Consider the following 136,000-nt stretch of genomic DNA (forward strand, 5'->3'; position numbering starts at 1 on the left):
TTTTTTTGTCTTCTTTAAAACTTTCTTTAACTTGTATGTAGTGGAACCACGAGATGTTCATTTCAGTTTTGCCTATCATGACCAACTTTAACAAACTGTTTCTGTTTGGGGGGCAATGATTTTTTTAAGTATCAGGAGCAAATTGGGAAGCTGCAAGTCGCTTTTGGTGTGAGAGAATTGGCTGTCCGCAAGGATGTTGCCCAGGGGACGTCTGGATGTTTTGATATTTTACCATCCTTGTGGGAGGCTTCTCCCATGTCCCCGCACGGGTTGCTGGAGCTGACAGAGGGAGCTCATCCACACTCTCCCCGGATTCAAACCTCTGTCCTGCTGGCACAAGGGTTAAATCCACTGTGTCATTGCAGGATAATGGGGGTATATAGTTAACCCCTAATTAAAGAGCAATATAAACCACACCAATAATAGATCTGTACCAAACTTAGTACACATACTCATCGTGACTAACTTAAAATACTTATGGGGTTTGTGGTAAAAAATGGAGGATGATAGGAATTTTAGTTTACCCACATCCCCATGCATTATATAATAGGACCGTTCATAAAATCCAAAACCAAACAAAGAATATTTTAAATATTTACCATTACAGAATCCCCTTCGCTGGGTACCTAAGCTGTAATAAAGACCTCTGAAGAAATATTTCAGGCTGATTGAAGTAGTAAGAGTAGTAAGTAGTAAGCTTTGGAGCAAAATCAGTTAATAAGTCAACATAAAACCCTTTGAAGCCAGACATTAGAAAACCTATAAGTTATATAGGTTGGGAAGTCTGACTTGGCCATGGTAGTCCACGCTCTGGTTACATCCCGTTTAGACTACTGCAACGCTCTCTACGTGGGGTTGCCTTTGAAGAAAGCTCGGAAGCTCCAACTAGTCCAACGCTCGGCAGCCATGATTTTAACAGGAGTGGAGCGCAGGGAGCATACAACCCCCCTGTTACGCCAACTCCACTGGCTACCGATCTGCTACCAGGCTGAATTCAAAGTGCTGGCGTTGGCCTTTAAAGCCCTAAACGGTTCCGGCCCAAGCTACCTATCCGACCGCATCTCTGCCTATGAACCCACCAGGACTTTGAGATCTTCCGGGGAGACCCTGCTCTCAATCCCGCCTGCTTCTCAAGCTCGGCTGGCGGGGACGAGAGATAGGGCCTTCTCGGTGGTGGCTCCTCAGCTGTGGAACGCCCTTCCTACGGACATTAGACTAGCACCATCTCTAATGGTATTCCGCAAAAAGGTGAAGACCTGGATGTTTGTGCAGGCGTTTGAGTAATTTAGTGCAATCTGGTAATGGAACATAGGAATGGAACAATGCACGACGAATCTGGACAACGCTTGGATGATGAGAAGATTGGGTACGGTTGCTTTTTGTAATAATTGTGCATTGTAATTGCTTATTGGTAATTTATGGATAATGTGTTAAGTCAATTGTTATATGTTGTATGGAACCACTGCTGTTTCTACTGTTTTTACTGTTTGTGAACCGCTGTGAGTCGCCTTCGGGCTTGAGATACAGCGGTATATAAGCAAAGTAAATAAATAAATATAGATAGATATGCTACTCCTGCTAATGTGGTGAGTTTAACCATTGTATGACATTTGTGGAGTGCGTTGCAGGGTATAACCTCGTTCAGAATTAAGGGTTAAGGATAATTTTGTACAACTAGGATATTTTCTTAAATTTGCACACACACACATACACATATATGAAAGACCTGGAATTAAACCTATTCTAAAAGAGAGAGTACTGTGAGAGCCATATCAATTGCGTAGATTAGATGGCAGAATTATCATCCGAGACCAGGTTTATAAATATATACCTTTATTTTATTTTGAGTATTAAATAAGGTTCTTTAAATTACAAGCAGTCTTGAATCACACTAGGTGAAATTTTACAGTAGAAATTTTACAGTTTTTAAATGTACATCATTTAAAGACAAATTCAACCTGAAATTTCATGAACTAACATATTGCCATAAACTTCATACCTGCATTAAATTCCAATAGGAAAACCGCTCCCCTATGATTCTGTCACATACATTTCCTCATTTACAAATAGAGCAAACCTTTTATATACACATAAATCAGTACCACTTACCATTAGGTTATGCCTACCGCTGTGCAAGATCAGACAATTCATTAAACAGAACCAAACATTTCAAATTCATTCAAGTTTCATTTAAAAATAAAATACATTAAAAACAAAAACCAGGCCTGTGGCAAAGAACACTCTGACTGTGTTGTTGAAGGCTTTCATGGCCAGAATCATTGGGTTGCTGTGCGTTTTCCGGACTGTCTAGCCATGTTCCAGAAGCATTCTCTCCTGACACTTTGCCCACATCTATGGCAGGCATCCTCAGAGGTTGTGAGATCTGTTGGAAACTAGGCAAGTGAGGTTTATATAACTGTGGAATAATGTCCAGGATGGGAGAAACGACTCTTGTCTGCTTGAGGCAAATGTGAATGTTGCAACTGGCCACCTTGATTAGCATTCCAGACAACAATCAATCAGGGCCAGCTGACACCTCCCAACCAAGGATTTCCCCAGGCAGCAACCAGCCAGGCTTTGAAGCTGCAAGGCCATTAAATGTTAACCAAGGTGGCAAATTTCAACACTCACACTTGCCTGAAACAGACAAGAGTTCTTTCTTCCACCCTGGACATTCCACAGATACGTATATAAACCCCACTTGCCTAGATTCCAACAGACCTCGCAACCTCTGGGGACGCCTGCCATAGATGTGGGAAAAACATCAGAAGAGAATGCTTCTGGAACATGGCCAGAAAGCCCGGAAAACTCACAGCAACCCAGCACTCTCATCATATCTCCTTTCTCTCTTGTATCCGTGTCCTCTACAACTTTTCCAGAAAGATTTGACTATTTTAAGGAATTTTTAATGCAACTTAAAGCTAACGTTAATTTTAACACCCTCTTTTAAGGCTATTTCATATAAGGCTGTTTCCAATTTTACTTTCCAATCCAAACAGCCATTTTTGCCACCCATTAAATTTAAACAGAGTACCTATCTGTCTTCTATCATTTTCTGAATTCATTCCCTCTCTTTATCACTTTCACGCACACAATTGCACACTAACCAATCTAAAACACTGATTTAAAAGCAGCCATGAATGGTTCTCATTAATGCTTCACCAATGATTTCTTTAAAAAAAAAACATTCAACCTATTTCCAAGGAATAGGACATTCCTATCCCCTCATTTACATATGAAACTTACTTGGGAAATAATTGAGCAATTAAATATCCTCCTTGTTCTGTTTGGTTTCCCACTAGAAAGATGGTACCGCCTTTCCCAACATCAAGCCCTACATATGTGCAGGACTATAACACCCATCACTGGCCATGAGATAATGGAGGGCACAGTCTAAATGGACCTAGAGAGGGCCAAATTAACTGCAGTTGAATTGCATTGCATTGCCAGACACTTGGATTCTTTCCCCTCTAGTACTTGTATATTTAAGCCAGACGTCATGGATCTCTTTCAGTTGCTTTACTGCAATAGGACGGTTTAAGCAGCATCTGTATGTGAGTAGCAGCAGCAATCACTGACTGGTTCCAGGACTCAGAAATGGACCAGAAGGACTTAATGTTGAGTGGCCACTGTTAGATCCATCTCCCTTTCCCAAGCAACCCTTTATCCTCTGCAGTCAAGACAACGAACACAGACAGGTGGATGAGCCTCACAATGAACCAGAGGCTTCCAATGCAAGCTTTCCCTAATAATTCATCCCTTTTCAGGGGAGAAAAACTACCTGCCAAATGCCTACTTAGCAAACATATACATGTGGGCCGGAGCACTGATGAGGCGGCAGCAGCAATGGCTAGGGAAAACTCCCTCCTGTACATCGGGCCAAAGGAAACGCTGCCCTTCGTTGAAAACACAGCTTCCCAGTCTTGGAAAAACACAGAACTGCTCCTCACAACATAGCCAAGTATAGTGCAAAAAGGAAAAAAAATCTAAGTAAGAGAAGTCGGCTATTGGCCTGCATTTGTGAATATGGAAAGGTATCTTCCTCAGAGAGAGTAAGCTTAACTTTAGAGAGTTAAAGTGCTTGTATTTTCAAAAGCTCCAGCAGTTGTATGTGGATGCCACAACCATTTTGGTTTACACTGGCAGCAAGATAGATTCTGGCATTCCTTCCTATCAATAGAGCAGGGACAGATTTGTGTTTCAAATGATAGTCTCATATATGTTTGATTTCTAACATTATCTCAGAAAACTACAAAAGCCATGGCACAGCTGGCAGGAGCCCACTGCAAAGGAGTGTTTTCAAAGGGTCCAGAAATTCCACAGATATGAAAACCATGAGGTTTTTTTTTTTTTTTTTTTGTAATTTAAACAACCCAAATGCCATTTTCAGACTAACTGGAGAATTCTAGCCACTCAAGTCCAAAAAAACTAACTTCTCCAAGTGCTGTACTTTCCAAAGGAAGGCCTGGAGAACAGAACTTTGGCTCATTATGGCTCAGTATGTGGAATTATTGAGATTCTGGACCCTTCCATACAGCCCTATATCCCTGAATATCAAGGCAGAAAATCCTACATTATCTGAGTATGGACTCTGATAAACCAGTTCAAACAGATATTGTGGGATTTTCTGCCTTGATATTCTGGGATATAGGGCTGTGTGGAAGGGCCCAAAGTGATACAAATGTTTTCTAAGGATGAATCGAAGCAAAGTGGGAGTATCGACACACTTTCACCAGCTATCCTTTCACCAGTCTGGTGTACTCCAGATGTGCTGGATAGCAATATCCATCACCTCCAGACAGGAAGGTCAACACCCCCATTAGTATTTGTACTCCAAAGCTCTTGGAAAACACCAGATTGGGAGAGGCTGCCATAAGTGATATCCAAAACCACTAACTATCAAGTTAGCAGCCATGCAATTTCACCTGTTATTGCAACCATTGTATACTGAGATCTCATTTTGCTTTTGTAGCTCTCCTTGCATTTTAGATTTGCGATGTTATGATAGAGATGAGAACAGTAGAAAAAAATATTTTGAATAGGAAAAACCCGCACTTTAGATACACAACTGTCAAGAATCTATTGGGAATTTGAAACAGACCCAGTACTGCCTTTTCAAAATAACCTTAAATTGCTCTGTTACGAACTCTGATTTACATGATTCACAAAGGCTTACAAAGATTCCAGTTTTCCAAAACAAATTGGTGTAAAGAGGCATGTTGCAGCTGAGAAGATCAGGCAACATGCCTTCTGAGCTGTTCTATTATTATTATTACCACTTGAGCGCCTTCTGAAGTGGAGATCCTATCACTGAAGTGGTGATCCTATCAATCCTATTTCTGGCAATGCTCACACTTGTTCAATTCAGATCTCCATGCAAACCTAAGGGAAGTTGAAGGATAAGAGAATAAGGGCAAAGAAAACTACCCCAATATCTCCATTTGAGATTTTAAAACTACTCATATCCACAGTGTTCATAAATGTTCTTTATCAGATCCAAAGGGGGGGGGGGGCTTATTTTGATGTAGTGCAACTAGTACAAAGATGTGCAGCCATTTTGTTGACTGGAGCTAATTATAGGGAACGTACCACTCCCCTACTAAAGCAGCTCCACTGGCTGCCTATATGTTCCAGGCCCAATACTACCTACAAAGCTCTTTATGGTTTGGGTCCAGCCTATTTACGCAAATGCATCTCTCCCTATGTACCTTTTTAAGCATTAAGATCCGCCGGAGAGGCCCTCCTCGCGGTCTCACCTCCGTCACAAGCACGGTTGGTGGGGACGGGGGAGGGGGCCTTCTCAATTGTGGCCCCCAGGCTCTGGAATGCCCTCCCCAGGAAGATTAGGCAATTTTCCATGCTTTTGACTTTTCAGAAGCAATTGAAATATCCAACGGTTGGAGGATTTAAATGGGACTAAGTTAAATGGGACTAAGTTTAACTGGATTTTCATTTTTTTTTACCAGAGCAGTGGCTGGGATGTTTTAATTGGTTTATATAATATAAACTCTGTTTATTTTTACTTATGAATGATGGTTGTCTGTGTCAATTTAACAAGTTGTTTTATTTTTAAATTATTTTGTCTCACTATTTTTGTTGATTTAAGTTAATTTCATTGTATATCTAATTATTGTTTATGGTTTGCACTGTTATTTTGCTGTAAACCGCTTTGAGTCTCCTCGGAGAAATGGGGGAGGATACAAATAAAGTTTTTGTTGTTCTTGTTGTTGTTATTGAACACCTCTCCCCCTAACCAAGCTTAGCTGCAAAATCAATGATTAGAGATGAAATTCTCATTTTTAAAATCAGGTAAACTATATAAACAGACACAAACACGCGTTTCACTGAGATGAAATATGGGAATCAAAGCCAGCTCTGCCATGGCTGTCCCTTCCCATTTCTAAGTCAGTCAGGGATCCTCTTCATCAGAAGAGTGGGGCTTTGGCTAGGCCTTGTAAACACCATGGAAGCTCTAGCTTTCAGAAAGCTACTGCCTATGGGGAGACAGTATTGTTTGAAGGCATGGTCGTGTGTTGTCCATGGTGTAACTTTGTGAGTTCTGAAAAAAGAATTAAATTGAATCTTTTTTCTAAAGCATTGTTCACCGGCCCTTAAGCTTCTGGCAGCAATCTTTAACTAACTGAACTAGTTGCTTTGACACAGCCTTAAATGGGATAATCTGCAATTACAAGAAATACTAAAGATCCAAATCTATTTTGAAGAGTGTTTTGTTGTATGTGGATTTCTGAGAACCACAAACCCAGCTAGACCCATGGCCTGTTTCATCAAGGTGCTTCTTTTCAGACACACAAAAGAAGATTCAGGGTGACTGCATGGGTCAAACCCTCATGAAAAAGGGTGGCAAATCCCTAAAGATGAGACGAGTGAGATCAGAAGTTACTTAGTAACTAAGGGTCCTTCCACACAGCCATATAACCCAGAATATGAAGGCAGAATAACCCTGAATATCTGTTTTGAACAGGGTTATTTGAGTCCACACTGCCATATATCCCAGTTCAAAGCAGATGTGGAATTTTATTCAGCTGTGTGGAAGGGGTCAAAGATCATTTTTTGAACACACATACGTACAGAAACATATAGAATTCCAGTGTCTTTCAAGACTTCTTCTGAAAGCGAGTCCTACAACACCTACAGACTACCACCATTTGATAAGTCAGCTCTAACTCCCCGACCATTTCACTTGGGAATCTATCTCCAAGTGAACTGCCCCCTTTAGAAACAAGATTAGCACATTAACATCTCACAAGTATATTTTTAAAAGGAAGACTCGGGTTCTGTACATTCCGACAAGTGCACCGCACAGAAATGGGAAACTGGAGTAACGAAACAAAATGGTTAAATGGGTCCAAAACAACAATGTCCATCGATCAAAAAGCAAAGAATGACTTTATACAACAAGAGGGACCTGGGGGAAATAGCCAATAGTGCATCAGCAGCTAAGCAACATGTGAAGTCTTTGAAATATGGCTTGCAACACCACAGCCCTCAGCAGACCACTTCAAGGAACACAGCCACCTGCTGCTTAGGTATATACAATTGTACACGTTCATACAGTTAATACACAAAATATAAAAGGGTACAGTATGATACAATCCTATATAGAAACCAGAACATAGTCATTTTACATAGTTACAAATTGTCTGGAGGATGCTTCAAGTACTTAGGGGCAGATGGGGTGGGGGGAGCAAGCACAGAAATAGGTGTTTAAAAGGAATTGGAAAATGCACGTTTCCCCAAAAAAGGAAAGGAAAACAAAACATTTACATCTCAAAGTAGCAACATCCACCTTCAAGTTAAGGTCCTGATTGAACCCTGCCTTCGGAGCTGTCAACTGTGTCATTCCTGGGTATCAGCAGATCTGCTTTCTTTTCAAAGGAAAACGTTTTTAAAAAGCATTGGCTCTTAGGCAGAAAACAGAAGTGTCCTCCAAAAGGATGGCTATACACTGAAGGAAGTTTCAGCCATTTAATCCTTTTCTCCGTCTTCGCTGCTTCCTGTTGAGAAGTATAGATTTGTGAGTTAGGAGAGAAAAGGACTTGGGATATTTGACCTTCAGATGCATTCCACTGAAACTATTTTCCATCAAGTTTACTTCCCAGGGAAGGGTTCCATACAAACTACTGTATATACTTGAGTATAAGCCTTGTTTTCTGCCCTTTTGGGGGCTGAAAAAGCCCTCCTCAGCTTATACCTGGGTGAGGGTCCTGGCAGGAAGGCGTGAGGCTGAAAGAAGGGCTTCTTTCAGCCCCACGCCTCGCCACACAGTAACCCAGTTCTCATTCCTCTCCTCCTCTCTTGGTGCCAGTCTTTCTCAATTTTCCTTATTCATATATACACAGCATTTCCCCCAAAATGTATAGTTAAAATAAACTGTAGTGACTGAAAGGATACGTAAGCACATTTACACTGAAGAAAGTTTGAGTCATTTAATCAGAGTTGGACAGCCTTATCTTAAATTACAGTTTTATGTAAATATTCAAAAACATTTAACTTATGGATGTCTCAATTAATGTAAATTTTTGGTATCTATTTTTATTTAGAAGTTTACCAGTATTAGCTGCATTTCCCTCCCTCGGTTTATACTCAAATCAATATGTTTTTCAATTTGTTTTTTTGTGGTAAAATTAGATGCCTCGGCTTGTGTTAAGGTTGGCTTATACTCTAGTATATATGGTATGTTGATATGAAAGAGGTGGAGTGACAGGGAGACGAAGATTTTGGAATAATAAAAACGTAAAGACTTCTCCTTGACATTAAGTCCAGTCGAGTCCGACTCTAAGGGTGGTGCTCATCTCCATATCTAAGCAGAAGAACCGGCGTTGTCCGTAGACACCTCCAAGGTAATGTGGCCAGCATGATTACATGGATCTACTCATATTTGCATGTTGGCAGAAGCTGGGCCTAATGGCAGGAGCTCACCCCATTCTCCAGATTCGAACTGCTGACCTTTCAGTCAGCAAGTTCAGCAGCTCAGCAGTTTAACCCACTGTGCCACCAGGAGCTCCTTTGGAAAATATTATTTTAGTGCAGGTTGGGCCATTTATTTAATTACTAACTTACTTCATTTATACCCCTCCTTTCTCACTCCACAGGGGGCTCAAGGCGGCTAACAAACTCTGGCAAAAATTCAATGCCACATCATGGACATAACATTTTGACCCAGTCCCTCAAAAATGAGATCCTGAAATTTAAACCCATTGCTATCAATGTTCGATTATGAAACCCATCCTTAAGGCACACCTGGAAGGCTCTCAGGCACAATGATCTAAATCGCTCCCTTCAATGTCACTGGTAACGACATAAAAGAAAGCTACAGTATCTTAAATGCTGGCCCTGTTGATTAAAGAGGCCAAGAATCTTATCTAATCAGCACTTTTCACACAAACAGCGTGTTTCTACAGAACCCAATGTGAGCAAGTATGCCAAACAGCAAGGGCTCGTACGTACCAGGGAATAGTGTCAAAAATATCCAAACAATATGAAAAGAGTCAAGGATGAATTTGCTATTTTGGCAAGCAGTACATTCAAGCAGGGAATGTGAGCCTTCCAGGTGCTGCTGAATTACAATGAGAATATCCCAGGCATGGGCCAACTAGGGTCCTCCTTCTGGGTGTTTTGGACTCCAACTCCCACAATTCCTCACAGCCTCAGGCCCCTTCCTTTTCCCCCTCAGCCGCTTAAGCGGCTGAGGGGGAAAAGGAAGGGGCCTGAGGCTGTGAGGAATTGTGGGAGTTGGAGTCCAAAACACCCAGAGGGCACAAGTTTACCCATGCCTGGCTGGGATATAAGATTTAGCTTTCCAAAATCAGCTCCCTCATTAATACAGTCTTTACTATTATGGGTTACACTAAATTCATTTTATTTCCTTGGGCAAAACTTTTTAAACATCTTTCAGTAAGCCCTTTAACAAAGCAACGCCTGAAAGCTTTGCTTTGGACTGCTGCTCAAAGGAAAATACTTGCCTCCCTGTTCGATATCAGAATCCGTCAGGTGAGTGAGCGAAAAGCTTGCAATGTTTGCTGGTGAGATAGAGAACCTGGAGTAAGGTAAGGGGTGCGACCAGTTTTGTTCGGAGCTTCGAGGCGGTGGCGGAGGAGAGAAGTACTTTGAGGTCTGAAGAGATGATTTGGAGCTAATGAGGCTGTTTGCAGCTTTCGATATAAAAGAGGGCTCTGCAGAAGAGAAGTCGTCGTCCCACTCAAAACCCCCTCCTGCAATAGAGCACACACAGATTGGGTGAGCAGAATGAAGAGGAAAAGATCTCTGCCCAAAGTAGGAATGGCATGTACACTCTTATCCATCTCAAGTGTTTTTTATTCCAGGATTGAGCATGTCCTGAGCATGCAGCTCCACAAGCTTCCTGCTGGAGAGGATAAAATCCTGAAATGAAGAACAGCACTCCTGGAAGTTTACAGAAAGTGCAATTAAACAGAAAGCATTTGCCCTGCAAGTCTAATCTGGGAATAAAATGAGTGCTTTTAAACCCTGAAGTGGACTTGGCTGTTTTGTCCAGAGAAGTTGGTGTAATCTGCAACGGGTCACTAGGAGGATGGTTGGTGGATTCAATCTATACCAGGCAAGGGCAAACCCAGGCCTGTGGACCAGATGCAGCTCGTTGGGCTCTTCGCCCCTACGCCCGTCTTCTTTGGCCTTCCTTTCAGTATGCAGACAAAGTGGCCTGCCGCAGCCCCAGGCCAAGAGTAGGGCCAAGATGGAGACATGCCCTATCAAGCGCTCTCTGGAGAGAACTCAGCAGCAGCGTGCTTGTCTCCCTCCTCTGTGCCCAGACAAGAACCAGGGAGAGAAACATGCTGTTGCCAAGCCTGCTTGACAAAGCATGCTTCTCTCCCTTCTCTGGGCCCAAGGGAGGTGGGCCACTGCCTTCCCGGGGCCTAGGCAAGAGCCAGGGAAAGAAACACGCCATTCCCAAGAATGCTTGACAGCAGTGTGTTTCTCTCTCTTCTCTGGGCCCAAGGAAGGTGGGCCATTGCCTTCCTGGGGCCCAGAGAAGAGCCAGGGAGAGAAATATGCTGTTACCAAGTGTGCTTGACAGTGGCGTGTTTCTTTCCCTTCTCTGGGTCCAAAGAAGATGGGCTGCTGCTTTCCCAGGGCCCAGAGAAAACCCGAGGAGAGAAACATGCAATTCCCAAGCATGCTTGACAGCGACATGTTTCTCTCTCTTCTCTGGGCCCAAGGAAGGTGGGCCACTGCCTTCCCGGGGCCCAGAGAAGAACCATGGAGAGAAACATGCCACTGCCAAGCATGCTTGACAGCAGCGTGTTTCTCTCCCTCCTCTTGGCCCAAGGAAAACGGAGCCCAGAAGAGCTAGGGAGAGAAACATGCCACTGTCAACAGGCAGTTGCGTGTTTGTCTCCATGGAGCCAGGTTCGCCCCTTCCCTCTCCTGGCCCCAGCTCCTCCGAAATTATAGCCCCACCCTTCCGCCCCAGCCCTTTCCAGCCCCATGGCCCTGCCCCTTCTGGCCCCACCCACATTCTCAACAGGCCCAGCCCTTGCAGACAGGGCCACAAGGCAGCCACTTGGCAATAAAGTTTCTCCATGTCTGATCTATACTGACCACCCATGGTTTTAGATTTTTCCCAGGGTCGCCTGGAGGTATCATAGATTAAACCTGACTCTTTGAATGTAAAGTATTTGCTTAGGCACTGAACTACAATCATTTCTTTTATCATCTCTGTAACATCAGAAAGGAAAATACTGCCATCATGTTAGATGGATGTATACCTGGGTTGAAACTGTTCCACAATCTGTTCTAGTGTGTGTGTGTATGTGTGTGTATGTATATGTATGTGTGTGTGTGTGTATGTATGTGTGTATATGTGTGTGTGTGTGTGTGTATGAGTGTGTGTGTGTATACATATATATATATATATTCTACCATAAACAACACATCACCTCAGTACCACCACACACTCAAATGTATTTTGAAACTATGCATCTGGAGTTTGCAAGGCTTCATTCTCAAAGTACACGACCCAAAGACTAAGTACCTTCTTCATCAGTAGAGCTTTCAGAATTTGTAAATTTATTCAAGTAGCCAAGGCCTGAAGCTGGAGCAGGAGCATTACTAGAGTCTGAGTGGTTTGATTCTGTGGTATGGTTTCCAAGCTCTTTGGTTGGCGTTTCCTAAGAAATAAAGAAATAGGATTAGCTTCTGGGTTTTTTCACCAGGTGAAGTTATCCAAATTATGCAGCATTAAAATGGGCTGACAAATTAACATTAGAGGCCTTTGCAACAGCCTAGGTTTCTCCTAATGGGAAATATAGATGACTGTCCCTCCACACTAAAACAATGATTGCACCAGTATGCCCTGTGTCCTACACATTGCTGCCCTTTCTGTATAGCACCTAACAATGCCGTTCTGTTTGATACTTGTTGTGCAGCTCACCGTAATTCCTGCTTCAAAAGAGGAATTAGTAACAAAGCACTGCTGAATCCAGACATCGTGTCTTCAAACCCCAGAAAGAAAAGCTGTAGTCACTGCATACTCCTCAGTTCTCTGAACACAATGGGTCTCAAGCTGGCTGTTCTGCTAAATCGTGATCTTGTTCAGTTCATGTTTGTACTTTGTGTACCATTTAGGGCGCTCTCACATCCTTCAATGGCATGTTATTTGTACTAAGTGCATTAAAAACACATTAACTACAGTCCTCTGAGCCAAATCCAATCTGCCAAGTAGCATGGCGTGTGTGTATGTTAATATTTACAAAGAAGCGTGAATAAGACGTTATTACATCTCTTTAAAAGAAATTAACTGATAATAATTATTATGAAACACAAAGCATTATAATCTTTTTAATCCTGCTGCTAAGATTTGCAAATCTATTCTTTATACAGATAAGTTATGCCTGGTTTACTATTTTTTAAGATTGCGTGTGATTGGTGAATTGTTACTTATTTTGTTTTATACGCTCTAATTTTTGTAGTATGTTTTAAGTGATGATTATTTTGTTGAGTGGTCTGTGGCTACACAACACAGCTACCAGCTAACCATCACAACCTTCTTAAATCTGGATCTTTAAAAATCCATACTCCATCATTTAGATGGGAATCAGAAATTATGTTCTATCCCAGATGTTGTTGGACAGCAGCTCCTAACAGACTTCACCATGGACTCTATTGGCAAGGAGATCTGGGAGATGCACCTCAGCAATATCTGCATGTCTGCCTATTTTCATCCTTGAGTTAGAAAAATTATTTGCAGGGTGACAATCAAGGGCAATACAATGTAGTTAAAAAGTTTAAAATGAGTCCAGCAATGAATATGATTATAAAAGGCTTTCCGAAAGGAGGGTCTTCAAAGTGCATATAAACGCGTATGGCCTGCTAGATTTCCCATCTTTATGGGAGCCCCTGCAAAAGAACTCCGTCTTCTACCGTAAACCACTTTGTCCAACAAACTCTTAATATTCTATAATCCAACCATGGTTTATTTTGAGAACTTTCACAAAAATGAACTGTTGTGCTAGTTTGCTCTCCCACTAGGAATAAAAACTACTTTGTGGCTATCTCATTATAAAACTGAAAACTACTGTACATACACAACCCATTACAGATCCACTAAGAAAATCCAACAAATACTATGTTCAGCAAAGGACAAGAGGGATCCTCTCACCTCTGCAGGAGTTTACCATATCCCATGCAGCTGTGGACAAGTCTTCATAGGGACCACCGAATGCAGCAATGCCCAGACATGAATCAAAGGAACACGAAAGGCACTGCAGGCTAGAACATGAAAGGCACTGCAGGCTAGAAAAGTGAGCCATAGCAGAGCACTTGATGAACCAACCTGGTTCATCAAGTGCTGGATGATAACTCTAACAACTACCATGTCAGTTGTTAGAGTTGCTGGATAACTCTAATGCTGGATAACTTTAACAACTACTATGCTGGAAATGCTGGATAACTCTAACAACTACCATGTCAGACTACAAAGAGAAGCCACTGAAATCCACAAGAATGTGGACAATTTCAACAGAAAGGAAGAAACAATGAAAATTAACGAAATCTGGCTACCAGTACTAAAATAAAAAACAACACTCAAAAACAGGGGAATTCCAGAAAAGAAACAATCAGGGCCAGCTAAACACTTTTCAACAAAGGATTCCCCCAGGCAGTAACAAGCCACCCAAAAAAACTGTCAGGCCATCAAATGCTAATCAAGGTGGCCAATTGAAACATTCACACCTACCTCCAACAGACAAAAGTTCTTTCTCCTACCCTGGACTTTCCACAGATATATAAACTTATTTTTCCTAGTTTCCAACAGACCTCACAACCTCTGAGGATGCCTACAATAGGCACAGGCGAGACGTCAGGAGAGAATGCTTCTGGAACATGGCCATACAGTCTGAAATACTCACAACAACCCTACATACACAACCTTGGAGCTTTATAAAGTAGATCAGCTATTTTCAGAAAGAGAAACAGTCAAATGTGCACATATTTTCTAAGTTTAAAATATTATATGGAAATCCAGGGTACTTTATAATTATAACTCTATGTTACTGAGACAATTGTGTTTTATCTATGCCTGATTATGTTGCCTCTGCTTTGATGCAATTTGGGCAGATGGTTATCTATTCAATAACCAGCTCAATCCGCAAGAAAGAAGGGCAGACCGACCGACCATGTCTCTACTTGTTATGAATGTGGCATGGTCTCTAAAGCACAGAATAAAGAAAGCACCACTGAGCATCATCTTATTTTAGAATTATTCATGATTTTCAAATGTGATATGACCTTAGTTGGGGTTCCTAAGCGTTATGAAGGAAAACACTGACTCACTTTTTCACTTGATGTAATGTTTAACACACTTGTTTCCTTCCACAACAATATTTTTGTATTGGCAAACTCTGAATGCTCAAACATTCCTCAAAGGACCTGCTGTTATTCTATCTTCTTTCCCATCCCAAGCCAACACTGAGAGAAAAACATAAACACAGATATGAAACATACCTGATCAAAAAGATAAACAGTGACATCATCAAAGAATGTGACTGCTTTCCTGTCGTTCTTCTGAACACTTTCAGCAGGCCTGTTTTCTTCCATTTGCTTTGGATGTTTCAACAAGCCCCTTAAAGTTCTGCCATCGTCGCGGTCCATGAGAATCACTGGAACCTGGTGCATAATTTCCTCATCACTGTCAGAGCTGAGCCCATGAAAATGAAACGTTCTCATGTCATCCTCAGAATCATCACTATTTTCATCTTCCTCGTCAGCATCGTCACCATCCATTGACAGACTGAGCATTTCAGAAACATCAAGTTTACCCAGATATTTCCCTTCAACATCTGGTTCTTTCAACTTATGACCTTCAAGGTGACCCAGTAAGGACTTTTCAAAGATTTCTGTTGGTGTAAGCTTTAGGTCTCTCTCAGGGAGGAAGTCTGCTGTATTGGTGCCTGTGCAAGACACACTTATGGGGGACTCCTCATAGATTTCCACTTCATCATCTGCAGCAGTCTCTACCTCCACCACAGGTAGCAGCCCAGTTGTATTACTACCTTTATGGCAATATTTCTGCTTTCTTTCATCAATTCCAGGGCCCTCTAGCCTCTCATCCAATTCTACCTGTAAGCATGAGTTATTAGAACACCGGCCATCAACTATTCTATCCTCATTTGGTCTATTTCCAGTATTTACATTCTCTTCCAATTCAAAAGAGTTCCTGGTAGCACTGGTCTCTAGAAGTACTTTTGGTTCTGTGGATGTCTTAATCACCTCAGATTTCTTATCTAGTTCCGAATCATTGTCAGAAAAATAAGCTGAATCTCTATACGAATTCTGAATGCCACTAAAAACAGACTTGGAAACCTCTTCACGCCTATCCATGATATGTGCTGCATCCAAGTCAGGATTTACATCAGATGAAACAATTATCATGGGGTTATCACACAAAAGATGATCGCCATCTGCACTGGACAAAGCAGTTACTTCACTAGAGTTGCTGCCAATCAGATGTGAGGTCCATTCAGGAGACTCCAAATTTTCAGTTTCATAGCCACTATCCGCAGGTTTGTCCGGTGGCAAAAGTTTCTGACCTGCTAAAGATACCAAGACCTCATTCACATCTAAAGAATCTAATGAGTCTGGTGTGTCTACAGATTGCCCCGAGCTCTGAGGAGGAGTTGATAAACTGTCTTCCAGCAGACTGTCATGACTTGTCCGATCTGAAGGAAGGACAGACAAGAGAGTGACGTCTTTGAGGAGACCCTCTGAGTTTAATTTTTGGATCTGAGCAAAAGTTTCCTCAGTTTGATCCAGAGGGTATGTATCATCTTGTTCTAATTCAAACTGCTTATTCTCCAAATCATGGATCAATTCTCCCCAACAATTATTTTCAAGTTCCTGGTTTTTCCTTTGCCTTTCTGCCTCTTGTGCATGGACCAAAGGGCTGTCAGAGGAACTGACCTCATCAATTTGGCTTCTGGCATTTATGGATCGTGTTTCAGTACAGTCTGCTTCAGAGAGGCAATCCTTTCCCAAGTAAGAATAATCCATAGTGCAGGGGGCATTATTATCAATTCCTATGTTAGAAAGAGGCTTTTCAACTTTTGATAAAGGGGATGTGTGCTGAATATCTATGACAAATGTGCTAGAATCCATCTGATTTGATACAAGGGAGTCAGCAGAAAAACGTGTGTGTTTATCTGTACCTATCTGAACAAAATGCTCCTCTTCATGGACAGGGGTATTTCCAGTAACACTGCATTCAACTCCCAAAGGATCTGTATTTGGTGATTCTAGTGTATTTGTGATATCTAATACCCTTCTGAGATTATCACCATCAACATCACCAGCAGCTTTGTTACTCAGTTCCCCCTTTAATAAATGCTTTTCTTGAAGAAAAAGATAATTATCAGCCAGCTCTTCTGAAGTCAACACATGAAGATCAGTCTGCTGTATGGTATCCCCAAACAAGGAAAGATTTGAAGTCACTCTAGGACTGATGTTCTTGGAGTGATCACGTTTAGATTTCTCCAAAACAGAGTCAGAAACTGTTTCAAGTGCCACATGAATGTCATTTATATCAGTTAATTCAAATCTATTTCTGGTATTGGAGAATTGTTCAGTTGTGCTGAGATCACTAAATGTATTTTGGAAAGGGCTTTCAGGGCCATTAAGACGGTATCTTGCCTTTGGATCTGTGTTATACAAGAAATCCCCTTCTGTAGTTGATTCAGTAGCAAAATCTCTAAGAACCATGACATGACGGTTTTTGTCTTTCAGATTTTCAGGGCTGTCCACTTCTGTTGTCAATACAGCAGCCTGGTTATCAAAATGTATAGCATTACCCCCACTCTTCTCTTCCAATTGGATATAATAATCATTTCCAACAGAAGGTTTATGAGCATTGAACACAGGAAGTTCACCAGGCACACAAAGTGCAATTTCCTGCCCACTTTCGTCTTGCGCTCCAGGCCCCTGCTCCATAAGTGTGTTCTCAAAAACTTCCACGGGGAAGAAGATATTTGTATAACTCATCCTTTCATCAGGATCCACCTGGCTTTCAAAGTGATCGTGCTTGGCAGCCTCCCAGATGTATTCAAAGTTGAGCCCTCGACTTGTTTCAGTTACTGTGAGGACTTCCTCCATCTCATGGCCAAACCTGCTCCCTGGGAAAGGATCCAGGATTGGGAAGGCAGAATTACTTGAGGAGTCTCTGTTTGAAGTATTTGGCTTGAGATCATTCCAGTGTTCAGGATCAAGCACTGTATCCCTTTGACTTTGCATACGGAGATACGTTAGAAGCTTATGCACCTCTTCTGCTGTTGCTCTCTTGTCTGGTGACAACCAGCAGAACTGCAGGACTTCGTACCTATGAGAAGAACAACACAGTTAAATACTAAAACAAAACAGTGCTAGTTCCTTTCTGTTGTTTCTAATTTCTCACCCTCAACTTGCTTTCAAAGTGCCTTACGTTCACTGATTATTTTATTCCCAGCTTGTCATTCTTCAGGGGCAAACCAAGAAAGACCAACTTGGAAGTCCCTGAACAGACTCAGAAGTGGAGTGGACAGATCAAAAGATAAAATGGAACTACCTAGAAGAATCCTCCACCTTGTGTGACTGTGGAGCAGAACAAACAATTCCGCAAATGTATGCTTGTCCACGATACCCTGCCTCATGCACAGAGGAAGAATTGTTTAAAGCTATAGACAAAGTGGTCATTGTTGCCCGTTTTTGGTCAAAAATTATTTAATCACTTGTGTTCCCTCTATTTTCATCATTTTTATACTTATCTATGCAATACTTTTGACACTAAATAAATAAATTCTCCTGAGTAATTTTTGGCATTACAGAAGAGAGTGCTACAATGCAGTATATGAGTGACATCACTCCCACCCTAACTCAACCTCCACATAACAATAAATCCAACAACTGCTGTTGTCACACTGACCCAACTCACACTGGGAAGGTGTACACCACAACCATGCCATAAATGATTTAAGACCACCAACACCTTTTGTTAGACTTCGAAGTCCACAAACTGATTATGAGGTTCACCTCCTGCAACTGATCTCGTATTCAACAGTCTAGGTGTAGCTAATCTGGTTTCAAAAAAATAAAGCCAAGTTCCTCTTACAGGTTTGCACCCAACTCTAATAAGAATGTGAGAGATTCAGAATTACCATCTATCAGAATACGGCTGTTGAAGGCATGGTTCCAAGAGCTTTGTCTGCTTTTCTTTTATGACCTGCATCAAGACCTCATCATCAGATAAATCAGAGTAAGGCTTTGCAGCATTGCTGAAAAGTTCCCATAGCGTCACTCCCAGTGACCTGCAAAAGGAAAACATTCTGTCAGATTTCAAACCATACCTTGGCTTATAGTACCTAGGGCATATGCCATGATCACAGAAAAAAATTGCAAACTCTTCATTCTTTAATGTTTCGATTATCAAACTAATTATTACCAGGAGCTTGACTGGAAGCTCCCACATAAAATACCAAAAAATCAGCCTTCTATAAACAAGAGAAGTAGAAGAGATGCAAACTCCCGCTTTAAGTTTAGATAAGAACCACAAAATTTAAGAAATGAATGTTTATTCTAAATGGCACAAGTTAAATATAAAAAAGTTTTTATGCAGAAGAGCACCCTGTGATTTGTTCTAAGGCAAAATTGGAAGTTTTCCCTTCTTGCTCACATTGAGGAAGAAAGGGTGCTCAACTCACACGGGCTCATTCACAATCTAAAGTGTGATTTAGATGTCCATCAGACCAGTTCAGACAACTTCAAAAATTCTCAATAAAACACTTTTCATACCAGATGTTACTGTATTTTGTTTGTTCAGCTGTTAAAAGCCTGTCCTGAAAGCTAGTCACCAGCTCTGGTGCAGTCCATCGAAGAGGCACAAGTTTCTTTTCATCTGTTTCAATGTAATCTTCCTGTCATATGAAGTAGAAAACACACAATGAAAGACAAATCAAACTATATGATGTAAACCAAACCAATATAACCAAGAAACATTGAGGAAAGAGCCCATAATACTACTATGTTGAACAAAGCAATACTGGTGGCACTGCTTCCATAGACCACTTCCCCTGAAACACAAAAACGTTTCAGTTGCAAGAAATACATCCAGCATCACCAAAACTACACGAAAATGGGGTACACAGTATTGGGATAGTCAAGTATAGCATGGATGGACAAATTCCCTACTGGCTCTCTGAAAGTCCACAAAATTATAAAAAAATTAATTCAGATGGATTGGATGTGGCGTAGCTGGTTGGGAGTCAGCTGAATTAAAATCACTACTGACTGAAAGGTCATGAATTCAAAGCCAGTCTGGGTCGGAGTAGGCTCCCAACCATTTGTCTAGATTGCTGTCGACCTTTGCAGCCCAAAAGACAGTTGCATCTGTCAAGTAGGAAATTTATGCAGGGAGGCTAATTTAACTAATTTACAACACCATAAAAATCTACAGCAGCATGCAAAAGAATGAGGAAGTACTCCATTGATGTAACAAATGGATGGTGAAGCGACAGCAACCCCGGTGGCTGGAATTCGATCATACCCTCATGAAGCTGGAAAGTTAAATAGCCTGTGTGTGTCTGTCTATATATGTTGTGTGTGTATGCCTAGAATGTTTGCCATGCATATGTACATTGTAATCCACTCTGAGTCCCCTGCGGGGTGAGAAGGGTGGAATATAAATTCTGTAAATAATAATAAATACTACTGCAAAACAGTATAGCACAGTTTTTGATAGAAATAATAAGAAAACCATTTGTTCAAATTGGAAAAAGCTCAGCATGTGAAATGTAGTTGATAGTTTCTCAGGCTAATGTCTAATGAAAGAATTCTGAGCAGCCAATTATCCCTCATAAGCTGGACATTTGTTCAGGCACCTGCTCCTCAGTAAGTGAAGGACAAACTAAATATTGCATAAAAAACCGGAATAATGCATTCTCAGATTTGTGCTTTTAATAAGCAGTCACAGGAGTTTCTAAATGTGAGGAGAAAAAAACAGAAAAATGGCTTAAATTCTCCTTCCCTTACAGCTGGATGTCTTAAATTCTCCTTCCCTCACAGCTCTTCCAATCACGTTCACAGCCTCTGGATCCTACTTTTCCTTTCAAAAAACTACCTGACAGTGTCCATTTGGCTCAATTTCTAAGTACAAAAATATTTTTCTGAAATAAGCTATCATATAATGCTTCCTCTGTGGTTTGACTTCCACTGTTTTAGCCAACTGCTACATTAAAATAGAAAGCATGAACAGAAGATCATCAAATCCAGAATATAGTCAGATTGTACCATTGTAAATTAATGGTACAAAAAACTACAATATACACAATATACCAAATTAAGCAACTCCACATAACATTGACTGTAACAATAGGACATTTGTAGGGGTGAGCAGTGCTGGGTCCCTTCTAAAGTAGGAAAAACACAAATACAAATAAAAGTTAAGAATGCTATTTTCTTCCTTGAGAGAACACATCTCTAGGCATTTGTAGGTCTTCCAGCAAATTTCTATGGTCAACATCTGCCAGACATTGACCACAGAATTGTATTGGCAGACCCAAAAATGTCTAGAGCAAATTTATTTTTTCATCACATGTATGACAATAGTGGAGGCAGTGGCAAATAGAGAAATTCCCAAGTAATCAAATCTGTGAATGCTTAATCTGCAAATGTGGCGGGATAACCATAGTTTCATTCAATAATCAATCAATACTGCTTCATTCAAGCTCTTAATGTAGTCATCCCTACAAACATTTGCTCACCTTGTATCTGCTGAATCCGATTCCATAATCTCCAATTTTCACATTTAAATCAGATGTAAGGAAGCAATTCCTTAAGGCTAAATCTCTGGGGGAAAATGTAAAAAAAAAGCTGCAATGAGAACCAAAGAAATGACAATACAAGCTTTGGTAACTAAAGAAAAGAAAAAAAATCTAACAATGAAGCTGCTTGCATTTCACTCAGTGGCATACTGGATTTCAGGCTTAAGCACAGCTGATTTCCAGCATCAGCAACAAACATTCTTAATCAGTATGGAATAGTTATATGCTTATTTATTTTAACACTGGGGAGCAAGTATATCATCTAGAATTGGTCTGTCAGACTGGAAGTCCAGGTCCTAAGGTTCCCTTAGTGATCTTAAGCCAGTTGGCTGCAGGTACCAGTCATGGGGAAGATGGCAAGCAGAGCTGTAGAGAAAGAAGGTTGTTTTTGCAGGAAAGTAAGACATGTCCCAATCTAGGTCAGGGGCCTGTTTCCACCTTTTGACTTTTTTTTCTTGGAAAACGTGAGAAGGCTGAGTTCCAGTATTCAACTGTACCTCAGAACAGTAATAGTGGAACGGACAGACAACTCGTTCATCTATTCTGGTCTTGCCAACACTGACTAGAAGGGCTTATGTAGTGTTTCCAAAATGGCGTTTTCCAACCTCCTTTAGGAATTCAACATGGAACCTTCTGCATATAAACCGTATGTTCTACCATTAAACCATTAAACTATAGCCATCCTTTGGAGGAACTCGTTACATCTTGCATTTTACTATTGAACTTCTGCCTTGGTGCTTTATCAATAATATATGAAGAGATGACAGCATTAAATATCTGAAAATCTTACCCATGCACAAAATTATGCTTATGCATTATGGTGAGTCCAGCAGCAATCTCACAGGCCATCCTCTGCAGGAACATTACTTGCGAGTCTCCTTTAATGTTCTCTTCATTGCAAAGATATGTTTTTAGGTCACCCTGTAAAAGGAGTTTAAGAACACTCATCAATGCTGGTCGCACCTAACAGATATGTAATGAAGCAGCACACATCGTTTAGTTCTCATCAGTCAACAAGGTTATTAGCAAGAGTTATAAATAACCGTGCTTACAGAACTCTGTCATCAGATTTCCAGACTCTGTAACAGTTCGATGAGAAGGCACCTAAGGTCCATGTTATGGTCCTTTTAAGGCCATTTGGTGATTACTCTATATCGGTACCTATTAACTGACCTGGATTAAGATTACAAGATAACGGGGGGAAAATATGAAAAGACATAAAACCAAAGGGACTTAGAGTTGAGAGATAAGGAGTTATATGAAAAGGAAGAATCAGAGGTAAGAATAAGTACTGGAATAGTGCAACGCAAAAGTGATTGTTAATTGGCCTGCAAGCGACAGGCAATTGAAATATTTTAGTCAATGAAGAACAAAATTCATTAAGTACAGGCTCTATATATGCAAACATAAAATAACACATAGCAGCCAAAACCAGACTATTTCAACCACTGTATTTATTATTTATTTCAAACATTTGTACCCCGCCCTTCTCAACCTCCCGGGGGGGGGGGGGAGGGGGGACGGGCTCAGGGCGGCTTTGAATGATTATTTGCCAACACACATTTTGGTGTATTTATGAGTATATTTGACCTGCTGATTCCAAAAATGGTACCAATTTTCCCCTACTGGCTCTAGTTTGTGAGATACAAAACATATGCCATATGCCACTCTTAACACTGCTCACTCATAAAAAATCAGGATATTTTAATGTAGTGTTTAAATAGATATCTTTTAAGCATGAAGGAAACATACTAAAGATTAAAAGAAAAATGTACAATATGAAACTCTACTTATTTCACACCAAAATCACAGATTTATGAAACAAACTTGTCATTATAAATACAATCAAATATGAGAAACTAGAGCTATGTTTATGCAGTTCTATGTTCTGAATCAGCGTCCCAAATAACCCCAGGAACAGGTCTAAAACAAAGAAACCAAGAAAAAGAATGTTTTGGCTGTGTAATTTACTGATGCTAATGTTACTATCAAGAGGGGGACAAGAAAAGGGCATTCATCTCTAGAATTAGACAAACTTCCTGACATGTTTCATGGGAAGGGTGTTGAGAAAATATTGGGAGGATAGTTATAAGGTTTCCAACATTTTTAATCCCCACATTTCAGGCTGAAGGGACACCTGAAAGCCTTAGGCAATTAAAGATTGGAGCAGATACATGTATTAACCTTCCAGGGACCTAAGTCAACCTTCTATAATTTTTAGTTCTTGGAAGTTGTAGTGTACTTCTCCTCCCACTATGCTTAAGTATCAGACATGGAGACTGTGGACTATGGGAGACCTGGGGCTGGCAAGTCAAATTCAGTACTTCAAAATGGATCAGGAGCTGATGATGTGAAGTAGATGTGTGTTTCAAGGTGAGCATTTAGAAATTTGTCACCTTAGGTATAGATATACTCCATGGGTCATTGCATTGCACTGGCCCCCAAAGAGTAAGTTACAAAGAGAAATGTCTCACCTTGACAAACTTATTTTAAAATACATCTGATAGAATCAAACAAATGGATCTTACATATAGAGTCTGTGACAGATTTCTGTTTAAACATTTAGACCAGTGGTTCTCAACCTGGGGTCCCCAGATGTTTTTGGCCTCCAACTCCCAGAAATCCTAGCCAGCTTACCAGCTGTTAGGATTTCTGGGAGTTGGAGGCCAAAAACATCTGGGGACCCCAGGTTGAGAACCACTGATTTAGACCTATTGCCATTTATAAATATATTACACTCTGCGCTGTCACCGTAGCCCCCAGGCGGCGAGGTGCAGAAGCCTACTTCCAGAGACAGATTAAAAGCCCCACCGGTGGTTTTGTCCTCGTACACATATGATTCATTGTTGTTGTTCATTCGTTCAGTTGTCTCCGACTCTTCGTGACCTCATGGACCAGTCCACGCCAGAGCTCCCTGTCGGCCGTCACCACCCCCAGCTCCTTCAAGGTCAGTCCAGTCACTTCAAGGATGCCATCCATCCATCTTGCCCTTGGTCGGCCCCTCTTCCTTTTGCCTTCCACTTTCCCCAGCATAATTGTCTTCTCTAGGCTTTCCTGTCTCCTCATGATGTGGCCAAAGTACTTCAACTTTGTCTCTAGTATCCTTCCCTCCAGTGAGCAGCCGGACTTTATTTCCTGGAGGATGGACTGGTTGGATCTTCTCGCAGTCCAAGGCACTCTCAGAACTTTCCTCCAACACCACAGCTCAAAAGCATCGATCTTCCTTCACTCAGCCTTCCCTAAGGTCCAGCTCTCACATCCGTAGGTGACTACAGGGAATACCATGGCTTTGACTAGGCGGATCTTTGTTGCCAGTCTGATGTCTCTACTCTTTACTATTTTATCGAGACTGGACATTGCTCTCCTCCCAAGAAGTAAGCGTCTTCTGATTTCCTGGCTACAGTATGCATCTGCAGTAATCTTTGCGCCCAGAAATACAAAGTCTGTCACGGCCTCCACATTTTCTCCCTCTGTTCATTGATATCTATGATTCATTGCAGGAGCACATATCCAAGACTTGAACCAAACTGCCTCACCAGCTCTAGATGGCAGCAAAACTCTAACAAATGATTTGTCTTTCAGCAGGGGACTTTTTGAACCTGTGAACTTCAGCAGGGAGAAGAATTGAATGGTTCTCTAGGTCAGGGCTTTTAAAACTTTTTCAATTTGCAACTCTATTACGTCTAAGAAATGTATACAGAGCCCCAGATATATTTAAAAAGGATCCAAATCAAACCTTTACTGATAATAAAACATAATTTTATTTGAAATCCACTTAGGTTTAAAATATTTTTTTTAAAGAACTCTCTCTCCTCCTCTGCACAAAGAAGCCAAGAGGAAACAAATTCTCATGGCGAGTGCCTTCATGGGCAGATTATGTTGGCACCAAGTTGATGCATTGAGGAGTATGGAGCGTAGGTGGGATACCTGAATCAGAAGGCAAAATGGGTGAAAGAGGAGAGGAAGAATTCACTCTAGCTCTATATTATTATTATTATTTGAAACACAACAAGATGAGTCCACAGCAAACAAGATCACTCTGCTGGATGTTGTATTGGATCTAGGACTGTGTGATGTATCGGCGAATAATGCGTGCAAATCCCAGTAAGGTGGCCTTCTGCAGCTGGCAGATGGTAATTTTGTCAGCACTGATTGTGTTTAAGTGCAGGCCAAAGTCTTTAGGCACTGCACCCAGTGTGCCGATCATGACTGGGACCATCTTGACTGGCTTGTGCCAGAATTTTTGCAGTTCGATCTTTAAATCCTCATAGTGTGTCGGATGTTTCTATTATTATTATTATTATTATTATTATTATTATTATTATTTTACTTGCTTCTCCTTGTGACTCAAGGAGGGTTACAACATAGCTAAAACCACATAATCATTATGTAAAATACACATACTACAACATATTTCTACAAAATACATATACAGTATTAAAATTCACAAAACAGTGACTAAAACATGGGTTTAAAATTCATGATTAAAACTGACTGGGTAGGCCTGCTGGAAGAGATAGGTCTTAAGATGTGTTTTAAATTCCAATACGTCATTTAGCTTTCAGATCTCTTCTGCCAGATCTATGCGTCTCTCACTGTGACAAGCACAATAGGATGGAGAGAGGGGAAGTACAGACACCCGCCTCCCAACCAAAAAGGGAAGGGAAGGAAATGAATGGCCAACACATTCACAAGACAAGAAGGAAGGGAGTGAACCCAAGACTTCTGGGACAGGACGGGAAGGGTCACACACACTGACAGACAGGAGGGGCACTTCCTCCCTCTGCCCACGGGCCAATACAGGGGTCCCCCCAAAAGCCCTCCCTTCCTCCTTGCCCCCTTCCCTTTCCTCTCTCTAAGGTAAGCAGAAGAGGACGCTTCTCTCATCCTTTCTCTCCTTTCTGGTGCCCCTTCCTCCTGTTAAAAAATTGTCCAAACCCCATGTGTGGCCACAACCCACACTTTAAGAAGCTTTGCTATAGATCAGAGTTTTCCAAACTGGTAATTGCGACACGTTAGTGTGCTGGCTGCAGTGTGTATGTGAATCACAAGAATGTAATGAGAAACCTGAATCTATGTGAAATAAGTAAGAAATCATATATGTTGAAATATATACCATAAATGAAAGGTTTAAATGGGATATACTGTGTCCCCATTAATTTCCTTATTACAGTTCTGTATGCATTCCTATCTCTTATCAGGGGTAGGTTTGTCATCCAGTTTCCTAGTAGAACTGAATTACTGTATTGTGAAATGATGCCTGTCTAAAAGTGGTATGTCACCAGCATGAAACATTTGGAAAATTCTGCTCTAGATGTTGTTAGAACTGCTACTCTAGGTATTCCTCATCATTGGCTATTCTGGCCAAGATTGCAGAGTTATAGTCCAGCAACATCTAGACCAGTAGTTCTCAAGCTGTGGGTCCCCAGGTGTTTTGGCCTTTAACTCCCAGAAATCTCAACCAGTTTACCAGGTCTTAGGATTTCTGAGAGTTGTAGACCAAAAACCTGAGGACCCACTGATCTAGATGTTGCTGGACTAACAACTCCACTTTAGATTATTAAATTATTAAACATTATTTGGTTTAGATTAAGCTTTCATTAGGAGCAGAACCAAGAAATGAATGAGAGCTTGGTTTGTCAGGTCTAACTCAGTTCAAACGAATCTCGAAGTATTTGCTTGAAGAATGGTTAAATTTGGATCTACATTTGCATGCATCACTCCCACATAAACACGCGAATCTGTCAGGTACTCCCCCACCCCATAGTAGCTGATCTGGCACAGTCTTTTTAAAACATTGTTGGCAACGCCATCTAACACATTCTAGAGGTTTTCAGCTAAAGATCTGTCTTATCCTGAAGCAAAAAATCCTGGTTTTTAATTCAGACATGCAAACAAAATGGATTCATGAGGCAAGCTAATGAAGAACTATGGAAGAACATGACTGAAATACCATTAAATGTGAATTATTTTATTACTCGGAAAAAGCCACCTCAAGTAGAGGGAAACAATCCCCACCAAATCCAGTTCCCACTGCCTGCAGATGTTACCACAGATAACTATGTGAAGATATTTTTCATGTAGTGAGAAATGCAAAATGAAAAAGGAATGCTTCCTTGTATTGATTTGAGACAGTATTTCCTGCCTGAAGCTTACTAATATCGTACAGTGTAGGTATGGCTGTAACAGCTTATTTTAACAGGGCCACACAGCATAGTATGCAATTAACGCCAGCTTCACATCCCACTCCTCTTCTCACTTACAAAAGCTACACAGAGATCACAGACTTGCAAAAGTCACAAAATGTTATTGCAGCTGCTGTACTGCACCTTATTTTACTTTTGCTTGGCTGAAGCAGGACACAGAAACACGGGTTTAATTTCAATGTCCATCACTTAATAGCAGCTACATATATGAATGCTACTAAGTTCACAAAACTCACTGCCTTGTATTATCTCCTAGCAAGTTAATTTTTTTACGGATTATACTTGACAGGATCATGGCAATGTTTGAAATGATGTGCTAAATCCCCAAGACATTGCAGAATTAATAAAAATTACAGTCTGTCAACTATACCCACTTTTTCCTATGCAAAACCTTCTTTGAAACAGGTTAAACATATCTGGAGCATGGCAGAATGCATTATAAATAAATGATCCCAAAGCAACCAACTATATAAAAGTTAACTCAGGAAAAGCTCATGACCATTCATCCACCCAAACTTACAAACCAGGAAATTAACTGAAAAATTAATTAGCACTCAACCCCACTAGAGACAAAGGGAAAATTACAAGATCAGTATAATTAGGCCAGATCTAGTTCGGAAATATTCAGAGGAGGGAAGGAAGGTTGTTTCAAATGCCATAGACTCAAAACAGAGGTCTTGAACCAGTGCTGGTTCCTGGGCCACTGGTTGTCAATCCCTGATGAGTTTTAAGAAAAGAAATAAATAAAAAGGAGTGGGGTGGACTATAGTTAATAGGAACCCATATGCTACCAGTTTCTGGCATGCTGGGAAAGAAGGAGATTGATGGCCCTTGATATCAGAAACTTGAGATGGAAGGAAAAGCTGCTAATGCAGATAATGGTAATTGTACTACAATAACACCTAGAGATCAATACATCTCCCATCCTAGCACTAGACAGTGGTACTTCTGGTGATGTCTTTGTTTTAAAGCTAATCTAAGAAGAATAGGGAAGAAGAGGCCTAGACAGTAAATGCACGTAGCTCAGAATACGTACAGAAAAGTGGCACCTACTTCTGTAGCCTGCAAGAACATAAATAACCCCCCAAAATTGATCAAAGAATGTATGTTAGAACACCAACTATCTCTCTCCTGCCCTGATTTCTGCTCCAAATATTGCCTGGCCTACATTATCTGACTTGTTATTATTGTGCATTATTTTGTATTATTCTTGATGCTGTTTGTACTTTTTGCTGTTTGTGTTTTTTAAGACACTGAATTTTTAAGGCTCTGTATGTAAACCGCCCTGAATCCCTTTGGGAGAGAGGGTGGTCTAGAAATATTATTATTATTATTATTATTATTATTATTATTATTTGAAACATAACAAGATTAGTACACAGCGAACAAGATTACTCTGCTGGTTGCTGTATTGGATCACATGTCAGACACTTCCCAAGTGTATAGGACTGTGTGATGTATCGGCAAATAATGCGTGCAGATCCCAGTAGGGTGGCCTTTTGCAGCTAACAGATAGTAATTTTGTCAATGCTGATTGTCTTTAGGCACTACTTATTAATTATTATTATTATTATTATTATTATTATTATTATTATTTTCTTCAATAGAAGTGGTTCTCAACCTTGGGTCCCCAGATGTTTTTGTCCTACAACTCCCAAAAATCCCAGCCAGTTTACCAGATGTTAGGATTTCTGAGAGTTGAAGGCCTAAAACACTTGGGGAGCCCAGGTTGAGAACCACTGTTCTATAGTATTGCTTATCAACAACAAACAGAGCATGACCGTTCATATTAAGTGTTGACATTCACATGATCCAAATCTATCATCACACTGTTTAAGACCCTTCTCATCTTTTCATTCACCAAAGGTAATTCCCCCTTTAGACTCAAAAACCTCCCCAGGAAAGAACCAGAGATCAAACCAATACCAATATGCTACCACGGTAAAATAACATTTACTCACCAAGTCACAAAATTCAAAGACCAAAAGGTAAGGGATAGCTTCTACACACTGTCCTGTACATTGGAGAATATTAGGATGTTGAAGAATTCTGAAAGGAAAGGAAAAACAGGTAAATAAGAGACTGTAAAGCATGGAACGGTGTTTCATTCCTGGTTTATGAGCTAGTTAATAAATGAAATCCAAGTTGTGTGAGTCCAATAGACTGGTTCATCTTCCATGGATACCAAACAACATGGGGTTTCTGTTGCTGAACCCTAGCGGAAAGTCGCCAACTGAGTTGATAAAATTATGTGAAATAGAATCATAGAATCATAGAATCAAAGAGTTGGAAGAGACCTCATGGGCCATCCAGTCCAACCCCCTGCCAAGAAGCAGGAATATTGCATTCAAATCACTCCTGACAAATGGCCATCCAGCATCTGCTTAAAAGCTTCCAAAGAAGGAGCCTCCACCACACTCCGGGGCAGAGCGTTCCACTGCTGAACGGCTTTCACAGTCAGGAAGTTCTTCCTAATGTTCAGATGGAATCTCCTCTCGTGTAGTTTGAAGCCATTGTTCCGCGTCCTAGTCTCCAAGGAAGCAGAAAACAAGCTTGCTCCCTCCTCCCTGTGGCTTCCTCTCACATATTTATACATGGCTATCATATCTCCTCTCAGCCTTCTCTTCTTCAGGCTAAACATGCCCAGTTCCCTAAGCCGCTCCTCATAGGGCTTGTTCTCCAGACCCTTGATCATTTTAGTCGCCCTCCTCTGGACACATTCCAGCTTGTCAATATCTCTCTTGAATTGTGGTGCCCAGAATTGGACACAATATTCCAGATGTGGTCTAACCAAAGCAGAATAGAGGGGTAGCATTACTTCCTTAGATCTAGACACTATGCTCCTATTGATGCAGGCCAAAATCCCATTGGCTTTTTTTGCCGCCACATCACATTGTTGGCTCATGTTTAACTTGTTGTCCACGAGGACTCCAAGATCTTTTTCACACGTACTGCTCTCTAGCCAGGCGTCACCCATTCTGTATCTGTGCATTTCATTTTTTCTGCCAAAGTGGAGTATCTTGCATTTGTCACTGTTGAACTTCATTTTGTTAGTTTTGGCCCATCTCTCTAATCTGTCAAGATCGTTTTGAATTCTGCTCCTGTCCTCTGGAGTATTGCCTATCCCTCCCAATTTGGTGTCGTCTGCAAACTTGATGATCTTGCCTTCTAGCCCTTCATCTAAGTCGTTAATAAAGATGTTGAACAGGACCGGGCCCAGGACGGAACCCTGCGGCACTCCACTTGTCACTTCATTCCAAGATGAAGAGGAAGCATTAGTGAGCACTCTCTGTGTTCGTCCACTTAACCAATTACAGATCCACCTCACCGTAGTTTTGCCTAGCCCACATTGGACTAGTTTCCTTGCCAGAAGGTCATGGGGGACCTTGTCGAAGGCCTTACTGAAATCCAGGTACGTTACATCCACGGCATTCCCCGCATCTACCCAGCTTGTAACTCTATCAAAAAAGAGATCAGATGAGTCGGGCATGACTTGTTTTTGATAAATCCATGTTGACTATTAGCGATGACTGCATTTGTTTCTAAGTGTTTGCAGACCGCTTCCTTAACAATCTTTTCCAGAATCTTGCCCGGTATCGACGTGAGGCTGACCGGACGGTAGTTGTTTGGGTCATCCTTTTTTCCCTTCTTGAAGATTGGGACCACATTGGCCCTCCTCCAATCTGCTGGAACTTCTCCCGTTCTCCAAGAACTCTCAAAGATGGTTGCCAATGGTTCCGAAATGACTTCCGCTAGTTCCTTCAGTACTCTTGGGTGTAGTTGATCTGGCCCTGGGAACTTGAACTCATTAAGAGCGGCCAGGTATTCCTGGACGACTTCTTTCCCAATTTGGGGTTGGATGTCCTCCAATCCCTCATCCACTCCATCGTGCTGAGGTTGAAGACTCTCTTTTTGTGAGAAGACCAAGGCAAAGAAGGCATTAAGTAGTTCTGCCTTTTCCCTGTCCCCTGTCAGCATTGCCCCATCTTCTCCTCGAAGAGGTCCTATCGCCTCCTTGTTTTTCCTTTTTCTACTGACATAAGAATAGAAGCCCTTTTTATTGTTTTTAATGTCCCTGGCAAGTCTGAGCTCGTTTTTTGCTTTAGCCTTGCGGACCTTTTCCCTACAGGTGTTGGCTATTTGTTTGAATTCTTCTTTGGTGATTTCTCCCTTTTTCTTGTGCATGTCTCTTGTGCATGTCTCTTTTGTGTCTTAGCACAGTTAGAAGTTTTTGGACATCCATTCTGGCTTCATTGCACTTGTCCTATTTTTTCTCTTTGTTGGCACAGTTTGCAATTGTGCCTTGAGTATTTCACTTTTGAGAAACTCCCATCCATCCGTAACTCCCTTGTCTTTTAGTATCTGTGTCCACGGAATGCTGCTCAGCGTTTCCTTCATTTTTTGGAAATCAGCTCTCCTAAAGTCCAAAATGCGGGTTTGACAAAATTAAAAGCACATGTGACAAAAGGCACACAAAATATTTCACTTGGCATCAAATGAACACAATTTATCTCACTGCTCTGCCCCCAAAAGCTCATTAGGTAGCTTCAAATGCTTGCCTAGGAGGATAAAAATGAATATAACCATGTGCATCCTTAAATACCTATATGAAAATCAAATTAAACTGAATAAAGACATAGTACAAACACAAAGATTCACACATACTTGCTTTAACCACAACAATTCAAAGTTATCTTAATAGCAAGTGCAGGAGCAGCCTAATACTTGTTGCTGCCTGGTGCAGAACATATGCTACCATCCACATCTAAATAAAGCTGCACAGTACCCAACAGCAGCATAGTTCCTTTGGTACACAAAGGAAGAAATCTTATATCTGATACCCAAATACCATTTATTTATTATTCTCACCTCGAAGGGGACTCAGAGCGGCTTATAAAATATATATACGTACAATATATTATATTATTAGCATAGTACAATATCAGTATTATATATTACTATAGATCTGATAGTAAAAAAACCCCAGCAGCCTATGTGGGGAAAGGCAGGATAAAATTAAGTAAATAAAATAATAAATAATAAATATTGCTGTCTTAGGCAGCCACCTAATTCTGTCTGATAGTAGACGCAGAGCTGGATGTGGAACTACCCAAGTTCCTGATGAAGGTCTGAAAATGATATTATACCAAAAGTCAAGGTGCACAACCTAGCTTATCAAAAAATCTCACAAGTAAACCTTCACTATTCATGTCAGTTGAAGTGAAATAATAATAATAATCACTAACTTTAGAAAACGAACAACCAACTAATCTAACATCTAGAGCAGCGACCTTGTTCTGCCCCTATTCAGTCCCTCAGAGATCACACGATCTAAACTTCCAAGTTAATTGTTTCTAATTTTATGCCATCTCTCACTACTACAAGATCTTTGAAAAAAATGTTTATTTCACAATAAGTTAAATAACACTGTTTTCAAAAGGTGGGGCATTAATATTTACAAGGTTACATCAGATCACTGTAAGCTCCAGAGAAACTACTTACAAATAAGGCTCTCCATGCCTCAAAAAACGGTCTTGTTCCTTGGGACCAGCACTTGCTTTTAATTCATTCACAACGACTCTTGACACACTGGTGCCAGTGTAAACTTCTCCAAGCAGAACCTAAATGTGATCACAAAGCCTCAGTTACATTTTCAAAAGAAAGGAAACTGCAATCCACATAAAGAAAATACAGGCAGTTACAACATCCTAGTGAAGTACGGGGCTAAGACAACAGGAAGTGAGAGAAATCTACCCTTTGGAAGAGAAATCCATTTCTGGAAGAGTTTTCATGGGGAAAGGTATCTTCACTGAAGCTTTCTCACCAATCCTTATTTCCACAAGACTTTTTTTTTTTTCAAAATCCAATTCTCACAGGAACAGAAAGGGAGGTGAGATCTGCTAAACAGGGGCACAGGCAGCAACAGAAACACCACAGGGATGTTAACCCTTCCCTATGCGACCCATATATGTGTGTGTGTATGTGTGTGTTTGTAGCTGGAGTTGCACTTACAAAATGTACCTGTTCTGACTTACATACAAATTCAACTTAAGAACAAACCTACAGAACCTATCTTGTTGGTAACTTGGGGACTGACTGTAAAAGTCTCTACAATGCCTTCCAAGAAAAATCCCAGATGTTGCCTTATACAAACTCAAAGCACTGGTCCACCAAGAATATTCAAGGTGTGCTCCTTGGCCCTTCAAAAAAGCTTTCAGTGGGTTCAGGCAAACATCCTGACAATCAGCATCCCCTTTTATGAATTTATATTTCCACCCTAAATTATAATTTTGTTTCATTTAAAATTATGACTTATCTAAAACTTTGATTTGAATTATTTGCCTGACATCTCACTCAGAGCACTGTTTTACAAAAACTTGGAAGAGTTTAAGCAATATGATAGATGCAAGATGTTTCCCATGCATTTAAAGGCCAACATGTCCCGAGTTCTTGTTTTTAAAGAACAAATTAGTCTGAGCAAAATTAACATATGCCAGAACTGGAATGGTGGGCCAAAAAAAAGTGGTGGCCCAAAAGTTACAGATGTATAGTCTCATGACTATTACATAAAGGCAAAATGCTTCCAACAGGAGTAAAGGATCATTTTTTACAGCTTTTGGACCAAAAGAATAATGTGTGGGTGTAAAATGCATGCTTTAAGAGAAGAGTAGGTGAAAAAGTCTCTAAACACAAAAGACTGGAGATTCTGATCATATTTTTACAACCAGAAGTACCACCTTTCCTTGAACAATCAGACCAATCAGTCACTATTAGGGTTTTCTTTGACCAAGCAGAAGGGAAGACTGCATATAGACTGACCTACAAAATACTCGTGCACATTGGAGGTACACTTAGGCCTCATAAGATTCCCAACATGCATGTGCATTGTACCCAGCTAAACTTTCCTACTTTGCACTCCCTCCACAGAGGCTGGCAAACTCTCAATTCCTCCCGAAAGGCTGCAAAACATGACTACAGAAACACTGGGATATGAGACAAAAGCAAGAAGGATTAGAATTTCAGGCTATGTGACTGATATTTGAGAGATGAACTAAGATAGTGGTGTCAAACTTGTGGCCCTCCAGGTGTTTTGGACTTCGTCTCTCAGAATTTCTTGCCACTGGATATTGGGTAGGGTTTCTGGGAGTTGAAGGCCAAAACAACTGGAGAGCCACCTCTGAACTAAGACATCCAAATCCACTCCAATATCTAACCAACTGGAGTTCCCATTACACTCACTGGATGACCTTGAGACAGTCATTTTTTCAGCCAGACCTACCTCACAGGGTTAGTCAGGATAAAGTGTACAGGTTAGAACCATGTATGCCCTTTTAAGAGAAGTATAATATACATGTGCAAAATAAATAAATCTCAGAGATTCCAGAAACTCTGCCAAAATTTATGAAAATCCACAAGTGTTAAGAAAAGGGGGACCAACCTCACATTTCTAGGGAAAATGGCATTGCCTAAGTTTGTACACATTTATAGACCTGTCCTTGTGACTCAACAGAAGTCACGGGGGAGGTCTATAAGTATACATTCTAATACACAGTACATAGGAGCTACAGCTATCTTAGTGAATGTTTCTGATTTTGAACCATTAAAATATGTTAACGTGTTAAAGGAAAGCAACAGAGAACCAATATTCTTTCACCATTCAAATCTGAGAACAGCACTGCACCAAGGTTCCAGTGCAACCTCCATTTTAAAATTCAAACAGCATAGGTTTTTCCTGAAGCATCTTTCTGATAACCTGGCAAGTTCACTCTTCAAAATATATTCGAGAGCTATTTTTGCTCATTGCAGCAGAAAATATTTTTACAGAGATAGAGAGTTGCAATATTAAAACATGCACTTGCCTTTCCAAACCAGCCATTTCCAATTTCTTGAATATAGTTCAAGTTCTGACGGACAACTTGAGATTTCAGTGCTTCTGTTAAAGAGAAAATATAGGGATTTGTTGGTTTTTTTTTTAAAGCTACATATTTCAGTGAATTCAATATTTTCCTTTCTTAAAATGCCATTTAGCCTTTCACACATGTCATGAGATACATGATACAAGAAGCGTAGTGACTGAAAAAACCAATCATAGTTTTGCCCAGCATATGGTCAACGATAAATGTATGTCTTCAAACAAGGCATCTCACTAACAGATGTGAATCAAACCAATCTCTGGCTAAAATGGGGGAGGGTTAGGTGATCCTCAAGGCAAATCCAATTGTTGAACTACAATTTACACGCAGCACAGTAAATTATGAGAGACGTGGCCCAAAAAGAGAGGCACAGCTGTCTGTCTCCACATCAACAAAATATAGAAGCAGAGCAGTGTTTCTCAGCCTGGGCTCAGGACCTCAGGGGGGTGGGGGTGGTGGTGGTTTCAGAGAGGTTGCTAAAGACCACCTGAAAACACGTATTTCTGATGGTCTTAGGAACCCCTTTGGCAGAGAAGGCTGAAGATCTCTCCACCTATCCTTCGCTTCTTTTTTGGTATATACATATACTCAAACCTGGTATTTTGGTATATACATATACTCAAACCTAAGAGATGGGACACTTGGTAAGCACCCCCACCCCATTTCCTTCAGCAAAATTTCTGTAATGCAAGCCTGGACAGCATGTTTAACCAAGGATGAAGCCATACACCATCAGTTTTTTATTCACAAACTTGCTGTTGAGTTTTATAGGTGAACTATAAATCCCAGCAACTACAACTCCCAAATTTCAAGGTCTACTTTCCCCAAACTCCACCAGTGTTCAAATTCTGGCATATTGAGTATTTGTGCCAAGTTTGGTCCAGAACCATTATTGACTGAGTCCACAGTGCCCTCTGGATGTAGGTGACCTATAACTCCCAAACTCAAGATCAATGCCCACCAAACCCTCCCAGTATTTTCTGTTGGTCATGGGAGTTCTGTATGCCAGGTGTGGTCAATTCCATCCTTGGTGGAGTTTAGAATGCTTATAGGTGAACTATAAGTTCCAGCAACTACAACTCCCAAATGACAAAATCAATCCCACTAGTATTCAAATTTGGGCATATTGGGTATTTGTGCCAAATTTGGTCCAGTGAATGAAAATACATCCTACATATCAGATATTTACATGACAATTCATAACAGTAGATTAATTACAGTTATGAAATAACAACGAAAATAAGTTTATGGTTGGGGGTCGCCACTACATGAGGAACTGTATTAAGGGGTTGCAGCATTAGGAAGGTTGAGAAACACTGATATAGAGTCTGTTTCTTTTTTCAACTGTCTAGGTCAGGGGTGTCAAATTCATTTTCATCGAGGGCCACACCAGCATTTAAGAGAATAAACTACAAGCTGTGCAAGGTATTGCCTTGGAGCGGCGGGGGATCGAGGGTTACTAAACAGACCCAAAAAATTCCACACACTTAATTTTATGGGACAAACCCACAAGCTGTTCAAGAAAAATAAAAAAAAATCTGGTGGAAAAAATGAGTATTTTGCTTTGACACAGAAAAATAGGGAGACTAGAAGATGGGAATTCTATTTCATGACTAGAGGCAGGAAGAGAAGCGAGACACTTATGTCTAGAAGCATCTTACCTGGAGGAAGAGGGAACTGTGATGGAGCTGGCAAAGAAACATTCGGGACTGTAAGGGTAAACACTTCTGCTGGAGACTGAACAGATGGGGTATCTTCTGTAGGTGGTGTGAAGTCTATTTCGTCATCAAAATTGTCTTCAAATTCCTACAAAAACACCAAGATCAGTAGAGCAAAATGAACTTGCCTTATTCAGGAACTCAAGATGCAGATTAGCTATTTATACCCAAGTGCCCAAACTGTTATGTAAATCCTCGAGAAAGCAAAACTTTGTTGTTAATTGCCATCTAAGTAGACTTTGACTTATTGCAATCCAATGACTTAGGTCACAAATGTCAGGCAATCTTTGGCCCTTTTGTAAGTGCTGCAGTGCATAGTGTTCCTCGTGTAAAAATGTTAAGTAGAATGTAACAACACACAAATTTTGTTCTTCTATAAACTGCTCATATGATCGTTGGGCAAATCTAAGTTTAGAGGTACATTGAGCATATTTCCTAAAATGAATGAGATAAATGAATGCCACAAGTCACAACTAAATTCTTGTTGGTTATTTTGGTCTCTAATGCAGAGAAGTAAAAGCATTCAAACTAAGGCTCACACAAAGCACCTGAATTAACCGAATTGTTGTGCATAGCATTAACTAAAGCAATGTTTTAGGCAGGTCCAATGGCTTCCATATTCTTCCCAAGGTTGTTAAGGCCCCATCTACACTGCCATACAAGATGCTGATTATCTGTTTTGAACTGGATAATATGGCAGTGTAGACTCATATAATCTAGTTCAAAGCAGATAATCTGGATTATATCGCTGCCTGAGTCTCCTTGTGGAGATAAATAAACATAATAATAATGTATAGATCCAGCCTAAATTCTGTTTGAACAGAAGACTACCCTCCGCTTGACATTCACACACACATGCATTAAAATGATCATTTGACAGTCCTCCCAGTTTAAGAATTTTTGGACTATCAAGCATATGGAGAATGCCTGTATTTCAATTTCCTACCTGCCTTTCTCACGGACAGAAAAAAAATTAAATATCATTCAGTATTCACCAGTTATTCCATGTACTTATTATAAAATCTTGAGATTCTTTCCCACACAAGAACTATTTGTTTTAACTGTGGTTTAGCTACAGTTAAAGTGAATATCTTTTGTGGAAGGGAATGATACCATGGGGAAAGATTATCATCCAAGAAATAAACAACTGTTAAAATTATTCTTTCAAGTTCAATTACACTCAATCATATTCAGCTACAGAGCTTCCCACAACAATATCCTGTTTGTCTCATTCTTAAAATTCCAAAACCTCAGATCAATCCATATCATGAAACTCCTATCCTGTGGCTGTGTATCTGACCCCTCCAAATGCTTTTCTGAAAGAGCTATTGTTTAAAAGAGGCCTCACATAACCTTCTGAATATATATTTTAAGAAAACTGTTTTATTAACCAAATTGCCACGGACACTTTAATTTAATTTACTTTTTCAAATTAATAATAAAAAAATTATTTGTTATGTAGCTCTCCTCGTGGCGGGGTACAACGCAGCCAAAACTTATTAACATAATATACAAACAACAAAATGTATATATAAATATGTTAAAATACACCATTATAAAATACATACACTCAAACACAGGCTACAAAAATCAACATGCAGCAGCAATACAATGTAAATCCAAAACTCATGATTCAAAGATGACTGAGGCCCTTTCTATACTGCCATAGAATCCAGATTATCAAAGCAGATAATCCACATTATCTGCTTTGAACTGGATTTTATGAGTCTACACTGCCATATAATCAAGCTCAAAACAGATAATCTGGATTTTATATAGCAGTGTAGAGGTGGCCTGAGAAGGCCTCCTGGAAGAGATGGGTCTTCAGTTGTGTCTTAAATACAACAATGGGAGGGGGGAAGTTCATTTTTACCTGCCTAAATAGATACCTTTCATCATATTATTTACATGGCCAGACTGCCTGACAGTTACTTCTGTGCCCATTTAACTACAATCCATTTAGCTCTTTAAAAACAATGGCAGCAATACCCCAGATCCACTTTCCACATTTACCTGATCAGTCAAGCAAGCTAGAGTCCTAGGGAAGTTGGTTTCACATTAATGTATTATTTGTCAGACTTCTGTACTAACCTTGCTGCTAGGAAACCACCAAATAAAGAAAGAACAACACAATAAAGCCAACAACAACTATGGAAAGCATTTAAAACAATGCACAAAGCCTTCTCTGAACTTAAAACGCTTCAAAAATCTAAAAATATACCGATAGACTGCCCAGGTAAGGATGGCTAACAATATCATAAAGTTTAAACTAACTTTGGGAACTGCATTGAGGAAACACCAATCAGGCAGACGTTTAATACTAGGCATTAAATTCTGTATGTCACTGTTTATATAGGTATATTATCACAGGGAAATAAGTTTCTCTTTCTTATACTCACCTTGAAGTTTATCTCTTGCTCTTTACAACAGGAAACACAGTTCACAAGTAATAGTACTAGGACGATAAGGCTACAAGCAGAGACTATCATCAATGAGAAAGGAACTTCAGTGACTTCCACCTCCCCTAGAAAACAAACAAAAGGTAGAAATAAATATCTTTCCATAAATCAGAACACTTAATCAAGTACCAGCTAACAGAGATGTAAAACTTCTTTGCAGTTATTTATTTCTGCAGTGATATTGACCTTCTTGGCATCTCCAACTGCGTACCATTTAGAACACACGCAGCAAATAATAGGTTATCAGGTTTCTTCCACCTTTATGGCTTGGGAAGGTGACCTCAAATTGCTTTCTCGCTTCCAAAAAGGGTAGCTGTTCAAGCTAAAACAACACTTCTTGCTTTGCATCTGATCAATGCTTCTTTCAAACACAAGGGCAGACTTTAACTCTTGGAAACCTCAATCACAGCCAATGTAAGGTATTCAAGGAATGGTGATGCAATACACCTGAAAATCCAATGTTGAGGGCAGTTTAAACATTCGGTTACACATTGCTTTGTATTCAAATTCAGAAACAAATGGTTACATGTGAAGGTTTACATGTTTATAGTATTGCTCTTTGGAACAATGAACATACAACTCATTAAATAACCTCTTTAAAATTGGGTTTAGATTAGATCCAATGGATCAACAGCTAATGAGAGAACCAGTATGGTATAATAGCTTGACTGTTGGAGTAAGACCAGAGTATCTTCTTTTACTAGAGGCTAGGAACAGACAACAGAGGACCATTTATCTCCAATGTGTGACTTCTCACAGGAATCTGATGGGTCCAGATGACCACAAACAGAGATCTGATTCAGTAAGGAAATAGTGGAAAAAGTTGCCCCTGCAAATGTTCTGAAGACCAAAAAGCTTCAGTCAACACGTCCACTATTACGGTAAGTCATCTGGGAAACTGCAGTCTAAATCTTCAGTAAAATCTCAATCAGTTTCCAGCTTCAAGGAATATATTTCCACAAATTTATCATAGATGACACATGCATAGTCAGGAGAACTCTTCTAAAATTGTGACTGCTGCTTTCATAACCAGTTTTATGTAACAGTTACTAACCCTTGAGAGATCTGAAAGCTATTATTTCTCTATTACTCCCCAAGGCACATTTGTCAAGCAGATAAGTAAAAAGAAATCTTAAGAAGAGGGTAAGTGCCATCCCACAATAAAAAGGTTTAGTGTCAAAAACACAGTGTGAATACTCCAGTATTTCAGAACAGGAACAGTAAAATGGATTTTCAGCAAAAGAAATGTTTTGACATCTAAAGTGGACTGACATATAATAGAAGATAAAACTTATAAATAAACTCCCAAGGTTACTAGCTGACAAAAAATACCTACTGTGAACCTGTGATGAGACAAACCAGTATAAAATGGGAGGGGGGCTGCCTGTTTTCTAGCCATTCTTTTGGATTCTATGTTGGGGACAGATAATGGACTGCGTGCTCCACCTCTCCCATGTCATACTGCTTGCTCCACTGCATGCAGTTTCTTCTTGCCAATAGCACAAGACTAATACAAGGTTGACATGTGAAATCATTGAAGGTGGATCTCAGCAGTGGGGAAACTGGCTAGATATACATTTTTAAAAGTCCACATGCAGCATAGATGCATTCACTGCATACAGAGGTGTGTACCTTCGAAGGAAAAAACTGGGTATTGAAGACAAGACATGTACATTTTGAAAATTCTGTTTCCTGCTTTGTAGAAATCTCTTACATGACACAGAGCATACATAAATCAACCTGCCAACAGTCAGGTGAATTAAAACCACCATCTTTCCACTGCCCAGAAAAAAATGAAAGAGAGTGAAGGCGAGAGCGTGATGAATCAGGTTGATGAATCAGGGTTCACTGTCATGACTGGGAGCATAAGCGAGGGAAAGCAGGTTACCTACTTCACATTCTGTTAGAACAAATGACATCACCATAATTCCATATTTTGTTTCACACTTCTGGCCTCCTTTCTTAAAAAAAGACCAGTGGTCCTGCCCCCCTCCCCCAATAATTTAAACACTATTTGAAACTGAACAATTAAAAAAACCAAAAGTGGCCAATATTTCCCAAGAAAATGTTTTAACTGCCATGATTCATATATAATTATATCACTGGAATGCAGTGGTTCTATCTACTATAACTGCAGTTTTAACCCAAGTCACCTTCAGGTGTAACAGGAAGATTACACAACAATTGTTACAGCGATTCAAGTTAATATTAGTCAAAGGTGGAAAAGGAGCTGTGTTGGCAAAACAATGCATGCTAGACCAACCCTTGAATGAAACTAATCTTTACTGGCAAGTTACGGTTAAACAGTTTATCAACAGTTGGTATCATCAGATATGTTAGCTTCCTTATTTATTGGATGTAAATGCATACTGCACATTATAATACCAAGTCTGTTTAAAATGAATTTTGGTCAATTCATTACACAATACAGATGTGAGTTAAAATTAGTTTTTTATCATGCCAAATTAAGTTGTGTGCTTACAAAGGAGGAAATGTCTTTAACACTATAGAAAAACAGTCACCAAGCCTTTGCTTAAAATACCCCAAGTTTGGGTGCAATGGATTCATCATATGTGTCATGAGAACACATTGTTAAGTATCAACAGTCTGATATACACACTCCAGAAGTAATATTAACTTTTAAAAAAGAACTTTTTATTTATTTATTTATTTATTTTGGTCATTTCTACCCCGCCTTTCTCACCCCCTAGGGGGGACTCAAGGCGGCTTTCATCCGGCACAATTTGATGCCCACAATTACAATAAAATGCAATGGCAATAACACAATAGATTAAAAACAGACAATTAATACAGTACAATATAACACAATACAATATCAACTAAAACCACTCTATAGCCCGCGTTCATCGTGTTCTAAAATCCGTCAATCCGTTTAGCATTGCCATAGTCCTTTCCATCATTACCTTGTTACCCTGCCAGACTACCCAAATGCCTGGTCCCATATCCATGTCTTCAGCTTTCTCCTGAAGGAGAGGAGGGATGTTGACAACCTAATATCCCCGGGGAGTGAATTCCACAGGCAAGGGGCCACCACTGAGAAGGCCCTGTCTCTCGTCCCCACCAGCCTCACTTGTGATAAAGGTGGGGCCGAGAGCAGGACCTCCCCAGAAGATTTAAACTCCATGGTGGGACATAGAAGGAGATACGTTTGGACAAGTACACTGGGCCGGAGCCGTAGAGGGTTTTAAAGGTCAAAACCAGCACTTTGAATTGTGCTCGGAACTGGATCGGCAGCCAGTGGAGCTGACATAGCAGAGGAGTGATGTGCTCCCTGTATGACGCTCCGGTGATTAATCTGGCTGCCGCCCGTTGGACTACTTGAAGTTTCCGAACAGTCTTCAAAGGCAACCCCACGTAGAGTGTGTTGCAGTAATCTATTTGGGATGTAACCAGTGCGTGGACCATCCTGGCCAGATCAGACTTCCCAAGGAACAGGCGCAGCTGCCGCACGAGTTTTAATTGTGCAAAAGCTCTCCTGGCCACTGCTGAAACCTGGGCTTCCAGGCTCAGCGATGAGTCCAGGATCACTCCCAAGCTGCGAACCTGCGTCTTCAGGGGGAGTGTAACCCCGTCCAACACAGGCTGTAACCCTATTCCTTGTTCGGCCTTGCGACTGACCAGTAGGACCTCTGTCTTGTCTGGATTCAATTTCAATTTGTTAGCTTTCATCCAGTCCGACACAGTGGCCAAGCTTTGGACAGCCTCCTTGGTGACAGGTGGGAAGAAGTGACAGATTTGGACATCATCTGCGTAGAGATATCATCACATTCCGAAACTCTGGATGATCTCCCCCAGCGGCTTCATGTAGATGTTAAACAACATCGGGGACAGAATTGAACCCTGTGGGACTCCACACAACAATGGTTGTGACACCTTCTGGGACCGACCTTCTGGGACCGACCCTTGTGGAAGGATTGGAGCCGCTGCAGAGCAGTACCCCCAAGTCCCATATCTACGAGGCGCCCCAGAAGGATACCGTGGTCGACGGTATCGAAGGCCGCTGAGAGGTCCAGCAGAACTAACAGGGACACACTCCCCCTGTCCAGCTCCCGGCGAAGATCATCTACCAAGGCGACCAAGGCTGTTTCCGTCCCATGTCCCGGTCTAAAGCCAGACTATGCCGGATCTAGATAATCAGTGTCTACCAGGAATTCCTGGAGTTGTGTAGCCACCACACGTTCCATGACTTTGCCCAAATAGGGGAGATTGGAAACAGGCCGAAAGTTGTCTAATTGAGTGGGGTCCAGTGATGGTTTTTTCAACAGCGGTTTTATAATAGCTTGTTTTAAGCTCGCTGGATACTTTCCCTCCTGTAAGGAGGCATTAACCACCACCTTGCGTTAACCACCAACTTGCAATTACTCTGTGTTGGAGGCTCCTTCATTGGAGGCTTTTAAACAGAGGCTGGATGGCCATCTGTTGGGGTGCTTTGAATGCGATTTTCACGCTTCTTGGCAGGGGGTTGGACTGGATGGCCATGAGATATCTTCCAACTCAATGATTCTATGATTCTGAAATGTATAGTGAAATCCCAGCATACTGAGCAATTGCACTAAGACAAGTCCTACACTGTGAGTTTTAGAAGCAATGTTTTTTTTTTTAAAGAATCTTAGAACAAGATGTGATAATGTTGTTACACAGTGATACCTTGAGATAAACTCTCAAGTGTTGCTGAACAGTAAATCTTTAGACACATTTAATGCAAAATAATACCTTAATGGGGAAGGTGTAGGAAGATGGCTTGTGTTTTATTTCAAGGTGCATTAAAGTAACCAGACAGGATACTTTCAAACCAAATTATTTGTTCAACATTATACAAAAGATATAAATCTCTGAGAAACAAAAACTTGACAAATCGCCCAAAATATTTTCAAACCACAAACCAAAATGAAGTCATTAAAGAAATAAATACCTCAAGCAGGTTGAGATTTTGTTACTATAAAATGCCAAGGGATATGAAAATAACTTTTGCTTTCCACAACCAGAGGTCTGAATGATTTAAATATTCCTGTAAATGTTTATTGTACAGTTTTGTCAATTATTTTCTAATATCTCTAAAGCATACAGAAGTACGCCAGTGGCAAATCTGTCTGTGCATGTATCTATCTACCTATCTCTCTCTATATAAAAAGTCCCGACAGACTGGAGGGGAGCAAATGTTGTCCCTATTTTCAGGAAGGGAAAAAAGGAGGACGCAGACAATTACTGCCCAGTCTGCCTGAGATCAAGACCAGCAAAGATTCTGGAGCATCTCCTCAAAGAAACCATTTATAAGCATTTAGAAAGGACTGCCAAACTCACAAAAAGTTTACACTGTTTCTCAAAAACAAAACACACCAGACAAACATTATATCTCTTGTTATATTAATGTATGTAACGAAGAAGCACAAAAAAACTCCCAAGTCACCTGGCCTTTCCTTTAGCAAACAGCAATTAATCCTCAATCTTAAATTCTTTTCATTCAGGAAATACCACATATTCTCCATATCTGATGAAATGGGCCACATTCACAACAGCGTATGCCAAATAACACCTATTGTGTGAAGATGGCACAAGACTCTATTGTCTTTGTTGTTGACTAACCATTCCACATTTTAAATGTATTTAATATACCCACTTAAATCATTTTTTAAATTATGCACACATAACCCATGATTTTTCAGTAGACAAACAAGTTAATCTCCGGGCCCTTCCACACAGCCATATAACCCAGAATATCAAGACAGAAAATCACACAGTACCTGCTTTGAACTGGGTTATCTGAGTCCACACTGCCATATATTCCAGTTCAAAACAAATAATGTGGGATTTTATTCAGCTGTGTGGAAGGGGCCTCACATTTAACAAATTAAACCAGTATATTCCACTTGGAGCACAAGACAGATTGGAACAGCAGTTAGCCTTTATATTTAAGGCAAAAAAAGAAAAAGAAAAAAAAGAAAATAAGTTTTAGCCTAGCAGCCCTTGGTACAACCTAATATTTGTTTTGGCCACAATGCAATTTAAACAAATTAAGGTGGTGGAAATCTTGGAAGTCTGTGTGGAGTACTGGCCTTTGATTCCCACTCCCTGCTTCCTTCCCCTCCTATATTCCAATCTCTTTTGTTCTTCCTGATGAAGGATAAAGGGTACACATATATTTTAATCGATCTTATTAAAGGTGCAATTTAAAACCATTCCAAAGTGACTCAGGTATTACATTTTCTTAAGTAGTAATGGAGAGAATTCAAAGTAATTTTTCTTTCACAAAAACAATTTAGAGCTTTGATTGGATTCTACAACCCATATTTTTAATATACGAGAATTGTCAACAATTATTTTCAGGAAAAGTCTGAAGGAGACCCACATACAGAATGCTTGCAAAACTGGTCATGAGCATTTTACATTGGTCCCACATCCACAAGACCTGGCATAACTAATATAGGTTTCCCCAAATTGTATGGGACAATTCCTGGCCATGAATACATGTTCCTGTAAACCATATACAGGGTAGGGAGGCAGTCTACTCTCCTACAGCCTTCATTACCTGCTGAGAAGTTAATTCAATATACCAACTAATTCTGTTTGCTCTTTTATTATAAAGCTAGAGTATTTAGCTCAGTGTAGTCACCACATGAAACTAGGATTTCTACTATATATAGTATTGGACCCACATTTGAATTTCAACTTCCCACTTCCAAAAATACATCAGGATAACTGAGGATTTCATGCTTGTCTGCTTTCATTTCTCATCCCAAGAACAATATTGAGGTGTGTAACTGTCCTAGAACAAATCCAGATATTGATCCAAGTCACTGTGAACACAAACCATTCTGAATCCTGGTTTATCGCTTTAACTTGTCAATGCATACAACTTGCTCCTAACACATAAGTCCTTAATCATGCTTAGTCCAGTTTTGATACTCTAAGTGCTAAGGCTTGCATAGCCAAAATGACATGATGCACGCGCAAGAGAAAATAGAAATTAGAAAATTATTTTTAAAAGGGGGTGGGGGATAATGAGATTGACAGAGTGCTACATTTAATTATAATGTAAAATGCTTTAATTCCAAAAATTGGCAGAATAACAGTGTATAAATACAATAAAATGAAAGTAATAGGCATTTCCTGGAATCACTCATCACTAAAGAGTAGTTTGCAGTGCAATATCTTTTTGCAAGTTCAATTCATTCTCTTCTAACTCACCTCAATTGTCAAAAAGGTTAAAGTTGTTGTTGTGAGCCTTCAAATCATTTCTAGCTTATGGCAAACCTATCATGGAGCTGTCTTGGCAAAATATGTCCGAGGGGCTTTGCATTTTCCTTTGAGGCTGAGAGAGTGTGACTTGTCCAAGGTGACAAGTCCCTTTGGCGGAATATAAATAAAGATTATGATGATTATGATTATTATTTCTATGGCCGAGGAGGGATTTTTACCCTGGTCTCCAGAGTGGTAGTCTAATGTTCAAACCACTACACAATGCTGGCTCTCATTTAAAGGGTGATAGCTGAGACTGAGACACAATAAAGTTGAGAAAAAAATTCAAGAAAGCAGGTGCAGGTACTCTTACTTGAAAAAGCATTATGGCCAGACTACAGTGATGTTCTGTTGGATTCGACTGTTTCTGCTTGAATCAGTGATATGATGGAGGCCCTTCACGTAGTTTACCCATGCACCCCCAAAAAACTGCTTTGGCGCAATTTTTGGCATCACGAAGGCAACAGCTTATTAATTCCACAAATGCTGAATACTAAAATGCATTGTTGAACCCTTATCCTTATTTTGAAGGAAACCAAGTTGCTTCACAATTATTATACAGGCAGTCCTCATGTTACAAACATCCAATTTACCAATGACTCATAGTTACGAACAGGAGTAAGATAACAGGAAGTGAAAGAAATCTACCTCTAGGAAAGAAAATCCACTCCTGAAAAGCGTTATCATGAGGAAAAGGTGCCTCCACTGAAGCTTTATCAAAAATCCTTGTTTCCACAACAAGCCACATTTTTCAAAATCAAATTATCACTGGGAAAGAAAGTGAGACAAAATCTTCCAAACAGGGGCACAGACAGCAAAACAAACACCACAGGGGTATTAACCCTTCTCTATGCTATCCAAAACACTCCCCCTCCCTCCCTCTCCCTCTCTCTATATATAAATGGCTGGAGTTACACTTTAAAAAATGTACCTGTTTCAACTTGCATACAGATTCAACTTAAGAACAAACCTACAGAACCTATCTTGTTCATAACTTGGGGGCTGCCTGTATTGCAGAATTTCTATGAACAGCGTCAGGTCTCAAAAGTGTTCTATCATGTTTAACCACAAGGAAACCACAAGACCAGCTGTAAAAGCCACAGAAAAGTTGAATCTCATTTTCACTTCTGTTTTTGAAGCTGAATGGTAGAACTGAGTTCATTTTTTTCAACACACTGAACTTTCAAAACACTTTCAACAGCAGCATAATCAAGACCACACCAAAAAAGCATGCTGTGCATAAAAAGTCACTTTGTGACAGCTAGCAAAAGGATTTTAAAAGTTCATTAGCTGTTGTTGTAATTTGCCCAAATGTACGTTACCAAAGAAATGCTCTACACCTGCTATACTGAACTGTTATGCCACAATGTATCAGGCATGGCAAACTGGACTTCAACTTTCAGAAATCCCAGCCAGCTTACCAGTTGTTAGGAATAGTGGGAGTTGAAGTCCAAAACACCTTGAGGGCCGTGCCTGAACGAACTGCATGCTGGTATATTTGTTCTTTCCGTTTCCCAAACAGACAAAATCCAGAAAGAAGAAAGTGTTGGATGGTGTCCAAACACAGGACTATGGTTAAGTGTGTTCAAAGAAATCAAGATCATAAAACAACTTTAATCCAGAGTTCCTTGTTGTCCTGTCTACACCCACTTAACCATAGATGGATTTTTTTATTTTACAAACTCAAACAAAGGGGAGAGGAACAGTTTGTGTGAACCAGCGTAATATATGAAACTAGGATTCCTGGCCACACTGTGTATAAACACAGTGAAGATAGTGAAAAGGAAAAAAACCCCCAAAGCCAACCACATAAATATAGTAAAATTGAACAAGTATTAAAATTCTAATCATCCTATCTCAACTGGCAAATATTTCTAGTATACTTTGATTTTTTGTATAAACAGTAAAAAAGAAAGGGAAAATGTACTGAAACAACTCACATTTCCTACACAGACAAGTAAACTTCCCACATTGTCCAGAAACAAAAGAATATTTTTGCCGTGTCAGAAGTGACTTGAGAAACTGCAAGTCACTTCTGGTGTGAAAGAATTCACTGTCTGCAAGGATGCTGCCCAGGAGACGCCCGGATGTTTTGATGTGTTACCATCCTTGTGGGAGGCTTCTCTCGATGTCCCCGCATAAGGAGTTGGAGGTAACAGAGGGAGCTCATTCACACTCTCCCTGGAATCAAACCTGCAACCTGTCGGTCTTAAATAAATAAATAAAATATCTAAATTCAGAAGTGGACCTATTAGATGATCCTAAAGACCCACAGGATATGAATGCATAAACATGTTAGAAAAGTACAGCTGATTATAGCTACTGTCAGCCAATGTATGTGTTCCTCCAAGCACTGCCAAACTGGTGAACAATAGACATGATGAAAACTCTGTCCGTAGGCCTTAAAGGAAGCAGAACTTTCAAAACTATTGTCGAAGGCTTTCAAAACTCCTTCACAGCAAGGTATTTCACATACTTAGGAGAAAACAATTCGGTTGACTGGAGGCAGGAGAAGGGTTTTCAAACTCTTGCTCAGTGTGACACTCTGGGTAACTCACTTTCTGTAATTCTAATTCCCTAACAGTTAATGAAGGGATGAGGGGGAAGATATCTAAAGCCTTTGCATGGCTCAAAGTGTTGTACAGGTGAGAACATGTAAGAAATTTTCAAAATAACTGTGCTTTCCATTTGAACTATTCCAATAAATAAAGACAATTAAGTGAGGCAGCAAGGAGGGTGATATTACACCTCCACAAAAAGAGCCAGCTTTCAATAAGTCTGGTATTATGCATGAGAAAGAATTATACGGCAGGGCGCCCTTACCCAGAAATCTGAAACACTCTAAAATCTGAAACCCTTTGTTGTCAATCACTTTTGAGGTGATGGCTATGGAACCCCTGCTTGTTCATTAACAAGGTACAAGTGGGCAGCTGACAGATTCTACAGAAATCTCCTGTAATGCACAGGTATTAGTCTGTTTTCCTAATCTATATAATAGAGCCAATATCTAGCCCACATATAACAAGAATATCAAGGGACCGACCACTTCCCTGCACCCTCTTACTCTAAGCATAGCTGGATTTTAAAATAATAATTATTTTCAACCTTCCAAGAGCCTGTGCTGTAGTTATTCTGGCCTTCTTCCCCCAAGTACTGCTACCCATTTGAAGTGGGGCCCACTGTAACTACAGAGGCCTGGAACATACAAAACACACAGAGAGATGTGATGGTACCCCAAATTAAATGATACATGCACATGCCAGCAATCATATATGAATATGGGGGAATGATCTATATTTACTGGAAATCATGCACCCAGAGACCCCATTGTATATATCTTTGGGAATTTCCAACTACGGAGCCTCATCCAATAGTTCTTTAAACCTACCTAAATTCCAGCATGCACATTCAATTATACTCAGTTTTCCCTGTTCCTCTGTCTAATGAATTCCAAGAGGCTGTTCCCATTTCAACCTAGGTAGCCACTTCCATATGGTTGACCTATAAGTCTTCATAGATAAGAATCAGACCCTCTTGTTGTTTCTTCCGCCTTCTAAAGAATACCAACAAGGCAAGCAAGGAATTTGTTGAATCAGACATTCTTAGCAGAGTTTAACATTCTTTCCAATATCAATTAGGTCTGAAATATCTTTCACCAAAAAAAACCCTTTTTCATGGAAGTACAGGCCTTAATGACACTCACAGAATGTCTGGGGACTACATTCACCAATGGCACCTTTAAGATTAATAACACATCTCTTCTGGCTACATTGACAACTATGGTCATTTTTCACAGAAAGAGCATACAGACACATTTCTTGCCTAAGAAATACAGAAGATCTTTTCCCAGCAGATCCAAAGTCCAATCCTGAGTAGTTTCTGGCAACACTAACTGATTCTTCTGATTGGACTGGTTTCTAGTAGCCAGAGGAGAAAAGGAAACGCCTCTTTGTAACTTCTTCTTCTTATACTATATTTCTTGAAAAGGACATTCAGAGTGACAGTTTTGAGACATTAACCTGTAACATGAGATTGAATGACATTTTAAAAATACACTACTTTTAGAGGTTGCAATCCAAGAGACATGACAAGGAAGGTAAGCAACAAAACCTGTATTAACAGAAAGCAAGGAAAGTTTTGACAATGCATAATGTTTGACAAGTGCAAGAGGAAACACATAGGAAAAACACTGCATGGGCAGTGGGTCACAATAACACATGCAACTCAAATCTGAGACAGAAATAACAAGCAGACCTTTGCTTTTAGTACAGGGGATACTGTCTGTTCAACACACTAAATATCCCATAGTACATATGATTATGTACTTTTACCCAAGAAGTATTGGTCTACCTGATGTGGATTCCTTGCTATGAGTCAGGTTTTGGCGTTATCTCATTTCCTCAAAGCAGTCCAGGGACCAGTGGCTGCAAGGAACAGGATCAGTCCAGAGACGAATGCCTTGAATATTACTACCTGAGATAAAACTACAATTCCAGGTGCAGAGATTTTTGGGTTGGTTTTGTGTGTGTGTGTGTGTGTCCGGAGCGACTTGAGAAGTTGCAAGTTGCTTCTGGTGTGAGAGAATTGGCCTTCTGCAAGGAGACGCCCAGATGTTTTAATTTTTAACACCCTTGCGGGAGGTTTATCTCATGTCCCTGCAAGGGGGAGCTGGAACTGACAGAGGGAGCTCATCTGAGCTCTCCCCAGATTAGAACCTCGACCTGTTGGTCTTCAGTCCTGCCAGCACAAGGTTTTAACCCACTGCATGACTGGGGGCTCCAAGGTGCAAAGTAAGACATTTCTACATGACACTGAATAACATAAGAGGGACATACAAGATGGAAAACAAATCACAAGGATAAAGATCTTACAATTAAATTTACTTATTACGGTTGATTACGATTTATCTTTATATTTTTGGTGCTTGTGATGGTTAGAATCACAAACGCATATCAGAAAAAATGTTCATTTGATTACAACAAAGACTTTCTTATTTCTATTTCATATTACACCACAGCATAATAAATTATCAAATGTATTTTCTTGGTCATGTGGAAAAGCCCATTTAACCACTAAATATGGTGGACCTTCACTGTTCTGTCAAATGAAACAGAAATTCTAACCCACTTTTATTACTGTAAGTTCTAGCTCTAGCTGACAAGTTGACAAAGCTTCTACACCTAATAGCTGCACAATTGAGAGAGAGAAAGATCATACTTGAGTGAGCTTATCTCACTCTTGAATGACAAAATGCATTAGCTGTAGGAATTAACAAGAGGAGGAAAAGCTGTTTCTATTCAAATTCTCTCTGATTCACCTTGCCCTCCTTTTAATCTAGTCATAATTGTGCTCAACTAGGGGATTGACAATTATTGCAGTTTAAAAGTGTGATGTAGTTAGCATAGAATTTATACTTAGCTTATTAACCCATGGCCATAATTTTAGACCAGACTGCAGTTCTCTTAATTCTTATACTGTTAATCTCATTCTAATAACCTCATCATTGAATGTAAAAGCAAATGTGAAATTAAATAATAACATAGGTCCAACTGTTATAGAAAATGATACTTAGAGGTGAAGAGAGGTAACACACAAAAAGTACCTGAAATTCTCAATGTGATTCAAAGTCTGACACAGAGAGGAAAAGAACTGAGATTTGCCCAATAGATGATTGTCAAATAAGCAATTTAAGCTGTTATATTCATTTGAAAACATTTCAAAACAACACCAGGACTACCTCTTCATCTAAAATCTATTATTGATTTACAGAATTGATATGTTCAAAATACAGTTATGGAAAGCCCTATTGCTTCAAACAGAGGCTCAAATTATCTACGTTGGTTGGATCTATCAAGAACAATTTGCCACTGATACCTGAAGAGAATTCTGGCATCACATGAACACAAATGCCAGTTCTTGGAGGGAAAAGCACACCGCTTGAAAACTTCCCAAGAACTGTATGATTTGAAGCAAACATCTGGAGCACACAAACTCTTAGTTTAATTCAAAATGGTTCCAACTATACTATTTTCTTAAAAGTATTTTGTCATCCAAACACCAGAAACTTGTTTAGAAAAAAACACTGTAATTCAGAAGAAAATTCCTGATGTAAAAAGAATATATATATAAAACGATCTTCATATTTTGTAGATTATAATTTGTAGCTTTATTTGCTGTACATAGAGGCAAAAATCTTATGGCATCTTAAAACTAAAAGATTTATAGCAGCATTTTCCACAGCTTATTTTGTCAGAGGGAAGAATTATTATTTTGTTTGGCTGATACACTTGATTTATACAGAAGCAGAAAGGGTGAGCCAAATGGATATAAAAACACAAAATCACACTACCTCTGTGATATTTATTATTCAAGTGTACACAAAAAAATAAGTACAGCAATAAGTTAATGGAGTGGCAACTAATATAACACAATATTGTTCTCATTGTATTTTTCTACATGTCTTAACACAAATATATGCGCACTGCCATTTGCCCACATTCTTTACTCCTAACTCATGTTTCATCAAACACTCCTCCGTTATCTATTTTAAACTGAAAGCATCTAAGAAGCAGAAATAGTATCACATTTCCCATGCAACAATGCAAAGCACCATGCAAACCATATGTGAGGTTTTTATATTAAATGGCATCACAAACAGGCAATATGGTTGAATTACAGGTTGGGTTCGGTCTGGAAGTGCTCAACCCAGCCATGCAGGAGATCCCAAGCTACTGAAATTCTATCTCAGTCCAGCCTATTGCGTAACATTGTTGTGAAAATACAGTTGGCCAAGGGGAGAGGAACACAATAGGTATAGTTGGGATGTATACTTCAGTTCCAAACATATTTCACCAATAGTTATACTGCCTAGGGGTCACGAGAGTTATAATTCAAAAATACTGGGGCAGTGACATTTTTGCCCACCTCTGACATACAGTGTCCTAAACTGTTCAGAGATGAGTAAAGAGTGAGTAGAGAATATAGTTTGCAGAATACAGGATTAGGTTTACTCTGTGGAGCAGAATCCTTAGAAAGCAAAAATATGAAGAAATGCCAATGTTAAACTGATTCTTCTTCTCTCCCTCCTATTTAGGGCTGCTATGAAAACAAAATAAGTGATGGGAGCCATAGATGCTACATTGTGTTTGATACATACATTATTAAAACAGGTGCATGAATAAGTTATGTATATTATATCCTATTTTATAAACATTTAAAGCATCAGACAGCTGCTCAAATTTGTATGTTCTACATTCCAAAGATATAACAGCATATAATGGAACATACAATGTAATATTTTATATCTATCTATAACCAGATCTCAGAAGAATGCAGTTAATATTTATTTGAGAAATAAAAAATAAAAATAAAAATAAAAATAAAAATAACAAACACACCCAAGGATGCAACTAATACTTGTTTTCAAAAAGAAACAGAGTTATTGTTAGTTTAATAAGTTCTTCTTTTAAAAAAGTGATGTAATTGTATACAATTAGAACAATGGTTTTTTTAAAAAACCATTGTTCTAATTGTATACAATGCCTCAGGGAAGCGTGCTTGCTCCATCCATGTTCAACATCTACACAAATGACCAGCCACTGCCAGAAGGGACAGAGAGTTTCATCTATGCTGATGATCGTGCCATTACCACTCAAGCAGGGAGCTTTGAGATGGTAGAACAGAAGCTCTCCGAAGCTCTAGGTGCTCTTACTGCCTATTACAGGGAAAACCAACTGATCCCTAATCCATCTAAAACACAGACATGCGCCTTTCACCTTAAGAACAGACAAGCATCCCGAGCTCTGAGGATTACATGGGAAGGAATCCCACTGGAGCATTGCAACACACCCAAATACCTGGGAGTCACTTTGGACCGTGCTCTGACCTACAAGAAGCATTGCCTGAACATCAAGCAAAAAGTGGGCGCTAGAAACATCATCATACGAAAGCTGACTGGCACAACCTGGGGATCACAACCAGACACAGTGAAGACATCTGCCCTTGCGCTATGCTACTCTGCTGCTGAGTATGCATGCCCAGTGTGGAGCACATCTCACCACACGAAAACAGTAGATGTGGCTCTTAATGAGACATGCCGCATTATCACAGGGTGTCTGCACCCCACACCACTGGAGAAATTACACTGCTTAGCCAGTATTGCACCACCTGACATCCGCCGGGAAGTAGCAGCCAATAGTGAAAGGACCAAGGCAGAGACGTCTCCAGCTCATCCCCTGTTTGGGTATCAGCCAGCACGTCAACGACTTAAATCAAGACATAGTTTTCTTAGATCTACAGAGACACTCGCTGGAACACCCCAGCAAGCGAGAGTCCAAAAGTGGCAGGCCCAAACCCAGCACCTCAATCCATGGGTGATACCAGATGAGAGACTCCCCCCTGGGCACACAGAAGACTGGGCGACTTGGAAGGCGCTGAACAGTCTGCGCTCTGGCATCACGAGATGCAGAGCCAATCTTAAGAAATGGGGCTACAGGGTGGAATCCTCGGCATGCGAGTGCGGAGAAGAACAAACCACTGACCACCTGCTGCAATGCACCCTGAGCCCTGCCACATGCACAATGGAGGATCTTCTTGCAGCAACACCAGAGGCACTCCAAGTGGCCAGATACTGGTCAAAGGACATTTAACCAACTACCAAATTTGCAAAATCTGTGGGTTTTTTTCTTCTTTTTAATCTGTGTGTTTGTTTTGCTCTGTTAGAATTGTAATATAATGGTATGGTTGCTGATGACACGATAAATAAATATTGTATACAATGGAACCATGCCAATTTTATTTCTCTAAATTCTTCCATAATCGTTTCCTTCTTCATTCCGACCTTTGTCCAATCCCCTATTTTGTCTAATTTTTTCCCTTGACGTTTTATCCATTACTTTTTTAAAAAAATTGGAAATTTCTTTTCCATTACAATTGGGGTTATTACTGAACCCTCCGTTATTAACATTCTCCTATATTTGTTCCATACTTCTAATGTATTGCTCAACATTGGGTTTCTAATTTCCCTGATTTCTTTTCTTGTAAATTGTTTAAAAACTATATTCCATATAGATTTGGAAGGGACCCTTAAGGAGGGACAATTATATGTTGCATGTTCCAGAGTAGGCTAACCAAACAGTCTCTATCAACACTGACAAATGAACAACAAGAAATACTGTTTACTCACAAGCATAAAAGAAATTACATATATTAAAACCAACACTTTCTCATTACTTTATTTTCCAGAAAAGCAGACTGGGCCACAGCAACACGTGGCAGGGGGCGGCTAGTATAGTTATATATGTCTACTGACACTACAACACTATGTAACAAAACTTGAAAGAAATTCTGTTCCTTGTTTGAAAGTGTTATTTCCTGTTTAATTGTGCAGGACTTACTTTGAAAGTAATTGTTCTACTCCAGAAACTCTGTTTTTATGGCTGTCACAAACTATACATTGAATTGGTTGGGACTCTATTAATCACATTTATTCAATTCCACTGAGTTCTACACTTCAGAAATGGTAACCCACTGTGTTCATCACATTAGGTTGGGTTCAAATAGAGGATAGAGCATTCTTTCTGTGTCTCGAGTGTTGGGAACAGCTAGCTTTTTATACATTTCAAGAGCTGGTTGGGAAGTGGACTTTTGGGTAATGCTCCAGATATAGATGGGCAAAATGACCAAACTGCAATGTGATGCTATTCGTTGTACTCAGGTTTAAAATGATATGTTTACCCAATTTGTGGAAATACTCCTCTGAGGAAAAGGGGGTGGGGGGGGGGCGGCCTGCAGTTGCCCCTTTAACGGGTCCCCACTGTCCAACCCCATTCTGTCTTCTTGACCACGGATGATGGGATTTGCAGTATGATCACCTACTTCAGATCCAATTTCAGAACACTGCGACCTCTACGAATGACCAACCTGGATTAAACTTGGCACAGAGAAGCCCCCTGACCAACTAAATATACTGGAGATGTTGGGAGGGGATTGACTTTGATTTTTGGGAACATTCAGAAAGCACTGAACCCAGCCGACACTGGATCCGGACTAAACTTGGAGCACAGGCCCAACATGGCCAACTGTGGATACAGGCGAGGTTGGGACTGATTGACCTTGGAATATGGGAGTTGTGGTTCACCCTTATCCAAGAGCCCTCCGAACCCCAGCAATGACGGATCTGGACTACACTTGGCACACAGACCCAATGTAGCTGACTTTGAATACTGGTGGGGTTGGGGCATGAAGACCCACAATTTTGCTTCACCCACATCCTTATGCATTTTCTAATGGGAGAATTCATAAATAACAAAAGAAAAGACTCACTTTTTCTAATAAATAGCATTACAAATTACCAAACTGATATAACCAAACATCCCAAATCAAAATATGTGCTTTTCAAATAACTTGGGCACTTCCAGTTCTTTGGGTTTCTTCCAATTCTAGGATTCGATTCAAAGACATTGCCCTGATAAGTTGATACTATGTTGAAATGTTAGTCTAATCCCCTTTCAGTACACCTCTACGGACCTCATCATGTGGACCCCGAGAAACATTGGGGATGGTCTGTCTAGCAAAGGGACCTCGTCATATGCTCAGCAACAGGAACAGAAGCCACCGGGCATGTATTGCATGCGCACCTCCCCTCTGGATGTGTGATGCCAGTGCCAGGCTGTCGAAACATAGAGAGACGGGGCAAAAAGCAACGGGTGCCCCAGCCTTGCCATTAAGCTTCCGTTGCTGCTGCCAGCAGAGGATCCCGTCCTTTGCTTGAGATGTCCTTGAGATGGGGACATCTTTGAATCCAGAGGCCGAACCTCCCTGGACCTCCCTTTCCTGTCCTTGGCCTTGGCCTTGCCTTGCGCCTAAATATATATTCAGGGACAAGATTCCCATGGGCCACAATGGAGCCTTACACGATCCCCAAACCCAGGTTAAGCTAACCACTGCTCTTTTTCTCTAAGGGAAAAGCCCAATGTCACATCTCACGATGGAGAGAGTAAAAAATATGCATATTTCCTACAATATTCATAGAAACTCATCTTCGTCAATAGGAGCCTAGTGAGTCTAGTGATGTGAGATGGCCATTTGTTCAGAGGGCTTTGATTGTATCTCCCTTCATGGCAAGGGGGTTGGACTTGAATGGTGTCTTCCTGCTTGACCAAAGGGGATGACCTTTGGAGTTGTCCCTTCCAACTCTAGGATTCCATCTTTGCCAAAGCTGGGAAAACTTTGATTCCAGGAAATAATGGAAAATACACAAACACACACACTTTAGTAGTGCAATAGATCTTTACTGACAGGGCGCAGGCACCTGTGTAAAGGACGGCCCCCAAACTGAGAGATTCCAGATGGCCAGGTGGGTGGGAAGACAGCCAAAGAGTGCATCTAAACGGTGTAGAATTGTTGCAGTTCGATACCACTTTAAGCGCCATGGCTCAACGGCACGGATTCTGAAGAGTTGCCATTTTGCAAGGGCCTTTGTTGCCCAAAATCCCAGGATTCCAAAGTCTTGAGCCCTGGCAGTTGAAGTAGGATCAAACTGGATTAATTTCGTAGTATAGACGGACCTGGATTAGAGAAGGCAAAACTTATTTGCAGTCAAAGGGAAGCAATTGCCATGCTGTTCCTAACCACTTAGTCTACAGTCAGGGGCTTCTCCGAGTAAATCCTTAGTAAGTGCTTTCTCTTCTCTATAGGTCTTTGATGACCTGCTGAAAGTCTGATCAATATTTCCCATTCTACAATCTCTAAAGAGGACATGGCGCATTGAAATTCCTGGAATACTCTACCAAATACTTCCCTGCTTCAAAGTGATGAAGTGGTGCATCTTTTTGGTGCCCCTGGTTTTAGCCTTTGGTGCCGGGAGAGAAAGGGGGGTGTGCTGACTGCCCAGGCGCCAAAGAGGATGCCGCAGCACCATAGACCATTTGGAGGCTGCAATAGGCCTTTGCACCCGTGCACTTGACAGGCCTTTACGTCTGTACATTGAAGTCTTGCCACACTCGTTGCTGGGAGTGGAGTGCGTCGAGCCCGTCGGCTGCCTTCTGGGACTCTCTGGATCCAGGTAAACAACAACTCCCATTTGGAAAAGGGCAATAATTCCCTAATCCCTGCCTCTATGCACTGTTGGGGACATTGGCTCTATGTGCCAAGTTTCGTCCAGATCCAGCGTTGACTTGGTTCAATGTCCTGTTGTTGTTGTTGTTATTACTATTATTATTATTATTATTAAACAGTTCTTCTACGTTAAAATGAAGTTAGTTATGCTACTAATATGCTGCCTCCAAAGGCAGAATATGTAATTTAAGAGTAGGGGAAGGGTAAGGAGATTAATATTAGCGTTCATGTGCCAGAACCAAAGAAAAAAGACTGACATGTTTATGTGAGACTCATTTCCTTGAGAGGCATGACAGTGTATTGACATTCGTTGAACTATTTAAGCCGATTGGAGTTGCCTTAGAAGAAATCTTTTATCTTATTTAATTATAATTTGTTGTTTGGGCTTGGCGACATGTAAGCCGCCCCGAGTCCTGGTTGCGGGAGATGGTGGCGGGGTATAAATAAAGTTTATTATAGTTTATTATTAAATCTCAGAGAAACCATGGAAAATCTCTCTATTCAGCTTCTAAATTTTTGACTGCAATTGAAAAAAGTGATTTCCTTGTTAGCCTGTTTGTTTATGAACAACTCTTCAGCCTTATTTTGTCCCTATCCGTTTTTCTTCAGGAAAAAAGTCTTGATGTGGCATCTGCCAGAAACCACACTAAGTCACTGTTAAAGCCTTTAGAAATTTTGAGAGCAGATGCGAAAGATCATTTTGTAAAACTCTTTGACTTCGCAAGAACAGCATCTGAAAAAATATTTCAAAGCAACTTGACTATTCCAAGGCAAAGTTCAAGACAGATGCATGGGGCAAATCCAGGGACTAATTATGTAGAAGGCATTTCAGAGTTGTTCATACCATGTGTCGATTGACTCATACAGAACATTACTGAAGGGTTCATGTCAAACGAAGACATTTTAACCAGTTTCCAGGTTCTCCTCCCTGGGTTTTCAGGTCTAGACAAAGTTCACCATATGGAACAACTCTCAGAATACTTTGAAAATGACATAGCACTTGCTTCCGTCAAGGCTGAGTACATCATGTGGTGTAATATTACACCATCAATTCAGAAAGAAACTGAGGTACTTAAAGTGTTGGAACTGTGTGACAAAACCTACTATCGGTCAATACATTTCCTTTTGACTGTATTAGCTACTCTACCTGTACTGACATGCAGTGTGGAAAGATGGTTTTCAACCACGAAGAGAGTGAAAAGTGTATCTAGAAGTTTAATGACAGACCAGAGACTTAGTGGACTAGCAATGATTTCCATACACTGGGACATCACTATCAAACCAGAAAAAGGAATTGACAAAATGGCTGTAAAGTAAAAAGTAAGTCAAAAGTATTCTAAACCTTTTGTTAATGAAAGTAAATAAATAACATTTATTATTTAAACTGTTATGTTTATTCATATCACAATTTGATCACCATGCTCAATATATCCCATATGCATGGGGGTATTGGGATATCGATACAAAAGGTTTGCTAGGGTAGATCCTCTCACACTCAGACTCAGCCCCCCCGGCTACGGGCCTGGGTCCAGGTGTGGGGGGCTTCTGGTGCCCCATTCTCCATACAGAGGGGAGGCCCTGCTCTCGGTCCCACCAGTGTCACAAACGCGTCTGGTGGGGATGAGGGACAGGGCCTTCCCGCTTGTGGAATTCGCTCCCCAGCAAGATTAGATTGACGTCCTCCCTCCTTACTTTTAGGAAAAAACTAAAGTCGTGGTTTTGGAGCCAGGCCTTCGGCTAGTGGGCATAGCAGCACTTTAGATACTGAACCTGGACCATAGGATTGTTATGACAATTGGAAACGGCTACGTGACTTTGATTAGGCGACTATGTTAGTATATGAGTATGTGATTTTAATTAATGTTACTGTTTCAATTTGCTATGTATTTGATTTTACATTGTTGTATTCATATTATGGCATTTAATTGTTTCCCATGTTACCCACCTGAGTCCCCCCCACCCACCCAGGGGTGAGAAGGGCGGGATAGAAATGGTGTAAATAAATAATAAATGAATACGGTGGGATCAGACCAACTGTGGCCAGTGAATTCCTACGGCATGAAAGCAAGCAAGCAAAGCAGGCAGTGTCCAGAAGAAACAAACACTTTAATATGATTATTACTCCATGTACATTCTATATACATTCCACACACACACTATGTACACTCCACATATATTCTATACACACTGATTTACCTTTCAACTATATACACTCTTATTTACACACAGTCCAGAGGCTCGTAAAAACTGTCTTTTGTCCCAGATTATTTCTTCCTCGGTGTCTACAGGGGCAAAGAAGGAGGCCACCCTGGTCATCCACCGAAGAAGACTAGGAACCCTGCTTCTCTTCCCAGTGGGGCCAGATGGGGAAGGGTGGCTTCTCTCTTGGATGAACTGTCTTTTGTCCCATATGATGTTTTCTTCGGGGTCTTTAAGGGCCATCTGGATGTTGCAGGCTCCGCCAAGGCACCTCGTCTTCTTCACTGGATGACCAGGACTGGGCTCCTGGGACAGCTGCTGTTTTTTCTGAGGCGGTGTCCTTTCCATTTTAAGTCCCTGACCTCCTCTTGCGGATTTTGCTGATCCAACTTCTTCCTGGACAAGGCCTGGTAAGGCCCATGCATGGTGGATTCTCTTCCGTGGCACATGAAGTTCTAGGGCTTCTCTCCTATCTTTTGGGAGGAAGGGTGTCTTATTTTCCAAGGACTCAACTTCTACCTGTCTGTACCTGGGGTGCCGGATAGATAACACTCGGCCCATTCCTGCAACCCCCTCTATGTAAGTCTTGCTCTGGCCCCCCAATGAAGCCAAGTGACCGGGCCGGACAGCCAACTCCACCCTCCCCATCTCTTTGTGGGATACCATGGTCAGAGCAGTGCTTTGGGGCTGCCTGATGCCATGGCCAGGATGGATCAGCTTGGGAAGGGCTTGTCCTGTCAGGAGATTTCTATCCTCACAGGTGTGTCCAGTTTCTGTCGGGGGACTCTCAAAAAACATTTCAGCATCCTTTTTAACCACCTTTCTCGAGATCTTGTTGTCCAGTGTTGGAGGAGATTCTGGCACAAAAGCCACCATGGACTTCTGGACAAGACCTGGTAATGCCCATGCATGGTGGATCCTTTTCTTTGTCACATGAAGTTCTAGGGCTTCCCTCACCACTTTCAGGATGAAGGGCATCTGCATCTCCAAGAACTCACAATCTACCTGTCTATACCTGGGGAACCGGGTGGATAGCTCTGGAAACATTCCTGTGAGCCCTTCTATGTAAGTCTTGCCCCGCCCCCCCAATGAAGCCAAGTGACCGGGCCGGACAGCCAACTCCACCCTCCCCATCTCTTTGTGGGATACCATGGTCAGAGCAGTGCTTTGGGGCTGCCTGATGCCATGGCCAGGATGGATCAGCTTGGGAAGGGCTTGTCCTGTCAGGGGATTTCTATCCTCACAGGTGTGTCCAGTTTCTGTCGGGGGACTCTCAAAAAACATTTCAGTATCCTTTTTAGCCACCTTTCTAGAGATCTTGTTGTCCAGTGTTGGAGGAGGTTCTGGCAATAAAGCCACCATGGACTTCTGGACAAGACCTGGTAATGCCCATGCATGGTGGATCCTTTTCTTTGTCACATGAAGTTCTAGGGCTTCCCTCACCACTTTCAGGATGAAGGGCATCTGCATCTCCAAGAACTCACAATCTACCTGTCTATACCTGGGGAACTGGGTGGATAGCTCTGGAAACATTCCTGTGAGCCCTTCTATGTAAGTCTTGCCCCGGCCCCCCAATGAAGCCAAGTGACGGGGCCGGACAGCCAACTCCACCCTTCCCATCTCTTTGTGGGATACCATGGTCAGAGCAGTGCTTTGGGGCTGCCTGATGCCATGGCCAGGATGGATCAGCTTGGGAAGGGCTTGTCCTGTCAGGGGATTTCTATCCTCACAGGTGTGTCCAGTTTCTGTCGGGGGACTCTCAAAAAACATTTCAGTATCCTTTTTAGCCACCTTTCTAGAGATCTTGTTGTCCAGTGTTGGAGGAGGTTCTGGCACAAAAGCCACCATGGACTTCTGGACAAGACCTGGTAATGCCCATGCATGGTGGATCCTTTTCTTTGTCACATGAAGTTCTAGGGCTTCCCTCACCACTTTCAGGATGAAGGGCATCTGCATCTCCAAGAACTCACAATCTACCTGTCTATACCTGGGGAACCGGGTGGATAGCTCTGGAAACATTCCTGTGAGCCCTTCTATGTAAGTCTTGCCCCGGCCCCCCAATGAAGCCAAGTGACCGGGCCGGACAGCCAACTCCACCCTCCCCATCTCTTTGTGGGATACCATGGTCAGAGCAGTGCTTTGGGGCTGCCTGATGCCATGGCCAGGGTGTATCAGCTTGGGAAGGGCTTGTCCTGTCAGGGGATTTCTATCCTCACAGGTGTGTCCAGTTTCTGTCGGGGGACTCTCAAAAAACATTTCAGCATCCTTTTTAACCACCTTTCTCGAGATCTTGTTGTCCAGTGTTGGAGAAGATTCTGGCACAAAAGCCACCATGGACTTCTGGACAAGACCTGGTAATGCCCATGCATGGTGGATCCTTTTCTTTGTCACATGAAGTTCTAGGGCTTCCCTCACCACTTTCAGGATGAAGGGCATCTGCATCTCCAAGAACTCACAATCTACCTGTCTATACCTGGGGAACTGGGTGGATAGCTCTGGAAACATTCCTGTGAGCTCTTCTATGTAAGTCTTGCCCAGGCCCCCCAATGAAGCCAAGTGACCGGGCCGGACAGCCAACTCCACCCTTCCCATCTCTTTGTGGGATACCATGGTCAGAGCAGTGCTTTGGGGCTGCCTGATGCCATGGCCAGGATGGATCAGCTTGGGAAGGGCTTGTCCTGTCAGGGGATTTCTATCCTCACAGGTGTGTCCAGTTTCTGTCGGGGGACTCTCAAAAAACATTTCAGTATCCTTTTTAGCCACCTTTCTAGAGATCTTGTTGTCCAGTGTTGGAGGAGGTTCTGGCACAAAAGCCACCATGGACTTCTGGACAAGACCTGGTATTGCCCATGCATGGTGGATCCTTTTCTTTGTCACATGAAGTTCTAGGGCTTCCCTCACCACTTTCAGGATGAAGGGCATCTGCATCTCCAAGAACTCACAATCTACCTGTCTATACCTGGGGAACCGGATGGATAGCTCTGGAAACATTCCTGTGAGCCCTTCTATGTAAGTCTTGCCCCGGCCCCCCAATGAAGCCAAGTGACCGGGCCGGACAGCCAACTCCACCCTCCCCATCTCTTTGTGGGATACCATGGTCAGAGCAGTGCTTTGGGGCTGCCTGATGCCATGGCCAGGATGGATCAGCTTGGGAAGGGCTTGTCCTGTCAGGGGATTTCTATCCTCACAGGTGTGTCCAGTTTCTGTCGGGGGACTCTCAAAAAACATTTCAGTATCCTTTTTAACCACCTTTCTTGAGATCTTGTTGTCCAGTGTTGGAGGAGGTTCTGGCACAAAAGCCACCATGGACTTCTGGACAAGACCTGGTAATGCCCATGCATGGTGGATCCTTTTCTTTGTCACATGAAGTTCTAGGGCTTCCCTCACCACTTTCAGGATGAAGGGCATCTGCATCTCCAAGAACTCACAATCTACCTGTCTATACCTGGGGAACCGGGTGGATAGCTCTGGAAACATTCCTGTGAGCCCTTCTATGTAAGTCTTGCCCAGGCCCCCCAATGAAGCCAAGTGACCGGGCCGGACAGCCAACTCCACCCTCCCCATCTCTTTGTGGGATTCCATGGTCAGAGCAGTGCTTTGGGGCTGCCTGATGCCATGGCCAGGATGGATCAGCTTGGGAAGGGCTTGTCCTGTCAGGAGATTTCTATCCTCACAGGTGTGTCCAGTTTCTGTCGGGGGACTCTCAAAAAACATTTCAGTATCCTTTTTAACCACCTTTCTCGAGATCTTGTTGTCCAGTGTTGGAGGAGGTTCTGGCACAAAAGCTACCATGGACTTCTGGACAAGACCTGGTAATGCCCATTCATGGTGCATCGTCTTCTTTGACACATGAGTCTCTAAAGCTTGCCTCTTCTCCTTCAGGAGAAAGGGTGTTTCTGATTCCGAGAAATCAATATGGCTCCCTCTGGGTCCTGAATGTTCAGGAGTGGGTTTGGGCTCCATCATCCCTCTCAAAGTTTCTGCATAGGGAGACCCCAAGCCCCAAAGGAATGCCATGTGGTGGCACTTCACAGGAATCTCAATCTTGTCAATTTCCCCTGCATGGAGAAATGGGAAGGAGGAAGTGCAGAGCTTCTGTGGCATTAAACCTGGAGAAATATTTCTGGGTAGGGGTTCCCTGGAAAGGAGGGGCATCTGTAGCCAAGATCGCCTGACCATATCTGGAACGGATTCCAAGTGTACCTCCATGTACTTCCTGGCCAAGTGGACCTCCATCCTGTTCATGATTTTGGGTGCCAACATGGGGCGAAGATTCCTTTTTGTTCTCCCAGGGGTGGAGAGCCCAGGATCCACACGATGAGCAGGACCCTTGGAGAGTGTCAACTCATCTTCCGTCTGCTGGGCATCAGGGGATTCCACTATAATCCCTGGGCAGAGACCCTTCAGCGATTCCAGGATCCTCTCGGGCAGCCCCCACTGCCACTGCAGCTTCATTCTCTGAAGATGGAAGCCCAAGTGTTTGGAGTTGCTTTGTGTAAGAAAGGGAGGGTCCTGCCACAGAACATTGACATAGATATACGCTTTTGACTGGCTGGCCTGTGAGCGGGGGCCTGGCCTGAATGCTGCAAGTGACCTCTCAACCAATCTGGGCAGGCGCCATTCATGCTGGAGCCTCTTCCTTTTAACATGGAGCTCCAAGGCTTCCCTCTCCTGCTTTTGGAGGAATGGGGTCTCCTCTTCTGCTAATGGGAGGGCCTTTGCCTGCTTGGGCCTGAGGGGCTGTAAGCAGGAGGGGGCACAAGGTGCCCTTGGACCTAGATCTTCGATGAAACGAGTGCCCTGCCCCCAGAGGGACATCAGGTGCTTGCGCCGCAGGTTCAATTCTAGGTAGTCCATTTCCTCCTGGAGCCCAAAGGTTAGGAAGTGGCTGCGCGGTTTGGGGCATCTCTGGCCAGGGAAGATCCTTTGGGGCAGAGGCTGCCTGAAAGGGGGTGAGGGGCATTGACGGGATGATTGGGTCAAGGCCTGAGAGACTCCCAGGTGCATCCCCACACACTTCTCCTCAAAGAGAAGCACCATCTTCTCCAGGGCTTCACACCGCAGCATGGGGAACACCCGAGGTAGCCGCGGAACTGATTCTCTCAGTTTCATCAATCTGTGCTCCGTATCTGTGGTTCTAACCATTTCAGGGCAAAGCAGTAAGAGGAACTTAAGGACTCTCTGGGGCAGGTGCCATTCCCGGAAGATGACCCTTTTCTGCATGTTTCTCTCCAGGTGTTGTTGGGTGGCCTCGCTGAGGAAGGGGAGCTGAGAAGGGAGCACAGCCATGTCCATCTTCCTTCTAATGTGCCATTCCAGCTCCATCTGTGTTTCCCGGCCAATAAACAGCAGGATTTCTGAGGAAGGGAACCTGACCCTTGTGCTCTTGCAAGTTGAGAAAGGAGGGGCTCCCTGACACCTGACATCGGCAGACAGGAAGGAGAGGGGTGTTTGGGAGAGCATGGGCAGGCCCCACTTGAAAATCAAGTCTTTGTGGATGTGGCTGAATTCAAGGTGTCCCAAGGCTTCACGTTCCATGAAGGAGAGCTCTTGGATTCGCAGCTGATGGGTTTTCATCCCATGTGGCGACTTTTTTGGAAGTTTTTGGCATTTCCTGACCTGGTTGGCAGTCGCTGGGGACATCTTGAATGCTGTACCTGCCAATTCTAGGTGGATCTCCACAGCCCTTTTGGCCACATGTCTTTGCAGCATTTTGCACTGGTTGCATTCTTGACATTGTCTTTGCAAGAGTGCCTCATCTGAAGGAGACATCCTCCAAGATGTCTGGCCTTGAAAAGACCTTGAGGCCTCCCTGCTATCCTTGGCCACGTCTGGCATTGCAAGGGGGGCTAACATGAAGTGATGGAGAGAGTGCATGACCCTCCTAGGAAGGCCAAACATCCTCTCTGCGATCTTTTTCCTAATGTGGTTGTCCAGGCGCTGTGCAGTCTCTGAGCAGATGAAAAACAGAGAGCTGTTGAAGTACACCTTCACATCTACATCCGGCAGAGGCGTTCGACAGAAATCAGGCAACTGTGCCTCTGGAAGGAAGCTCTCCAAGGACCGTCGTACCAGCCTTGGCTGTTCCCACTTCCGCTGGAGTTTCATCCCAATGGCATAAGACTCCAAGAGCTGGCGCACACGGTGGAGCAGATATGCCGTGTCTATACCTCTGAATTCAATGACGGTGTATATCTGGGGTGGAGTATCTGGCCGTGGCTGTGAAGGAGTGGGTGCTGCCTTGGGCAGAGACTGGACGCACTGGGTTTGGCGGTTCCATAGGGCCTGGAGGGACATGCGGTCGGTCCACTGTCGTAAGAGGAGGCTTGGTCCACTGCGCTCCTGTGGGCGGCCAGTAGAAGTGGCCAGCTTGGGCAGAGGCTGCCTCCCCACCTCTTCTGGGGTAACAACTTTCTGGAAAGTCTCCATCAGTTGAGAAAGGGCCTTCAGTCTAATCTGCAGCGAGTTCTTCTCACTACAAATCAAAGTTTTGGCTTGGTAAGAGCTATGGGACCCCTCACTGGATGTGGAAGCATGGCAGGGACAGCGCTGGTGAGGCATCCTTGCTCCTGCACCCCTCGCTCTAGCACAAGGGCACTCCTCCTTGAAGGCAGGCATGGACAAACACCTCAAGGCAAGCATCGCCCGGACTGTTAGGCGCAGTCCCCGTCGCCTCTGTTCAACTATCTTCCTCAGGCGTTCTTCCAGGATCCTCCTGAAGGTTGCATTCTGGAAAAGGTTCGGAGGATGCCTTGGTCCCACCACAACTTCCCTTTCGGAAGACGATCGGAAAGTGCGCTTCCAAGCAGGCGGAAAAAAGGCCCTCTGCGATTTGTGGGGAATGGAAGGCTCTTCGCTCTCCCAAGATGGCAGGGAAGCGCAAAACCCCTTGAACTCCTTGTATTCTGACAAAAAAGACTCCACTGTCTTGCTCTTCAAAGGTGTTGTGAAGCTGCTAACCTTAGGAGACTTTCGGGTTACCCAACATCGCATCACCCTGAAGATGAAACAGCTGAGGATGATAAACACGTTCCCCCAAATAACAGCTAAACCTAAGGCCATTTCCCACAGGGAGACATAAGGGCAGTCACCCGGCTCCATCTTTCTCACCTGTGAAATGAAGTCTCTCCCAAGGAAGACTGCACTATCTCCTAGACAACCAGAAGTGGGTCACAAAGGAGACATTCTCCTGGCCTTCTCACACCATCAATCCATAACTGATCATCCAAACATTCCATTCCTATGGATACAGCCTAGGATCAACATTGGCCTTTTAAAGGTTCTGCGTGGCATTGGCTTAGATCAGGGGTCCCCAAACCTTTTGAACAGAGGGCCGGGTCACAGTCTCTCAAACTGTTGGAGGGCCGGATTATAATTTGAAAAAAACATGAATGAATTCCTATGCACACCACACATATCTTATTTGCAGTGCAAAAAACCCACAACCCCCCCCCCCCAAACCCACACTTCTATATAAATAAAAATGTAATGTTCGTTTGAGGGATAACAGAACTCAAAAACCACTGGACGAATTGACACGAATTTTGGACACAAGACACCTAACAACCAAATGTATGTTCTTCACTCAAAAAATTGATTTTGTCATTTGGGAGTTGTAGTTGCTGGGATTTATAGTTCACCTACAAACAAAGAGTATTCTGAACCCCACCAGCGATGGAATTGAACCAAACTTGGCACACGAAACTCACATGACCAACTGAAAATACTGGAAGGGTTTGGTGGGCAGTGTCCTTTGGTTTGGGAGTTGTAGTTCACCTACATCCAGAGATCATTGTGGACTCAAACAATGATGGATCTGGATCAAACTTGGCACAAATACGCAATATACCCAAAGGTGAACACTGCTGAAGTTTGGGGAAAATAGAATCTTGACATTTGGGAATTGTAGTTGCTGGGATTTATAGTTCACCTACAATCAGAGAATCCTGAACCCCACCAATGATAGAATTGAGCCAAACCTCCCACACAGAACCCCCATGTGGGCGCCGCAAGGACTTCTCTTTCTCCCTCGCCATGCTCGCTCTGCTCTTCTTTCTGCTGCTGCTGCTCCCCGTGGCCTCGACGGCTGCTTGCCTGCTTCTTGCTGCTGCTGCTGCCAGGGGCTCTGGTTGTAAGGCGTTGTCCTCGTGCGCAGAGGCCAAGGGCTGTGCGGGGCTGGCGCGCGCGCCGGGGGAGCCCTGCGGCGTCTACACTGTGGGATGCGCCCCGGTATTGCGCTGCGTGCTGCGGAGGGGAGAGAGGACTCTGCTCCACGCCCTGCTCCGCAGACGGGGCCTCTGCTTAGAAGAAGCAGCAGCCAGGGGGAGCACCAGCAGCAAGACCCCCCCCCCCCATGCAGATAGAGAATGGTAGCATTACTTCTAGGGAAGTAATGCTACCCCTCTATTCTGCTCTGGTTAGACCACACCTGGAATATTGTGTCCAATTCTGGGCACCACAATTCAAGAGAGATATTGACAAGCTGGAACGTGTCCAGAGGAGGGCGACTAAAATGATCAAGAGAACAAGCCCTATGAGGAGCGGCTTAAGGAGCTGGGCATGTTTAGCTTGGAGAAGGCTGAGAGGAGATATGATAGCCATGTATAAATATGTGAGAGGAAGCCACAGGGAGGAGGGAGCAAGCTTGTTTTCTGCTTCCTTGGAGACTAGGACGCAATGGAACAATGGCTTCAAACTACAAGAGAGGAGATTCCATCTGAACATGAGGAAGAACTTCCTGACTGTGAGAGCCGTTCAGCAGTGGAACTCTCTGCCCCGGAGTGTGGTGGAGGCTCCTTCTTTGGAAGCTTTTAAACAGGGGCTGGATGGCCATCTGTCAGGGGTGATTTGAATGCAATATTCCTGCTTCTTGGCAGGGGGTTGGACTGGATGGCCCATGAGGTCTCTTCCAACTCTTTGATTCTATGATTCTATGTGGATAATTTCAAAATTTGATATAATTCTGATTTTTAAATTCCAGATAAGGGATGCTGAAAGTGTTTTTACATAAAGGGATGTCTTGGAGATGGAACCAAAGTTCAAACTCATTTAAGTTTCATATATACTTCATTATACCTACAGCCTGAAGATAATTTTATACACAATGTTTTTCATAACTTTGTGCATGAAGCTAAGCCAAAGGTGTCACACTCTCAGCCACCCATGCGGACTATAGTTCTGGGGTATTTTGAATTCCAGATAAGGATACTCAACCTGTATGTACATAATGATATAGTTTGGAGATGGGACCCAATTTCAAATTAATTTGTTTCATATACAGGACACACTCAAGTTAATAAGAAAGGTTCTGTAGGTTTGTTCTTAGGTTGAATTTGTATGCAAGTCAGAACAGGTACATTTTAAACTGTAACTCCAGCTATATACATATACACACATACAAATTCTGTGGATAGAATAGGGAAGGGGTGTTTGTTTTGCTGTCTGTGTCCCTGTTCAAAAGATTTCACCTCACTTTCGATCCCTGTGAGAATTGCATTTTGAAAAAAATGGCTTGTTGGGGAAACAAGGATTGGTGAGGAAGCTTTAGTGGACACACCTTTTCCTATAATAACTCTTCCAGGAGTGGATTTCCCTTCCTGTCTCACTTCCTGCTGTATCACCCCATCTGTAACTGTGAGTCATTTGTAAGTCGAATGTTTCTAACTCGGGGACTGCCTGTACACATTATTATGCATAGGGCCTGAAGGTAATTTCATACACAATACTTTTCATAATTTTGTGTATATGATTCATAATGTTGTGGGGCATTTCGAATTCCAGAGAAGGGATGTTCAACGTGTACAAAGGCTGGTACTACCACCATGGACACCTGACAAAAAAGGGCTCCAATTTCCCTAGGGTCCCCATAGTAAGGGAGACCAGACTGGACCTCCCCCCTCAAGTCTCCCCATATCACAGCCCTTCTCCTTCCCCCTTCCTGAATGCATCTACTGCAGGATTGATGCAGTTTGACACCACCATCTGAGCCGTAGCTCATAGAATCACACAGCTGGAAAGCACAAACACCATCCAGCCCAATTCACTTCTGCCAAGCAGGAAAACAGCCTCTGCTTAAAAACCTCCAGAGAAAAAAGGAGAATCCATTATACACCGTAAAAGCGTATTCCCCTATTGAACAGCTCTTACCCTCAGGAAGTACTTCATAATATTTAGGTGGAATCTCCTTTCTTGCTATTTGAAGCTATGGCTCCATTGTGACCTGGTCTCCAAAGAAGCAGAAAACAAGCTTGCCTTCTCCTCAATGGAACATCCTTTCAAATATTAAATGCAGCTCTCATGTCCCCTTTCTCTCAGGGCCCTTCCACACTGCCCTTTATCCCAGGATCTGATCCCAGATAAGCTGCTTTAAACTGGAATACTTGAGTCCCCACTGCAAGCTAACCTGGGATAAAAAGATAATCTGGGATCGGATCCTGGGATATAGGGGCACTGTGGAAGGGCCCTTACTCCAAGCAAAACATTCTATGCTCCATCTGCCCTTCCTCTCAGGGCGACTGATCATTTTGGTGCCCCTTATCTGGACACCTTCTAGCTCTGGCATGGGCAAACTTCGACCCTCTGGGGTTTTTTTAACTTTAACACCCACAATTCTTAACAGCCTACCAGCTGTTAGGAATTGTGGGAGTTGAAGTTCAAAACACTCAGAGAGCTAAAGTTTGCCCATGCCTATTCTAGCTTGTACATATCCTTCTTAAACTGTTTTTTCTTCTTCCAACAGCTTCATTGCTCCAGGTGAGGCCTGACCAAAGCAGAATAGAGTGGAATTATGACTTCTCTCAATCTGGACACTATATTTCTATTGATGCAGCCTAGAGTGCCATTGGATTTGGGAGCTGCCACATCACACTGTTAGCTCATGTTCAGCTTTTGGCCTACTACTAGTACTACTACTACTACTACTAATAATAATAATAATAATAACAACAACTCTTTGTTTATATCCCACTTTTCTCCCTAATGGAACCCAAATTGGCTCACAACATAATACAATACAAATCAAACCACATCTAACATAAAATAGGTAAATGTTTCCCCTGACAATAAGTCTAGTCATGTCCGACTCTGGGGGGTGGTGCTAATTTCGATTTCTAAGCTGAAGAGCCAGCGTTGTCTGTAGACACCTCCAAGGTCATGTGGCCAGCATGACTGCATGGAGTGCCGGTATCCTCCCACAGAAGCGGTACCTATTGATCTACTCACATTTGCATGTTTTTGAACTGCTAGGTTGACAGAAGGTGGAACTAACAGCAGGAGCTCTAACTGCCAACCTTTGGTCCGCAATTTCAGCAGCTCAGCAGGTTTAACCCGCTGCACCACCATCAGGGGGTAACATAAAATACAAGACAGAAATCACACAAAGAATAATAACGCCCAGAAATTGTCTGTGTTTTAAGGCATTGGATAATTGCCTCTATGTAAGCCACCTTGAGTCCCCTTCAGGGTAGAGAAAGATGGGGTCTAAAGTAAAGGTAAAGGTTTCCCCTGGTATTAAGTCTAGTCGTGTCCGACTCTGACAAGACAGAAATCACACAAAGCATGATAACGTCCAGAAATAAGATATAAATAAATATTAAGCATTAAAAACATTTAAAACCAATTACAACTTTTGTGGAGACACATCCATCCAATCGTATATCTTGCTTAGCTCACTGCAAATCAATCTTGCATTCATTAGTAATTGAATTCGTTCATCAAAAGCTTCCTTGAACAGGTAGACCTTCCAACTGGTTCTTGAAAGATAACAAGGAAGGAAGGGGCAGTTTTAATCTCAATGGGGAGGGAGCAGGCATGGGCCAACTTGGGCCCTCCCTCTAGGTGTTTTGGACTCCAACTCCCACCATTCATAACAGCCTCAGGCCCTTTCTTTTTCTCCCTCAGCCGCTTAAGGGGGAAAAGGAAGAAGCCTGAGGCTGTTAGGAATGATGTGAGTTGGGAGTCCAAAACACCTGGAGGCTCAAGTTGGCCTATACTTGATCTATAGTGAGAATTTCACCAAATTAGCTGAGGGGGAAAAGGAAAGGGTCTGAGGCTGTTAGGAATTTTGAGAGTTGGAATCCAAAACACCTGGAGAGATGCTGCAAGTTTGCCCAGGCCTGGTGTAGAGGATTGATACTGATATTTACAAATGCTTGAGATAGGTGAGTTTAATATGATTCCAGGACAGGATAATGGTGGGAGTTGAAGTCCAAAACACCTGGAGGGAGGGCCCAAGTTGGCCCATGCCTGTCCTACAACCAGCTCCATGTTTGAGAATATTTGTTTACAACAATCTAATGTTTTGTGTTTTCCACCCAAGAAATATTTATTTGACCCCAGGTATATAAGTACATAAAATATTAAAACATTTACTGTTGGCAAATCAGCATTGGAAGGCTTGCTAAACAAGCTGATGTTCCTTTTTGTGGGGTACAGGCAGTCCCCAAGTTACAGACATTCGACTTACAAACAACTAGTTAAGAACGGGGGTGAGACAACAGGAAGCTTCAGTGGCTGAGTGGGAAAAGGAAAGGGCCTGAGGCTGTCAGGAATGGTGGGAGTTGAAGTCCAAAACACCTGGAGGGAGGGCCCAAGTTGGCCCATGCCTGTTCTACAACCAGCCCTCCATGCTTTGAGAATATTTGTTTACAACAATCTAATGTTTTGGGTTGTTGTAGATTTTTTCGGGCTATATGGCCATGTTCTAGAGGCATGACGTTTTGCCTGCATCTATGGCAAGCATCCTCAGAGGTAGAATATAGCCATATAGCCCGAAAAAACCTACAACAACCTAGTGATTCTGGCCATGAAAGCCTTCGACAAAATCCAATGTTTTGTGTTTGTGTTTTCCACCCAAGAAATATTTATTTAACCCCCAGGTATATAAGTACATAAAATATTAAAACATTTACTGTTGGCAAATCAGCAATGGAAGGCTTGCTAAACAGGCTGATGTTCCTTTTTGTGGGGTACAAGCAGTCCCTGAGCTACAAACATTCGACATACAAACAACTCCTAGTTAAGAACAGGGGTGAGACAACAAGAAGCTTAAGTGGCTGAGGGGGTAAAGGAAAGGGCCTGAGGCTGTCAAGAATGGTGGGAGTTGAAGTCCAAAACACCTGGAGGGAGGGCCCAAATTGGCCCATGCCTGTTATACAACCAGTGCTCCATGTTTGAGAATATTTGTTTACAACAATCCAATGTTATGTGTTTGTGTTTTTTACCCAAGAAATATTTATTTGACCCCCAGGTATATAAGTACATAAAATATTAAACATTTACTGTTGGCAAATCAGCAATGGAAGGCTTGCTAAACAGGCTGATGTTCCTTTTTGTGGGGTACAGGCAGTCCCCGAGTTACAAACAACTCCTATTTAAGAACGGGGGAGAGGAAACTTCAGTGGCTGAGTGGGAAAAGGAAAGGGCCTGAGGTTGTCAGGAATGGTGGGAGTTGAAGTCCAAAACACCTGGAGGGAGAGCCCAAATTGGCCCATGCCTGTTCTACAACCAGCCCTCCATGCTTTGAGAATATTTGTTTACAACAATCCAATGTTTTGTGTTTGTGTTTTCCACCCAAGAAATATTTATTTGACCCCAGGTATATAAATACATAAAATATTAAAACATTTACTGTTGGCAAATCAGCATTGGAAGGCTTGCTAAACAGGCCGATGTTCCTTTTTCATAGAATCTTAGAATGAAAGAATTGGAAGAGACCTCATGGGCCATCCAGTCCAACCCCCTGCCAAGAAGCAGGAATATTGCATTCAAATCACCCCTGACAGATGGCCATCCAGCCCCTGTTTAAAAGCTTCCAAAGAAGGAGCCTCCACCACACTCTGGGGCAGAGAGTTCCATTGCTGAACGGCTCTCACAGTCAGGAAGTTTTTCCTCATGTTCAGATGGAATCTCCTTTCTTGTAGTTTGAAGCCATTGTTCAATTGCATCCTAGTCTCCAGGGAAGCAGAAAACAAGCTTGCTCCCTCCTCCCTGTGGCTTCCTCTCACATATTTATACATGGCTATCATACCTCCTCTCAGCCTTCTCTTTTTCAGGCTAAACATGCCCAGCTCCTTAAGTCGCTCCTCATAGGGCTTGTTCTCCAGACCCTTGATCATTTTAGTCGCTCTCCTCTGGACACATTCCAGCTGACCTGGAATGTGTCCTGACAGATGGCCATCTAGCCTCTGTTTAAAATCTTCCAAAGAAGGAGCCTCCACCACACTCCAGGGCAGAGAGTTCCACTGCTGAACGGCTCTCACAGTCAGGAAGTTCTTCCTCATGTGGGGTACAAGCAGTCCCTGAGTTACAAACATTCGACTTACAAACAACTCCTAGTTAAGAACGGGGGAGAGACAACAAGAAGCTTAAGCACTGAGGGAGGGAAAGGAATGGGCCGATCTTTCCTTCCTGGAAACCCTTTAGCCCAGGCACGGGCCAATTAGGGCCTTCCCTCCAGGTGTTTTGGACTCCAACTCCCACCATTCCTGACAGCCTCAGGCCCCTTCCTTTTCCCCCTCAGCCGCTTAAGCGGCTGAGGGGGAAAAGGAAAGGGCCTGAGGCTGTCAGGAATGGTGGGAGTTGGAGTCCAAAACACCTGGACAGAAGGCCCAAGTTGGCCCATGCCTGCTTCAGGCCTTTAAAGGTCAAAACAAGCCCCTTGAATCCATATTCCTATTGATGCAGCTCAGAATGGCCTTGGCCTTCTTTGCTGCAGCATCACCCTCATGGCTCACGTTCACCTTGAGGCCTATTATTCTGATTATAATCCATCCTCGATGCCTTTCACAAGGGAATCTGGGATTGGGAGTTTGGTGAGGCACCACAGGACGCCGAAGCGGCACCAAACCGCGTTAATTCGACCGTACAGACATCCCCCAAGCTTCTCACCTGCCGGCGGGAGCGGGGCCGCCTCGCCGCCTCCGGGCCGCATCGCCAGGCAGAGGCAGAGCGCCGCCCCGAGGCTCAGGGCGCGGCCCAGCCGCTCTCCGTCCCCGCGGAGCCTCCGCCGCCTCCGCATCCCTTCCGGCGGTGCTCCTGCCTCCCCTCAGGCCTCGGCTGCCGCCTTCATCGGTTCCCGCCCGGGAAATGAGGCGGAAAAAGAGGTCGGAAGGCAATGAAGCGCCGCTCCCCTCACGCAGCCGCCATCTTCCACGCTACCTGGAAGGGCGGAGACTGACTCTCCTCGCGGCCAATCAGAGCAGCATCCGCTCCCGTCCGGGAGGCGGGACTACCCACGCCGGCTCCGAATCTTAACCAATCACGGGATTTCTCTAAGATTGACAAACGACGCTACCAATCCCTCCCTTCTCTTATTTTAATCCTTCGCTTGACTTTTTTTTTCCAAATACAAGCATAGGCAAGGTGTTCTCCCGACAATCCGTAATTGACAGGCAGCGCCGCCAATCAGGGAGCAGAATGAAGGACTAGGGTGGGACGTAGAGAGGTGGTTCTTGTGGGATGTGTCCATAGAGAAGCAGAGGCTGGAATGGTGTTGACTCATTGAATATTAGTAATTGTAATGAGTCAACACCAGTTGTCATTTGACTATTCCCCTTATTCCAGCCCCCTGTAAGTAAAATAATGGCTCTTTTTGTGCTATAGCAAATAAAAAATAAAATAAAATAAATAAAGAATGGGGTCATCATAACCCAGCTGAACTGTTTAAGATCTTAAAAGATGATGCTGTCAAGGTGATGCATGCCACTTGCCAGCAAATATGGAAAACACAAGAATGGCCATCAGACTGGAAAAAATCAACTTATATCCCCATACCAAAAAAGGGAAATGCGAAAGACTGCTCAAACTTCCGTACAGTGGCCGTTATTTCTCATGCCAGTAAAGTAATGCTCAAGATCCTGCAAGGAAGACTCCAGCAATACATGGAGCGAGAGTTGCCAGATGTTCAAGCTGGGTTTAGAAAAGGCAGAGGAACGAGAGACCAGATTGCCAATATCCACTGGATAATGGAGAAAGGCAGGGAGTTTCAGAAAAACATCTACTTCTGCTTCGTTGACTCTTCTAAAGCCTTTGACTGTGTGGATCATAATAAATTGTGGGGAGTTCTTGGTGGGATGGGCATCCCAAGCCAGCTTGTCTCTCTCCTGAGGAATCTGTACAAGGACCAAGTAGCAACAGAAAGAACTGACCACGGAACAACAGACTGGTTCCAGATTGGGAAAGGCGTACGGCAAGGCTGCATACTCCCACCCAACCTCTTTAGCTTGTATGCAGAACACATCATGCGAGGATGTGCGGGGCTGGATGAATGCAAGGCTGGGGTGAAAATTGCTGGAAGAAACATTAACAACCTCAGATATGCAGATGACACCACTCTGATGGCTGAAAGCGAGGAGGAGCTGAGGAGCCTTCTAATCAAGGCGAAAGAAGAAAGCGCAAAAGCTGGGTTGCAGCTAAACATCAAAAAAACCAAGATTATGGCAACAAGAATGACTGACAACTGGGAAATAGAGGGAGAAAATGTGGAGGCCGTGACAGACTTTGTATTTCTAGGCGCAAAGATGACTGCCGATGCAGACTGTGGCCAGGAAATCAGAAGACGCTTATTTCTTGGGAGGAGAGCAATGTCCAGTCTCGATAAAATAGTAAAGAGCAGAGACATCACACTGGCAACAAAGATCCACCTAGTCAAAGCCATGGTATTCCCTGTAGTAACCTACGGATGTGAGAGCTGGACCTTAGGGAAGGCTGAGCAAAGGAAGAGAGATGCTTTTGAGCTGTGGTGTTGGAGGAAAGTGCTGAGAGTGCCTTGGACTGCAAGAAGATCCAACCAGTCCATCCTCCAGGAAATAAAGCCCAGCTGCTCACTGGAGGGAAGGATACTAGAGACAAAGTTGAAGTACTTTGGCCACATTATGAGGAGACAGCAAAGGCTAGAGAGGACAATTATGCTGGGGAAAGTGGAAGGCAAAAGGAAGAGGGGCCGACCAAGGGCAAGATGGATGGATGGCATCCTTGAAGTGACTGGACTGACCTTGAAGGAGCTGGGGGTGGTGACGGCCGACAGGGAGCTCTGGCGTGGGCTGGTCCATGAGGTCACGAAGAGTCGGAGATGACTGAACGAACGAATGAACAACAACAAAGAAAGAATGGGACCATCATGACCCAAAGTAATGGAAATTAGGAGTCCCTCTGAGCATGTACAAAGTGCAATGTAACACAGTAGAATCATAGAATCAAAGAGTTGGAAGAGACCTCATGGGCCATCCAGTCCAACCCCCTGCCAAGAAGCAGGAATATTGCATTCAAATCACCCCTGACAGATGGCCATCCAGCCTCCACCACACTCCAGGGCAGAGAGTTCCACTGCTGAACAGCTCTCACAGTCAGGAAGTTCTTCCTCATGTGGGGTACAAGCAGTCCCCGAGTTACAAACATTTGGCTTACAAACAACTCCTCTTTAAGAACGGGGGTGAGACAACAGGAAGCTTAAGCGGATGAGGCGGGAAAGAAATGAGCCGATGCTGGGCATAGAATCATAGAGTTGGAAGAGACCTCATGGGCCATCCAGTCCAACCCTCTGCCAAGAAGCAGGAATGTTGCATTCAAATCACCCCTGACAGATGACCATCCAACCTCTGTTTAAAAGCTTCCAAAGGAGCCTTCACCACACTCCGGGGCAGAGAGTTTCACTGCTGAACGGCTCTCACAGTCAGGAAGTTCTTCCTAATGTTCAGATTGAATCTCCTTTCTTGTAGTTTGAAGCCATTGTTCAATTGCATCCTTGTCTCCAGGGAAGCAGAAAACAAGCTTGCTCCCTCCTCCCTGTGGCTTCCTCTCACATATTTATACATGGCTATCATATCTCCTCTCAGCCTTCTCTTCTACAGGCTAAACATGCCCAGCTCCTTAAGCCGCTCCTCATAGGGCTTGTTCTCCAGACCCTTGATCATTTTAGTCGCCCTCCTCTGGACACATTCCAGGTTGTTAGGAATTGAGTTGAAGTCCAAAACACCTGGAGGGCCCAAGTTTGCCCATGCCTGATCAACACCTTTGCAGCATTTGAGTAAATGCTGTATATTCTCAAATTCAAGGTCCTCTTCTTATTCCTATGGTTTGGAGGAGGGTTACATTGCACTTTGTACATGCTCAGAGGGACTCTTAATTTCCATTTCTTTGGGTTATAATGTTCCCAGTCTATTCTTCTTATTATTATTTTGCTATAGCATAAGGTTTATTGTTGGAAAATGATGCAGCACACGATACACAAGCACACTAGCCCATACAGTGTGCTTGTGTATCATTTATGAACCTGCACGCTCCCTTCGATCATCTGGAGAGGCCCTGCTCACGATCCCACCTGCGTTGCAGGCATGCTTGGTGGGGACGAGGGACAGGGCCTTCTCTGTGGTGGCCCCCCGACTCTGGAACTCTCTCCCCAAGGACATCAGACAAGCCCCAACGCTGGCAGTCTTCAGGAAGAGCCTGAAGACCTGGCTGTTCCCAGTGTGCCTTTCCAGAATAGGAAACATCCGGCATCAAGTCCCAAATGCACTTTGTTAGAGATTTAGGATTATCTGCACATTGCACCTACCTCCAAATACCTCTACATATTACCTGTCAAGTTCAGCACTTTTAAATTTTGTTTATTGCATTCAGCCCTGCCTTTAGGTTTTAAATTGTGTCACGGTGTCATCATTTTACTGTTTTATTGTTTGCTTGAGGTTTATTATTTGCTTATGAGTTTTATTTTATTTTTTGAGTTTGATTGTGTATGTTGTTGTTGTCGGCGGCCTTGGCTTTTGTAAGCCGCATTGAGTCCTTTGGGAGATTTTGTGGGGTATAAATAAAGTTAATAATAATAATAATAATAATAATAATAATAATAATACAGGCAAAGATAAAAATCAACCTCATCATTAATTTTTTAAGGTTTGGGAATATTCCGGGTGGAATTAATCCATTTTGATACCTCTTGAACTGCTACCTCTTGAATCCTGGGAGCTGTAGTTTTACAAGATCTTTAGCCTTCTTTGTCAAAAATAGCCATTGTAATCAAAGTGGAGTCAGACTTCCACAATTTAAATCAAAACCCAAATTCGGGCATATTGGTGAACTATAAATCCCAGTACTTATAACTCTAAAAAGCCCATGACAATTCTCCTCAAAACCTATCAGTATTCAAATTTGAATTGGGCATGCATGCCAAGTTTGGTTTGGAGCCATCATTGTTTGCATTCATACTGCACTTTGGATGTAGGTGAACTACAACTCCTATAAATTCCCACAAAGACTTCCAGTATTTTTTGTTGGTCATGGGGGTTCTGTGTGCCAAGTGAGTTCCAGCTCCATCGTTGGTGGAGTTCAGAGTGCTCTTAGATTGCAGGTTTAACTATACATCCTAGTACCTACAACTCTTATAAATCATGGTGAATTCCCCCCAAACCTCTCTCGTATGTTCAGTTGCTGATCATTTCCTCTGCTTGCTGTGTGCCATAGAAAAGAATAGGAAAGGGTTAAGGGAGATGCAGTGGGCAGGGTCATGCAAATTCCACACCAATGGAGAGAATCAGATACACTGGGATGTCTTTGGTGGAGGAAACACATAAAATCTAGGATGTCCCCACATGAAAGCCTTCACTTGGGTGGTGGGCAGTATGGTGTTGGAGGAGGACATCGGCACTGCTCTTGGACATGTTCATGGCACTCACTATACCCTGCAATGCACTCGCAGAGGTGTCGATGTTGACTTTGGTGGAGAGGTGGCTGCCAAGATAGTGGAAATGGTCAACATTTTCTAATGTTACACCATTAAGCTGTATCACTGGCATTGGGGAGGGGTTGGCTGGTGTCTGCTGGAAGAGCACTTTGGTTTTCTCGATGTTCAGTGGCAGGCCGAGCTTCTTGTATGCTTCTGCGAAGGTGTTTAGAGTGGCTTGTAGATCTTCTTCTGAATGTGCACAGATGTTGTCATCAGCATACTGGAGTTCTATAACAGATGTTGTAACCTTGGTTTTGGCTTTCAGTCTTCTGAGGTTAAACAGCTTGCCATCTGTCTGATAGATGATTTCCACTCCACTGGAAAAATGCGAGTGCAGCATTTTTCCAAATGAAGCAGAAAGTGTTTGAGGACCGGGACTTCCGTAGGGATACCAAGGTGCTTGTCTATAAAGCTATTGTCCTCCCAACCCTGCTATATGCCACGAATGTAGGGTGAAAGAGAGAAACATGCCAAGAGGAAGGCACATCAAGCCAACCCCGAACGAGACCGCCTCCCACCTGGAAACCAATGCCCTCAATGTGGGAGAAGATGCAGGTCAAGAATAGGGCTCCACAGCCACCTACAAACCCACCCCCAGGACACCGAACTTGGAGGACCATCATCCTCGGACTGCGAGGGATCGCCTAAGTAAGTAAGTAAAGTAAAGTACCCTGCAATGTCATTGGAGGGAGGGCCTTTGGTTTCTCCTGAGTAGTGGGAACTATAGCTGTTTGTGGAGGTAGAAACTTGTTTATAGAAGTGTAAGTGGGCACCCTAGCTACACACACACATACATATTTTCACTTTTATTATGTGTATAGATAGAAAGATAGATTATTATAGCTAGCCTCCAGATTTTGGTGGGTCTCCTTAACAACAGGGTTGTGGCGTAACTGAAGTTATGTTTCATCATGATGTAAGATCTTCTGACTCGCTTTGCCCAGTTGGGCTAAACAGTCCTGTCATCATTAGGAGATGATTGTACGAGTTAAACGGGTTACTAGGAAGGATACGCCTCTCTTACAAAAAAGGGTCATTTCCTTAATAATACCTTTGTAATGAATGCCTCTCCAATTACCCAAAGCTGCAAGCATCATGTCAATACTCAGCACAATGAAGCAAATGCCTCGGCGCACCTTGCCTTGTCCTGGCTCCTGATGTTTTTGTTTCATTTGCAGAAAAATTAATCTCTCCCCTAACAAATGACAGCATTTTTAGAGCCTACTAGAGAAACCTTCATGCCTTCGTCTTTATTTCACAGATGGCATTGGACCTATTCTGTGCTCCTAACTCGATCATTTTGGAAAGACTAGAAATACAACATCACAAAAGTACCTGGTGTTTCAATAATGTTTTGAAAATAAACTATTTAGTAAGATTTTATATAGAATCATAGAATTTGTAAAGACCACATGGGCCATCCAGTCCAACCCCCTGCTAGGCAGGAAAAGCACAATAAAGCACCCCCAACAGATGGCCATCCAGCCTCTGTTTCTAAGCCTCCCAAGAAGAAGCCCCCGAGGTAAAGAACTCCACTGCTGAACCGCTATTTTTATAGTTAGGAAGTTCTTCCTAATGTTCAGGCAGAATCCCCTTTCCTGTAATTTCAACCTATGGCTCCATTGCGTCCTAGTCTCCAGGACAGCAGAAAACAAGGCTGCTCCCTCTTCCTTATGACATCCTTTGAAATGTATGTATATACATGGATCCCATGTCTCCTTCTCTAAAGCTTCTCTTCTGCAGACTAAACAGGCCCAGTTCTTTAAGCCACTCCTCAGAGGGATTAATGAGCCCCCAGTGGTGCAATGGGTTAAACCCTTGTGTTGGCAGGACTGCTGACCATCAGTGATTCAAATCCAAGGAGAGTGGGTTGAGCTCCTTCTGTCAGCTCCAGCTTCCCATGTGGGGACATGAAAGAAGCCTCCTACAAGAATGGTAAAACATAAAAAAAATCCTGGCATCCCCTGGGCAATGTTCTTGCAGACAGACCAGAAGCGACTTGCAGTTTCTCAAGTCACTCCTGACATGAAAAAAAGAGGGATTAATGGTCTCCAGATTTTTGATCCTTTAAGTCACCCTCCTCTGGACCTCTTCTTGAATTGTGGGCACAGAATTGAACACAGTCTTATTCCAGGTGACCAATGTAATGTAATTAGCTGCTGAGCTTGTTGACTGAAAGGTCGCAGGTTTGAATCCAGGGAGCGGCATGAGCTTCCTCTGTCAGCCCCAGCTTCTGCCAACCTAGCAGTTCGAAAATATGCAGATGTGAGTACATCAATATGTACCACTCCAACGCGAAGGTAACGGCGCTCCATGCAGTCATGCCGGCCACATTACCTTGGAGGTGTCTATGGACAATGCCGGCTCTTCAGCTTAGAAATGGAGATGAGCACCAACCCCCAGAGTTGGACACGACTGGACTTAATGTCAGGGGACAACCTTTACCTTTACTAACTGTATGTGATGCTATGGTACTGGAAATTATAAATACGAGATAAAGGAGTGATTAAGCACTGGAACCCCTTTGTGGCTTTTGACCCACCCTGCAGAATCCAAATTCTTGTTTAGTCATTAAACCCTTGGGCAGGCCGCACACTCTCAGCCTCAAAGGAAGTCAATGGAAAACCTGAACTAGTCTTGTTGAGAAAAACCTGTAGTTTAGGCATGGGCAAACTTTGTCCCTCCGGGTGTTTTGAACTTCCACTCCCACAATTCCTAACAGCCTCCGGCCCCTTCCTTTCCCCCGCTCAGCCACTTAAGTGCATGTTGCCCTGGAGACATTGTGAAGTAGGCGCTTTCTGAGCTGGAGAAGGGAAGGGAAGAGTAGGGAGGAGGGAAGGAAGGAAGGAAGGAAGGGAGGAAGGAAGGAGGGAAGGGAGAAAAAGAACAAAAGAAATGAATGGAGAAGGAAGAGGAAGGAAAAAGGAGGGAAGATAGGAAGAGAAAAGAAGGAAAGGTATGAGGGAAGGGAAAGAGAAAGAGAAAAAAGGGAGGAAACGAAGAGGAAATGGAAAAACGGAATGAGGGAAGAAAGGAACGAAAAAAATAGAAGGGATGAAAGCACCCAAACAACACCAGATATATACACGACTAGTCAGTAAATGAAAACCACGTCTAAGTATTCTGTGCTTAAGAAAATCCTATGGTATTTATGGGGTTGCTATAAATCAATGGATAATCGTGTGACACAGCTGAAGGATGGTGCAGATTATCACCATCAGGAGATGGTGGGTTCCATGTCCGTATGGCAGCTACCATCCATGGTGCTGAATCAATTTAAAGATTATGCCCAGGACCTTGGACAGTTCCTCCACACTAAAACCCTCCTGCTGATGGGGAAAGTCCCAGGTACTGACTATCTCACCCTCTTTCTTCCTAGTAAGCATAAGGATGAATCTACATTGTAGATGTAATGCAGTTTGATACTACTTTAACTTCTATTTGTTAAGTGCCATGGAATCATGGAAATAGTAGCTTTATCACGACTGAAGAAGAGTGCTGGTGCCTCACCAAACTACAACCCCCTGGATTCCAATAGCACTGAGCCATGACAGTGAAAGTGGGATCAAACTGCATTAATTCTATAGTGTAGATGCAGCCCTGGTAGTGCTGTCATCTGGATACTCTTCATGTCGGTACCTCATCCAGATCTATTTCTTCAAGTCAATAATCAGGCTCCGGCATCTGGATAAAAGAACAGAAAATGAAAATAAGAAAAGGGGCGGAGGGGTCCACTGCTGCCTTAACAATTGTTCAATCAGGCTAGGAAGGAAATGAAAGCCAAGGAGCAAAGTCTAACTCTTCGAGGAAAGCATTAACTCGCCGGAGGTAAATTGCTGACATTCCAAAAAGGAGCCATACACCAAGGAGAGGAAATGCCTTACAAATAGATTTGAAAATAAATATCAACAACCATGCAAAGAATTTGTTTCATTCCCCTTTACAACATGGGCATTCATTTTTCAGAGCTGGGAATCCCGTTTCAATCCAGAGACACACAAATCCTCTGAAATGAGAAGAAGGAGAGCAGAGGAGGGTCTTCCATACCACACATTTATAGCACTATAATACCACTTTAACTACCACTAGAATTACCTGGCCCTCAATATGGAGGTATCTATAAGTACAATGTAAATTCACAAATGTCCTGTTGCTATAAACTTCAGCAAAAGTATCAATTCAGTTAATCATGAGAATTCTTAATTAATTCGTATAGTACACAAGCATAGGGAACAAATGTGATGGGACTATGTACAATGGTGTAACAAACATAATATTAATGTTTTCCAAATAATTAGTCGGATCTTCCAAAAGTCGTGAGGACAAATTTTAACATATCCAAAATAGTCCCATGTGAGTTCAAGATGAGATAAAAAGTCTTGGGAATACTACAAAGATTTCCAGGTATTTATCTTCCTTGTTTCAGGAGGAGTATCTCTTCTTCAGGTTTCTTTCAAGGTTTCGTTTGAAATAATATCTTCTGAGGCTTTATAAACTAAACTTGAAAAGGACAAAATAACAGATATGCTAACCAGCACCCAGTTGCAATATAATACACAATATACAATTTAACAAGATAACATACTCAGCATGAAGGGGCTGAGCTGCTCTTGAGGGTCTTGAGGAGTCAGAAAAGTGGCTGGCCCTAAGCTTCTCCTGGCTCGGCTGCTGTGATGTCATCTGCCTCTGATGTCACAAAATGACATCATAATAACAAACTGGGCGCTGAGTTTTATACTTCCAATCACAGCTTTGAAACAGGACTGTTTTATGTCATGCAACAAGGAGCAATATTAAGACTCTGAAAATAGTTCTGCAAGAGATTTAAATTATACACTTAGATATTGAATTTATTTATACACAGGACAAATAATGGCAGGGCAATTCACACACACATACACATACACACATACTAGCAAGCCTGTAGACAAGGGGGCGATTTAGGGGTTACTCATTAATTTTAACTGCTTAACTAAATCCCCATGCAAAGTCTATGAGAAGCAAAAATTAGAGTCTCTCCAGAACTGCAAGCATTATCTCAACCAAATTTGGATTATCCACACTATTATTACCTAGCTTTCTACAAATTTTCATTTGCCCTTGTGCTTTGCTACTCTGCTGATGAGTATGCATGCCCAGTATGGAACACATGTCACCATGCTATAACAGTGGATGTGGCTATTAATGAGACATGCTGCATTATCACGGGGGGTCTGTGCCCTACACCACGGGAGAAATTACACTGTTTAGCTGGTATTGCACCACCTGACATCCACCGGGGAGTAGCAACCAATGGTGAAAGGACCAAGGCAGTGACATCTCTGGCCCACCCCATTTGGATATCAGCTAGCACGCCAATAACTTAAATCAACAAACAGCTTTCTAAGATCTACAGAGATACTTGCAGGAACACCCCAGTAAGCAAGAGTCCAAAAGTGGCAGGCTAAAACCCAGAACCTCAATCACTGGCTGAAAGCAAATGAGGGACTTCCCCCTGGGCACACAGAAGACTTGGAGAGCCAACCTTAAGAAATGGGGCCACAAAGTGGAATCCATGACATGTGAATGTGGAGAAGAGCAAACCACAGACTGAGGAAGGCAAAGACAAGGTTTTTCTGAGGTGGTTCAACTTCTTTTATGCAGCATGTTGTATTCCAGAGCAGGAACACCTCTGTCCTTAAACACCACACCACTTTGGTAAAACCAGCACACACTTTATTGAAGGATAGATGTAAGCAAAACAATAAAAACGGTAAAAACAGTATTGCCCAAAACAATATAGTCCATAGATAAGAGACAGTCCATGACATTCATGGCACAAAGGTAAAACATGGGTAAAACACAAGATCCAAGGGTGCAAAATCCAAAGGACTAGGCAGCATGGAAATCCAATATACAGAACAGAAGCCTGGCAAAACTTGAAGCATGAAACAAGGAATATACTTGGAAACAAGACTGTAATGAAGATTAAAAGTTGATGAGGGTGAGGTAATTCTTTCCCTTGTATCAATATAAAGCTTTTCCTGACCCCAGAACCGAAAGGAAAGCATTTCTCTTGCCTTGATAAGCAGGTAAGGATTTCTTATCTCTTCTTTCCTGGAGATGAATTGATCTTCGTCGCATTCGAGAACTTTGTCTCCGTTTACAAAAGTCTTGCTTTCTGTCTTCACTCTCATTAAATTTTGCACCTGACAAATCATCCTCCAAAGACAGTTTCTCAGAGGAATACTGTTAAGGGCCTCTCCCAGGAATGTGACCTTGTGAATTTGCAGGAGAAACAGGCCTTTTGCCTGGCTTAACTCAGGCCCAGAAAAACCCTCATTCCCATCGACAACAGACCCAGGCCCAGAAAACCCTTCATGCTCATTACTATCATATTACAATTCATGCACAATCACAGGCTGAACTACAACACTGTACGTCTTAGTGCTATGTAAATAAATGCTGGCCTTTCAGCTTGGCAAGCTACATTGAAACAAGTAGGCCTCATTAACAGTGATCTAATTTGACATATTTCTCAGGTCATTTTTAATAAGAGTTAAACAGAGGATGTGACTCAGCCGAAAGTGATCAAAGTCTGCAGACGGTCAGAGCCAAGTCCTTCTCTGGCCAAAAAATGAAAACTTGGCCATTGTGAAGAAACACAAAGCACAGAGGGAGGGTGTGGAGGAAAGGAGTTGAGTTTCTAAAAATGCAACGTGATGCAACCTTGCCATTTAAGAAAAAGTCGGTTCCCAAGAGGCATGGGACTATTTCTGAACTGCTGGAGATTCATCCAAAGCAGATGACTCACAAGCGAAATGATTACTTCGAGAGCCGCGTGATAACTACTGAAACTCCTCCTCACTTTCTTCTACGTTTCTTGGGTACTTAAGTGCTAACGTCTTCAGAGAAAGCCAAGGTGTATGATTTGCAGTTTAGGAGATTTTTTAAAATTATGTAAAATGAGTGTGCAGGTTAATTTCTGAGCTCCACATCCCTAAGCCATAAGTAACTCAGTTGCCTGCAACTATTCATATAGAATCATAGAATCATAGGGTTAGAAGAGACCTCATGGACCATCCAGTCCAACCCCTTTCTGCCAAGAAGCAGGAAAATTGCATTCAAAGCACCCCCAACAGCTGTTTAAAAGCTTCCAGTGAAGGAGCCTCCACCACACTCCAGGGCAGAGAGTTCCACTACTGAACAGTTCTCACAGTCAGGAAGTTCTTCCTAATGTTCAGATGGAATCTCCTTTCTTGTAGTTTGAAGCCATTGTTCTGCGTCCTAGTCTCCAGAGAAGCAGAAAACAAGCTTCCTATTTCTAACTAGGAAACCAGGCTATCGTCATGACAATTTGGGAAGATTCAGCTACCCTCCAAACAGGCCCGTAGCCAGGATTTTGTTTCGGGGGGAGCTGAGTTTGATTCGGGGGGGGGGGATGAGTCTGAGTGAAAGAGGGTCTACCCTAGCAAACCTTTTGTATTGTTACCCCAATACCCCCATGCATATAGGATATATTGAACATGGTGATCAGATCATTATATGAATAAACATAACAGTTTAAATAATGTACCAGTATGGCCTTCTCGCAGACCACCATGAGAATTTCGGGGGGGGGGGGCTGAAGCTCCCCAAGCCCCTCCCCCAGCTACATGCCTGCCTCCAAAGGAACAGGCTGAGAGTCCAGTGCATGTTCCTTCTTCAGTTTGCCTCAGGTGTTATATTGATGAAAAGTTAACAAATCCCCTTTGGATCGTGTAGTTTCCCAGAAATGAAGTCCATTGTGGGAAGGGGAATGCTATTATTTCAGTATTGCAAAACTTCATAAAGTGTAAACAATATAATAAAATTCATATTCAATGTTGGAATCTGTGTTCAGCTAACCTTCAGCCTGAAGGTTAGCTGAACTGCTGACCTGAAAGTCGGCGGTTTGAATCTGTGAGACAGGGTGAGGTCCCATCTGTCAGCTCCAGCTCCTGTCAACTTAGCAGTCTAAAAACATTCAAATGTGAGTAGATAAATAGGTACCACTTCAGTGGGAAAAGGCAAAGAGACGCTCCAAGCAATCTTGCTGGCCACACAATCAGGAGGTGACAACGCAGGCTCCTTGGCTTAAAAATGGAGAAACCATCTCCCTAGAGACAGAGATTAGCACCACCTCTAGAAGCCAGAAATGAAAGGAGAAGCCTCTGTCTTTGTTTGTGTGTCTCATTGTATATGATTGTGAATACATAGAATGTTTGCCTATGTATGTAAATGCTGTAATCCGCTCTGAGTCCTCTAGGGGAGAAGGGCGGAATATAAATAATTATTATTAATTCTAAGGAGAGTCCCAGTACATAGATAGCTTTGTATACTTGTGTGTTTCTCTCATTCGATCTCTGACGGGTGCAGGTCTTTTGCAAGGCTAAGGAGTCTTGCTTTTTCCACTTTCCTTCCAGTTACTCTGAGTATTACAACATAAGTTAAAGGAGAAAAGGGAGTAGGTGCACCTAATGATGCACCTAATGACAGTAGCTTTGCATTACAGATCTCACTTGATGTCCAACCTGTTCCTATACTGGCCAGTATTCTGACCAACCAGTGTTCCCTGGAGACATTAGGAGGCACTGGAGACAGGATCCTGGATTAGTCAGAGCCTCCGATCCACCCTCCAGATAATGAGAACCTACTTACTCTCGATCCCCACCCAAATGCCAATGGCAGCTGTGGCCGTCTAGTAAACATCCCTAAACCTTCAGATGCCAGCAATATATCTCTACAGATCCCCTCCTAAATCCCAGTCACGGGAGGAATTGCCAGTTAGCTTTGTCCATTCCGCTGTCTGCAGATGGAGTTAATTCCAGCCATCAATCTTTAAGGGCTCTGAAAGGCGCTTATGCATTAAGGGATTGCTTACTGCACACAGCAGGCTAAGGGTGGCATTTTCCAGTGTTTAGGGGAAGGATGATTTTTTTAGACTACAACTCCCAGAATGCTCCATGCAGTCTAAGGTATTGTGGGAGTTGCAGTCCAAAAGCCTTCTTCAAACTCTGGACTTTGGACTGATCAGCATCCTGCTTTGTGTCCTATATAAACCAGGCTTAATGAAATGTTCCTTATCCTATCTCTCTAAAAAAAGTAAGAAGAAACAATACCCTCATTTTAGCATGATCTGGGAGAAACTCTTTTTGTGTAAATTTCCAGACAAGACAAAAATGGTGTGTGTTTGAATGACAATTTGTGAGCAACTTCTTCTTCTCCTTCTCATCCTTCTCCTCCTTCTGCATTTTAACTGTGTGTAGCTTGTTATATGTGTTTTAATAGTCTTATGTTTTATCTCTCTTCTTTTAACCAAGCTGCTAGGAGAGATGGCTAATAAACTTTTAATAGTAATAATAATAATAATAATCATCATCATCTGCTGTTCTTAATGAATAATGCTTAATGATTCCCCAAACCTCTGAGTGTGAGACAGCCCTGAACTGGCAGCATTGCTCAGGTCTTGCAAACTTGTAGCCGTGGCTTTCTTAATTGAGCCAACCCACTTGGAAGACATTATTCCACTTTTCCTACTGCCTCCAACTTTACTGAGAATTATCCTTTCTAAGATATTATTATTATTATTATTATTATTATTATTATTATTATTTACCATCTGTCAGCTGCAAAAGGCCACCCTACTTGGATCTGCACACATTACTCGCAGAGACATCACACAGTCCTAGACACTTGGGAAGTGTCCAATGTGTGATCCAATACAACAGCCAGCATAGTGATCTTTTTTGCTGTGTACTATATCTTGTTGTGTTTCAAACAACAGCAACAACAACAACAATTGTGCGGTTTTCTGGCATTGTATATTTCTGCCGCTTCTGTGACTGTTCATTTGTATTTTGATTCTGTAGCCCACTTGTCAATGGATGTCCAGAATCAGCAGCATCCACTGTGGTCCTTTTTATCCTGGGCGTCGACTGAGCAGTATAGCCTTTGTTTTGGTTTGCTTTTTTCATAGTGCTAATGGGTTAGGTGCTCTTGGTTCCATTCCTCAGCTGAGACCTCTCTGGCTTGGTTGGACCTGCTGGTAGTTACACTACTGCCAGCACAGCTCTCGGCATCCTTGGAGCAGTTAAGCCCCCCACCACGACAAAGTGGCACCCATCGTGGCCATGCCAGGTGACAATTGCATTGAGGAAAAACAACAGGAAAAACTCAGCTGTTATCAGGACCTCAAAATCGAACTGTAAAGGCTCTAGCATAAAGCAGTACAGGTGGTCCCAGTGGTCATTGATACACTGCCAAAAGATCTCAGCCGGCATTTGGAAACAATAAACATTGACAAAATCACGATCTGTCAATTGCAAAAAGCCACCCTACTTGGATCTGCACACATCATTCGAAAATACATCACACAGTCCTAAGTGTTCAATTTGTGATTTTGTGATACGAAACCCAGTATATAGATCTCATTTGCTGTGACATACTGTGTTTTTGTGTCAGTAAAATAATAATAATAATAATAATACTTTATTTATACCCTGCCACCATGTTCCGGAAGGGACTATGGGCAGCTCACAAAACCACTCAATAATGCAAAAACACAAAATACAACATATGCAAGTGCATAACAATAACACGTTATGTCATCTCATAGCCTCTGTTTCGTCATTTTGGTTTCTTGGGAGAGTTTAGGTTTTATTTGCTCTACAATCCTATTGACTGGTCATTTTGGAGATGTGTTTCTTCCACAGCAACACATTTCAGATGAAAAATTCTGTTCCTCGCGGCCTTCTTTATTGTCCAGTTTTCATATTCATACACAAACCCAGCACCTCAATTAGTGGCTGATACCAGATGAGAAACTCCCTTCTGGGCACACAGAGGACTGGATGGCTTGGAAGGTGCTGAACAGACTGCACTCTGGCACCACGAGATGCATAGTTAACTGTAAGAAATGGGGCCAGAAAGTGGAGTCCACGACATGCAAGTGTGGAGAAGAGCAAACCACAGACCACTTACTACGTGCAATGTGGTCTGAGCCCTGCCACATGCACAATGGAGGACCTTCTTACAGCGACACCAGAGGCACTCCGAGTAGCCAGCTTCTGGTCCACTTTGGCAGAAAAAATGAAATGCAAAGATACAGAATGGGGGACGCCTGGCTCGAGAGCAGTACGTGTGAAAAAGATCTTGGAGTCCTCGTGGACAACAAGTTAAACATGAGCCAACAATGTGATGTGGCGGCAAAAAAAGCCAATGGGATTTTGGCCTGCATCAATAGAAGCATAGTGTCTAGATCTAAGGAAGTAATGCTACCCCTCTATTCTGCTTTGGTTAGACCACATCTGGAATATTGTGTCCAATTCTGGGCACCACAATTCAAGAGAGATGTTGACAAGCTGGAAAGTGTCCAGAGGAGGGCGACTAAAATGATCAAGGGTCTGGAGAACAAGCCCTATGAGGAGCGGCTTAGGGAACTGGGCATGTTTAGCCTGAAGAAGAGAAGGCTGAGAGGAGATATGATAGCCATGTATAAATATGTGAGAGGAAGCCACAGGGAGGAGGGAGCAAGCTTGTTTTCTGCTTCCTTGGAGACTAGGACACGGAACAATGGCTTCAAACTACAAGAGAGGAGATTCCATCTGAACATTAGGAAGAACTTCCTGACTGTGAGAGCCGTTCAGCAGTGGAACTCTCTGCCCCGGAGTGTGGTGGAGGCTCCTTCTTTGGAAGCTTTTAAGCAGAGGCTGGATGGCCATTTGTCAGGGGTGATTTGAATGCAATATTCCTGCTTCTTGGCAGGGGGTTGGACTGGATGGCCCATGAGGTCTCTTCCAACTCTATGATTCTATGATTCTATGATTCTAAAGGAAATTTAGCAGAATGCCAAGTTTTTAACTTTGTGGGGGGTTTTTCTATACATTATAACTATATTCTCAATTTGCTTCTGACACAATAAATAAATAAATAATATTCATACATGGGAAACATAGAACATGGTTTCCTGGCACATAACAATCCAGCCTCATGAGGGGCCCCTTGGATTTTATCCCATCTCCTTTTGAGTTCCCAGCCAGCTTCACACTACAATTCTAATAACTCCTTCCACCATTCATGTGATTATCAACTCACTTTGCCTCTAAGAAGCATCTTTCCTCTTGTCTTTGTTCTCCCACAACCATCATTTAACACCAAACCTGTCTCTTCATCAGCATATGCACAAGTATTGCATTTCGATGGCTATTGACACACAGTCAGCCTATAAAAGTCTGTTCCTAGGCACTTCACTTCATGCATCTCCGGAAGCAGAGGCAGGGTGCATCTACACTGTAGAATTAATCCAGTTTGCCACCACTTTGCCTTGGCTTAATGCTATGGAATCATAGGAGTCGTAGTTTGACAAAGCATCAGCACTATTTGGCAGAGGAGGCTAAAGATCATGAAATTTACAATGAATGCAGTCTGAAACCACTTCGATTGCTATTCCATAGCTTTGAGCCATAGCCATCAAAGCAGTTCCAAACTGTATTAAGTTATACAGTGTGTAGGTCAGTGGTTCCCAACCTTTTTTTCGACCAGGATCACTTGACCATCGACCACTTCATCACGGACCACTTTGACCAGGGACCACTCTCCAACATTAGTGCCAAAAGGGTTACAAATCAGTTTTTGGTCAACTTTATATTTGGTTTGGTTATTTGGGGTGCTGATTCAGAAAATTGCATTGGATAGACCACATCAACTCTGGTTTCTGATACAGAACATATGTATCAGAAACCAGAGCTGATGTGGTCTATGCAATGCATACCCAGTAGCTGCCATCTGCTTGCTCATAGAAAACCATATTTAATAAGCCTTGGCACTATAAGAGGGTTTTGCAAGACCAGTAGCTCTCATTGCAACAGTGTAGTAACAGTGAGGCCATGGACCATATTTTAGTTCTTGTGGACCACTGGTGGTCCACAGACCACAGGTTGGGAACCACTGGTGTAGATGCACTCTCACCCTATGAAAGTTTAATATGCCAGCTTCATTTTCTTTCTCTAAGGTAGTACAATATCCCTTTGCACACTGATATTCCAGACTAACACGGCTATGTTATGGAATAGAAAATATAGAAAAACCTAATGAGCTCAACTGGATAGGAGCTGTAGACGGGAATGACAGCCTCGACAAAGGTGCTCTTAGGCAAAACAGCAATGGCACTTTAAATAATCCTTGTTGATAGTGCACAGAAAGAGGCACTGATGTTGAACACAGCACCCCCACCCCAATGATTTATAGTGCTCAAAGGGCACCAGAATGAAATGCATGTTTCTCCCCTCCACCGCCAAATCTCCTGCGATTCCGGCAAAAGAAAACATTGGCAGATGGACCATCAGCCACCAACCTCCCTCAAAAATTCATGTTTAAATTTTATGTCCTTTTATTAAAGATCTGCAGATATGCACTGATACGCATCAGCGCACATGCGGACCAGATCTGCAGCAGCATTGCAAAGAGTGTATTGCTCCCCAGTCCTTTAATAAACTGTATCTTTCTTTGTCACTTTTGTCTATATTGTATCCTTTGCTCACTATCCTACTTTTCTATGTATCAAATTATGTATCAAATATGTGACTTTTGCCAGATCAAGCCACAGGGATCTTTGTCTCCTAGCTGACCCCGCTGAGGAAATTCCTGGGCATAATAATAACAATAATTAAAAAAAACTTTATTTATACCCCGCTCCATCTCCCCCAAGGGGACTCGGTGTGCCTTACATAAGGCCACGCCCATTGATACAATACAAGCAATATAACACAAAACACAATAAAATGAGCAAAATACATAAAATGCAAAATCAAAATAATATACAACACAACAATATAAAATCAAACATTAAAAACACAGGGAACTTCACTAGGCAGGGCCAGATGCTTGGATAAAATTATTTTAAAAAATTATAAACACTGGGAGATAGGACAGTGTAACTTATAAGGAGGAGGCGCCAAGAATGAGGAAGGATTTCATTGCACAACCCATAAAATAAAGTGCATCTAAGGACAATAAAGTGCATCTAAGGCATCTGGGGCTGGGCAAAATCCCTATACAAAGGTGACAATCAAAGACTCATTGTGTATATATGTAGACTAGCAGACGGTTTCTGCTCCTGATCTGATATTGCCGGCTGATATTTGCCCAGCCGATTGTCTCAACTGAGCTGAGAGATGCCTTGCCGCAGAAACAGGAACACAACGTATGTACACCCATTGGATTCCTAAACATCCAAGGCTTGATTGAAGAAAATCACCACCTTTAATTGCAGAGTCCCATGTCTTTGTTTTTCCCCAGGATACTTCCTAATAACCAAGGACTAAGACAATTAAAACCAATCAAGGACTCATTTACATTTCCCAATATGGACAATGGACTACATGTTATGCTTGTACATTTTTGGGATCAGCCATATTTGCATCCTTTCTGGCCGGATTGTAAATTAAATCTCTGTGGTGAAAGTGTTCTGGAATATTGGGCTGTTAGTATCATGCTCACCAGGCATGGGCCCTCCATGTCTGCAGTCCTAGTTTAAATTCAACTTCACTGGTAAATCACTTCTGAAACATCTTGCCATGAAAGCCCAATGAAGAGACTCTGCTTCCAGTTTACCTCCTTATCTTTCTCCTGTCATTCATTTCATTCTGCTAGATCCATACAAATTAGATACAGTTGCACACTTGCATGCTGACTCAGATGAGATGTTCTGGAAGAGAAAGAGAGTGGGGGAAAGTGTTGGCGGAAGTGTGACGATTTAACATGAGATTCACTTAAAATAAAATGTGTGCAATTTCTAAACATGTTGTGAAGCCACCAAAAAGAGGACGGAAAAAGTGATGCAGATTTGCATCTGTTCATTTATACAGTTGGCCCTTCACATTTGCAGGTTTAACTTTTACGGATTTGATTATTTGTAGATTTAATTAATATGTTCTCCCTAAGAATCTCTAGGTCGGTCCTCCAGTGTGATTCTACATGGACAAACTATTGCCTCTCTATCTAGGCCAGGCATGGGCCAACTTGGGCTCTCCAAGTGTTTTGGACTTCAACTCCCACAATTCCTAACAGGCAGCCTCAGGTCCTTTCATTTCCCCCCTCCGTTGCTTATGCAGAAAAGCAGCTGAGGAGGAAAAGGAAAGTGCCTGATGCTGTTAGGAATTGTGGAAGTGGAAGTCCAAAACATCTGGAGGGCCGAAATTTTCCCAAGCCTGATCTACACTGTATGCAATCCAACACCACGTTAACTACTGTGGTTCAATGCTGTGGAATGATGGAGGTTGCAATGTGGTGTGTCACCAGGACTCTGGTAAAGAAGTTGGAACTCTCAGGATATCACATTGAAGCATGGAAGTTAAAGTGGTGTCAAACAGCATTAATTCTACAGTGATGTGCACCCATGATCTGGAGGGTTGGAAAATGAATGGTCTGTATTTCCAACACCAGCAATAGGTGCAAGTCGGAGGTGGACAGATCAAAAATTCCTTGCATTAGTGTGGAAATCATATAGCATTTAGGCCCTAGACACCAGATGCCCAGGTTCTGTATCCAATAAAAAGATTTTCTCCTTCCCCCTTCACTGCCTGAAGATTTGGTGCACGCTGTTGGTAATGCTCTCATTTGCAATGTCTTTCTTCATGCATGCATTTTGATGTGTTCCCCCTTCTGTGTTCCTTTTGCACATGAATGCTTTGTCAGTTATATGCATTTAATCACATATAACTTGCAAAATGGAAGGGATATTATGCTTTGTAGACTTGCACAGAGCAGGTCCTTAATACATGAGAAATTTTAGAATTTGAGCAAAGCACGTTATAAAAAGTCATGCAATAGAGGAACTATGAGGATCACAGCACTTTCAAGCTCATTGTAACCACAATGGATTATTATTATTATTATTATTATTATTATTATTATTATTATTATACTATGGAGACCTGAGTTTTGTATTTCAGGGAAGAACTACAGCTTTCTGGCTGAAAATCCCCTAACTTGCAAATCCTAGGATCCATAGGGTTTTGCCATGGCAGTTAAAGAGAAATCATGGCACTATAATGATGCAAGGTGAAAAGACTGATCATGTCTTCCTAGTGATAACACTTGCCAATATTTATTTATTTATTTATTTATTTATTTAAAACATTTATATTCCGCCCTTTTCACCCCGAAGGGGACTCAGGGCAGAGCACAGCATATACACGGCAAACATTCAATGCTGGGACACAAATTCACATACAATACATAAACATTAAAAATATTTATCAGAATATTAAAATACACTGTTTAAAACCATCCTAGTCATCCGCATCAAATCTAATTGGCCTGGTCATCTTTCCTATCGCCGTTTTACTGCCCTGTCCCGAAAGCTTGGTCCCACAGTCAAGTTTTTACTATCCTTCTAAAGGACAGGAGGGAGGGGGGTGACCTGATCTCACCAGGAAGAGAATTCCATAGCCGGGGAGCAATCACCAAGAAGGCCCTGTCTCTCATCCCCACCAATTGTGCCTGTGACAATGGCGGGACAGAAAGCAGGGCCTTCCCAGAGGATCTTAATCTCCGCGATAGTTCATAGTGGGAAATGCATTCAGACAGGTAATTTGGGCCAGGGCCATTTAGGGCTTTATAGGCCAAGGCCAGCACTTTGAATTGTGCCCGGTACAAACTGGCAGCCAGTGGAGCTGGCGTAACATGGGAGTTGTATGCTCCCTGAATGCCGCCCCAGTTATTAACCTGGCTGTCTCTCATTGGACTATTTGAAGCTTCTGAGCAGTCTTCAAAGGCAACCCCACATAGAGTGCCTTGCAGTAGTCTATCCTAGATGTAACAAGAGCGTGGACCACCGTGGCGAAGTCTGACTTCCCAATGTATGGGCGCAGCTGGCACACAAGTTTTAATTGTGCGAACGCTCCCTTGGCCACCGCTGCAACCTGGGATTCCAGACTCTGTGATGAATCCAGGTGAGCTCCCAAGCTGCGAACCTGTACCTTTCCTCGTTGCTAAACTAAGTGGGTACATTTGTAAAGCAGTACATAATTTTGTGAAAAATTGGGTTAGTGATGCAAAGAAAGGGGCCTAAAGCTGCTAGGAATTGTGGGAGTTGAAGTCCAAAATACCCGGAGGGCCCAAGTTTGCCCATGGGCTGCTATAGAGGCTGAAGCCATATAAGACCAGAAGCCGAAGTCGATGAAGATCCTGCCTGAAACCAGGCTGTTGTTTGCATATTTCTCATTAGCTTCCATGCACTGGAGAGATTGTATGTCAGCCCCCAAGAATGATTCATTCCTAAAGAATGTGGGTATCAAGCTGCAGAGACCTCTCCGGCTCCTCCTCGCCCAGAAGAAGCTGATGGGATGGCTCTTTCTTGCTGATACGAATCCACACCCGCTGGGGAGGGGGGTGCCGTTTCATGCCTCCCTGCGCGCTGGATCGTGTCCAGTTACTCCGCTTACCATTATGCAACATAACCGAGGGCAACCCAATACTCCAGGACAAAATTAGAATTGCCTGGCTGTGTTTGTACCCAGCTTGTTACCTGCTCAGAAATTTCCCTCACACACACTCTCTCCTCCAGAAATCAGGGTAAACAAATCAGGTGCTGGTTGTGCCAATGTAAAGCACATCTCCCAAAGGACTTAAAGATTGTTCAGTACGATTCCCTGTAACCATAGGGAAAACGTTCCCAGATTTCCTGTTGGTGTATAAGACAGAGAATAATAACATATCCTATTGATGTGAAGAACCTCTTGCTCAAGAATGATGTAGAGCAGCGGTTCTCAAACTGCACTCCAGGGAGCCCTTGGGGCTCCACAAGGGGTGCTCAGGGTCTCCACAGGTGCCCCACCTCCTCTGGAGTTTCTGCTACTACTACTACTACTACTATTATTATTATTAGTAGTAGTACTACAAAGAAGGTTGGATGGCCATCTGTTGGGTGTGCTTTGATTGTTGGGGGTGCTTTGCCAGCCCATTTATGTTGAATAAGTGAGACTCTACTATAGTAGTAATACAGGCAGTCCCCAAATTACAAACCCAGACAGCAAAGAAAACACCACAGGCGTATTCACCCTTCCATATGCCATTCAAAGCTAAGCAATATATATTTTTGGCTGGAGTTACACTTTAAAAATGTCCCTGTTCCAACTTACATACAAGTTCAATTTAAGAACAAACCTACAGAACCTATCTTGTTCATAACTTGGGGACTGCCTGTATTGAAAAATTTCTTTGAACAGTGTAGTACTGGTATGTTCAAGTCAGGTCTCAAAAGTAGTTGTAATTTGGGAACTTCCTGTAATAATAATTATCTCTCTTTGAGATATAGTAGAGTCTTGCTTATTGGGCCAGGAGAACGTTAGATAAGCAAAAATGTTAGATAAAAAGGAGGGATTAAGGAAAGGCTTATTAAATAAATATAAATAAATAAAGTTTATTATTTATTTAAACTTTAAATAAATTATTATCATTCTCATTATTATTATTATTAAGAAATAGTTTTCTAAGATCTACAGAGACTCGCTGGAACACCTCAGCAAGCGAGAGTCCAAAAGTGGCAGACTCAAACCCAGAACCTTAATCAATGGCTGATACCAAATGAGAGACTCCCCCTAGGCACACAGAACACTGGGTGACTTGGAAGGTAGTGAACAGACTGCGCTCTGGCACCACGAGATGCAGTGCCAACCTTAAAAAATGGGGCTACAAAGTGGAATCCACGACATGCAAGTGTGGAGAAGAGCAAACCACAGGCCACCTGCTGCAATGCAACCTGAGCCCCGCCACATGCACAATGGAGGACCTTCTTGTGGCAACACCAGAGGCACTCCAAGTGGCCAGATACTGGTCAAAGGACATTTAATCAACTACCAAGCTTGCAAATTTTGTGTTTTGTCTGTCTGTTTGTTTGTTTGTTTGTTTTGTTCTGTTAGAAATGTAATACAATTGTCTGGTTGCCCCTAACATGATAAATAAATAAATAAATAAATAAATAGTCAAATTATATGTCAGTAGAAGCCAAGATGAAGTACATTGGCCACATCATGAGAAGAAAAGAAAGCTTAGAGAAGACAATTATGCTGGGGGAAAAGGAAGGAAAAAGGAAGAGGGGCCGACCAAGGACAAGATGGATGGATGGCATCCTTGAAGTGACTGGATTGACCTTGAAGGAGCTGGGGGTGGTGACGGCCAACAGGGAGCTCTGGCATGGGCTGTTCCATGAAGTCACAAAGAGTCGGAAATGACTGAACGGATGAACAACAACAACAATGTCAAATTACGTTATGATTTTACAAATTAAGCACCAAAACATCATGTTTTACAACAAATTAACAGAAAAAGCAGTTCAATAAATAGTAACATTAAGTAGTTACCGTATTTACAATTTAGCACTAAAATATATTATTGAATCCGGACAGGAGGCAGACTGCATTGGATAATACAGAAGGTTGGATGAGCGATGGTTGGATAAGTGAGACTCTACTGTAATAGCAAATCCAGTATTGACATTATGAATGCTGGTTATTCAGCATCAGAGTAGCACCACACATATAAAATCAAGGTGTCAACAGTTTTGGGATAACGCACAAAAATATGGGAGGAGGACTTAACAACCTACTGGGGGATTTGGGAAGCTGCAGTCTATTAAAGTACGTTTTCTGCATTCATTTGTAGGAAAGAGCCCTACAAATGAACTTTCCCAGCTGATCAAGAGGACAGCATGATCGGCCAAGGATTGTCCTCTTGTTTGGGACTCTGCCCACCCAGCACTCAACTCTTCTCCAAATCCACAGGAGGTGTAAAATGTCCTTAGACCTGGCAACGGAGTAATTCGGGTAACCAATTAGATGTAGTTTGCGCCGTCTCTGGTTACCCTCCTGGGCCAGCTCGGCGGGGTTAGAACCCTGCCAGAAGAGATGCGAGAAGTGACGAGAGCTCCCTTGCTGCCTTTCATTTTTAGCCAGCAAACGTCATCCGTTTGTGTCTATAATTTATAACAGTTTGCCTTTCCAGAAAACTGGGGGTCTCTCTCTGAAGATCTCCTGCAAGCGGAGATGGCATTTCCCTGGCTCAGGGTTGGGAACACAGTGGAGACTCTGGGCCGGGATTGCCTTGGAAGGGAAACCTCATCTCGCTCCCAGTCTCTCGCTTCGGCCTTGGATCGAAGTGACCCAGCGAAGGTTTCTCGACAGCGGTGCCAAAAGGCCCGTCTAATTTAAGAACGTCTCAAATGAATGCAACTTGCTTAGCTTTGGAGCTCTGTGAACGTTTTGGGACTTCCCGCAGAGATGAGGAAAAGTCCTTTTGCTCCAGAGACAGAAAAATCCACATTAGACTCCAAAATGTATTGCGATCTCTCCATATACATCTTTTACCTCTCATGGTTCTAGGCTACCCAATGGTTCTAGGCTACCCAGTGAGTCACTTATCATTTTGAGTTTCTCTTAGGGCCCTTCCAGACAGGCCCTATATCCTGGGATCTGATTCCAGGTTTTCCGTTTTACCCCAGATTATCCGGCAGTGCGGACTCATATAATCGTTTAAAGCAGAAAATCTGGGATCAGATCTTGGGATATAGGACCTGTTTGGAAGGGCCCTTAGACTGGTTTGACATCGCCATATAATCCATTTCCTAGATCCAGATCCTTTGAACTGGATTATATGAGTCTACACTGCGATATAAAGGTAAAGGTTTTCCCCTGACACTAAGTCCAGTCATATCCGACTCTGGGGGTTGGTGCTCATCTCCATTTCTAAGTCAAAGAGCCGGCATTGTCCATAGACACCCTCAAGATCATGTGGCCGGCATGACTGCATGGAGCGCCGTTACCTTCCCACTGGAGCGGTACCTATTGATCTTCTCATACTTGCATGTTTTTGAACTGCTAGGTTGGCAGAAGCTGGGACTAACAGTGGAAGCTCATGCTGCTCCCCAGATTCGAATATGTGACCTTTAGATCAGCAAGTTTAGAAGGTCAGCAGTTTAACCCACTGTGCCATCGGAGACTCCTACACAGTGATATAATCCTTTTCAATACAGATATTTTGGATTCAGAAACTGGCAGCGTAGATGGGGTCTTGAAGACCCGCAGTATTGGGAGAAGATCAAAATGTTGGTTTACCAACCATTTGGTAAACTCAAGTCAGAGACAACAGTTAGGATGGCTAGCTACGTTGTTGTTGTTGTTGTTGTTGTGTTGTCATTTTATTGTGGTTGTTGTTGTCAGTTCCAGCTTATGGTGATGCTAAGGAAAACCTATTTAAGGGATTTTATATGAGGCTACAGCTGCAACCAGGCCATACTTCAGGAAATAAAGGCCAACTGCTCATTGGAGGGAAGGATATTAGAAGCAAAGATGAAGTATTTTGGCCACATCACGAGAAGACAGGAAAGCTTAGAGAAGACAAATGATGCTGGGGGAAATGGAAGGAAAAAGGAAGAGGGGTCGACCAAGGGCAAGATGGATGGATAGCATCCTTGAAGTGACTGGTTTGACCTTGAAGGAGCTGGGGGTGGCCACGGCCGACAGGGAGCTCTGGCATGGGCTGGAAGCGACGGAACGAATGAACAACAAAACAGCTGCATCTACACTGTAAAATTAACGCAGTTTGACATCAAATTGACTGCCATGGCTCAATGCTACGGAATTATATGAGGCACCAGCACTTTGGGGCAGATAATCCAGTAGAAACAAAACTCCCATGGGTGCAGTTAAAGTGGAATCATAACAGTACAACTGTATAGTGTAACTGGGTATTTGGTACACCGATAGGCATGAATGCATCAGTCCGCAGTCGCTGTTGTGTACAGCTTGTTATTGCAGGCACTGTAGCTGCTGGATAGAATTGCTCATCTAAGAGATCTTCAACCCAAGCAACAGCAACAACAGTGTCAAACAGGGCCTGGTCTTTAAATCAGTAGAGGGCAGTCGGCTGCAAAGAAAATAATAACAATGTGAAAGCAATAGAGCCTCCAGCAGGCAAAGGGAGTCAGTCCTCTTCATGAATCTTCAGTGGGAAGAAGCAGCCTCTTAGCACAGCTCCCCCAGGTGGCCAATCCTTGCACTGCAGGGAACAGCTTCCTTTATGGATGGATCTACACTGCCATATAATCCAGTTTCAGAATGTAGATTTAATGCATTGAATTAAATCTGGGTTGTATGTCTACATTGCTATATAATCCACATCAATGGAGTTAATCTGCATTCTGAAACTAGATTATACGGCAGTGTAGGATGGCTAGAGCTGGAGGGGAAAATCTGTAATCTTCCGTGAGACTACAAATCCGATCAGGATCAGGCCTAGCAGTGAGATCTTCCTTAACTGTGGCGTAGTCTTTGTATTTTTGGTTATTTTTTGATCCTGATGTCTTAGGCCTCTTTAGAAATGCCATATAATCCAGGTTTCTTTGTTTATTTATCGTGTCAGAAGTGAATTGAGAATAGTTATAATGTATTTAAAACCACAAAAAGTTTAAAACTTGGCATTATACTAAATTTCCTTTGAGCAGAAGCTGGCTACTTGGAGTGCCTCTGCTGTCGCTGTGAGAAGGTCCCCCATTGTGCATGTGACAGGGCTCAGACCGCATTGTAGTCAGGGGTCTGTGGTTTGCTCTTCTTCGCACTCGGTAGTGATGATGTGGCATGTCTCATTAAGAGCCACATCCACTGCTTTAACATGGTGAAATGTATTCCACACTGGATATTCAGCAGCAGACCAGCCAAGCACAAGGGCAGATGTCTTCACTGTGTCTGGTTGTGATCTCCAGGTTGCGCCAGTCAGCTTTCGTATAATATTATTTCTAGTGCCCACTTTTGGCTTGATATTTAAGCAGTGCTTCTTGTAAGTCAGAGCACAGTCCAGAGTAACTCCCAGGTATTTGGGTGTGCTGCAATGTTCCAGTAAGATTCCTTCCCAGGTAATACTCAAAGGCCAAGATGCTTGTCTATTCTTAAGGTGAAATTAGATGGATTAGGAATCAATTGGTTTTCCCTGTAATAGGCAGTAAGAGCACCTAAAGCTTTGGAGAGCTTCTGTTCAACTATTTCAAAGCTCCCTGCTTGAGTGGTGATGGCACGATCATCAGCATAGATGAAACTCTCTGTTCCTTCTGACAGTGATTAATCATTTGTTTAGATGTTAATAATTGATGGAGCAAAAACGCTCCCCTGAGGCAGGCCGTTCTTCTGTTTTGTCCATCTGCTTCTCTGGCCATCGAACTCAACAAAAAAGCTCCTGTTTTGTAGCAGATTTCCTATGAAGTGAATGAGGTAGTAATACTGTGTGATATTATACATTTTTTTCAGGAGGAGGCGATAATTTACAGATAATCCAGATTATCAAATCAGATAATCTGCATGATCTGCTTTAAATGGATTATATGAGTCTACACTACACGGATTTAGTCTCTAATTTACCCTGAAAGTCTAATTTATGGTGGGGAGGGGTAAACAAGAAGGGTGTTTGCATTTCTGTATAGGATATAGCTCACTTATGGCAGCTCTGTCACAGGCCCCATCCACACTGCTATATGAAATCCAGAACTATGCCAGTGTAGACTCATGTAATCCACTTCAAAGCAGATAATGTGGATTATCTGCTTTGATAGCCTGGATTATATGGCAGTGTGGATTGCACACACAATGTGGCCAAGATGGGAAGTGACAACAGAGAATGATGATAAGATGATCAGAATATTGACACAATTGAGTGGATGGAGAAAGTGCTTGGAAAGGTTCCTTTGAGGGACCCCGCCCACCGTGCTTGCTGTGGGTTGCGATCCCCCCAAAAGTAACTTTTCCAAGCTGTGGCTGGGAATCCCCCGCTGAACCCTTGTGCGGGAACACGACACCTATGTACCCCACCCCAGGAAGACCTGAGACATTCCCTAAGAATGGTGCTAAGTCAGGCAGGGGGGATTTGGGTCAGCTGAGATGCAGGATATCTGATCCGCCCAAAGGAGATGGAATTTCCTTACTGGCTGAAACAGTAGAGCTCTCGCGAAATGGTCAGATTCATCAGACGGCTTGAAATGGTCTTAAATAAGGCTGCGGAGTGAATCCTACCGAAGGAAAGGGGGAGAGGTGAAAGGAAAGGGAGGGTCAGTTGTATTTAGGTCCAAATTTATTTATTAAGCTATTTATACCAGGAGACCTCAAGGGAGATCATACCAAGAAAGCGGCAGGGTTAGGTCAAAATGGTATCATTCGGATGTCAGCAGTCCTTATGTAAATGGACGGGCTCCTCAAAATAGCCTCCCCATATCAGCAAAACCCTTACACACTTTTAACAGGAACATCATAGAGGCCCACCGGCCATTCCCAACCAACATTTAGGGCCCGATGGGGCTTATTCTGAGTCCAAGGGATAATAACGAAATATGCTTTCAAGGCAGATTTGGACCTCATCTCTGCAAGCCATCTAGCTAGCATAGCCTACCTTCCAGATGTCCTCGTTGGTAAAGACAGTCCCAATTAATTCTCCGCTGTCTTACCTTTCCCAGTTGCTTTTGATATGTCCCAGCTTCTCTCTCCTCCTTTTGCTTCCCCAGTACACCCTCAGTTCACTTCAAGGGCAGCAAGTGCCGAGCAGAGTTCAAAATGCAATTCACTCAACTCAACCTACAAGAAGCCAGCGGAGAGGCAGAATAATGCCGTTCCCTGCAGAATCAGGCAAAAGCAAACTGCTGCAGCTAGGAACAAGAGTCTGTTGAAGCATGTAAAGATCAGGAATGAAAGGGAAGAAGGGGAATTGAAAATGGAAACCCAATAAGAAATAAAATCAATTAACAGGATGGCATTGTGGTACCAATATTGGCAATTAAAAGAATACTTTAAAAAAGACAAGGAAATTGGATTTGCAGAGCAGGATAAGCAGGAATATTGCATTCAAATCACCCCTGACAGATGGCCATCCAGCCTCTGTTTAAAAGCTTCCAAAGAAGGAGCCTCCACCACACTCTGGGGCAGTGAGTTCCACTGCTGAACGGCTCTCAGAGTCAGGAAGTTCTTCCTCATGTTCAGATGCCATCTCCTCTCTTGTAGTTTGAAGCCATTGTTCCGCGTCCTAGTCTCCAAGGAAGCAGAAAACAAGCTTGCTCCCTCCTCCCTGTGGCTTCCTCTCACATATTTATACATGGCTATCATATCCCCTCTCAGCCTTCTCTTCTTCAGGCTAAACATGCCCAGTTCCCGAAGCCGCTCCTCATAGGGCTTGTTCTCCAGACCCTTGATCATTTTAGTTGCCCTCCTCTGGACACATTCCAGCTTGTCAATATCTCTCTTGAATTGTGGTGCCCAGAATTGATGTAGGTGAAACGTCAGGAGAGAATGCCTCTAGAACATGGCCATATAGCCCGAAAAAATCTACAACAGCCCAGTGATTCCGGCCATGAAAGCCTTTGACAATACAAATTCAAAATGTTGGAAGTGGGGCGAAATAGAAGGAACTTATTTTCATATGTGATGGACATGTAGTAAGGCAAAACGTTATTAATAATTCAGAAAAATATACAAGAAATTTTAGAAATAGAAATCCCAAAAAACCCAAAAATCTTCCTACTAGGAATCCATAACTTAAAATTAGATAGAAACAAAGATAAGCTCCTATTCCTCCTGACAACACAGCAAGAATTACGTACGCAAGGAAATGGAAAAAAGATGAAATCCCAGAAGAAGAAGACTGGCTGATAAAAATACAAGATATAAGGAATAAGGAAAAATACAAGATACAAAGACCCCCACCCTCCAACTATCCCGCTACCCCAGATATCCCCTGTCTCCTTTCCCTCCCCTCCCCCCTCTTCTTCATTATATCTCTCTTCTTTATCCTATATTTATACTTTACACCCCAGCTAATCTATTGATGTTTTTAATATAACAAAAATTTTAAATACTCTTGCTAATAAAGATTATTTTTTAAAAAGCCTGTAAAAATCAGTTGGTATTTTAACTGAAAAATGCAAAGCACAAAAGGCTAGCTGAGCCTGGGAGTTTTGGCAACAGTTACATGTTTAGATTTTGCTGTGTCAGTTTGTATTTTCTGGTTCTGAGAAGAAGGTCCTTCACGTGGACACCTAAGGATCATTTGAATGTCTTTCATAAGGACATTGTGTGAGTCAATGCAACTGTTCACATGACTGTATATATGTTGTTCTGCATATCAAATAGTAAACAGCTTATTCTTTACTGATCATCTGTGTGGCATATCTTTTCTCTAGCAAGACAGTGTGTGGATTGGTAAAGATGTGAATTATGCGTGATTTTAATTCTGCCACAGATACTGGGAATTGTCATTTTTAAAAAATATCCCTTTCAGATGCTGGAACATTCTCCCATGTAAAGGAGCATTTCTACTGACAAAAATGCCTGGGCACATATATCAAGATAGCTTGGGAAAGCGATTCATTACCGAACATCAGCTCTTAATAATGACAGTTTTTGGAAAAGGTTGTGATTTCAGAAACAGGTGCCCAGCTTTAGTCCCAAAGGATCATTAAAAAGTAAGCAACCTGGAGCAGAAACGCGTTGCTCATCAGCTCAGGTCATTTGAGGGGAAGCGACTCCTTGCTGCCATATGCTTGTCCTAGCGCTCGTTTCCATGCATGAATGGGAAAATGATGCACAAGTTGAGGGAGCATAGGACATCATTGTGAGATATTCCCTATTTATTATTGTATTTTGGCCACAAAAAAGGGCCATTCACACTAAACAAATGTTGTGCTACATTCTATTTTAATTTTATGGTGATATCATATGCAATCCTGGCGCTGGTGGTTTGCTGTTGTTATGTGCTCTCAAGACATTTCTTACTTATGGCATTTTTTTTTCCGTGTCAGGAGCAACTTGAGAAACTGCAAGTCGCTTCTGGTGCGAGAAAATTGACCATCTGCAAGGACATTGCCTAGGGGACGCACGGAGGTTTGATGTTTTACCATTCTTGTGGGAGGCTTCTCTCATGTCCCTGCATGAGGAACTGGAGCTGTTAGAGGGAGCTCATCCATGCTCTCCCTGGATTTGAACCTGCAACCTATCGGTCTTAAACAAACAAACAAACAAACAAACAAATAAATGAAATTTCTAAATTCAGAAGTGGCCATACAACCCGAAAAACCTACAACAACCCAATGTATATAGCAGTCTCTTTTGAATTTGCACAGATAACAGCGGGAATAAAACAGTCCTTTTTAAATAGTCTTTAAAATATGTCTCATGCCTCAAAATGATCAGGTTTTCTGGCGCCTTTCAGCCAGCACTCTCTTCACTGTCCAAAATGAAAGTGGCAGTTAGAACCGTTGGTCTCAGCAGCAAGGCAGAAACAGCAGCCAATCAGAACTCTGGCTTCTGGCGTGCTCAGCCAATCACTGTTGACACATCCCTTTCCAGTTAACCACCACATCATGGCATCTTTTTTCAAATCCTCACAGTGTAGACAGGGATAATGGGAACTGCAACCCAACAGCCCTTATGTCTCGGAGTTTGGGGAGAAAGGTTAAAGGACATTTTCAAGTCAGACATAGTAACCACAAGCCTTGCATCTCCTGACGAAACAGAACAAATGGCACCCTTCCAGATGTTACTGTGGGCCCTTCCAGGTAGGCCCTGTTTCCCAGGATCTGATCCCATATTTTCTGCTTTAAAGTGGATTACATGAGTCTGCATTGCCAGATAATATGGGATAAACAGATCCTGGGATATAGGGCTTGTCTGGAAGGGCTAGAAATCACAACTGCAATTTGCTCTAATCATGATATCTAATGATACAGAATACAAGTGTTGTTGTTCAGCTTCTGGAGGGCCACATACGAGGTCACAAAGGGCCGAATTTGGACCGTGGGCCTTGAGTTTGACACATGCACACCATGCCCTGCTGTCTCTCTCCATACCAAACAACACCTATTTATCCTGAAGAGGTTTTCCCCATCAGTCTTCGCAGAAATTGGAGTATATATTTAGTGCATAACTCAGCCTGCAAATCACATTCTGCTTAGAAGTCACTTAAGTCTTCTACTGCTGTCAGCACCCTTGGGATGTGCAGGTTATCATTCAGAGTCGTTTCTTTTTTTTCTTTCCCATCACATCACAACTTTGTCATTTCTTTTTGCGGCAGCATTGCAATTTTTTTGTTTTTGTTTATACCCTTGCAACAGACCCATTACTTACACAGCATTATAAAAACATAGCGCTGTCAATTCTATTACTTCTATGTCAAAATAAGGTAAAATCATCTTGTATGGTTGGCAGGCTAAACCATGGAACTTCAATCCATCTAGAGAGATACTTGAAGGAACACCTCAGCAAGCAAGAGTCCAAAAGTGGCAGGCTATAACCTGGAACCTCAACCCATGGCTGATACCAAATGAGAGACTCCTTCCTGGGCACACAGAAGACTGGGCGATTTGGAAGGCGCTGAACAGGCTGCGCTCTGGCACCACGAGGTGCAGAGCCAACCTTTAAAAAAGGGGCCACAAAGTGGAGTCCATGACATGTGAGTTTGGAGAAGAGCAAACCACAGGCCACCTATTACAATGCAGCCTGAGCCCCGCCACATACACAATGGAGGACCTTCTTATAGCAACACCAGAGACACTCCAAGTGGCCAGATACTGGTCAAAGGACATTTAATATATTGCCAAGTTTCTAAACTTTGTGTTTTTAAAAAATACATTACAACTATAACCTTGGTTCGCTCCTGATACAATAAATAAATAATCTAGTATGGTTTCCGTAGAGCAGTGGTTCTCAAACTGTGCTCTAGGGAGGCTTTGGTACTCCCTAGAGCAAGATGTACTCAGGGGCTCCCTGGACACCCCACCACCTCTGGGGCTTCTGCTATTATTATTATTATTACAAAGGCTGGATGGCCATCTGTTGGGATTGCTTTGCTTTTGCTTTTGCTGCATAGCAGAAGAGGTTGGATAGCCCTGGGGTTTTTCCACTAAAACACTGTTAAGTTTCATGTTGTTTAAAATTATTCTTCATTTTAAATATTCTATTTTTTCTTTTAAAAATTCCCACTATATGAATTAGTTCACATAAACTCTCCATCTATCTGTCACTGGCTGGCCCATGCCTGATACACACACACAGACATAATATAATATAATATAATATAATATAATATAATATAATATAATATAAAATAATATAATATAATATAATATAATAACATTTCCACTGTTGAACAGCTTTCACAGTCAGGAAGTTCTTCCTAATGTTCCACCTGAACATTAGGAAGAACTTCCTAACTGTGAGAGCTTTTCAGCAGTGGAACTCTCTGCCCCAGAGTGTGATGGAGGCTCCTTTTTTCGGAGGCTTTTAAGCAGAGGCTGGATGGCCATCTGTCGGGGGTGCTTTGAATATGATTTTCCTGCTTCTTGGCAGGGGGTTGGACTGGATGGCCCATGAAGTCTCTTCCAACTCGATGATTCTATTATTTCTTCGGGGTCCACAAGAAGCTTTTTTTCAATAAGGGCTTTGCAGCTGAAAAGGTTTGGGAACCCCTGCCTTAGAGGGAAAGCCTTTGCCTATAACTCATAGGTCAAGCACACTGCCATATTCTTTTGGAAAAACAAAGACAGGAGAATAAGGAAAAAGAAATACCAGCATATTGAGAAAAGTTCATCAGGAGAGGCCCTGCTCTCGATCCCACCACTTTTGCAAACGCGGTTGGTGGGGACGAGAGACAGGGCCTTCTCGGCAGTGACCCCCCCCCCCCCCCCCCCCCGTCTGTGGAACTCCCTTCCTAAGGACATCGTGTTGGCCACCTCCCTCCTGTCCTTTAGAAGACAATTAAAGACTTGGCTTTGGAACCAGGCGTTCAATTAGTGGATAGCGGCAATTGAAAAGAAAATTTAGGATATCTGCGACATTGGATTTACCCTGACTTGGTCTTGGTTTTAATCTGGCATGTTTAATTTATTGTTTAATGAACTTGTTTAATGAATTTGTAAAATGTGTTTTACTGATTTTTACAGTTTTAACTGCAATCTTTGTTTGTTTATATGCTGATAGCATCACATGATGCTTGTGTGAGGCTGCCCTGAGTCCCCCTCTGGGGGAGAAGGGAGGGTACAAATGCATGAAGTAAACAATAAATAATAAATACATTTTCAGGGAAAATCCCCTGAAGTTGCCCAAGTGCCCAATTGCCACCAGGGGTGGTATAGTTGCTAGGGATGATGTGGCCATCAGGTTACCTAAAGCCACTATTATTGGCGAATTATCCAGATCTGAAGGTCTCCCATCAAAGTACTAATCATGGCTGATTTGGACTGTATCTACACTGCATTTTATAGTCAGTGGAGACTCAGATAACAGAGTTCATTGCAGTGAAACTGTGTCATATGAGTCTACATCAGGCATGGGCCAACTTGGGGCCCCCAGGTGTTTTGGACACCTGGGGGGCCCAACAACCTCAGGCCTTTGGGGCCTGAGGTTGTTGGGAGTTATGGGAGTTGGAGTCCAAAACACCTGGGGGGCCCAAGTTGGCCCATGCCTGATCTATAACATGTAGCTAATTTTTAAAATATATTTCAAAAGTCTTTTTAGAAGACCAAAATAAAAGCTTTTATTGAGCCTAAGGTTTTTACGGTTCATTTGAAGTAACAAATGAATTGGGATGAAGTCCATGAAAACCTCTCCCTGATAAATGTGCCATGGGATTGTGGGTTATAATTGTGCTATGAATTTATGATGTGTGGAACACACATAATAAATTGCCATGTTGTCACAAACCACACAGTATTATCACAAGACAACTTGCGACTTCTAAAAGAAACAAAAAGAAACAAAATGAGGTCTGAATCTGCTTTGCTGCAACAAAGAACATGTCATTTCTCCAAGGACTTCAGTGGATCTTGGTTGGAAGATGCCTCCTATTTGTTGTCAAATGTTTTCATGGCCGGAATCACTAGGTTGCTGTGAGTTTTCTGGGCTGTATGGCCATGTTCCAGAAGCATTCCCTCCTGACATTTCGCCCACATCTATGGCAGGCATCCTCAGAGGTTGTGAGGTCTGTTGGAAACCAGGCAAGTGGGGTTTATATATCTGTGCTCATTAGGCAAGAAACTAGGCAAGTGAGGTGTATATATCTGTGGACATTCCACAGATATATAAACCTCACTTGCTTAGTTTCCAAAAGACCCAACAGTGCAGTTCGGGCTTTAGTCGTGCATACATTATCTAGCTTAGCCATTTCCTGTCCCCAGGCAGGAGGCGAAATAAGTCAGATGCATACATTTACAGTTGCAGTTGCACTTTTAAAGACTGGATTAAATTTGATTCTATCTTATACAATGTATATAATGCCATAAAAGTGGATTTCATGTACAGGAGGAGATATAGCTGGTTGGATTTCTCCACAATCAAAGCAGTGGAACACTTCGGAATTGCAAAACTTGAGAAAAGAAAAATAAAATAAATGCATATTTGTTACAGTGTTCACTCACTTATCGCGGGTGTTACCATCCAGGAGCACACGCAAAAAGTGAAAATCCACAAAGTAGGGACACTATATTTATTTTAATATTTACACATTATTTTAGTATTGGGCATACGCACATGCACAGTCTAGCCCTCACGCTTCCTTACCCACTTCTGCTGCGGGTAAGGAAGCGCCGGAGCCACTTCTGGGGCTGCGATCGCACAGTAGACTGCACTTCATGACTAACAGGCCTTCCCTGCTGCACCTCGGGCCCGGCCCACACATCAGCCTCCCTTTCTGAGGCATGTTGGCCACGAGGCAGAGCCACCCGCCATCCGCCACCGCATAAATAATGCAATGTAAATAATGTAATGTAAATAATGTAATGTAAACAGCAAAGCCTAGAGAAGACAATTATGCTGGGGAAAGTGGAAGGCAAAAGGAAGAGGGGCCGACCAAGGGCAAGATGGATGGATGGCATCCTTGAAGTGACTGGACTGACCTTGAAGGAGCTGGGGGTGGTGACGGCCGACAGGGAGCTCTGGCGTGGGCTGGTCCATGAGGTCACGAAGAGTCGGAGATGACTGAACGAATGAACAACAACAACAAATATTTTACATTAATATTTATTTAAAAACCACAAAACAGTGAGTCCATGAAAAAGACTGCTCGGAAGCTTCAAATAGTCCAACGAGAGACAGCCAGGTTAATAACTGGAGCGGTGTACAGGGAGCACACAACTCACATGTTACGCCAGCTCCACTGGCTGCCAGTTTGCTACTGGGCACAATTCAAAGTGCTGGCTTTGGCCTATAAAGCCCTAAACAGCCCCGGCCCAATTTACCTATCCAAACGCATTTCCCCCTATGAACCACCGCGGAGCTTAAGATCTTTTGGGGAGGCCCTGCTCGATGTCCCGCCACCATCACAGGCGCATTTGGCGGGGACGAGAAACAGGGCCTTCTCATTAATTGCCCCTCGGCTATGGAACTCCCTTCCTAATGAGATTAGGTCACCCCCCTCCATTTCGTCCTTTAGAAGGATGATAAAAATGTGGCTGTGGAACTGAGCCTTTGGGACTGCGCAATGAGGCAGCGATAGGAACCCTTAGTATGCCAACCAAATTCGATATGGTTGTTGAAACAGTTTTAACTAGAGGATTTTAATGTCAAGATAAGCAATTTTAATACTTTTGTATGTGCATGGTCTAGTATGTTTCGGCATTGAATGTTTGCCGTTTATATGTTGTGCTCCGCCCTGAGTCCCCCTCGGGGTGAGAAAGGTAGAATATAAATGCTTTAAATAAATAAATATATTTCTGTTAGTTTGTGTTTAATTAGGAGGGGTGTCAATTTTTCGATAACAGCATCATCTACAAATTTGATAAGAATGCCTTCTGTCTTGTCGCCCAAGTCATCATAAATGTTCCTCTGGTCCCTTCCCCTCTCCACCAGCCACAAAATAGAGAAGGGTTGTCACAGCTCAAAGCTGAGCCTCAAAGCTGCCAATAACCATAATGGATTGTTGTAGGTTTTTTCAGGCTGTATGACCATGTTCTAGAGGCATTCTCTCCTGACGTTTCACCTGCATCTATGGCAAGCATCCTCAAAAACCTACAAAACCCAGTGATTCTGGCCATGAAAGCCTTTGACAACCATAATGGAGTTACACTGCACTTCACCATGTAGGATCCCAGCCCCAGTCTTCATGTCTGGGTCTATAGTGACAGGGAAAAGAATAGGATTTTGGCCCTTTGATTTTGTATTCCCTTATCGAGTCACTCATTTGCTACCCAGTAGCTTATACACACATGTAGAGCGGGGAGGACATTTTCTGAAGCTGCTCCAAAGCCCCCAACCCGCTTAATCCGGCCTTGGCTCCAGTGGTTGCATATTTCCTCCTGCGGAATTCCCATCTCCAGCTTCCCCTCCCCACATTTCTTAGGGGAGCCACCTGCTAAAGGCATCTGTTCCCTTGTGCTCCGCTTACAATGAGGGCAAAGTCGGGATCCCATATCAGAGATTGTCATGACAACAATCTCAAACAAAGGTTTATCTTCTCTCTCTTAGTAATGAGGAGAGGGAGGGAGCCCGAGGAGTTATTTTAATGACTAAATACATCTCTGGCTCATATATGTAATGCAGCTCAACTATGGCATACAAGAGGGACATTGTTTCTGCGAGAAACACTTTAGTGCTGTGCGTTCCCTCCTCTCTCCCCAGCTGCCAGGTTCGAAGCCGTGCTAAGATGTGGATCAGGTTTACTTTTATTGAGCCAAGACCGACGTGCTCAAACTCATTCTGCACTAATTCGGAAATGCTTAAAGAACTCGGTGGGAGGAGGTTCTGCCAATGTGCATTTCCCCACCAGAGTTTGCAAAGGAGCCTTGTCCCACAAAGAGACATTAATTTTATTTTGGGGGTAGAATAGGTCATTAAGAACTGAAGAGACAATTGACAACAACCCATGCCCCCATCTCACTGGCAGTAAGCCTTTGCATCCCAGTTGCTCAACATCAACAATGAGTAAGACCATTGAACACATCTCCTGCTTGTAGGTTTCCCTAAATGTCTGGTTGGTTGCTGTGTGGATGTGAATAAAAAGATTATGGTGGTGAGATTTTGGGCACATCTACACTATAGATTTAAAGTGGTTTGATGCAACTTAAATTGGTCTGGCTCAATGCTATGGAATCCTAGGAGCTGTAGTTTGGTGAAGCACCAGCACTCTTTGGCAGAAGAGGCTAAAGACCTTGTGAAACTAGAGCACCCAGGATTACAGAGCATCGAGGCACAGCAGTTAAAGTGGTGTCAAACTGTTTGAATTCTACATGTAGGCGCATCCTCCGTTGGGGCCTAGTTATTGCAAAGGAGGGAGTGTTTGAAAGGATTGGGTTGTTTGCAAACAATTATTCCCACACTCTGGTCAGGTGCAATTTTAATGTTCAACAGATTTTATGCAGCTGTTTCTGTTTTGTTTTTCTTCCTTGGCTTCTTTATGATAAGGGAAACAAGAATACAGCGGAAGGATTTCAAATGGTAACCAGTGATGTCTATAGGTGCTTGTAGGATTTCAAACATGAGGTGGAACAATTGCCTGGAACCTGCATCAGAGGCTGCAATGTGTAACATTATGATGATGGCATGATTTGGCTGACATGATAAGACAAATATGCTAATTAATTGTAATTATGCACTATGAGGCACTGTACAAGTTGTCCAGCTTATGCAATACCTTCCTATACACCTATGTGCAATGGAACAGGTTGTGCATCAGTACACACTGCTGCCATTTGCATAGAGATGCAGCAAGAGTTCTGTTCCCCATCCTGAGAATGCAAGCATTGCATGGCAGCGCCATTCCTCTCCACATTACAACAACATAAACACTGAACTAGATACCAGTCCTCCTTGGTAAGCTCTTCTCCCCCTGCTTTCCATTGGAAAAGCAATTATTTTTCCCAGTACTAAAAGCCATCCATCTGGATTCAGCCGAAGGTGCTGCTTGGCAATTGTTTTTCTGATAATCCCTGGATAAAAGCCACTGGTTAAGGGGCCAGCTGAGTTGCAGCCGTTTGCTGGGGAGAAGAAAATAGGGCATCCTGTTCTATGGGGTTGTGGGAGACGTCGCTCAATGCTGGGCCGCCTCAGCCAGAGTCGAACAGGTGGCATCCCTGGTTGGCGCACATGCTAATCTTAGACAGAGCTTGGGAGAGGAGGGAGACACAGCCACGGGAATGTGCCTTGGTCAGCGCTTGCACTTGGGCCTTCCACTCCAGAGCCCCAAATACGGCATTGATTTTGGCACCGCACCGCCAGTCTGATTCCTCCCGACCCCTCCTGCTCTCTGTATCCTCACAGAGCTCCTTCGCACTTCCATGCACCCTTGAATCCCCCCCGGACTGGAGACTGAGGGAAGGAAAGGAGGGCCACTCCACCCTGAAATACAAGTTGAGCTTCCTTCAGCACTTCCTTCCAAAGGACCGGCTCATGGTTTGTGCTCGTTGTGTTTCACCAGCAGTGCCTTAGACCCAGCCTGCATCTACACTGTAGAATGAAGGCAGCTTAACACCAATTTAACTCCTCAGTGCTATTATGGAAGTTGTACTTTTCACAAGGTTTTCCATCCTTTGGTTTCATGGCCCTGAGCTTCAACAGTCAAAGTTGTGTCAAACTGCATCAGTTCTACAATGCAGATGCTGTAATGTTTGGGCTGCTAGGAAGCAACATAGAGCTGGTGAGGGACAGATCCTGGCCACCCCAAAACATTTTGCATCCCAAAACATTTTGCACCCTCCCACTCATTTCATAGAGAGAGAATCTATGGAGCACCTTATTTGAGACAGCAAATTCAAGGAGATATAGTTTACCAGTTTGAGTAGGTATATACAACCCCGGTGGCACAGTGGGTTAAAGTGCTGAGCTGCTGCGCTTGTTGACCAAAAGGTCACAGGTTCAAATCCTGGGAACGGGGTGAGCTACCACTGTCAGCCCCAGCTTCTGCCACCCTAGCAGTTCAAAAAACATGCAAATGTGAGTAGATCAATAGGTACCACTCCGGTGAAAGGTAATGGTGCTCCATGCAGTCTGCCGGTCACATGACCTTGGGGATGCCCCAATTCAAGGTACAGGTGCTTACCTACAAAGCCCTAAACGGTTTGGGACCCGCCTACCTGCGTGACCGCATCTCTGTATATGAACCCACACAATCTCTTCGATCATCTGGAGAGACCCTGCTCGCACTCCCACCTCCATCGCAACCACGATTGCTGGGGACGAGGGACAGGGCCTTCTCGGTGGTGGCCCCTCAACTCTGGAACTCACTCCCCAAGGACATCAGGCATGCCCCAACTCTGGCAGTCTTTGGGAGGAGCCTGAAAACATGTTTGTTCTAGTGTGCCTTCCCAGAATAAGGAAACTCCCAGCATTATGTCCCTAAACGCACTTTATCAGTGACCTAGGATTGTCTGCATGCTCCATTCATCTTCAAAATTCCTATCCTAGTTATATGTCACCTGGTCACAAACAGCATTATTTTTAAAATTTTAATTATTACATTTGGCCCAGCCATAGGTTTTTAAACATCGCTGTGTTATTGCTAATGTTAAATTGCTTATTTTCTGTTTATGAGTTTATTTATTGTTTGTATTACTGTTGGGAATTCTGGGAGTTGTAGGCCAAAACACCTGGGGACCCACAGGTTGAGAACCACTGGTCTAGAACATTCAGATATGTTAAAACTCAGAGGGGGCCATGGAACAAACCACAGCCAGTACCAGGCACCCACTATTTTCCCAGAGATTCGTCTAGCAAGCAGGATACTCTTCACAGCCTTTGCAGAGCTAAACTTAAGCTGGGTCTTAACAACTGGGCAGCCATGCCCAATGCTAAAGATGCTCGTGTCATTCTGAGGAAGGAGAGCACTATGTACCATTTCAAGCACCTTTTTACATAGCAATACTACCCTCCCATTTGTCTTCAGTTTCTGTCCACTACTGCAAACTGAGTTCAAAGTGTTGAAGTAGTTTGTACTTAGTTGACTTACTTCATGATGAAAAGACATGAAGAAGTTGGATCTCATCCTTTCCTTGGAGACCTGGGCAAAAAGAAAGTGCCACAGTCCCTCCTGGCTTATCTATTCTTTCTCATCAGTAGCTCTTGCCATCTTGGCCACAGTTCCGTTTTGGTTGGCCACCTGTGCCCTAGTTTCCTTCTATGAAATGTTGGAAGGCATAGTTTCATCATAGAATGGCTTAGTTGAACCCCCTGCCATGCAAGAATGCACAACTGAAGCACTACCCAAAAAGGACTACCTAACCTCTGTTGAAAGTCCTCCAAGAAAGGCGATTTCATTTCCTTCCATTTGCAGTTTGAGAAGGCAGCAGAGCTCATTGTGTAAGTACTCCGAAGAAAACCAGATCTCTTCGATCCACATCCTGAATTGGAGTAAATGGCTGTGAGAAAGCATCCTGAACCTCTCCCTTCACCTGTCACTTTCTCTACCTCCCTTTCTGCATCTCCTTCCTTCTTTCCTTTATCACTACTCTGAAGTAAACATTAACATCTTTTCAAGGTCAGCCTGAGAGCTATATGTACTTCTAGGTATCGTTCAGAAACAAATATTTTGAACTACAGCTTCCAGCACAATGACGGGTAGCCGTAGTTCCCTCAAAGTTAATAGTTTCCATTTATGTTGTCATGGCACCATTCCCTCTCCTTCCAGGACTAATGGCATTTTCCCAATAGATCGTTCCAGTGTTAATGACATTCCCATTATGATTCCACACAATTTGGCACCTGCAACTGCTAAAACATGGAGCTTGTCTATCCAGGCTCAAAAGTCCAGACTCAGGGACCTCTAGTCCTCATTGTAGGGAAAGCTGGGATAAATAGGTTTCGTCCCACGTAGAGGAAAATCAGGGAAAATCTGGAATTTGGCTGAGACTCTGGCACAATTCTTCTTCTCCTCACAAGTTCTTTCTCCCCTTTTGGGCACCACAATTGAAGGGAGATGCTGACAAGCTGAAATGTGTCTAGAGGAGGGCGATTCAAATGATCAAGGGTCCGGAGAACAAGCCCTATGAGGAGTGGCTTAAAGAGCTGGGCATGTTTAGCCTTCAGAAGAGAAGGCTGAAAGGAGACACAATGAGGGCCATGTATAAAAATGTGAAGGAAAGTCATAGGGAGGAAGGAACAAGCTTGTTTTCTGCTGCCATGGAAACTAGGATGTGGAGCAATGTCTTCAAAGTACAGAAAAGGAGATTCCAGCTGAACATTAGGAAGAACTTCCGAACTGTGAGAGCTGTGGAACTCTCTACCCCAAAGTGTGGTGGAGGCTCCTTCTTTGGAGGCTTTTCAACAGAGGCTGGATGGCCATCTCTCAGGGGTGCTTGGAACATGATTTCCCTTCTTCTTGGCAGAATGGGGTTAGACTGGATGGCCCACCAGGTCTCTTCCAACTCTAGGATTCTATGATTTTATGCTGAAGACATGTTTTTGAGGGCACTGAGGGGAAATGGCACTTCTCCCATACATCTCCTTTAAGGCCATTTTATGCTTGTGATTCTCAAGGAAAAGAGTTGTGGAGCGGACAGCTAAAAATAAAGCACGTTCAGCCCCAGCTTAGAGAAGATATTTGAGAGGAACTGAGAGACAACTCATCACAAGGAATAAACGCCTGGTTTATTTCTAAATTGTAAATCCGCTGGCAGATTACAGCATCTTTAGTCAGGGAAGGCCTTTTCAAGAGTGGAGAGAGGGTCCAAAACAGAGAAGGAAGGAAGGAAGGAAGGAAGGAAGGAAGGAAGGAAGGAAGGAAGGGGAAGGGGAAGGGGAAGGGGAAGGGGAAGGGGAAGGGGAAGGGGAAGGGGAAGGGGAAGGGGAAGGGGAAGGGGAAGGGGAAGGGGAAGGGGAAGGGGGGAAGGGGGGAAGGGGGGAAGGGGGGAAGGGGAAGGGGAGAAGAGAAGGTGTAAGTCACACAGTGGTATAGAATCTAGTTTCCCTATGATAATAACTCTTTCAGGAGTGGATTTCCCATCAAAGGGGCAGATTTCTCTCACATCCTTTTGTCTCACTCTCCTTCTTAACTATGAATCATTTCTAAGTTGGATATTTGTAACTTGGGGACTCCCTGTACAAAGCTAGTATCCATTCAATTGACTCAGTAGGCAGGGGAAGGACGGGAGAAGGGTCTCTTTCCAGCAGACTCCTGCTTAGGCAAATGGCAATAGTCTCAATTCCTTGTTCTTCTTCACTTTTTGCCATCTTGGCCACATGTTTCCCAGTTTCCATGCATGAAACATGTGTGGAAGGATATGCTCAGTGTCCTGTTCTTCAGAATGTGAAAAAAGTTCGCTTTGGAGGGCTACAACAGCCAGGATCCCTTAGCCATCATGGGAGGTCTAAACCCAAAAACCAAATTTCCCATCAAAGGGAAAAAAACAAACTTTTCCAAGCTGTGACCCTCTTCTTCTTCTTCTAAACCAGTGGTTCTCAACCTGTGGATCCCCAGATATTTTGGCCTTCAACTCCCAGAAATCCTAGCAGCTGGTAAACTGGCTGGGATTTCTGGGAGTTGTAGGCCAAAACACCTGGGAACCCACAAGCTGAGCACTGTCTAAGGCAGTGTTTCTCAACTTTCTTAATGACCCCTTGATACAGTTCTTCATGTTATGGTGACCCCCAACCACAAAATTATTTTTGATGCTATTTCACAACTGTAATTTTGTTACTATTATGAATCATAAATGTAAATATCTGATATGCAGGATTATTTTCATTAACTGGACCAAATTTGGCACAATTACCCAATTCGCCCAAATTTGAATCCTGGTGCGGTTGGGGGGATTTATTTTATCATTTGGGAGTTGTAGCTGCTGAGATTTATATTTCACTTACAATCAAAGAGCATTTGGAACTCCATCAACGATGGAATTGAACCAATCTTGACACACAGAACTCCCATGACCAACAGAAAACATTGGAAGGGTTTGGCTAGGCATTGACCTTGAGTTTGGGAGTTGTAGTTCACTTACATCCAGAGAGCACTGTAGACTCAAACAGTGACAGATCTGAACCAAACTTGACATGGATACTCAATATGCCCAAATGTGAACACTGATGGAGTTTTGGGGAAACAGACTTGGCATTTGGGAGTTGTACTTGCTGGGATTTATAGTTCGCCTACAATCACAGAGCATTCTGAACCCCACCAACAATAGAATTGGGCCAAACTTCCCATACAGAACCTCCATGACCAACAAAATATACTGTGTTTCCCAATGACCCCTCTGATATCCCTTCGTGACCCCGCACAGGGGTCCCGTCCCCCAGGTTGAGAAACACTGGTCTAAGGCCTTTCCAAATACCATGTTCCCAGGTACACTACAAGCCATGGGAAAACCCTCTAGCTAAATGTCCTCACCATTTTTTAGGAATGTCACGTTCTCAAAGGAGAAGGGCTGGGCCTCATCTACCGATGTGTTCTTGATGCGCTGTCTCCTGTCCAACTCATCTATTAGCTGGACGTTTCCATCATTTCTGTTGGCATCAGTTAGAGAATGTCATGCAGGGGCAATGAACAGTTATCAGGTAGCTGCTTCGCTCTTCTCTGTCTCTCCATGTTTCCTGTCATCTCCTTTTTAAAAAAGAGCTGCAGGGAAAAAAAGCTTGATGGAACTTTTATATAACTTTCGACAGCAGCACAACCCCAAATTGCAAGGGGATCACATAATGCCGACGACAGCTCAGTTACAGTCAAGAATGAAGCTGGGTTGTTTGTCAGATTACAAGCTGACGGATTCAAATGAGGCATCTTGGCGATCTATATTTCCCCCGCCTGCATAACTCAACAGCCCTGTATAATACAGAATCATTATGAAGATAGATCACAAAAAATAGGTAATATTAAATCTGAGCTGAAATTAGACTTGGTACAAAGTACTTGATGCAATTTGCAAATCAGCAAATTGCAAATCAGGTGACTATCCTTTTGCTTATCCCCTTGCCTTTAGTGCTACACTTTGCAACTGAGATGCAACAATGTCTTAACAAGGCCAATGTTCTGTTGCAATGAAAGTGCAGGCTTTGGAGTCACACAGAATGCTGCATTGGTCACAATAATAAAGTAGGGAAAGTTCAGAGAGACAGCAGGCTATTTCACAGTGCTGGACTTAGGAGTCTGATGCTGCTAAGACAACAAGTGCAGTGTGTTTTTCTGGCAAGGGTTTTGGCTTGGGAACATGGAGGACGTCATCCTCCCCAGTGGCCCTTGAGGCGCAGCGCATTAAGCACCGGTCACTCACGCTGCGGTGGCCGCTTGCCCCAAACGAGCTACGCCGAGCCTTTTTATAGAGACAGATGTCGTAGTCATAACTCCTTGATCATATTTGTCCAATGGTGTCACTGGGGAATTTCTCGGGGCGTTCTCACGCATTAGCCATAAATCATTTTGCATTTAACACTCGGGCACATCTCACGCTCAGTGCGGTGGGTACTCTCCATCCCTCCCTCCCACCATTACAGGTTGGGTTACCATTCATACATGAAATAAACAACATGCAAGAGACTATGTCTCCAATTCTGGACACCACAATTGAAGAGAGATATTGACAAACTGGAATGTGTCCAGAGGAAAGCGACTAAAATGATCAAGGGTATGGAGAATAAGTCCTATGAGGAGCGGCTTAAAGAGCTGGGCATGTTTGGTGGAATTTAGAGTGCTCGTTGATTGCAGGTGAATTATAAATCCCAGTACTTACAACTCTAAAATGCCCAGGCCAATTCCTCTCAAAACCCAGCAGTATTCAAATCAGGGCATATTGGGTATGCATACCAAGTTTGGTCCAGATCCATCCTTGTTTGGGTTCATAGTGTGATCTGGATGTAGGTGAATGATGACTCCTCTAAATCCTTCCAAAGACCTCCATTATTTTTTGTTGGTCATGGGAGTTCTGTGTGCCAAGTTAGTTCCAGGTCCATCATTGGTGGAATTCAGGTGAACTATACATCCCGGGACCTACAACTCCTATAAATCATGGTGAATTCTCCCCAAACCTCTCTAGTATGTTCTATTGCTGATCACTTTGTTGTTTGTTGTGCGCCATAGAAAAGAATAGGAAAGGGTTAAGAGAGATGCAATGTAAAGACTGGATCCACACTTGGAGTAGATTCACAGCCCCTCTGATCTGGAAAACCCTGGCTATCAAATGTCTCAGAGATCTCACAAAATTTCACATCTGCTGTACATGGATGACCTGAAACTGTATGGGAAAACTGAAACTGAAATCCAGTCTCTGACTAACACTGTCCAAATCTTTAGCACAGATATCAACATGGAGTTTGGTTTGGACAAATGTTCAACAGTGGCACTGAAGAAGGGAAAAATCATTTATGTGAGGGCATAAATATGCCCAATGGCCAAGCAATAAAGTGTCACCAGCCGGAGGCCTATAAATATCTGGGCATACTACAGCTGGACAACATCAAACATGAACATGTGAAAACTATGGTCAGCAAAGAATACATTCAAAGGGTCAGAAAAATTCTGAAAAGCAAGCTCTATGGAGGCAACACCATCAAGGCCATAAACACCTGGGCCATACCTGTCATAAGATATACTGCTGGCATCATAAACTGGACACAGGTGGAACTGGACAATTTGGACAGAAAAACAAGAAAACTCATGACCATTCATAATTCAATACATCCTCGCAGTGATGTTGACCGTCTCTATCTGCCTAGAAAGTCTGGGGGCAGAGGACTCTTACAAGTCAAACAAGCAGTCGAAGAAGAAAAAACATGCCCTGGCAGAATATGTCAAGGAAAGCCAATAACCTGCTTTAATTGAAGTCAATAATCGGAAGGTTCTCAAAGCACAGTAGACGAAGAGTCAGTACAAGAAAACTGCACTCCAAACCAGAGCTGACAGCTGGCACAACAAAGCCTTACATGGGCAGTTCCTTGAGAAGATTAAAGGAAAAGTTGACAAGGAGAAGACCTGGTTATGGCTCATGAATGGAATCCAGAAGAAGGAGACAGAAGGCCTGATTCTTGCAGCCCAGGAGCAAGCCATCAGAACCAATGCAATTAAGGTCAGGATTGAAAAATCAGCGGATGACCCAAAATGCAGACTATGCAAGGAAGCGGATGAAACCATGGATCATATCCTCAGCTGTTGCAAGAAAATTGCACAGATGGACTACAAACAAAGACACAACTCTGTGGCTCAGATGATTCACTGGAACTTATGTCACAAGTACCACCTGCCAGCAGCAAAGAATTGGTGGGATCATAAACCCGCAAAGGTCATGGAAAATGAACATGCAAAAATACTGTGGGACTTTCGAATCCAGACTGACAAAGTTTTGGAACACAATACACCAGACATCATGATTGTGGAAAATAAAAAAGTTTGGATTATTGATGTTGCCATACCAGGTGACAGTCGCATTGAGGAAAAACAACAGGAAAAAAATCAGCCGCTATCAAGATCTCAAAATCGAACTGCAAAGGCTCTGGCATAAACCAGTACAGGTGGTCCCAGTGGTCATTGGCGCATCTCAGCCAGCATTTGGAAACAATAAACATCGACAAAATCACAATCTGTCAACTGCAAAAGGCCACCTTACTTGGATCTGCGCGCATCATTCGAAAATACATCACACAGTCCTAGGGAAGTGTTTGACTTGTGATTATGTGATACGAAATCCAGCATATAAATCTCGTTTGCTGTGATATACTGTGTTTTTGTGTCAATAACAACAACAACAACAACTTTATTTATACCCCGCCAACATCTCCCAGGGGAACTCAGGGCAGCTCACAAGCACTCAAAGGAGCAAACACGCAAAATACAAAAGTGCAAAGACAATAGCACAAAAGCAGTAACAACCAACATAAACATCATAAAAACCTCTGGTTAGGATCAGTAAAATGCCACAATAGCTGCAGATATATAACAACCAATATCATTCTCATAAAGAGCACGGAGAAATAATCTCTGGGTCATTAAGAGTTTCTATACATCTAGTAAAGCAGTGGTTACTTTCTTGTCCAAGCCAGGCTTTCCAGGTTGCACCAAGACTAATTTCAGACTTTATTGTTTCTTTTCTTCAGCACCATGGGCATCTTTTGGGAGGGCTTAGAGGCTTATCCTTGCAATGGAAGACAGCGGTTGGATTGGATGGCCCTTGTGGTCCCATCTAACTCTTGGTTTCTAGGGTGAAGAGACACTTATGGAGCCTGCCATGGAAGGAGGAGGCATGTTGTGGGGATGGGGAGAAAACACCAATGAACCTGAGAAGCTGCCTCATTCGGATGGGCTCCACTCAGGCAAAGAAGCGCAGAGAAAGGGAAAGAAGATACCGGGCTCGCCATGCCACCCTCGCACCTAGGCTGCTAAGGTTTCTTCTTTGAATTTACAGCCAACCCACGTGGGGACAGCTTCACCCCAGAAGCCAGAGCAGCGGATCATGTCACACAAACAGAAAAGGAGGCAGGCAAAGGGATGATGACAAGAAGGGACAAGGGAGCTGGAAAGATCCGCAATCTGGGTTCCTTTCTTGGAATGAGATGCTGAAATAAACTCCTCTTGGATGACCCTGAATTCCATGAACGGGGAGCCCAGAAAACATCCTCAAAGAACAGCCTTCACATTTGCATTCTTGGCTGTTTACCTGTTTACTATTTACATCATACTTTTAAAATCAAGGGCCAGTTCACAATCCCACCAACTGCTTGGACAAAAAAATGAACAAATTCCTATGCACACTGCATATACGAGATCTTATTAGTAATGCAAAAAAGATGATAGAACAATACAATATTTAAAGTGAAGAACAATTTTAACCAAAATAAACTTACTAGTACTTCAATGGGAAATGTGGGCCTGCTTTTGACTGATGGGAGAGTCAAGTTCATTAGGGTTGTTGTTGTTGTTGTTGTTGTTGTTGTGGGTCTTCAAGTCATTTCAGACTTAAGTAGAGCCTAAGTCTAAAGTTTAAGATGAGGGCTATGGAAATTACCTTGGCGTGTTGCATCTGGCCTGTGGGCCGTAGTTTGGGGACCCCTGATCTAGACTGACCATCTAATACAGTTGGAAGCTAGTTTGTAACTTTTTTCATGTCAGGAGCAACTTGAGAAACTGCAAGTCATTTCTGGTGTGAGAGATTTGGCCGTCTGCAAGGATGTTTCCCAGGGTATGCCCGGATGTTTTACCATCCTTGTAGGAGGTTTCTCTCATGCCCCCGCATGGGGAGCTGGAGCTGACAGAGGGAGCTCACCTGTCTCTCCCTGGATTCAAATCTCCAACCTGTCGGTTAACAAGGGTTTAACCCACTGCACCACTGGGGCTCCTAGCTTGTAACTGTGACTAAAAACTCTTTAAAAAGCACACAAAAGAAAACCCTTAGTGCACATCAGTACTGTGTGGTTTGTGTAGTCACCAACTGGGCCTCAAACTGGATTTCCTTTTTAATCATCTGCACAGCGAAGTCCAAAACACCTGGAGGGCAGAAGTTTGCCCATGCCTGAAATAGATGGAAAACAAGGATATTTCAGATGCATTCTCTATAGAACCTACCTTCCTCTGGTGCCATCTATTGGCACGTTGTAACCTCATAACAGTTGTTGTTATTGGCCATTAGGTCCTTACATGTGCTCTTTCCAAAACAAACAAACAAATATCCCTGACAGATCAAAGGTCAAGGTTTTCCAGATCAGAGGGGCTGTGAATCTACTCCAAGTGTGGATCCAGTCTTTACAAGAGCTACTGAAGCTGCTAATCCCTAGACCACAAACAAATCCAGCACTTTGGTTAGCTCCTTTTAGGTTTGGTCTAGGCCACTGCTTTTTATATTGTGAATCCCAACTTCAAATGCAGTCCCCTGAACTCAATGTTGGGGTCATGAAAAATTGGCAACAGGTTGGATAAGCGAGATTATTCTGTATATCTTTTAGCTTTGGATAGTATAGGAAAGGGTGAACACACTGTGGTGTTTCCTTTGCTGCCCATGCCCCTGTTCAGAAGATGACACCATTCTTTCTGCCCCTGTGAGAATTGGACTTTGAAAATTTTGGCTTGTTGTGGAAACAAGGATGGGCACTAAAGCTTCAGTGGAGACACTTTTCCCCATGATAATAACTCTTCCAGGTGGTCAGTCAACGTGGCTCAGCAGTTAATGGCCTTAAGTACCTTTGGCGCAAACGAGTCCCCCAGAACTATGGTTCGAGTCCTGCCAGAAGGGAACTCTTCCAGGAGTAGATTTCCTTTCTCTCACTTCCTGTTGTCTCACCCTGTTCTTAACTAGGAGATCTTCGTAAGTCAGATGTTTGTAACTCGGGGACTGCCTGTACTCCACAAAAAGGAACATCAGTTTGTTTACCAAGCCTTCTGATGCTTATTTTCCATCAGTAAATGTTTAATCTATATAAAGAAAAATTTAATGTTCGTTTGTGGGATTAACGTAATTCAAAAACCACTGGACGAATTGCCACAAAATCTGGAAACAAGACACCTACTAACTCAAGGAGTGACCATCACTCAAAAAATTGAATTTTGTCATTTGGGAGTTGTAGTTGCTGGGATTTATAGTTCACCTACAATCAAAGAGCATTCTGAACTCCACCAATGATGGAATTGAACCAAACTAGGCACACAGTACTCCCAAGACCAACAGAAAACACTAGAAGGGTTTGGTGGGCCACATAGTACTCCCAAGACCTTGAGTTTGGGAGTTGTAGTTCACCCACATCCAGTGAGCACTCAAACAATGATGGATTTGGACCAAACTTAACACGAATACTCCATATGCCCAAATATGGACACAGATGGAGATTGGGGGAAATAGACTTTGACATTTGGGAGTTGTAGTTACTGGGATTTATAGTTCATCTACAATCAAAGAGCATGCAGAACCCCACCAATGACAGAGTTGGGGCAAACATCCCACACAGAACCCCCATGACCAACAGAAAATACTTAAGGCCATCCAGTCCAACTCCCTTCACTAAGGTAAGAAAACGTAATCAAAGTCCTCCTGAGAAAGAGCCATCCAGCCATAGATATAGATAGATAGATACGATTTACACACACATAGATTTAGTATCATAGATTTGAAAGGGACCCCTAAAGAAGGACAATTCTATGTTGCCTGTTCCAGAGTAGGCAAACCAGACAATCTCCACATTAACACTGGCAAAGAAACAGCAAGAAATATTGTTTACCCACAAGCATCAAGACATTACATATATTAGAAACCAACACTTTCTCATTACTTTATTTTCCAGATCACCAGATTGGGCCACAGCAACACATGACAGGGGACAGCTAGTATTTTATGTACTTATATACCTGGGGCAGAAAACACAAACACAAACACTGGATTGTTGTAAACAAATTCTCTCAAACCATGGAAGGTTAGTTGCATAACAGGCATGGGCAAACTTTGGCCCACACAGTTGTATAAATATTAGTAGTAGAGTGGTAAAGTGATCTTCTCAGCAGAATCCAGGGCCTGACGTGTTGTCTGGAACTTCGTAAACATGCATTTGTTTTATTTAGTATAGATGGCGTTACTAAGTTTTATTAACTGAACTGAAATGTGAATTCCAAACCCATCTGTGTTCACGAGGAAGTCAACAGCTGAGGATCTGTCTATGTTTCTTAGAAAGTCAGTTGCAGAAAGAGGTTTGTGTATTTGTTTCTAGGGCCAGCCTTGCCATCAGGCAGAGCGAGACAAACATCTCTAGTCGCAAATGCTATAGGACAGAAATCTACTTCTTTGCTGGATCACAAGAATAACTATTGTTAGGCCCAAGTTTCATTCTTCTCAAGCTGTGCCTGCTCTCTGCCTATGACAAATAATTGCCTGAATGGGTTTTAGGGCTGGTGAGGCAGACAAGGCAAACCATTCAAGTGGCACATTTTGGGGAGTGGCAATATTATTGTTGTTTATTTATTTAAAATATTTATATTCCACCCTTCTCACCCCGTAGGGGACTCAGGGCGGAGCACAACATACATGCGACAAACATTCAATACCGGGACATAAAACCATAAATATATACAGACATTAAAATCACTTATATCTACATTAAAAGTTGCTTAAAACCCATCTCAGGATACCATTTTGCCTCATTGCACTGCCCCAAAGGTTTGGCCTTACAGCAAGGTCTTCACCATCCTTCTGAAGGACAGCAGGAAGGAGGTTGATCTAATACTGCAACATTTCTCAACCTGGGGATCGGGACTCCTAGGGAGGTCACGAGTGGGTTTCAGAGGGGTCACCAAAGACCCCCCTGAAACACACTATATAATCTGTTGGTCATGAGGGTTCTATGTGGGAAGTTTGGCCCAATTCTATCATTGGTGAGGTTCAGAATGCTCTTTGTTTGTAGGTGAACTATAAATCCCAGCAACTACAACTCCCAAATGTCAAGTTCTATTTTCCATAAAAATTCACCAGTGTTCACATTTGGGCATATTGAGTATTTGTGCCAAGTTTGGTCCAGATCTATCATTGTTTTGAGTTCAGAATGCAGTCTGGTTATAGGTGAACTACAACTCCCAAACACAAGGTCAATGGCCATCAAGCCCAGTATTTTCTGTTGCTCATGGGAGTTTTGTGTGCCAAGAATGGTTCAATTCCATTGTTGGTGGGGTTCAGAATGCTCTTTGATTGTAGATGAACCATAAATCCTGCAACTATGACTCCCAAATGACAAAATCAATTCCCCCCAAACCCACCAGTATTCAAATTTGGGTATATTGGGTATTTTTGCCAAATGTGGTCCAGTGAATTAAAATACATCCTGCATATCAGATATTTACATTACGATTTATAACAGTAGCAAAATTACGGGTATGAAGTAGCAACAAAAAGAATTTTATCATTGAGGGTCACCACAACATTAGATACTGTAGTAAGGGGTCACAGCATTAGGAAGGTTGAGGACCACTGTAATATTGCCAGGAAGGGAGTTACATAACCGGGGTGTAATCATTGACAAGGCCCTGTCTCTTGTCCCCGCCAAACATGTCTGTGATGGTGGCAGGACCAAGAGCAGAGCCTCCCCAGAAGATCTTAGTTTCCCCAGTGGTTTGTAAAGGGAGATGCGTTCAGATAGGTAAACTGGGTCGGGGCCATTTAGGGCCTTATAGGCCAAAGCCAGCACTTTGAATTGAGCCCAGTAGCAAACAGGCAGCCAGTGGAGCTGACGTAACATGGGAGTGGTGTGCTCCCTGTATGCCACCCCGGATATTTACCTGGCTGCCTCTTGTTGGACTTGTTGGACTATTTGAAGCTTCCAAACCATCTTCAAAGGTGACCCCACATAGAGTGTGTTACAGTAGTCTATCCTGGATGTAACGAGAACGTGGACCACCATGGCCAAGTCTGACTTCCCAAGGTATGGGCACAGATGATGCACAAGTTTTAATTGTGCAAAAGACCCCCTAGCCACCGCTGCAACCTGAGGTTCCAGGCTCAGCGATGAGTCCAGGAGGATTTCCAAGCTACGAACTTGCACCTTCAAGAGGAATGAAGGCTGTAACCCTATACCCTGCGACTGACCAGGAGAACCTCTATCTTGTCAGGATTCAACTTCAGTTTGTTCGCCCTCATCCAGACTGCCACAGCGGCCAGGCACTGGTTCACAACCTGGGCAGCCTCCTTAGCAACTGGTGGAAAGGAGCAATAGAGTTGGGCATCATCTGCATACGGATGGCATCAAACTCCAAAACTCTAGATCAATGGTTCTAGAGTCCTGTGGGTCCCCTGGTGGGTCCCCAGGTGTTTTGCCCTACAACTCCCAGAAATCCTAACAGCTGGTAAACTGGCTGGGATTTCTGGGAGTTGTAGGCCCAAAACATCTGGGTTGAGAACCACTGCTCTAGATAATCTCACCCAATGGCTTCATGTAGATGTTAAACAACATGGGGGACAATAGTTATGCCTGGTTGTCCTTCATATCTCACCACCACCATTTGAGTTTCCTTTGTCTCATCATCATCATCACCATCATCACAGGCATACCATTCTGCCATCTTCACAGAGAGAATTCTGTGTGCCATACCATTTATTTTGCACTTCCCTCAACTAGCCTGCCATGTCACCAACCATTATTGAAATAATGTTTCCAGTTGAGTCAGCTCTTGTATATGAAATGGATAGGACTGCCATCTTGTTCTTTGCCTCGTGGAGAAAAATGCCGTGGGTCAGCTGTCCTCGTTGCATGCATACAGATGTCCAGTGAGCCTGCGCTCGTCCCTTCGACTGTCAACCTATGGTGACCCCACGAATCAAATAGCGTTTTCTTAAGCAAGGCACATCAGAATGGGGTTGCACTGCCTTCTTCTGAAATTGCGCCTTTGGTGGTAAGAACCCCCAGTGGCACAATGGGTTAAACCCTTGTGCCAGCAGATTGAAGACTGACAGGTCACAGGTTCGTAATCAGGGAGAATGTGGGTGAGTTCCCTCTGTCAGCTCCAGCTCCCCATGCGGGGAAATGAGAGAAGCCTCCCACAAGGATGGTAAAACATCAAAACATCCAGGCATCCCCTGGACAATGTCCTTGCAGGTGGCCAATTCTCTCAGACCAGAAGCAGTTTCTCAAGTCACTCCTGACCTGAAAAAATAAAATAAACCTTTGGTGGTTTCCCATCCAACTGCTAACCAGAGCTGAGCCTACTTAGTGAGAGTGCCATTTGCATTGGGGTTTGTGTGTGTTCAATTGCAGGCACATTTTGGATTTTTTTCCCCCCCAAAAGCATTCAGTGCTATTACTATTGCAAAACTTAAAATGTTGTTACCATTAAATGTGAAAATTTTAATGTAACCCCTTACTTTCCCAGTCACTACAGTAAATGAAATAATTGTTAATTTTTTTGCAGTCACTTCTGAAAACTATCAGAATGCTCTACTATTCGGTAGGACAAAAGACACGTAGATAGTCAGGTCAAATACACCCTGTAATTATAAAAAATATTAAAAAAATAGAACTTTTAAGATCTTTTTAAATTTCCTTGAATCCTCCAGGTAGCTTGGCTACAGGATTCTGGGAAATGGACACTAAAAGTTCCCTTTTCAGTTAAAACAAGTCATACTTCCAATGCAAAAGCAAGGAATCTATTCCTCACGTGACAATTATAATTAAACTGTACCCAGTCTTAATGGTTGAGAAATGTATTACATAAAACATATGTCAAATACAACTGCTTTGTAATCATGCTCTCTTTCTCTCCTCCCAGCTCTCTCTCTCTCTTTCTTTCTTGCAATAATTTGTGATCTGCATTCAATTATTTTTCAACTCCAGGCCCCTAGAGAGAACTTTTTTCCTTTCCTCTTCCTTCTTTCCCTCCTTTTCTTCTTCTTCCACCCTCCCTCCTTGCAATAATTTGTCATTTTGAATGATTGTTTTTAGACTCCAATCCCCTAGAAAAGAGGCTCTTGCTTCTTTCCCTCCTTTTACTTTCGTATCCTTCCCTCACTTCTCCTGTCATTTCTTTCCCTTCTCTCTCTCTCTCTCTCTCTCTCTCTCTCTGGATTGAGTTGTTTTAGACCCAAGCCTCTAGAAAGAGCTTCCCTCTTTCTGCTTCCTTCTTTCCCTCCTTTTTCTTTCTTATCTTTCCCTCCCTTCTCCTTTCTTTTCTTTCCCTTCTTTTTCTTTCTCTCTTTCTCTTGCAATAATTTGTGATCCAGATTGGGTTGTTTTTCAACCCCAGGCCCCTAGAGAGAGCTTTCCCCTTTCCTCTTCCTTCCTTGCCTCCTTTTCTTCTTCTACCTCCCTCCCTCCCTCCCTCCTTCCTTCCTTCCTTCCTTCCTTCCCTCCTTCCTTCCTTCCTTCCCCTTCTCTCTCTCTCTCTCTCTCTCTCTTGCAATAATTTATGATCTGGATTGAGTTGTTTTTCAACTCCAAGCCCCTATAAAGAGTTTACCCCTTTCCTCTTCCTTCTTTCCATCCTTTTTCTTTCTTATCCTTCCCTCCCTTCTCCTTTCCTTTTTCCCCTTCTTTTTCTCTTTCTTTCTTTCTTTCTCCCTCTCTTGCAATAATTTGTGATCTGGATTGGGTTGTTTTTCAACCCCAGGCCTCTAGAGAAAGCGCCTCCCTTTCCTCTTCCTTCCTTGCCTCCTTTTCTTCTTCTTCTACCTCTCTCATTCCTTTCTTGCCCTTCTTTTTATCATTCTCTCTCTCTCTCTCTCTCTCTCTCTTTCTTGCACATATGTGTGATCTGGATTGAGTTGTTTTTCAACTCCAAGTCCCTATAAAGAGCTCCCCCCTTTCCTCTTCTTTATTTCCCTCCTTTTTCTTTCTTATCCCTCACTCTCTTCTCCTTCCCTTTCTTTCCCTTCTCTCTCTCTCTCTCTCTCTCTCTGTGCAATAATTTGTGATCTGGATTGAGTCATTTTTCAACCCCAGGCCACTAGAGAGAGCTTGGAAAGTTGATATTCCAGGGGTATCATTTTACTGCGGCTCAGTTATGGGTGACTTCAGCATACCATTACATTCCTGCTTTGCAAAAGTTACTGACCAAACTGCTCCGGACCCTGTCTCCCCTGCAGACCCAGCAAAGCAATATTCAGCTGCTCGATTTCCTTCAGCCGGAGACCTGGCCGTTTTGGAAGGGACCGGCTTCCAGGCTGGAAGGGTACAGGGAGTTCCTTCTGATAAGATGATTTATGCCTGGTACATTTCTGGCTCCCTTTCCCACCTGAATATAAGCTCTGTTTCTGCCAGAAGAACTTACATTTGGGGAAACAGCCAAATGCTTGGATACATGTGCCTATTAAACCGTGACCTAGTTGTAAATGTGGTCTTGCAGGCATGTTATAGGGCTATCCTACAGAAAAATCCAAGAATTCAAAAAAGTCAGGAGTAATCTATTGTAATGTCCAGAGCAACAGAGGCTACTTCATACTACAGTAAACTCTCAGTTAAATGGCAAAGAAAAATAGGCCTAACTAATACTATATCCATGCTATACTATACCATGTATCGACTTGATATTGGGATTGAAATACAGTAACTAAAAGTGAATTGAGACAAATAAAGACAAACTTAACTTAATGTAACATTGTTTTATGGGGCCGCGGTGATGCAGTGAGTTAAACTGCTAAGCTGCAAAACTTGCTGACCAGAAGGTTGGCGGTTCGAATCCACGGGAAGGAGTGAGCTCCTGTTGTTAGCCCCAGCTTCCGTCAACCTAGCAATTTGAAAACATGCAAATGTGAGTAGATCAATTGGTACTGCTTTGGTGGGAAGGTAACGATGTTCCATTCAGTCATGCCGGCCACATGACCTAGGAGGTGTCTACAGACAACAAATGGAGATGAGCACCAACCTCCAGAGTTGGACTCGACTAGACTTAATGTCAAGGGGAAACGTTTACCTTTACTAACATAGTTTTACTGCTTTATTGTATTATTATTTCTTAGATTTTTTGTTGTTGTTTGCTTAAGGGTTCTGGTTATTTGAATTCTGGTTAACTGAGAGTCTCTGTAAATAGTTACAGCTCGATGAGTCCACTTTATATGCCTTGACAATATCCTATGAGATTCTGGGATTGGTTCTTTAGGGGAGGATATTCAGAATTCTGCACCAAAGAGCTCCAATACCTAACTACAGATCCCAGAACTTCATAGAATATTGGCACAGCAGTTAAAGGACAACCGCAGTGCCATCATTATGTAGGGTAAAAGGGCCCCAATTTTTTGAAAAAAATTAATGAGGTTTCATTTGCGGGGTAAAGTCACAGCAATATTAAGTCGAGGTGGAAATCCATTTCTCTTCCAGCTCTGGATATGAACTGTCCAAGGTGCTGCATCCCATCCAAAACACAAACTTGGCATCCTATGATAGCATTAATGTTAGGACTGAAACCTGGAATGGATTCGCAGCCACGTTGACTTGCAAGCCATCAGCCAACCTTTTTTGTGTGTGTGTCAGGAGCAACTTGAGAAACTAGAAGTCGTTTCTGGTGAGAGAGAATTGGCCGTCTGCAAGGACTTTGCCCAGGAGACGCCCAGATTTTTTGATGTTTTTACCATCCTTGTGGGAGACTTCTCTCATGTCCCTGTATGGGGAGCTGGAGCTGACTGAAGGAGCTCATCCGCTCTCTCCCTGGATAAGAACCTGCGACTTGTTGGTCTTCAGTCCTGCTGGCACAAGGGTTTAACCCACTGCACCACCTGGGGCTCAGTGAGTTAAATAGCCAACCTATTGAACGAATGGGAAACTATCACATACCCCTGTTATGTTCATTTACTTGAAAAGGATCTGCATGGATTGTAGTTGAGTTAATTTCAGTTTCCTTTAAAAAATATGACAAATGTAGAGGATTCCTTTCAATTTTATCTGAAATCTGGATCACATATCTGTATATCTTTAATCCGAAACAAGAATGGGCAACTTGGAAGTCCCTGAAAAGACTCAGAAGTGGAGTGGGCTGATCAAAAGACAACCTGGCAAAATGGCACTACCTAAAAGAATCCCACACTTTATGTGACTGTGGAGCAGAACAGACAACTCCGCATCCGTATGCTTGTCCACTATGTCCTGCCTCATGTACAGAGGAAGAATTGTTGGAGGCTACAGAGAATGCCATTGCTGTTGCCCGTTTTTGGTCAAAAGATATTTAGCTACCTGCACTCCTTCTGTTTTTATCAGTTTTATACTAATTTATGCAATGCTTTTGATACGAAATAAAATAAATTCTGAAACAAATCTCATTGAATTCAATAGGATTTATCCCAGGGAAGTATGCATAAGACTGCAGCCACAACTGGGAAGGGGAGAGAATGGAAGAATTGGTGACTCATAATTTACGCAAGTCTAATGCACCATCAAATGTAATGAACACCTCAAATTTCCAAACTTTGGAACCAGATTGGACCCTTAAGCGGCTGAGGGGAGAAAGATGCTGTTAGGAATTGTGGGAGTTGAAGTCCAACACACCAGGAGGACCCAATTTTGCCCATGCCTGATCTATATTGTAGAATGAATCCACTTTAACTGCCCTGGCTCACGTAATTTTACAAGGTGTTGATCCTTCTTTGCCAAAGAATGCTGGTGCCTCACCAAACTACAAATCCCAGCATAGCACTGAGCCACAGCCATTAAATTTGAGGTGACATCCCTCAAAAAGGAGCTGCAGGACCTCCTGAAACTGCT

General features: G+C 42.7%; 1 protein-coding gene across 1 annotated transcript; it reads right to left on the reverse strand.

Moving 5' to 3' along the window:
• Positions 1 to 1,816: 1,816 nt before the first annotated feature.
• On the reverse strand, positions 1,817 to 76,373 carry LOC137095538 (serine/threonine-protein kinase LMTK2-like). The gene is made up of 14 exons (XM_067462319.1): positions 76,094 to 76,373; positions 39,575 to 39,699; positions 37,119 to 37,263; positions 35,404 to 35,477; positions 33,047 to 33,165; positions 29,506 to 29,593; positions 22,129 to 22,259; positions 21,279 to 21,363; positions 19,312 to 19,433; positions 18,678 to 18,827; positions 15,001 to 17,863; positions 12,032 to 12,167; positions 9,984 to 10,232; positions 1,817 to 8,015 (listed from the first exon to the last, which is right to left on the reverse strand). The coding sequence occupies exons 1-14, from the start codon at positions 76,221 to 76,223 to the stop codon at positions 7,987 to 7,989; spliced, it is 4,446 nt and encodes a 1,481-aa protein (XP_067318420.1). The 5' UTR covers positions 76,224 to 76,373; the 3' UTR covers positions 1,817 to 7,986.
• Between the last annotated feature and the right edge of the window lie 59,627 nt (positions 76,374 to 136,000).

Source organism: Anolis sagrei, chromosome Y, assembly GCF_037176765.1.
Source record: "Anolis sagrei isolate rAnoSag1 chromosome Y, rAnoSag1.mat, whole genome shotgun sequence".
NCBI classification, from domain to species: domain Eukaryota; kingdom Metazoa; phylum Chordata; class Lepidosauria; order Squamata; family Dactyloidae; genus Anolis; species Anolis sagrei.

Excerpts from the sequence above, each read along its gene's own strand:
- LOC137095538 (XM_067462319.1), bottom strand. The coding sequence starts at position 76,223 with ATGCGGAGGCGGCGGAGGCTCCGCGGGGACGGAGAGCGGCTGGGCCGC. Across the intron at positions 37,264-39,574 it reads AGCAAGAGATAAACTTCAAG|GAATTTGAAGACAATTTTGA; the intron begins GTGAGTATAAGA and ends GTGTTTTTGTAG. Across the intron at positions 35,478-37,118 it reads ACAGTTCCCTCTTCCTCCAG|AAGCACTGAAATCTCAAGTT; the intron begins GTAAGATGCTTC and ends TCTCTTTAACAG.